Consider the following 144,179-nt stretch of genomic DNA (forward strand, 5'->3'; position numbering starts at 1 on the left):
GGCGCCGTTCAGTAGCTCACTGTGATTCCACTTGACGTGATCTCGTGCTGCGCAACTCTCTGTACCAACGATCTCATTCTCGGTACCGATGAGTGATCTACGCTGCCTGCCTGCATGTTATAGGCTACTCCAGCAGCCTCACATGACGTGATCTCGTGCTGCGCAACTCTTGGTACCAACAATATCATTCTCGGTACCGATGAGTGATCAACGCTGGTACCAGGGTCGGTACCTAGGGTGATTAGTGCTGCGACTGGAGTGTGAGACACTTAGTGCCCACCATCTCTTGCACCTCTGCTGGAACCATATCTGGTACCAGGCAGTAACAGTGCTATCAGGTTCATGCCTAAAGTCAAGGTGTGACTGAAATAATAATGATACTTAATGATGAAGTAATAATAATAACAATAATAATATTTATATATTTTAATATAAGTTTAAAAAAAAAAAAAGAAAAAAAGGATGCCTGGATTCCAGAACTGTTCTAATTGCAACAGTAGAATGCCAGTGAAAGATGGACATACACTGTGTGTGACATGTCTGAGCCCTGATCATGCACTAGCTTAAAGGCAGGGAGAGCGGTCTCCCCTTCTCATCACATACTCTACTGAGTAAGGTGAATAAGGCTACATGAGATAATACACCACAGCCCCATTAGGGCCCGAGCACCAGGCTGCGCCATCAGGCACAGAGTGCCAGGTGGCCCCTTCAGTGCAGCCTGCAAGGGTGTCACCACAGCAGCTGTTAAATGTCTCGATGTGGAGATGCCTGCAATACCTGACGCCCAGCCGTCTCGGTCTAATAGAAGGAGGGAGGCTGCAAACAAGCCAAGCACCCTCCCTGACCTCCCGGACTTTGTCAAGGAAATGACGACTGTGTGGGAGCAACTAGAGGCAGCTACCCCTATGCGACAGTGGGCACAGTTTGCCAACATCCATGGAGCGGATAACGTTGGTTTTTGGCAACTATTTCGCGATGGATGACTCTATTGCTGCTCTCGTCCTCCCTCCTACAGCTCTTGTGGGGTAGGACCCTCCATGCCCGAACAAACAGTGTCGCACCACTGATAAATGGCAGAGAAAGTCATTCTACAATGCGTCCTTTGGGGCACACCTTATGAACACAACATCTTTACTCATGTTGTACCAGATGGAGTTTATTGAAGACCTCTCAGCCGCCCCTGCTCAGGGACTGGTGGAGGAGTTTAAAAAGGTCTTTGAAATCCTTTTGCACCTTGCCAAGGGTGCAGCACACTCTAGTGGGAGATCCATTGCTTCACTGTGGATGGCACAGAGGCACCTGTGGCTGGCTCAGTTGAAGTTGCCCAAGCAGGACAGGAGCAGGCTCATGGAGCTACCTCTTACCCCTGGCGTTGCATTTGGACCCGGAGCAGCTGACATGCTCCACCGGGCCAAAGAGTCTAGGGTGTCAAAGAAGGAGTGGGAGTAACTGTTGCCAAGGCCCCCTCCACCCAAGCAGCATCGGCCTGATAAGGGCTATTCAGGTAACCCCGGTGTGCCCCTCCCAAAGAGCTGCTCCAATATGCAGAGACATGGGCAAAAACAACCGGCGCATGTTTCCCCCTTTGCAAGCCGCCGGCCTGGAAACCCTGCTAGGCCTTATAGGCCTCGGCAGCGTGATGGCCACAGACCAGTTCTGCCGCCCCGCAGCCTTCTTCCACACATTCAAGTGGCCCTGCCGCACATTTTCTCCCACACTCAATTGGAGGTGTGGGAAATGTGTTCTCCCAGTTCTTGGGTTGTTTCAACGGTAAGGTTTGGTTACCGGCTACAGTTCAGGCGCAGCCCACCCATGTTCAAGGGTGTTCTTGTTTCTCATCAGCCAGACCCAGAGCGGCAGCTGGCCTTACAGAGGAGATAAATACTCTGTTAAGGAAAGGAGCAATGAGGGAGTTAAGTCGCAACGAACGGCGGAGTGGCTTTTATTTGAGCTACTTCCTAGTTCCGAAACTAGATGGTGGATTCCGTGCAATAAGTTACTGGACCTAAGGCCACTAAACCAGTATTTACGCCCGTTGCATTTCAAATGCTGTCACTGACCCAAATCTGTCAATCGATTCAGTGCGGGGATTGGTTCACGAGTATAGGCCTCAGAGGTGCCTATTTCCACATTGCAGTCCACCCTGCTCATCGCCAGTTTCTCCGATTGTGTTGGAGGACAGAACTTTCGAGTTCAACGTCCTTCCCTTCGGCCTGTCCCATTCACAAAATACATGGACACAGCCTTGAGCCTGCTGTGTCAGAGGGGCGTCAGAGTCAATTATCTATCTCAATTACGACTGGTAAAATGTTTTTCCCAGTAGAGTCAGCAGGCAGGGCAGGACACAGCAATGGTAATGGAATACTTGCAAATGTTGGGCCTGTCTCTCAATTCAGACAAGAACCAACTGCCTCCCTCACAACAAATCACCTTCCTTGGAGTGAAACTGGACTCTGACGATGGTGGCATGTCTCTCGGATCAGAGGGTTATTGCCCTGAAACAATGCCGGTCACAGTTCATGGGACGGAGGAATGTGCATGCTCACCAGTGTCAGAGGTTGCTGGGCCTCATGGCTGCTGCATCCTAGGTGGTACGCCTTGGCCTTCTAGATATGGGTCCAGTGCAAAGTGGTACCTGCCCAAGTACACCCAGTACTGGACAGGGGAAAACCTGTCCCTCTGCCACCTGTGTGCCTATGAGCCCTCCAATAGTGGGCCATACCCCAGAATTTGTGCAGAGGTGTACGACTAGGCAGAATCTACCAGCGCAAAAGTTCTGACCACAGACGCATCGCTGTCAGGCTGGAGGGCAGTCTTGAATGGTGTAGGAGCCAGAGGAGTGTGGCGCCCACCTTGGAAAACTGCACACATAAATATTCTCGAGTTGAGACCGATATATCTTGCCCTCCGGCACTTTTTGCCAGTACTCCAGAACAAGAGTGTCTTCATTCGAACAGACAACATGTCGGCCATAGCATATGTGACCGCCAGGGAGGCCTGAGGTCCCAGGCGTTACGCAACATGGCCCGGGAACTCCTCCTCTAAGCGGGCACTCGACTCCACTCGATCAGAGCAGTGCACCTGCCGGGCACTCTGAACACAGCAGCATACCTGCTGTCAAGGGGTAAGCCACACCCAAGTGAATGGCGATTGCACCCGGAAACAGTGCATCTGATCTGGGTTCATTTTGGGAAGGCACACAGCGATCTTTTTCGCCTCAAGGGAGTCGGCCCACTGTCCACTCTGGTTTTCCTTAAACCAAGACGACGCACCACCGGGGGTGGACGATCTTCCCCCCTCTCTCCATGATTCCTGGAGAAGACCAGGAAGGAGAACCTGAGAGTTGTCTTAATGGCTCCATTTCGCCCCCAGGTGCCATGGTTTGCAGAGATTCAGACCCTCCTCTTGAGCATCCCATGGCAACTCCCATTGCGCAAGGGGAGAGTTGTGGCACCTGACACCAGCCACCCTAAATCTGTGGGTCTGGCCGTTAGAAGGGACACCCTCCTCGCTCGGAGGTTGTTATTCTCAGTTACAAGAACCTTGCAGTGTGCTAGGGCCCCATCGACAAGAGCCTTGTACTCTTAAAGATGGGCAGCCTTCAAAGCATGGTGCGAACAGTGGCATGAGTGCCCCCGGTCCTGCCCTCTAGCTTCAGTCCTGGAATTCTTGCAAAAGAAACTTGGTGAAGGCAAGTCCCATTCAAAGCTAAAGGTTTTTCTCTCTGCAATATCCGCCTGCCATGAGCGAGTAGATGGCAAAACGCTCGGAGCTAATCCTCTGTCTATCCAATTCATGAGAGGAGCTCAAAGACTGCGCCCAAGGAGGCTTCAATCTGTGCCGCCATGGCAGCTCCACATTGTCCTCAGTGCTCTGGCGAAGCCCCCATTCGAGCCCGTTGGGAGTATCGACCTAAAATGGCTGTCTCAGAAGGCGATTTTTCTTATCGCCATCACCTCAGCGAAGCGTATTGGAGAGCTACATGCGCTGTCCATTCATCCTGACTGCTTCCATGTTTCAGCCAGAAGGCACCGGTGTGGTCCTACGCCCTAATACAGACTTTATGCCGAAGATTCTTTCACAGGATCTCAACCAGGCGATTGTGTTGGACTCCTACCGCCCTCCTAACTCTGAGCCACCTCATGGTCGCTCCTGAAGGGAGTCCTTTTACAAGAAGTTTGCCCGGTGGCCTGCTGGGCTTCACCGTCGATCTTCACAAGGTTCTATAACCTCAACATGTTATCTCCCACATCCTTTGGGAATTCGGTTCTAAGTTTGTGACAGATGGTCACATATTCGGCTGTGTTTAACTTGAGTTCTGTTAACCAGTCACTCTAGCCCTGTTGGCATGTGGACATTCAATAAGGGTTTTGACTCTTGCATTGTCCAGTGTCTTTATTCAGTTGTCGTATGGTTGTCCGCCGCGACGTTTGGGCATACATATTCCAGCCCCTTGGGCTAGCCGTCTGGCAGCCTTTCTTGAGTGAAACAGAACGTTGGGTTACGGATGTAACCTTGGTTCTGTGAAGGAAAGAAAGGCTGCCAGACTTCGTCGTCGCTCTGGACTTCGCGTTCAGGATTTTTATGAGGACGAAGTATGCCGCGCTGGGACTTATATACTGTGTACAGTAGCGCGGCACACTCACGTGATAAAGTTTTGATATATGTACCTCAGAACTCGCGCATGCGCGGATTATATTCCAGCCCCTTGGGCTAGCCGTCTGGCAGCCTTTCTTTCCTTCACAGAACCAAGGTTACATCCGTAACCCAACGTTTTACTTGTCCAAATCCCCTGTCCAATTAGGCCACTTGGACAGGTAAAATCAAGTCTTTTGGCATATGTGGCACTGGGTAATAGCTTCTGAATTCAGGCAGCCCATAACTGGCAGATGGGTACATTTGGACTAGCCTGATTATCATCGACTTTCAAATCTCTTCGAGACTTGGTCTGACCAAGAGCGTAACAATTAACATTTCCAAAAAGGCATTTCCCAAATGACCTCCCTTGGTTTGCTAACGATTGTTTGCTTCACAACAAAGTGGGAGGAGTTCCCGTATTTGCGGGAACTCAGAAACAGAAAGTACTTGCATTGACTCTTGACCACCTGACTGGTAGCAACGCTGAAGCTGTTGCGTCACTAAGAGGGCACCGCTTGGCTACATTGGACCTCTTGACTACTGCAATATTAATACTTTCCTAAAAGCCCCCCGCTCTCCCCCATCTCCTACTTATCATGTTCCTCCACCTTTATAAATCCCATTTTGACAATAAGCATGCTGTTCCAATCAGGAACAGTCCATTCCAGTGACAGATTGCTCAGTTTAGACCACCATCACTGGATGCCCCTCGTTACTACGATCGCAGGGCTGGACTGGCCATCTGGCATAGCGGGCATTTCCCGGTGGGCCCTGAACCCTTGTGGGCCCCTATTTTCAGAAATGTAAAAATATATATATTAATTTTTTTCACATTTCAGAAAATAGGGGCCCACGAGGGTGCGGTGCCCACTGGTGAGTCAGTTCTGCGCTGCTAATTATGAGGGGTCCTTTTCAGCCAAAAGTGCCCGGGGCCCTATTCCTCCCCCATCCCAGGCCTGCACGACCATACAGCTGACAGGAAAATGTTAGACCCACTTTCCCAGCTGCTTTTGAGGGCAGTGGAACAGGATGGCCTTCAAACCTCCCCCCCCCCTTAGCTTAGCATAACCGAAAACACTGGGACACTCAGAAGAGAATAAACAAGGCCACCCACTTATTGCTACGTAATCCGGGATAGCTACACTGTATCATCTTGGGACATTCTTGGAAGAGAACATCTCCAAATTCACTATCAGCTCTCAACAAAATGGGTTACAGGGAGGGACATGATGTTGTATGGATATGCAGTCAGGCAAATGCTGTTATGCAACAGGGCCTGATATTAAACTTTCTCACTCACCGGCCACTGTACAAGCCATTCAGCTTTTCTACTGGCCACAAATTTGAGTTTTTTTCAACCTTTATCTTGATACTGTACTCATCTAACCTCTGAAGATAAAGTTCTAAAGCAAGAAGATGAGTGCATAGTGTTCTACTTGATTGCATTCTCACAGAAAATGCGGGAAGAGCGGGCTTGCCTTTTGGGGCAGAGATGAGCAGTTTAATTTTTGATATCTCTATACCTAAATTAAAAACAAACTACTATTGAGAAAATAAAGCTAAAAGAAATGTTGGAAAAATCCATCCACCCAGCCAGAAGTTATGGGCCAAACAATTCAGCCATCTTGGATTCAGCCATTTTGAAAGTGTTGTAGCTCCGCGTTTTGGGGATATACTAAATGACATACAGTGAGTCCAATATGTATTTGATCCCTTGCTGATTTTGCTGGTTTGCTCACTAATAAAGACATGATCAGTCTATAAATTTATGATAATATGTATTCAAACATGGAGAGACAAAATATCAAAAAGAAATTCCAGAAAATAACTTAAAATAATATATTTTAATTTATTTGTATTTAATCTAGGCAAATAAGTATTTGACCCCTCTAGCTAAAGAAGATAAAGTGCTTTGTGACAAAGCCCTAGTTGTCTAGCACTGAGGTCAGATGCTTCTTTTAGTTGATGACAATGTTTGTGCATGTAGTAGAAAAGATTTTTGCCCATTTTTCTTTGCAGTTGATCTCTAAAACATTAATAGTTTGTGGCTGTAGCTTGGCAAATGGGAGGTTCAGTTCCCTCCATAGAATTACTATAGGGTTAATATTTGGAGACTGTCTATGCCACTTCACGACTTAAATATGCTTCTTATTGAGCCACTCCTTCGTTGCTTTGACTGTATGTTGTGTATTATTGTCATGTTGGGAGATCCAACTACTCTTCAGTGTAGTGGTGGAGGGAAGGACGTTTGCACTCAGGATTGCACATTACATGTCTCCCTCCATCCATTCGTTGACGATGTGAAGTTGTCCTGTGCCTTGGCCAGACAAACAGCCTCAAACCATAATGATACCACTTTCATGCATGATGGTAAGGAGGGTGTTCTTGGGATCATAGACAGCAGTTCTCTTTCTCAAAACACATTGAATTGTGTTAATGCCAAACAGCTTGATTTTGGTTTCATCTGACTACAGCACCTCCTTATCATATCCTAAACCAGTCTGATGTCCGTTGGCCAGAGCCGGCGCGCCCAATACGCTCACTACGCTCTCAGCGTAAGGCCTCGCGCGACCCGTTACGTTACTGACGTTGACAGTTTAAAAAAAAAAAGCTGCGAACTGATTTCATTGTTTATTATTGATTCCGTCACTCAAAACGTGAAACGCCCAACTTGAAACGACATTTTCCCTGCGGAAACGACAAAAAGAAAAAGAAAATTCATGACAATGAGCGACGAGAACAGCAGTCAGGTAGGCAACGTAACTCGGGGTAGGGTAGGGTAGGCAACCATCAATAGCCGGGGAGCCAAACTCTCAAAAGTGCTTTAAAATGGGAGGAACCTGACATGGCTTGCCATACTTTTTATTTGTGATTTTTTTGATAGTTCTATCCCTTAGGACAAATAATTGGAGGGTCTGCTCGGGCGGAAATATCGCGAAAAAAAGTTGTGCCTATTTTAATGTATGTAGCCTTCATTTTTTGAGAGAAATTTCTGAAAAATGAAAAATGACATTAAATCCTTGGTGGCTTGGGTAAGCTATCAATAAAGGCTTTGCAGGTTCATAGGACACACATGCTGACAACATTCAATAGAAAAAATATTCTTAAACCACATTTCAATAGGATTTTGACTCAATTTTATGCCTAAAAATTAGGCGTTTTTTCACTTTTTTTTACTATATTTTCATCTTTACCTCATTGGCAATCAAGTTTTTCTTCATGTTTTGACATCAAACAATATGCCATTCTTTTTATTAAGAAGTATAGTGATACCACAGCAAAAAAAAACTATGAAAATACAACCAACATCAATGGATCTGTGGGGACAAATTTAGTTGGTGATCAACAGGCCCAGAAAGCCAATAGAATTTCAGCCTACAATCAAATGTGACATAGTGAGCTTTTTACACATAAGGGGGCAAAGACAGGCCTACACAGTTACCATTAAACATATAACATACTCTGCAGGTATGGCAAGTCTCTGGAAAGCCTATTTTCAGGAATCACATAACCCATTTCAGTTTGCACACAGGGAAAACTGCTCTACATAGGACACCATTGCCAGCATGCTTCATACACTACTGGAGAACATGGAGCTGAGGAACACGTAAGCACATTCTTGGACCACAGTTCGGCCTTCAGCACCATCCAGCCATAGAGTTTTTGTTCTAAACCCCACTATCTGAGACTGTACAACCACCATGTAATGTGGATTTCCTCTCTAACTGCTCCCTATTGTTATCAACACCAGCACACCACAAGGGTGTGTGCTAAGCCCTCTGCTCTACACCCTGTCCACCCACAACTGCTACTCATACAGTAGGTGGTGGAGAGGGTCAGCAGTTTTAAATCCCTGGAGTATTGACATAGCCTCAGTGGTCAGCAGGGCCCAACAATGTCTCTTCTACCAGAAGAAACTGATGGGCTACCAAATCCTGAAGCCACTGTTGGTCAACGTCCACATCTGTGTCATCAGAGGACAAGCAGGCACTCCAGCATGTGATGACAACAGCTCAGAAAATCCCTGGGATGCCTCTACCAGAGATTACTACTATCAACCACACACACTGTCAGGATGTGGACACCAGAAGCAGAAGAAACGCTGAAATACTGATTTGAGTGCACTGATTGTTCTGTTCTGCTGCTGATGGAGTTCCCAGTAGTTTGGTACAAATTTGTGTATGTGCATGTTAAATGGGCGAACATCCTATCTACACTTTTTAATGTCATCAACGGGGTATGACAACGGGAAATTTTATCTCCAGCCTTATTCAATGCTTATATGGATGACATGTCTAGGTATGACGAACAGGCTGTACAGTTGGTGATAGTTGGTGTTGACTAATCACTTGTTGCAGTCAACCTTACCATTCTATCTCAAAGTAAGAGTTGGTTCCAACAGCTCCTTTATAATGTAGGGAAAGAGAGAATAGATGAGTTGCGTCTGTGGGGTAATAATGTGAAAACCTTCAGGTGCTCATCGGTATCCAACGTTGCAAACGTATAGTAGAGAGAGAGAGAGAGAGAGGATCCAAGGCACTCTGGCGTCTGTATTAAAAGATAGATTGATACAGTAGCTCCTTTAAATGTTCTGATTATGGGTTAGAGTTTGACATTAATAACAATGCTAGGAAGAGTGTGATAATGTGATTAAAGTTCCCTCCTTTCTATCTATCTAAGAGCTGGGAGTAGCAAATGCAGCAAAATATCTGTGGTGCATCCTGACTGATACACTGGAGGCTGATGCCAAAATGAGCAGAGAAGAGTGTGATATGTCCAAGCCATCATGCTGGCTATTCTATCCCTGCACTACAAATTGTTACAGAAGTTAACCTATTTTGACCTGGTTGCGCAATTAGTTGATCCAGGTCATAGCTCTGTTAGGGACATGTCTATGAGCTGGGAACACTGGTATAAGTGCCTTCATTAGCTTCCCTGTTTATATGTAGGCTACTGTATGAAAGTGTGCTGTTGTTAAGTATTGGTGTACTGTGTATTTCATGTATCCCTTTTGGTCCTCAAGCCTGTAATATCATTTAAAACCTGTGCAAAAGACGTAGCTGAGCCACTGCAACACATCTTCAACAAGAGTCTAAACGAGTAAGGCGCCTACAGATAGTGCCTACAGTAGAGGACCTCATCCCTCATACCAGTCCGCAAAAAGCCACACCCCAATGATTACAGACCAGCTGCTCTCACATCTCACATAATGAGGACATTTGAGTGAGTACTGCTGCTCATCACAAAGAAAACCCAGGTTTGCCATGCACTGGATTCCATACAGTTTCTTTACCAGGATAATGTGGGAGTTGTGGACATTATCCTGTAACTGCTACAGAGGGCAAATTCTCACTTGGACAAAGGAGACAGTGCTGTGAGAATAATGTTCTTTGATTTCTCTAGTAGTGTCTCAAACATCCAGGCACTCTTGCTGAGAGACTAACTTCTGCAGATGGTGGATACAGGACTGGTGACCTGGATAAATGACCTCAGTACATCAGACTAAATGACCGTACATCACAAACTGTGGTCAGCAGCACTGGAGTGCCACAAGGAATGGTATTCTCCTTGGTGTTGTTCACCCTATACCACATACTTTTGCTACAGCACTTATATCTACCACATGCAAGTTTCCATAATGGCACTGCAATTGTGAGGTGTATCAAGGGTGGGTAGGATGGGGAGCACAGGCGACAGGTGGATAACTTGGACCAACTAGCTGCAGCGGAATTCCATCAAAACCAAAGAGATGGTGCTTGACTTAAGGAGAACCACCCCTCCACCACCCCTTTCTATCAGAAAGGGTTATACACAGTGTCGGAAAGGTCTCACACACTGTTATGTTGTAGTATGACCGCCCTTTTCTTTAATTATGATACAAATTTGGTGTTGTATTGTCTTAATAAACGTGTACAATGGCTGGACTTACTTTCACCAAGTTTTCACCAATACAAGATCTTATATTGATGATGGTAGAGTCTGGGCACTATGTAACGCCTTCTCCAGCATATCCCAAAGATTCTCAGTGAGGTTGAGGTCTAGACTCTGTGGTGGCCAATCCATGTGTAACAATGATGTCTCATGCTTCCTGAACCATGATTTTAAAATTTTACCCTGATTAATCTTGAACTATGCCTGTATTTTTTTAAAATCCATTGATAGAATTACATACTGATTCAGCTTTCCAAATATTTCAGTGATTGTTGATGATTTAATCCCTCAAACAGACTAGCATATTTTATATGACCTTATGTGGTCTTTTAAAGACGTTTAAGAAGTTAGAAACAAGTTGTTGCACCATACTGGTTCAGGGAATGCAATTGGTACTAGCCTCCACAGAGTTTAGATCTCAATCTCATTCAGATTCTTGAGGTTGGTTGGAGAAGGCTTTACATAGTGTTCAAATTCTACCATCATACAATACCTTGGTAAAAACCTAAAGCAACACTTTATGGAAAAAGTCCAGATATTGCAGATTAAGTGTGACCTTATGATATGCACCATATACATTTTTGCCTGCCTGCCTGAATTTGATACATTTTTATGATTACCCCACCCTCTGGAAGATGAGGTCCCACAATGAATGGGCATTTTATTGCCAGAACCTCATCTTCATGACATACTGCTGTATGTATGTGCTGTGTGTATATGAGTATTACAGTAGAGTATGTGTGTGGTTGTGTGAAATGCCTTATGGCTAAATGTGTGTTATATGTTAAATATGTTGTGCAATAATGTGTATTATGTTTTGCATATCTATTTATGTAGGCTGCTAGAGACCTTAATTTCCTTCAGGATTAATAATTATATACTCTACTCCACAATACACAGTGTATCTTTCAGAATTTTGAGAGTAGTCTGGGCTTTCCTCCGGGTTACTGTGCCTGCAGATGGCAGAAGGTGTTGAATGGTAGTTGTGTAATTCTGTCGTCTCCCCCTTCTATGAAAATAGCTCACTGTCACATCCACAAAGTATGTACAGAATGCACGGGTGATGTACTGTACATAGTACATGTACGTTACGGGGGGTGCAAATCATTGTAGGATCCCCAGATTACTTGTGTGCGTGTGTGAGTGTGCGTGTGTGTGAGAGAGGATGTACAGTATGTCGTTGCGAAGTATACAGTATGCTTTTCAGCATTTTGATTGTAGTCGGAAAATAAGTTTCCGAGCTTATTGATCATCAACTAGAGGTGAAGTCGCACAGATCCATTGATTATCGTTGTATTATTATTATTATTATTTTTGCTGTGGAATCAGTATACTGCTTAATAAAAATAATGCCATATTGTTTGATGTCAAAACATGAAGAAAAAACTTGATTGCCAATGAAGAAAATACGAAAATATAGCAAAAAAAAAGTGAAAAAAGCCAAATTATATGACATAAAATTGAGACAAAATCATGTACAAATGTGGTTTAACAATATTTTCTTTATTGAATATCATCAGTAGATGTGTCCTGTGCACCTGGAAAGCCTTTATTGACAGCTTATCCAAGCCACCAAGGATTTCAGGTCATTTTTCATTTTTCGGAAATTTCTCTCAAAAAATGAAGGGTACATACCCTAAAGTCAACACATATCCATTGATTTTGGTTGTATTTTCATAGTTTTTGCTGTGGTATCACTATACTTCTTAATAAAAAGAATGGCATATTGTTTGATGTCAAAACATGAAGAAAAACTTGATTTCCAATGAGGTAAAGATGAAAATATAGCAAAAAAGTGAAAAACCGCCTAACTTTTAGGCATAAAATTGAGTCAAAATCCTATTGAAATGTGGTTTAAGAATATTTTTTCTATTGAATGTTGTCAGCACGTGTGTCCTGTGCACCTGGAAAGCCTTTATTGACAGCTTACCCAAGCCACCAAGGATTTCAGGTCATTTTTCATTTTTCAGAAATTTCTCTCAAAAAATGAAGACTACACACATTAAAATAGGCACAACTTTTTTTTGCGATATTTCCGCCCGAGCAGACCCTCCAATTATTTGTCCTAAGGGATAGAACTATCAAAAAAATCACAAATAAAAAGTATGGCAAGCCATGTCAGGTCCAACCCAATTTTGGGACTTTGGCTCCCCGACTACAATGTAGGCAACGTAACTCTCTCAGGTAGGCAACGTAACTCCGTATGCTTCCACTCATTGTGATCCTTCTTCTGTGGCTAATTTCGTATGGAGCAGAAGTGTCAATGGGCCTTTGGATTGCACAACAATGCCGTGTTAAAAAGTGCCCAGGTCTTCGATACAGTCACATGTTGTAAAAATGGGGATTCACGTTTTAGTTGTTTTAAAAGGTAGAAGTTGTTAAGAACCACAAGCTGAGTAGCGTTTCGTTTAGCTTTTGCAATTAGTTCAACTGAATCAACACATGTAGCCTAGGCTAGAGAGAATGTGAGAGGAAAGGGTGGTGTTGTCAACGTTTTACTGTTGTTTCGAAAGGTGTACTAGTTGAATCATAATCTGACGAGCCGTTCGTTTAGCCCATGAAACGTCAGTGCAGTCGAAGCAACGGAGGGAGTGTGAGAGAAGCGGTGCCCTTTCTCTGTGTGTGTGGTGTGTGTGTGTGAGTTTGAGCGCGCGCTGTTGTATGCGTGGCTGCCTCTCGATTGTTTAGAAACAAATATCAACATACACAGACATTGATTTTGGTTTTGCGCTTAAGATTTTTGATAAGACGTCCGTGCAGTCTAAGCAATGGAGGAGGAGGGAGTGAGGGAGAGAGAGAAGGAGTGCCGTGCGCGCGCGTGTGTGTGTGTGTGTGTGGGGGGGGGGGGGGGGGGGGGGGGGGGGGGGGGCGCGGCTTGCTTGGATAGACCTTTGGTGAATGACTGAAACTTGTGACGAAGGTGAATCCCAATTAATAGTGAACACAACATTATTCACAATAATGTGTGATAATAACATTCATAATAACTATAGGCCTATAGCTAAATAATTTAGGCTATTTTACATATGAGTTTCTTATCATAGGCCTATTCATTCATTTTTTTTAAAAACGTTTTAGACCAGATTACTAAAGGCAAGCAACTAGGGGGCAGGCTATAAAATATGACCAGCTCAGACTCCAGTCAGTCAGCCAGTGGAGGGCCAGCACAATGTTCAGGTAGTAGGCCTACACAGATAAGCCAGGTACACCTGCAGCTGATGAGGTAGTCGCATGCTCAGTAGGCCTACAGCCACCGTTGTCTTCATGTTCACAATCTGTTATGACATTATTGATGTTTTTGTCCCAAGAGCGCAGAAAGGGAGACTTTTTAATTAAGCTTGATTTGAGTCAAATGTTGTGTCTGTGGTTCGCGTTTTGCGGTGTGGGGGGGGGGCTGTGTGTGGGGGTCGGTGGGGTGGTTGCGCGCTTTATGAGGGCCCCTTGGCATATTTTTGCCTAGGGCCCCATGGAGGTCAGAACCGGCTCAGCCGTTGGCAAACCTCAAGTGGGACTGCACAGGTTCCTTCTGAAGTAGAGGTACCATGTGTGCACTACAGGATTTTAAACCTCTGTGGCATTAAGTGCTACCAGTAGTTTTCGCAGTGATTTTGGTCCCACTAGCTTAGATGTCATTGCCTAGTTCATCCTGTACAGGTCTAGGGTGCTTTCTTTCTGTTCTCATGATAATCAAATCCATACAAAAGGTTAAATCTTGTATAGAACCGCAGACAGGCTGATGGATAGTCATTTTGTATTCCTCACATTTTGGAAGAAATGCATCAACAGTTGGGTCCTTAACACCCAGTCTCTTTCTTGTGGCTTTGCAGCCCATTTAATATTTGTTCAGGTCTAAAATCTTGTCCCTGATATCATTTGACCGCTCTTTGGTCTGTTCCATGCTGGTGAGGCTGGAGTGTGACTGATTCACTCATACTATGGACTGATTCTGCTGATTCAATGTGTCTTTTATGCATGTTAGTATCTACAGGACTGGTGTCTTTAATTCAGATGACAAGTTGATCGGAAGTACCCATCTGGTCTGTGGGCCCGGAACTGTTATCAGTTGGCAGGGGATCAAATACTTATTTTGCTTGATGAAATGGAAATAAATTAATATATATTCTCTTAAGTTAATTTCTGGATTTTCTTTTTGATATTCTGTCTCTCCATATTAGAATGCATTTTATCATAATATTTATTGACTGATCATGTCTTTGTTAGTAGGCAAACCAACAAAATCAGCAAGGGATCAAATACTTCTTGGACTCACTGTACATGCTATTCTAAGTTGGCTTAGGAACACTGCATATGATATAGTTTTGAAAATCAACATGGGTCCGAGTGGGATTCGAACTCACAACCTCCATATCTTTAATCCAGCACCTTTGCCATTGATACTAATGACATACATGCTATTTTAAGTTGGCTAAGGAACACTGCATATGATATAATTTTGAAAATCAACATGGGTGCGAGTGGGATTCAAACTCACAACCTCCATATCACTAATCCAGCACCTTTACCATTGAGCCAACCAGTTGGCTGTCATGTGCAGTCCAGCAAGACAATATCACATTGCATTGAAGAGCTGAACAATAGACTTCTAGAATGGTAGTGCAGCTGCATTGGTAGGTGACGCTGAAATTACTACCAGCCACAGCCAACTTTTTCCAGCATTTAGCAGGTGGACAGGTGCCAATGCCCTGTTATGCAACCATATTTTTTGGAGATAACTGGAAAAATATGGGTGATTTTGTTGCTTTTATGGTGAAATCCAAGCATGGACATACAATTACCAAAATTCCGAAGAGCCACGGTTAATATTGGCATTATTTGGAGTGCTTTTTCAAAGATGACTTGACAAATATTGTCACATCAACGTGTGCTGATAGACTCTTACCCAAGAAAGACTGAGTGCTGTAATAGAAGCCAAAGGTGCCGCAACAAGGTACTCGATTAAGGGGGTGCATATTTATGCAACCATGTTAATTTCATTTTCTATTCCTTCCTTTTAAGCTTTGGGTTTGTTTTTCAATTGCATTATGCAGGATAACAGTTTAGAGATTTTAGTGTGAAAAGTTGTGAAATTATTTGTCTGCCATTTTTTATGTAACAAAAACCTAGAATTTCAACAGGGGTGGGTAGACTTTCAGGAGGCACTGTATTTATCAATACTTTTAGAAGTGATCAAATAAAAAAACATGAACCAGTGCCTATAAAAAGTCTACACGCCCCTGTTGAAATCTAAAAAATAATAGAAATACAAATAATAAGCTGTAACTGGGGCATTAATTAGGGAGGAGGGAATTATGAACATTTCCACAGGGGCCGTGGTAGTGGCACCCAACCTTCGGCCACCTTCAATTGACATTTGAAGAGGGGTGTAACACCCACTGTAAATCTAGTATGCCTATTCCTCAATGTTTACCCTTTGATATGAGCCATAGCTATGTTGCTTACATATTATATACAGAACAGTATACCTTCCATTCAATCCAAAACATTTCCTGGAGTTGAATCCTCAAACCCTGTTAGTTGTCCCTTTGTAGAAATGTCCAAGTCTTAGTCTTACATAACTTGCTGAACATAGTTTCAACTCCTCCTTGCTTGTGTATCGCTTTCTATCTGCATACAGCTACTGAGTGACCACCAAGAGGATTTCTGTGTGTATAAGGTCAGGACACTGTCCTGGACAATGTCAGGACACTGGGCACTAGACACAGGCCACTGTCCTGACACAGGACACAATCCATGAATTACATCCTCTAGAAGAGTTTGGTTTGGGGGTGTGTGGTGATCACCAGCAACTGCACCACCACCCTGATGGCATAAGAAGCACCAAAGAGAACGTAGCTTGGATTTCACAGTAAAAATTTGACAGCAACAGCACTGATAAATACAGGGGCTGTACAAAATATCTGAGACACCTGTCATTTTAGTGTGGGAAGTTTCATGGCTTAAGTCAGGGGTGTCAAACTCAAATTGACCGAGGGCCAAAATCAAAATCTGGAACGAACTTGCGGTCCGAACAACAATTATTTTTTTATGGACTAAAAAAGTGCATGTATGCACTTCATACTCATGTTTAAATTTCACATACACTTTTCCCCATCATATTTGTTAGTTAAAATGTGTCTGCACATCCTGTGTGACAGTAAATTCATGTTCAAGTCGTGTTATGCTATGACAACGGTAATACACATTTGAAATGATCTCGCGGGCCAAATAAAATCGCTCCGCGGGCCAAATTTGGATACATTTTGAATATGTTCTCTCAATCAGGTATTGAAAACACCAGTAAATGTGAACAACAGTAGAACAGATTTGAAAGGACTGTGGTACTCGGCTCCTTCTATACTATGGGTGGAGAACTGTTTTCATTTGACGGCCACTTCAAACTTTATAATGTCCTTCAAGGGCCGTACTAGAAAACAAAAGCCAAGATTTCCCCCTCTCTAGGCCTTTCCAGAAGGTGTCCACCTTTACAACAGACCCCACCCTTCACTAGGTCCCCTTAAAATATAACTTAAATTGTATTGCAAATGTAATTTCTAATACCACCGCTGTGGTAACAAGTCCGACAGGCGGACAACAGATGCGTCCGTCTATGCCCGTTCTGAACCTTTTTTGCCCAAACGCCCCCTTGGCCTCCTCATAACCTGTCAAGGCAATTTATCAATAAGCCTACCATGTACTGTATAAGCCTGGATTTGAAAAAGTACCATAGGATTTCAACAGTGTTGGGCAATTTACTGAAAAACTGTAATGCATTGCTGATTACATGTTACTGTCTTTTCAAAATAATCCCTTACACTACATTTAGCAATGTGGGGACCTAAGGCGAATTTAGCTTAGGGGGGCCATCGGTCCATCCCATATCACATTTTTTTTTAACATAAAATCTCTATTTTTGTTAGGCTATTTTTTTTTTTTTAAATCACTTTTTTTTTTTTTTTTTAATTACAAACATAAAAAACAGGCAAACATTACAACCCTTTCTGGACAGATTTCAATGAATAGGCTATTTGCAATTTTGCATAGGCCTACATTAAATAAACTAAAATGTGAAATTCTCTTTTCACTTTAATATGAGAGCAGTGATGTCCCCCCCTCACTGAAGTGTTATTTCATGTGTGAGCATGATGCTGTCACCTATTTGAAGTGACGTTGATGTTGGATTTCATGGAATACTTTTAAATGCCGCTTTGGGAAGAAAACAGAGTAGGCGACAGGTGAACTGTATTTCTGTCAAAACAGTGGTTTGCAGGCGTTTGCGTTTTCACGTGGATATTGTCTTCGTGGACCGTAACAGACAAACCGTAAGTTCCATAAACTAATCAATGAGACATTGGCTACGTGTACATGATGTTTTTAAGTCCGATTTAATAAATGCGATTTAAATAGATCGGATTAAGAGTTATTTTGCGATGTGTATACATGGCACTTTCACTTAAATGCGATTAAACGTCTGGGGAAAATAAAGCATTGCGATTGGACTGAGGACGCACGTGCTGAGCGAGCCAAATAAGGCACGGGGGCGTGGTTCAATGCCACCGAGATGCAGGTCATCTTCCCCACGAAAATCGTTGCCTCAGGCGGACTGAAATCACAACATTTCCCCCTTTCTCCCTGGATCATTTACAATGCTACATTAGCTACCCTGTTAGCATAGAAAAACGAGTGGTCAAATGGTAATGTGGAGTAACTTTGTTGTGCTTCATTACTTCGTGTGGCACTTTTACATCAATATATGGAAGCCACAACATTTATAGTCGCTTAGGGACTTTAAATTAAGCAAAACTTTCATGTGAAAATCAACAGGAAGTGCCGCCATGTTTTTCTCACTGGCAAAGAGCACGGTTGGTTTGCACCAATGATAGACCTCCTTGGTTTGCACGCATGAGCTCCAGGCCAAAACTGAGCGACTGCCACCTTGTGGACACAAGAGGGAATCACAGGAGGGAATCACAATTCAGAAACGCATCACGGGAGGGAAACACATCACGGGAGGGCGGACGGACGGACGGACGGACGGACGGACGGACGGACGGACACCAAAGCCTCTTATAGAGATGCGTGGGACGCATCTAAAAATGTAAAAGGTTGATGCATGACACACGTTTCCTTCTTATTTTTCAGGTAAACTTTACTCTGGTCCGCACCCTGAAAGACTGCTTGAGGCCTGCTCCAATTTTGGTCACTTTATCTTGGGCTGCCATGTGCCGCTCAGCTAAGGCACATGTGATAAATCACGGGAACACTTTATAATTTAGTGTGTGTGTGTGAATGAGTGAGTGAGCGACCTGCCTTGGGCTGAATGTATGCAAGAGTGAGCTATATATGGTTAATATACGTGTAAGATGTGTGTAATGTCATGTGTAATGTCTTCTGTATTTATCCATGTATGCTACTAGACACCTTATTTCCCCCTGGGATCAATAGACGATACTCTACAATTTTCAATAACTTCAATGCATGTTGACAATCGATCAAAATTTCGACCTAACCTTTAAGGTTATTCCCAACTAGTTAAGGTTCACCCTTGTTAAAGGGACACTGTGCAGGAAATGGTCAAAAAAGATACTGCAACTATGCTGATCATTGAAACTGGGCTGCCTATTGCCAAATTTGATCTTTACATGAAAGTTTACTAAGTACAGGGCTTTTTCTAGGAATTTTTGACATGAGGGAGCATCATGGCAGGTTGCAGCCCCCATGACTGAGAAATTTACTAGGGGCACTCAAAAAAGTAATTTATATATTTAAAAAAAAAAAGTATGAGGGTGCACCCGAGGAGGTATGAGGGTGGAGCGCCCCTTTTTCCCCATTCAGAAAAAACCCTGAAGTAACAAACAAATATTTTCTAGTATGGCCCAAGTAGAGTCATTTTTGCAGCTAAAAATGGCTATTTTTGGAAATTCAAAATGGCGGACCATGGAGAAGATCCCCCTTTTCATGTATTTTTTTCAGTCATAATGAACACTTATATTTTGATGGTGGTGGTAAGTATTCATAAAAAGGGTAACATTAGTGAGCGGACAGCATGAATTCTGGAAATAAAAAAACTAAAAATCACACAGTGTCCCTTTAATGTAGGGGAAAGCTGCTCCAAAGTTCTCTCTTTTTTTTTTTAATTCGCCAGGGCCCATGGCATAATTAACGGTCATGAGTATCGGTGACATTACAGCATTATCATAACTTGTTAATTCTCAGCCTGGGTAGGCAAAAATAAAATGAAATTGCGCCATTAAGATCATGGTTATTGAAGGCTTTAGGTAGTACTGTACAGTCATCCCTTTGAGGTCATAGAGAATTAGACTAGGCATTTGAGTGAATTCACATCAGCTGTGTGTTTATGAAATATTCCCCAAGAAGTCCAGTGACAACACATTCCAGTATATTAAAAAAACATTTTAATTAAAAAACAAAAGCTCCAGGTACAATGTCTGGCAAACCAGACCCTGGGTGCAATGCTTGTAAAATCAACAAAGAGTAAAAATCCAAGGGAAATGCGTACTTACAAACCATAACATACCGGTAGATGTTGCTCTTCAAGGCAAGGAGATGACAGGAAAAAAATAAAATCTGACAACACGATACAACTCGTAAGACAACACTTCTTAGTTCGTAGAATCTATTGTAGCTGGTCATAGCATTATTTTGGGAAGCGTTTCGCCAATTTCCTTTCTACCCAGACCTCGTCTCGGGAAATGGAGAAAAGTAATTTCTAATTCACATGTCAATGTCAGCCTGCTGCAATTGACCCAGACTGACTGCAGCATCTATGCATATTTACCTTTAACAGCGTTCACAATTCTGTTAAAGATTTTGGACCAGTTATCAATATACCAGTAAAAATCTGCTTTGAGTGTTTGACTTATGGGAGGGTTGTACAGCATTTATGCAATGCAAGAAGTCTCATTTCTTGGCAAATGAGATCTTCATCGAGTTGGTCTGTGTGATCTTAAAGCCCTGAAGCGCTTCGCGGGCGGCACCTGCCTGCACGTCATTATCAAACTCCACAAAGGCGATGTCGTGGCGGCCCGGAACAAGACGCACTTCTTTGAAGCCAGGGAACCTAGAGATAAAGTAGGCAAACATTAAGTTAAGTTTTCTCTTTTTTTGGTCTTTTTTTACTTTATGAATGGACAGGACAGTATGAGAGGTGGACAGGAAGCGAATGGGGAGAGAGACGGGGAAGGTTCAGCAAATGACCCGGGCCGGGAATCGAACCCGGTCGGCCACATAGAACAGGGATTCTTACACCAGCGTTTCGCACCATTGGGCCGTGGGACCGCTTATCAAATAACTTAGTACTAGTGTGCGACTTTTCTCTCAAACGCAACTTTGTCATAACGCAACGACCACACCCCGCATTTTTGTTGTTGTTGGGGGGGGGGGGGTTAAAGAATAACTGCCCCATCGTTACGTCACGGCAGGGCCTACAGTGCCTTTCACAGAGACGACAGTCAAAGTGCTATACAATTTTGATTTTGCGTTCAATTTTTTTGGGCTATGAAAGTGTGTGTGTGTGTGTGTGGGGGGGGGCGCAACTTCATTCATCTCACATCTCAGAAAGAAGTCAGGAAGCAGAGAGATACTTACTGGTTGAAGAGCATGGACAACATGAGCTCGTTCGTCTCCTCGGGGAGGTTTGTGAGGAAAAGGATGTGATTTGGGGGGTTCTCTGAAACCTTTTAAAATCAAAGAAAAGGGAGGAGAGCAAAATTAACCAAAAGTTCAAATCTACGTTGACCAAGCCGGTGACACTGCTTGATGTCTTGAGTAAAAGTGTACTTATTCTCAAAAATCAATGCAACAGCCATTAACACAAGATTAAAATTTAGGAGTGACCAGAGCCCAAAAACAAACATTTTACAAATGCGGAATACTTTGATACATCAAAATCAATGCATTTTCCCTAACAATTTTAGCACTACATAATCTTTGGTTAAACTAAAACATACCAATAGACGTTAAGACATCCCCCAACACACCCACACACGCACGTGCACGCACACACACGCACACGCACACGCACGCACACGCACACACACGCACACACACCCACACCCACACACACACACAGCGAAATCAAAGTATCCTTACCGCCTGCGCATGGGGCATTTGGCCTGGCATCATCTGACCGGGTGGCATGGCACCAGGAGGCATCTGGCCGGGAGCCATGCCGGGGGGAGGCATCATACCAGGTGGTGGCATGTACGGGGGCTGACCTGGCATTGGCATCATCCTGGGGGCCTGAGTCATGGGTGGCATACCCTGAAGATACAAAGCAGCAGGGTCATTTCATGTCAATTCAGACGATTCCCTAGAGTTTCCCCAGGTGACTCTCTCCGATTTGCCTGATATCTCACATACAGGTTCCTTTTGATGTCAATTGAAAGAATCAAAAGTATTAGCATCCTAAGTCCAAAGGTTGTGGAGATGAAGCCCTCCAAAGTTTGGGTGCCACACCTACTTTCAAGCCTGTGAATTGCACACAAAAATTATGAGCAGATTTTGACACCTCTAGTTTCAGTTTGAAGGAAGATACAGGCCTAAAAATCACCCTGCCCCTCTGTCACCCTGTCTACCATATGTGATTTGCCATCATATTTGGGAACTGTACAGTGTACTCCAAACGTTTTAAGGCACTCAGACTTTGAATGACAGAAAAGGAGGGACTCATATCAGCCCTCAAATAGCCCTTTTCCAAACACACATGGACACATGAACACAAGGAAGGCAGGAAGGCTTTCAATAGAAAGCATCTGGGAATGTGGGTTGGGAACTGATCTGAACAAGAGTAGAAGACACCGCACACTGTGGTTCCGCTTTGAAAATTCATGCCTGATGAAGACCCTGTTGGATCGAAACGTTGTATGACCGGAATAAATGTTCAAAGCGGAGCCACAGTGTGCGGACTTCTACTCTTTTCCACTATTAGACGCACCTTGTCCTGCACCTGGCCTAAAAGAGGTGGGATGTGCACACTTTTATGAAGATTCTTGGGAATTGACCTTTCATTTAGACACGTACACCCAATCATGCCAAAACTGTCATCACAACATGTTAACTCATTGTCTGCCAGTCATTTTCAAATCATACAGCCCAATAGTACCAGAGCATTTTGGGTGCTTTTCCCAAAGACCCACAGAAAATTGAATCCTATGCCTGCTATGTCAGCACCACAGAATAAAAAAAAACCCTGAATTGACGCGGTTAAATAAGCATCAATGGTACTGAATGCCAGGATCCGAAATGACGTCATTGGCATCAGGTGAGTTAATTGACTGGTGTGGTGAAACAAAAATACAATATTCTAATCCAGGGATGGGCAACTTTCATGAAGAGGAGGGCCTCTGGTTTTCATAGCTACCAGCAGGAGGGCCACATGGCCATGGATTTGACTGCAACTTGAAGAGTTCGAGGGACAGTCAGTTGCTCACTGACTGTTAATATTGTTCGAAAAGGAATTGGAGTATTCTGTATGGGGCTAACAGCATAACTGAGCGATTCCATAGTGGTTTTAAAAAGACTAGTGTTGGCTGTGAGGGCTGCAGATTCAAATCTCACCCTGACCAGCACCTTCATTCATGGCAGAAGTGTGCTTGAGCAAGGCACCTAACCCCACATTGCTCAAGGGCCTGCAACCAATACCCTATTCCTAAATAACTAAGTTGCATTGGATGAAAAAGCGTCAGCTAAGTGTAATGTAAACGTCATGTCATGTCGTTTTGTCAAAGGGCTGCACTGAATGAGAAGGTGGGCCACATGTGAGGAGAGAGAGAGAGAAGCAGGGGAAGAATAGGAGATTAAATGGTGCAGACACACACACAGAGAGAGAGAGAGAGAGAGAGAGAGAGAGAGAGACAGAGAGAGAGAGAGAGAGAGAGAGAGAGAGAGAGAGAGAGAGAGAGAGAGACAGACAGACAGACAGACAGACAGACAGAGAGAGAGAGAGAGAGAGAGAGAGAGAGAGAGAGAGAGAGAGACAGACAGACAGACAGACAGACAGAGAGAGAGAGAGAGAGAGAGAGAGAGAGAGAGAGAAACAAGAAAAAAAAAACAATCCAATGTAGAGTCTGACCGGCATGGCGGCAGGTACTCCCGGGCCCATGGCTGCAGGTGGGGCGCCCGCGGGGACCGGTTTCTTGGCCACAGGGGCCTCCGCTGGCTTGGGCTTCCTCTTCTCCTTCTTGCGGTCCCGTTCCACGTATGTGCCCTTCATCTTGGCGATGATATCTGAGTCCATCTTCGAATACTGGATACGCTATTGGTATATGTTATGAAAAAAAGAGGTTAATGAATGAAGAACATATTCATGGCTACTTGGTTCACAAGGCGTCCTGCAGAGGCCACAAAGAGAGCAAAAAGATTTGATGAAATCCAAATTATATAAAAAATGGTTGATCTTCGACATAGTGTAACATCTAGGGTCAAAAAACATTTAGACATACATTTGATAAAAGCTGCACAAGACATGATCTAAGTTACTTTTGCTTTTCCATAAAATGGCAGGTATTGACAAACTAAACTATAGTGGTGTTTACTTCCTCCCTCAGGGAGCTCCATCTAAAAACTAAACGTAAAGAAAGCAGTTTTAATCACTGGGATAGTGAGACCTTCCTCGTCTAGAATTCCTGAATCATACATACCATGGGTTTGTCATAGAAGGGGAAGCCCTGCATAGACCTGAGGGCGTTGGAGGCACTGTTGATCTCCTTGAAAATAACAAAAGCTTGACCCTTCAACTTTAGGGTGCGGGACACCAAGATGTCAAGAATCTGCCCGAACTGGGAGAAGATGGCATACAAAGACTTCTTCAGCTCTGAGGACAAGGTGGAGAAAACCAGTGAGTCACAACTGAGGCAAATGTACATTTACCATTTGAATGCACCCCCAATTCAGCAATGTTATTTTTGTGAGTGTGTGAGCAACTTACCATCTTTTTTAATCTTCTCGTTCAAATTATTTATGTAAATGGTATGGTTGAGTCTCACATCCTGGGCGGCCATTGTCTGAGAAGAAATGTTGATGTTTAGTTTTAGTTGCCAAAGTTTACCAACAAAGAACAAAACAACGCAATCCACATTGACAAAGTTTATCTAAACTCTGTGCTGGTGGAATAACTATCTACACGGTCAAGTTAACTTGCAAAGCTATCGAGTTTAGCTTGTCCAAGAACACCAACAAGGACAGGTTCTGCTAACCATCAAGCTAACATTCTGGTTAGCTAACTGACGTTGCAAACAACATACAATTAAACCACAGCACCAAATAATTCCAGCGAACCCAGAGAAAATAGAACAGCATTTCATCCAGCTTCTCTATATATATAAATCAAATCAGACCATAGAATAAACCTACGATTTAGCTCCTCCGTTTGAATGGGAAGACCAAACACGCACGGGGAAACCAGGGAGGGCGCTGAAGCACATTCAAATAGGAAATGACGTAGGAGTTGGTGCAATATGGATAATCTTGATTGGACAAAGCTTTCTTTGGGAATCCATTGATTGGTGTATATGCTTATTTCCGGTTGATGTCTGAATTACAGCGCTTTCCATTGGACGGTAAGTGCCCATAACAATGAACGCTATCTTCCACTTGGATTAGATTCTTCTGACTTTGAAACAGTTTTTTGTTGCATTCAGAGACGTACTTTTGTTGTATTCAGAGTAGTTTAAAAACTCATCCTTCTTGTTGATTTTATACTGCCTTTTATCAATTGCATCATGGTATTTGTATGGGCTGCTCGAGTGTATTACCTTATTAGGGAATCGCTGTGACAGGTAGTCTAGTCTTTTCCTTCCAGTCGTGTGCTCTGTCTGCCTGAAGTGACACATTATAACAATTTGATTAGGCCTAGATCTACTGTAAATTGATTGACTTTTACTTTTGGGATTTGCCTGTTTCCTGGCTAAACTTCGTCATCAGTGGTTGCAACTAGTCGACCTGCTTTGCGTTGCTTTTGGACAGTTGGTGGGTGGTGGTACTGTGTCCCCTGGATTACTATTTTGGCACAGTGTGGTAGGCCCTCAGCAACCTCAGCTTGTGCGCCAACTTGTTTTTACAGTATAAAAAAGTATGTCAATGGAGAATCCACCATTGCCACCACCAGTGCTTCCTCCGCCACCCCCTCCACCACCTCCCACAGCTCTAGGCCCCTCAAGCTCAGGAAAGAAGAAGCTCTACCAGGCCATTGCTGAGGGAAAGGCCCCCGTGCAGGGAGACTATGAGGAGGCATTGTGCCTTCTCAGACAGAGGGAAAGTGGGTAAGAGAGCTTCGAGGGCAATTCACATCTGTGGCTTCATATTTTAGAAGTTAACGTGCAAAGGCCTATGCTTTCTAGGGGCCTAGATCTGGAGAGATACAGATGTCTTCATTTATTAAATTGTCAAAGCTATTGATTTGTGCAGGAAATTGCATGCCTTTATCAAGCATGTAGCCAGTGGTCTCCCATTATTTTCTCCAAAGGGCCTAATTATGTATAGCACAAATGAGGCTGAGGGTCAAACAAATCGCCTGACTGTATGGCCAAAGAAAGCACACGTCTTCATTTGTTCCAACTTCATGGCAATGCCCGGGCTGGATCTGGCCCACTGACCGCCATTTGGAGACCACTGATAGCCTCTTCTCTACTGTATCACAGTGACAGTGACTGACTGTTGGGCATCTACTAAAAATGTTTTAAATGCCAGACTTTCATCAGTACACACACACACACACACACACACACACACACACACACACACACACACACACACACACACACACACACACACACACACTTTCTAGATGGCACCTTCAGTACAAATTTTGCACAGGACAATTAATTTCATCGTGTGTTTCATGACCGTGACTTAATGTATGTCCCCAATAAACTCTTGATATTCTTTTATCCTTTCTCCTTCAGGTATAGGAAAGACCTTCAGTGGTTGCTGCTCAACAAATATGTGCCTTCTCTCATTCAGGATGGTCCACAGTGAGTATGTCTCCTTACTCTTCCGACTCTGTCACGAGTCACATCTTATGTAAGTGGCTTCACATATTGTAGCTGTCGGACATTTGTGGCGAATCGATGTTCAAAAGGCCTTGAGACGCTGCATGACGCTGCAGGACATTACTTAATCTTTGATATCGCGAATGTGTTGCAGTGTGTTCTCGGCTGAGTTTATTACATAAGTCTTAAAAAAAGCGATAGCCACATATTACACACTTACACGAGAACAAGACAAAACAAGAACAACTCCTCCTTCACTCTTCATCTCTTTTTTTCAACCTGCCTTTTTAGATGCGTCCGTCTGAAACACATTCTCTAATTGCAATTCCCTCCTGTGTCCACAAGGCGGCAGAGTGCATAGACGGACGCATCTTTGTCCGCCTGTCGGACTTGTTTCTTTACTGCTGAGACTTTTTTCATTTAATCACATTTTGCTTTTTGTGCAAAAAAAAACTTTTCAGGAATTCTTGCATTCACGAGTACATAACAATAAATATTTGGTATCTTGCATACACGTTTAAAAGTCCTGTTAGGCTATGTACTACTTTTCTATTTGAGGTATGGCTTCTGATCTATTGTTTTAATTGGCTTGTAGGGCTGCTCGATTTCAAAAATCAAAATCACAAGAGAAAAATCAAGATCACAATTATTTCAGTCAATATCAGTATCATTTTCTTAGATGATATTTCTTTTAAAGACAAATAAATGTGCTTAACAATTCACAATCTTCCCTCCCTTCAGCAGTTTGAGTGGATGGCCATAGAGAAACACACAGTGATGTTCTGCATAAGTGTTGGGTAGCAAGTCTACTCTGTGTGCGCAATGGCTTAAGTGGAGGGAAGTGTGTTGCGCTTGGCATAACCTACCTTTTGGCAGTATAAACAATATTGTTTGAACTCGATATTATGAAATTTGATATTGTTTGACAGCAATATTGATATCACAATATAAATTTGATGTATTGCACATCTTGCAAGCATCTGTGAGTGGCATATGCCTTCAGAAATTATGATATGACAAATTTACATTATTATGAAATAGGGATGCACGATGTATCGGCCAGATGTATCGGTATCGGCCGATATCGGCCGATATTCAACACATCGGACATCGGTCTGATGGGTAAAACTGGGCCGATGTTAACGCCGATGTTTTTTTTTATATGTTACGGTTCTAAAAGAATGGACTTGACGATGACTTTCACTGTTTGTCTTCTATTTTGTCTCAATTTTTTTATCTAATTATCAGAGGGAGTTAAAAACTGTTTTTGGAAATAAGACGACATTCAAAAATTCTGTTTGTTTGCATCATTGTCATCTCTTTTTTTTTTAAAAGAAAGAAAAACATCGGTATCGGTTAATATCGGTCATCGGCCAAAACCGCAATATCATAATCGGATATCGGTATCGGACGAAATTTTTGACATCGTGCATCCCTATTATGAATGACTTGTGTCTCTTTTCTGCCTAAGGTGTGGTCTAGTGGCCCTGTGGATGGCCTCACAACTGCTGCAGCCACCCAAAGGCATCTCAATGGACACTATAGTACACAAGGCACGAACAAAGGGTTACACTGTACAAGGAGAGATGTTTTCAGGTAAATAGTACACTGATTCTTGAAAGTTTGGCAAAAGCGTGTCCCACTCATAAAAGTACTTGGATACTTAAAAAAAAACAACTCTTCACTAAGGAGTGCTGGTCATTAAGGAGTGCTGCTTCACTTTTTTCTCTTAAGCAGGTGCACTCTGGCTCAAGGAAATAAGTTACTTAAAGGGACACTGTGCAGGAAATGGTCAAAAAAGGTACTGCAACTATGCTGCTCATTGAAACTGGGCTGCCTATAGCCACATTTCATCTCTACATGAAAGCTTACTAAGTAATAAACAATTGAAGAGTTCAGATGCAAAACCCCCTAAGTGCCTTTTCAGAAAATAATCTTAATTCATTTTTATTTACTACAAAATTGCATATTTTTTATTTGATTTATTTTTTTATAACTATTTATATGTATTATCATGTACATGAATGTAAACCAAACAAACAACTGGGTTCTCTAAAAATACAGAAGTGCAGGTCTTCAGAAATGGAGTTAGGGGGTTTTGCATCTGAACTCTTCAAATATTTTCTAGTATGGTCCAAGTACAGTCATTTTTGCAGATAACAATGGCTATTTTTGGAAATTCAAAATGGCTGACTATGGAGAAGATCCCCCTTTTCATGTATGAAAAGTGCAATTTTTCCAGTCATAATGAATACTTAGAATTTGATGCTGGTGGTTAGTATTCATGAAAAAGGTAACATTAGTGAATGGGCAGCATGGATTCCGGAAATAAACAACTAAAAATCTCACACAGTGTCCCTTTAAAATATGGTCAAACTTAATTCCAGTTGTAGCCTTGTTGTTTAAGTCTTGCCAATGATTCCAAAGGCACACAGCTTGATAAAGCTAAAAAGCCTTTAATAAGATGGGCTGACATGTGGAGAAGAGCCTGAAAATGAGGACTCCAGGCTCTTCTATTTGATGATTTGCCTATTAACTTAACCTGGTTTACTCCTGAACCAGCTTTGTAGTATAGGCCCCAGGAGTTTATTCTGATACAGTAAATGTGTTTTTTGTTTGTCTGCCCATCAGCTAGAGACATGGCCTTTCTTGCAGAGGAGGTTTGTGGGTGTAAAGCTGAATACCTGCAAGGAGGAATGAAGGGAACCAATACCGCCTTAATTTTGAAGCATCTCTTGGAGGGACAGCCTGTTCTCGTACCGTATCCTAACAGAATAATACAGTTCACAAAAAGTTATGCTGGATATTTACCTTTCAGGTGAAATGTCATGGTGAACTTATAATATACTATAGCCTCAACCTCAACCTAATTTTCATGTACAGTAGCTGTTTTTTAACACTAATTCATTTCCAACGTATTCACTTTCTCATATGCAGTATTTTACTGAAAGTTAAAAAAAAAACTTTGTGAACTGTGTATATATAGACACAGCACCACACATACCACAGTACCTCAAATAGGACATGCAGTTATGCACAACTGAATTAAAGTGTGTCAGTTAGAGTGAGCCAAAACAGTTTGGAGTGTAGTGTAATTATTTAGAGGGTGGGGTTTGTGAGCTTCACACTTGTCTACTGTGTCTTGCCTTGATTGCTTTCTCTCAGATATGATGAGGACTTCAATCACGAGCCTTGCCAGCGCAGTGGTCACAGGGCACACTGGGCTGTCATCTCAGGTGAGAATACTATACTGGCTACTGAGCACTACACTGGGGGCAGCCGTGACCTAGTGGTTAGAGAGTTGGTCTTTCAATCTAGGGGTTTCCGGTCCTAATCCCCCCTGACCTCTCCCTACATCTCCATCCATGGCTGAAGTGCACTTGAGTAAGGCATCTAACCCCACATTACTCCAGGGACTGTAACCAATACCCTGAAAACGAATAGTTGTAAGTCGCTATGAATAAATGAAAGCGTCAGCTAAGTGTAATGTAATGGCTAAACCAATGATCCATATACTGTAGGTATTCCTTGTAGTGGGGGTGCTGTGGCTCAGGGGGCTAAGGTACTGAGCCTTAAATCTGGGGATCCAGGTTCAATTCCAACCCAAGGTCATTTCCCAATCCTTCCCACAATTCTTACATGCACAGAATGCATGTGACTAAGAAAATGAATGTATGTTCATGTTAAAGCTTGATGGAATTGTTTGACCATAGGAAGAACAGTGCTCCTGTGAAACGGAAGCTGATGTGAGATGTGATCAATAATCAATCAATCCATCAATCAATCAATCAATCAATAAACAATCCATTCCCCAGTCCTCTCTACCACTACTCCCCTGTCACGCAACAAAAAAACCCAAAATATTCATTCCACCTAAAATATCCTTCCCAACACAATTCATCCATGCTGGCGTCCTGTTTTAGTGCTTATGTTGTTTACCTGTCTGATTGTAGGTGTAATGGTGGGTCTGACCATGAGCAGTCTGGACAGCATGCAAGTCAAGCCAGATGACACGCTTCCATGGGTCTTTACGCCCCAGGAAGGGGTTTCTCCTACGTGGTCTATGGACAGCATGCAAGAGGTTTACGTTTTAGCCAAGCAGGGAAAAAGCCTGAAATACCAACTGTGGGACCTTGGGGTAGTGGCTGAAAGCAACATTCAGCTGAGAGAGTTGGACCCAAAGCGGGAGAACGATGGAAGCAGTTATGTGCTGCCCTCTGGTGGCGTGGAAGCGGGACTGGCAGGACAGGCGGTGATGCTCCACACAAAGACATCAGCTTGTTGATGAACTCTTTTCTTTTTTGACGGCTCTTTTCACTTGACGTGAGACACCTTTGAACACGGAACATTTCATTGCCTATCAAAGCAGTCACTGAATCACTGAATATATGAAACTGCACCCCTGCTACAATTTTACAAGAGAGAAACTACACTGGACATTATATTTTGCATATTGCGAGAAAAACTGTAAAAAAAAATCTTCTATCATCATTAAGCAGCTAGTATGTGCTATGGTTCCTCTTGGTCCTGGAATGTTTGAGGATGAATGTTACACTTAAGACCTTGTAAAAGTGAAGATGCTCATGAAGGTAAGCAGTCATTTTGCCAGCTGATAAACTTATACAAAACAGTGCCACATAGGCATACTCCCCACAGAACAACACAGTTTGACGTTTTTTTTTTTGTTTTTTTAAAGGGAACAAATCTGGTCAATCATTCTTAGATTAGAAACCTTTTTTGATGCTCATGAAAGGATATATGTACCGGACACATACAAAATTGTCTTAACTTTCCTTTTTTGGTAAATAATAATAGTTTTGCTACAGTATATACAGTGCCTTTCAAGGAAGGTGTTGACCGTCAGCCTGGCGATTAAATGAACAAAAGGATTTAAGTGTGCAGGCATTTTTTCTTCAGTTGAGAGTTTTCATTCATCTTTGGCAACGTATACATTTTGAGTGCAGTGTAATCTGTTTAAATGCAGATAAAGCGCCTTTCAAAACATCCAAGGTCATTTAACATTGCATCTTTGTAAGTATGTATGTGTGTGTGTGTGTATGCATGTGTATAAATAAAAGCGGGACCTGAACATGCTAAGCTTTCATAACTACATAGCCTTATCTAACGTCATCCTAGTTCATAAGTGTCTGCATGGTAAAGCCCCTCAGTTGCTTTGTGATAACATCCAACCAATACAGGTTGCTGGGAGGTCCACCAGGAACGCTGTAGCGGGCAACTGTAGGGTACCACACCGCGAAACGGTCTTTGGCCAGTCTTCATTCCTGATCAAAAGAACTAATCAATGGAGTAGCTTGCCATCTGATATCAAGGCTATTCATAATCATGAACAGTTTAAAACGCAACTGAAGGAGTTCCTAAAAAGCAACCAGGTATGTAGTCATGTGGGGGGGGGGGTTAATTGGTGTGTGCATGTGTTTGTGAGAGAGAGGGGTGGGGTAGTTGATTTGGTGTGTGTGTGTGGGGGGGGCTGATTTCGTGTGTGTGTGTGTGTGTATATATATTGTGTGTGTGATAATGTGTAAGAATACATAACAGTAAGTACAGGACAGATGTAGGATTGGTAGGAAAAGTGTTGTGTGATGTTTAGTGAATGCATGAGATGGATGGAAGAATTAACACCAATTTTAAATAATAATTTAAATAATAGTTTTCAAAAATGAATGATTTGACTGAATGAGTGTATAGGCTGTTTTTATGATAATATTGTTTTATTGTTATTGCTGCTATTGTATTGTTTTAAAAGCCTTCTAGGTACAGGCATTGGAAATTAGCTTTTGGCTATACATGCTATGATGCTTGCTGTTTGGTTGTTATGCAACCTACATGTTATCTATCTGTCCCTATCAAATAAAATAAACTAAACTAATGTGCATAAGTATGTACAGTGAGTTCAATAAGTATTTGATCCCTTGCTGATTTTGTTGGTTTGCCTACTAACAAAGACATGATCAGTCAATACATGTTATGATGATATGTATTCTAATATGGAGAGACAGAATATCAAAAAGAAAATCCTGAAATTAACTGAAGAGAATATATATTAATTTATTTTTATTTCATCGAGCAAAATAAGTATTTGATTCCCTGCCAACTGATAACAGTTCTGGGTCCACAGACAAGATGGGCACTTCCGATCAACTTGTCATCTGAATTAAAGACACCTGTACATACTAACATGCATAAAATAAACATTGAATCAGCTGAATCAGTCCATATTATGAGTGAATCAGTCACACTCCCACCTTACCAGCATGGGAAAGACCAAAGAGTGGTCAAATGGTATCACGGACAAGATTTTAGACCTGAACAAAGATTAAATGGGCTACAAAGAAGAAAGAGACTGGGTATTAATGACCCCCAACTGTTGATGCATTTCTTCCAAAATGTAAGGAATACAAAATGACTATCCATCAGCCTGCCTGGGGTTCTATATAAGATTTGACCTTTTGTAGGGATTTAATAATCATGAGAACAGAAAGAAAGCACCCTAGACCTGTACGGGATGAACTAGGCAATGATATCAAAGCTACTGGGGCGAAAATCACTGAGAAAACAACTGGTTGCACAGAGGTTTAAAATCCTGTAGTACACACATGGTACCTCTACTTCAGAAGGAACCTGTGCAGTCCCACCTGAGGTTTGCCAACAAACATCAGACTGGTTTAGGATATGACAAGGATGTGCTGTAGTCAGATGAAACCAAAGTCAAGCTGTTTGGCATTAACACAATTCAATGTGTTTTGAGAAAGAGGACTGCTGTATGATCCCAAGAACACCCTCATCACCATCATGCATGAAAGTTGTATCATTATGGTTTGAGGGTGTTTGTCTGGCCAAGGCACAGGACAACTTCACATCGTCAACAAATGGATGGATGGAGACATGCAATGTGCAATCCTGAGTGCAAACGTCCTTCCCTCCACCCCTACACTGAAGGTGGGCCATTTTTGGATCTCCCAACATGACAATAATACACAGCATACAGTCAAAGCAACGAAGGAGTGGCTCAAGAAGAAGCATATTAAAGTTGTAAAGTGGCCTAGACAGTCTCCAAATATTAACCCTATAGTAATTCTATGGAGGGAACTGAACCTCCCATTTGCCAAGCTACAGCCACAAACTATTAATGTTTTAGAGATAATCTGCAAAGAAAAATGGGCAAAAATCTTTTCTACTATATGCTCAAACATTGTCATCAACTAAAAGAAGCATCTGACCTCAGTGCTAGACAACTAGGGCTTTGCCACAACGTACTTTATCTTCTTTAGCTAGAGGGGTCAAATACTTATTTCCTAAATTAAATACAAATCAATTAAAATATATTATTTTAAGTTATTTGCTGGAATTTCTTTTTGATATTCTGTCTCTCCATGTTTGAATACATATTATCATTAAATTTATAGACTGATCATGTCTTTATTAGTGGGCGAACCTGCAAAATCAGCAAGGGATCAAATACATATTGGACTCACTGTATCACGTAGCAAAGAGAGATATGACTCTGAAGAAGACGTGTGAACGTCGAAACGTTAGTCTTGGCGCTTGCCCAATAAAACAAGTTATTTTCCACATCTGAAGATGCTCCGGTGACTCCTTTCTTCCCCTGGACTCACTGTATGTGTGTAAGCATTTATGCAGAAAATATTAAAATAATGCACAATGTGCAATGAGTTTTCTTAAAATAATGTTAAGGTTACACGGTTCCATCTCCGTACAGGAAAAGCAACCCAGTGACAGATTTTACAACCGACACAAAGCTTGTAGTTCCAGTTTTATTGTTGTATTCGCAGTCAGATTGTACAACCAGGCCAGCTCTGACAGTCTTCTGCAAAACAACACTGCAGACAACAACTACCAGATTTGTAGCTCCCATCAGAATCATCAGAGATGTCCCAAAATAAAGTATTGTTCTGGATCATGTTTGATAGAAAAAAATGTACAATTAAGGTATTGCAATTAGGGCTGGGAGGAGATGAATAGAAAACTATAATACTTAATGTGTGTAAACAATACATTAACAGTTCTTCAGGAATGTGCTCGCTCTCTCGTGTGTGAAGAACAGTAGTAGGAAAGCACAGAAACATGAATATGAGATTTCTTTGACTTGGTTTGAGGAATGTTAAAATGGAATATTTTCAAGTACTGGAATGGTAAATGACTGAGCAAATGATGCAGTGTATATTGATGAACTATCTTTCAGACTGAAGGCTGTGGGAGAAGGCCTTAGGTTTTATAAAGTACACCCCAAATATCGTCACAATCAAGAAAATGTAAGAACACTAAGGAGTAACATTTTTGGATTGTTGTTTACCCCAACAGAAGTGACAAATAAGAGATTGAGAATTCTAAGTGAGAGATCCCATACATAGAAGCAGTGCAAATTTGGAAAAATATACTCAACATCATGGTACATACAACAACAACAAAAATACATTCCAGTCTCCAAATGACTGTCGTTGTAGATGACCACAGCTCCCATACAGATATTTCTCTGGCAGCCAACGGTAGTTCATTCCAGCTTAAAGTTAACAGTGCGGCACTTAATTATATGCAGGACGTGCGTAATCCCCATCAAGATTCTCATCATACATGGCAAAACATCCTTATGTGACAATGCATCTCAAAGTTTGCCAAAGTATTATAAATAAATCAATTTGTGACTTTTAGAGGGCTATCATTTCAAGGCAAATATGACACTTGATCAACAGCCCCAGATTTACAGTATATGATTGGTGCTCTCGGTAAGAACCTGAGATGGCAGTTCACCTAACAATGTTTGTCCAAATAGCCTTACCTACTTGGTTACTGGGTTAAGACTTAGTCAAATTGTGTCCGACAAAGGGAAGCTCTTTAGAAACAGTCACCCTTTGGAGTTATCTACATCTCCCGTTAGACCTTGATTGAATTTGTTCCGAGGCTTCTGAAAAGACAGACAATCCCTGGCCGGCCAGAGGGGCCAGGTTTTGTTCTGTCTAGTGACTAGTCTATGTTGCTTAAATGTTAATGTTATAACATTTTACAATTTCTAACCTTGACGCAGTTTTACATGACATTACCTCACACACGCACGCACGCACGCGCGCACGCGCACACACGCGCACGCGCACGCGCACACGCACACGCACACGCACACGCACACGCACACGCACACGCACACGCACACGCACACGCACACGCACACACACACACACACGCACGCGCGCACACACGCACACACGCACACACCTTGGCTGAGTCTTTTGAGATGTCAAACCAGAATCTTAACATACTAGGCTTGCAAACTGAGGTATTTCAGAAGCATAAGGTAGCTGTGTGACACTAGTGGGGACTCTTTCAAACCATTTACACACTGTAAAAAATTGAAGGTTCTTCCAAAGAACCCTGAGCTGATTTGTGGGGCACCCAGAAGGTTCTCTGAAGAACTTTAAGTAATTCTTTCTCCCACAATCGAAGGCTTCATCAAAGAACCATAAGGGGTTTGCCATTGTGGAGGAACCCCTAAAGGTGCTATGAGGAACGCTATAGAAAACCTTGGAGTTCTTCCAAACACCTACAGGGTCCTCAGAGAACCTTTAGTGCACTGGTCTCCAAATGGCGGCCTGTGGGCCAGATCTGGCCCGGGCATGGCAAACATTTGGCCCGCCATGAGGTTGGAATAAACAAAAACATTTATGTGTGCCATCTGTATTTGTTTGGCTCTCAACCTCATTTGCGCCACGATAGATTTGGCCCTTGGGGAAAAATAATTGGGGACCACTGCTTTGCCCCTACAATGGCAACTGGGGGTTCTTTGTGGAAATGTTCCCAATGTAAAAGAGGAAAGAAAATCCGCACACTGTTGCTGTTCACTGATTTTTTTAACACAACGTTTCGACGGCCTTCGTCAGGTGTATAGGTCACCTATACACCTGATGAAGACCGTCTGAGGTCGAAACGCTGTGTTCAAGAAATCGGTGAACAGCAACAGTGTGCGGATTTTCTTTCTTCTTTTACGCACGTTTGTTTGATCCAGCATCTGTTTGACTGGATGTTGTGCACGCATCACCTACACTACTAATGATCCCAATGTACCTCTTTAATCAGGCAAAGTAGCATCTAGCTGTAACTTGCTGGTTACCTCCAGAGATGTACTTGACTGAAGAATGAACGACAGACAAAATAAATCAGGTAGACCATGTCCCACCAGTGACCCTGGAAGACCACATGGGGTGGATTCCAATATGCAGACTCCCGGACTCACTTGTCTCCTTGTGGCCTCATGACAATGTCACACCGACAACAGAATTGTTTTTAAATATCTCCCAAAAGCTTAATTCTAATGTCAATTTTCTCATTTGCAAACGGGATGGTGAATGAAGGATAGCAACCCCCAAAAGTTGTTGTGGAAGTATCGTTTTCTCCACTGAGGGAGGGCATCAGCGAAACGCGAGGCCACAAGCACAGACCAAGGACAGGAGTCTGCATATTGGAATCCACCCATGGTCTTTTATTGGACGGGGTCTACATAAAGCCGTCATGTGACCATCACTACAAGCATGACACGGGCCATGTCTGGGGCATTAATGGCGCATTATTGATGTTTATGGCTATTATCAAAATGAGTTTCAGTACCGCTAAGTTAACATTGAGTGTCATGACATTCTAAAAACCACATTGACACATTATGGTAAAAGTCATAAACATCAATAATTTGTCATTATTAAAAGTTCCTGACATGGCTCATGAGGTCCTTATAATGGTGACATGGCACCACAATGTAGACCCCTTCAAAGACAGTGTTATGAAGATATTTTCCATGTTATCTACCCTGTACATTTTCGCTTGCTTAACTAGCTATACCTCTCAAACTCAGATTCACATTCGCACATAACAGTATTGCCCCTCCATAGTGTAAAAACGGCCAGCCAGTGTCTCCTCATGCAAAATGTCACCTAAAAAAGGGGTATGCAAGGACGTGGAGTAAAATTAAATAAAAAAAGATATATTTACAATTTAAAAAAAGACACCAGAAAAAAATCCAGTGTGCACTAGTGTTGTAGCGTATTTAGCCATTTTTTAAAAGGAAAATTAGCCAAGTCTCTGGTTAACAAAAAAAAAAATCTTTCTTGGTCCATGTTTTCCATAAAGCTGCTCCTACTCCTTCTGGCCCAATGGCAGCCAGAAGCACTTGGCGTTTCCCTTTTCCTCCACCAGAGGGCAGAAATCCAGAAATTGAACAGAGTCGGCCGTGAGAACCAGCCAAACGTGTTTTTTTTTTCCGTGTAAGGCAAAAACATGAGTCGTCAACCCAAATGCCAGAAGTATGTGTCAAACAGCTTGAAGGCAGTACATACGTACGTGTATTTTCACAGGAACAACAAAGTATGCGTCGCATAGGCAGCAAAAGGCACCAGGGCAAGGGGGATTAGCTCTATTGAGCATGTGCCCTTCAAAAGTTTGCTCTTCTTTTCATGATCTCTGCCAGCTGATTCCTTTCATGTTGCTCCTCATACGGTGTCAACAATGTTTTTTCTAGAAGCTAGAGGAAGGCGTTTCTCTAACCGAACCATTCCACCTTATCTTGACGGAAGATTGAGGAGTTGGTGGTGGTAGCAATGTAGGCCAGGAGGAGGTTCTCCTCGGGGTATAGAGTTAGCGCTAGCCACCAGGCAGGATGGCCCTGAAGATATGGATGAGGTTGTCCAGGCCCCACAGGTAGCCGTCCTCGCGGTTGCCTTCCTGCCAGGGCGTGCGGTGGTCCAGGGTGCGCGGGGGTGGAACGGGAACCGTCTTTCCGAAATCGATCATCCACACTCGCGCCTTCCCCGAGCTGTCGTGCACGAACAACAGAGAGCTGCCCACCACCTGCAGAGACAGAATTGAATAGAGAACAGAACAAAATGCCTTTACTGTTATTATACAAGATGTTTACTGTCGAGCATAAGGACATTAATTGTATTGTAATATTATTTTCATCTGTATCATCTGTAGTTAAATGCAACATTCAGTGGCTGAACAGCAGAATGGAAATGCTAGTCTGCTCGGAAAAATCAACTCCACAGTTCTAAACCCAAACTCAAGGGTTCTCTATGGAAATATTTAGGTATACCATATAAGATAATAAGATAACATAGCATATAGATATAAGATATAAGGGGTGGAATTCGAACCTGCAACCCTCTGGTCTAAAGCCTATCTCCTTAACCACTCATTCTTCATTACGTTTCATAACAAGTTCCAACCCAGCAAGACAATTGCACTAATGCACATACAAAAACATAAACAGCAAGGCACACACCAAGTGTACTGTTACACAACAGCTTAACCAAATGGTCTTCCAGAAATGCATGTTAAGCAAGAGGCAGTTTGGTCAAAGCAAGGCTGTCTTTGCATCCTGTTCCGTGGCCACTATTTACGGCCATTTACAGCCAAATGCTGCCATTCAAAGTGCGACCCAAGCACTTTAAGATATGGCTAAACTCAACTTCAGTAGTGACTGTGGTTAAAGTCATGCCAAAGATTCCAAAGGCACACTGCTGGTCAAGTTAAAAAGCCTTTAATGAAACGGGCTGACGCATTGCAACTACTGCGACCCAGCTAATGGGTATGCACTTTAGGAACTAGTCCCTTGATCAAGGAAATTTGAAATGGACAGGAAAACTTGAAAAAGAGACTGTCTGAGTGGTTCAAACTCCTGAGCCATTCCTCTAAATCAGTGTTTCCCAACCAGGGGTACGTGTACCACTAGGGGTACGCGAGCACACTGCAGGGGGTACTTGGAAATGTTTAATTATTATAACAAATGTATGGAGCAGTCACATCAGGACAGAGAAAGCGATATAGAACATGAATTAGGGGGTACTCATGGCACAACGAAGAGGCTTAGGGGGTACGCGAGACAAAAAAGGTTGGGAAACACTGCTCTAAATACAATTACTGCAGAGCACCATCATAAAAGGGCTGTCCTCTTGCGCTCTCTGACACAGACACACACACACGCACACGCACACTAACCTCGTGAGTCCTGAAGAAGTCTGACGTCTCCAGAACAGACCGCATCTCCTCCAGCCTCTGGAGATAGGCTCTCTATGGGGGACAAGAGAGTTAGTGTAGTTTGCACAACAACAACAAATATTACTATTATTGTAATGATTGTTAATAATTCAGAGAACCAAATACATTTGAGGCATAACCGACAGTTTTCGTTTTCGTGTTTCCCTGCTGGAAAATTCTGAAATCTAAGCTCATGAAAATGTCTTTCCTCCACTGATGATTTGAATGTTTTCCATACCAGAGCGGCAGTTCATACAAATGTGAATTGTGTCTACTTTAGTACATAGTCAGATTTTCATCTGTTAATTTTTTTTTTTATTGTGATGCTTGTTCGGGTCCGTCAGGCAGAAGTTACAAGTGGCAATTTCTGAAATTTGTTTAATTTCCCCATCATCTGACTCATGAAAGTAATTAATGAATTGTCTCATGCCCCTTTAAATCAGTTCTATAGTTTGAAATGGTGCAGTTGTGCCCAGAGAGCATTGTCTACTACAAGTTAATGGAACAAAAGTATGCTTGCGATCAATAGATGTGCACTTGCTCATTTAGTTCAATATGACCAAATGACAAAAACAAAACATGACACCAATACTGAAACAGACACCTGTAGGGTAGCCCAACCACACCCCCATTATGATGGGTTTCCTCATACACTCAGAGACTAGACGGAGATCTTGAGATCCATGCTTTTACAACAGGTTGAATGCACAGGCTGAACAGAGGCAGCATAGATTTGAAGTGCACACAGGAAAGAACGGAGTTAATGACTGACAAGGAACTTTTGTTTCACAATTCTTTTACAACACTTGGGCCGTTATCAGTCATAGTGGAATTCCTTCCTCCCCTCATACTCATGATTTTGCAGTACATGACGGGACGTCGTCATCCCTTCCGCAACAGACTTAAACATGCCTTCATACATCAATCTATTCTTTTGCTAAATCAGTCATAAGACTGCGTAGTGTTATCACTCCACGTTGGTAATATCTTCAAGTTACGTGGGTTGTATGTCATGTATGTATGCATGTACAGTATGTCTGTATATAGGCCAGTGTCCTCTGTTTTTGTCAGTTGTGCAATAGTCTTGTGATGTAATGTTATGTGTATGTCCTGTCTTAAACGAGTCTTGCTCAGGGATGCGAAATGAATTTCAGAGTAAACTGACAATAAAGTATAATCGCACCGTATCGTATCGTATTGTATCGTTTCTTGACAAAACGCTTACCAGAATCGGCATATTGCCATCCACAAAGTCGCTCAGAGCCTTCATCACTTGCTCTTGGTCTTTTGTTTTTTTGAAGTTTGTGTTGCAGGTCCCATCCGCTTTCTAGGCACGAGAAAAAAAGACAACATCAGATTATTGTTAACAGACACGATGAGAGCACAAGCAAGGTTTATATGCAAAAAAAACCCCTAAAAGCCTTTACAAAAATCTGCAAAACAGGTGGGGGGCTCTTTCAATCAAAATGGCACGTTTTCATTATCCAGCACAAGAGGTCAAACCTAAAAAAAACAGATGGACTGATTTCTAGTTTTTGAATTCAGATTACTTAAAGGGACACTGTGCAGGAAATGGTCAAAAAAGGTACTGCAACTATGCTGCTCATTGAAACTGTATCGCCTATTGCCAAATTTGACCTTTTCATGATAGTTTACTAAGCAATAAACTAATATTTTCTAGTATGGCCCAAGTACAGTCATTTTTGCAGTTAAAAATGGCTATTTCTGGAAATTTAAAATGGCGGACCATGGAGAATATCCCTCTTTTCATGTATGAAAAGAACAATTTTTCCAGTCATAATGAATACTTAGAATTTCATGGTGGTGATAAATATTAATGAAAAAGGTAACATAAGTGAATGGGTAGCATGAATTCTGGAAATAAACAACTAAAATTCTCACACAGTGTCCCTTTAACGTCTGGAAATACAGCCATTTTTATAACTCATCACAAATGCACTTAAAGGTTTTTTTATGTGAAGGGTTCAGATGCAAAATCCTCTGTCAATAAAAACACATAGCCACCAGGTGACCGATACTGCCCACAGGCACAATACTGACACCAACAATAACAACCTTGTCCGCCCCCTTCAGAAACGCGCTCATTTGCCAGTATAATCTCCCTTTACACTGAACGGTGCGGTGGGAAAATAAACAATGGGGGCTTTAGGTCTTCAGCCTTTTTTTTTTTTTTTTTTGCTGTCAATCACTGTCGGTCATTGCACTCATGGCAAATTGCGTCAATGCAAGCGGGGCTGGGGTGACGATGGGAGGGGGGATATGGCGCAATCTGACGAGCTTCCATTTCATCACAGATTTGACCGAGAGATGCATGTTAGTAAATGACAGATGACGCTAAGCAGACAGCAGTCAGCAGCGGGAACAGAAGGTCAGCCCATGGAGATTTTCAGCATTTCGTTCATCTAAATTTACATGCGTTCATTTACCCCAGATCGGCTCATGCAAAAGGTCAACCATCAGGGCATTTGGTTTAACACAGTGGTTCTCAACCACTTTTGAACAAGCGCCCCCCTTGGCCTCATCACAAGCCTGCCAACACCCATTTGACCTCATCATAAGCCTGATAACGACCCGTTTGTATAAAAAAAATGAAATGGACTAATGCCCCCCAAGGGCAACTACGCACCACCCCCTCTCAGCTGTATCCTTCTCAACGCCCCCTTGAGCTCCCCAATGCCCCCAAGGGGGCTGTACCGCCCCCGTTGAGAAATACTAGTTTAACGGAACTCTACTGTCTTTGTCACATGGACAGAGCAGCTTCTCTGTGGCCTTTTGTGCTGTCATATTTCAGAATGTTGTTGATCTGTGGTTGGATCATTGACGTTTTTAGTAGCAGGCCAATGGCCAGTTTACATCCATTCATTCAAACACAACACTGTGCATTCAAAGGTCAACCACCAGGTTATTGGTTTAACTCCACTGTTTTTGGCCAAGAACAAGACGACTTCTCTGTGGCTTTCCACTTCTCTGTGGCTGATTCACAGACATCAGTGTAAATAAACAATAATAATAACCACAATGTATTGTTCCTATGAATAACTGTTCAACAAAGGGAGTACCTCAAAATGGTCAGCTAAAAATATCAAACTAAAGTACAACTTCTGCTTCGAATGGCCAAGCTTGAGGAGGGGCATGCATGATTCATTCATAAATGTATTTTTGGACACCAACAGCAGGATTCATGTGGACATGACACATGGAAACTTTGCCATTGAAGAAGATTTTCCATAATGCTTTTTAGAGCCAATACAAAAAGAGGGGCCCTTTTAGTCCATTGGAAATTGTTCTGATGAAGTTCTACCGAGATTAAGTTCAGATAAAGTTGTACCGCCAATGAAATGTCAACGCTGTATTTTAAAAGGGGGATACCTCGCTATTAACTGGACCACATATACATGCATCATCCCCACAGGGACCACAGATGTAAACTAGCTTCTAGCCAACTCTGGTACTAGATTCTGTCTTGTACATGGTCCCTGCCAAATAGGCAATAAACTAAACATGCATCAACACGTTTTTAGATGCCCATCACCTTTTCAGAAGCGTGTTCAGTGTATGGCAAAGTCTCCTGTCGATATTGGCTACTCTTTGTGCTGAGCTACTGTACCAAGCCATTGACATAGTTTTAGCCATCCAGTTCAACCAGGTGGGCTGCCTGCTTGAATGATCACCAGGTTGAATAGGACAGGCACTGGATTATAAAACTGAACGACTCTCGGTTGGCTGCAAACCATGGCCGACCGATCGAGTGGAGTGGAGGCTGACCTTGATGCCTTCGATGCGGAATCCGAGGGTGGCGGTGGAGCTGAGGGTCTCCCTCCACTGCATGTAGCGCGGCTTGAGCACGGCCTGCTGCGCGTGCTCCTCAGGGCTGGGCGCCAGCGGATCCACGGCCACCATCTTCTCGTACATGTCCCTCCGCAGCCGTGGGTGCTCACGGGCCTTCGCCAGCTCCTCCTCCAGATACGTCCTGAAGTCGTGGGGGGAGAGATTAGATTAGATTAGATTGCCTTTATTGTCCCCAAGGGGAAATTTGTTTCCACCACCATCAAACAAGTTTACAGCCAACATGAAGACAAAACAAACAAGTTTACAGCCAAAATGAAGACAAAACATACACAACAGAGTACACAAGGACACCATAAGGGCATCAGGTGCAAAATACACTCATACATAAATACAGTCATAAACATACAGGCCTACTCTCCACATGCACACACACATCCACTCATACATGCACACTCCAGTGCAGTAGTGTGCATACATCCAGGTAAAACAAGTGCCGGACTAAGCGTGATCAAATAAAAAAAGAAGGTCCGCACACGGTTGTTGCTCCCAGTTTATGTTTTGACCACATGTGACGAAGACCAGACTGGTCGAAGCATTGTGTATAATAAATTGGGAGTATCAACAGCATGCAGCCAGACCTTCTTTTTTTTCTTTGGAAGAGAAGAGATTCTGCTTAGGGCAGGTTCAAATACCACCCTTATCTATCTACAACATTAATGCTTGAGCTGCCCTAGTCCCAGGCCAGACTCTTTGACATGATGTGTGTGTACTCTACATTACTTTAAAAAAAAACATGAACCCTACTTTGCATCTGCACTTGTTGTTCTGGATATTTTCTGTGTACTTGGTATCTGCTAGTGATGTTGGCTATGATTATGTCTTTGATTACAACTGTGGCAACTAGACAGGCTGAATGGATAGTGAATCAGGAAAACCACAAGCCACAGTGGCCGGTGAGCATGAAAATGAAATGCCAAGTTCTCTCTGTAGGGATGGCAGAAAGGTTTTTGATGTAGGATATTCATTCACTATTTAGTAGGACATGAAATGTGAAAATGTCCTCATCACAACTTCACCATAGAAAACCAGTCCGTGTAGGAATCGTTCAAACTGATTTGGTGTCAGTTTGCCGTGTTTGTAAACACGATGTTGTGAGGAGGGGCAAGACACTGGCAGCCAACCACGTGAGCTATTTTTTTTGACCGACAGCGTTTTCCAACAATCAGAGGTGGAGTTGTGCACAGTTAGTTTCACGCAGTCAGGTTAAAACAAAAATGTAGAACCCATGTATACACTATTCCTTTCACACAATCTAGAACAGCTTGGATTATTTTTCCTTCTACATCTGAATTTCTATGTTGTCTAATTTTATATACAGTATATGTTTGCTCTGAATAGGCCTGACTTTCTGAGCATAGTGGGAGCTCTCAATATTGAAAATCTTCACATCCCCTGATTGTAATCATGATGCCCTACATTAAAGGACCAGTTCAGTCAATTTCAACATGCAGTTGTAATGCTCACACTATCCTGGACTTGCCAGTACCTGAGTTTTTTTTTCTTCTTCATCAGTGACAAGTCAAGGGTAGCGTGAGCAATACAACAGCATATTGAAATTGACTGAACTACCCGAGTTTTTTTTTTCTTCATCAGTGACAAGTCAAAGGTAGCGTGAGCAATACAACAGCATATTGAAATTGACTGAACTGGTCCTTTAAATACAGTAAGTATTTTGTCATACTAAATATAAACAAGCTATACTCATTTTAACATTCTTTTGCAACATGCTGATAAATTATGATTTGAATAAGCAATGGCAATATCTTTCCATATCAACCCATTTTAGCCTAAGCCCTTTTTGGGAAAAGGTGCCCTCTACCTATTACAGTATTTCTCAATTGGTTTTGTACATTTCTCGAATCTCTCTCGCAATTTGCAAAACATAATATTCATTCTCAAAACAGCTTTAACAAATGGCAAAACACGGTGGATAACCTGCAAAACCGAGTCTATTGCTCAAAACCCTTATTTGTCTTTCAAAAACCACGTTTTTATGTCTATGAACGTATCAGCGCCAGCAGAATGTGTCATTGTGTCATAGTGTATGGACAAGCTAGTCAAATCAATTTCTCATGTTGTCAATTGAATAGTACACTTTTGAGGATCTTTTCTGAAGCGAAATGTTGTTTAGATTGGATGGGAAATGTTGTTTCAGTTTTATATTACATTGATCAAATAAGATTGAGATAGTTTCATGCATTCAGTGACAAAGCTTTTTGAGTGATATGACAAAAGCAATTGATAATGTACGAAATCACTGAGAATTGTACACAGCCATGGAATGGTGGACGAGAGCATTTGCTATATGCCGAAAACAATGAGAAACTGATTTGACCATGTGCACAGGTAATACCAGGAAGTCACAATTGAACAAAGACTTTTGAGAATCATTATTCTGTTGTGAGAAATGTACAAAACCAATTGAGAAAAACTGTAAAACCTAAATATCTCATCCTCTGAAGCACATAAAAACATGAAATAAGTAGCATTTAAAAGCTAGAACCTTCATTTTGCACTAGAATGAGTTCATTCAGCTCTAACATGCCTACATAACCGCTAATAAAACAGCTGAAATCTCAAGAACCTTAATGCAGCGTATATGTTGCTGCAGGACACAATGGCACAATGACAGTGCAGCGCAATCACATAGGATTTGCTTTCAATGCTTCAAAGATATTGCTTTAAAGACTTTGCTGGATTTCTTTAAGTCACATCTCTGCGTGTCATGTGCAGGTGGTCCCTGCTGTCCTTTGGATTACAGAGCAAATGGCAGTGTTAATCCATGCTGTTGACTGGATTATGTAAGAAATATCATGGTAATCCATGATGTCTGGTGGACTTTGGTAATCCATCCTGTTCTTTGGATTGGAAGTAAAATGCTGAATCGAATTCACATGCAAAAGCATAATTCAAGACACACGTTTCAAGACAAACGTATAAAAATGCAAACCGTTCCAATGCTCAAACTTTTAAAGGCTCCTTTGCAGTGGTGCCCTACTCAATAACATCCAGCAGCTGTGAAACTTGAGACTATCTGCAGCGGCGCACCAGCAATGACGCCAGCATCTTTGCCAGGGAGACCTCAGGCCATCCCACACTCTGATAATGTCCCCAAAATAAACAACGGTGAATTCAATCAATGGAAATAACCCATATGATCTGAGCTGCATTGGCTAAGTACAACACACCGACGACACCTCATTTGTCTATGTTTGCATTTATGGCCTTGATTAAATGCAGACAAGGATTTTTAGCACAGGCTTTAGCAGCAACGCATCAAGAGCAGGTTATAACCATCAAGTTACTAACAATTAACTTAGCACTTAGAACGTTCTCCATACATGTCCTGCGTTGTTGTTATTGACAAAAAAGTGTGACCTGTGATGCATAAAATGAAGCTAGAAGCACAGAAAATGTCTAATCCGTTCAATGCCATCCCAAATGGGGTACAGGTCTTTTCGTCGAATGGATTCTTGAGAGGGGACCATTCGAACAAAACGTTGGACCATTCGTATAAGGCAGGGGATCTTTCGTCGAGGATGTTCCGTCTACCGCAAAAGCCTACGAAACGTCCTTAAAATTGAACTAAAGATCCTTAGGTTTGAACTAAACGTCCCTTCAGCCTGCCTATATTAGAAATGTAAATCAGCTTTTTTAATGCTCATTTTAACAGGTTTTCTTCAGCCTGCCTATATTAGAAATGTAAATCAGCTTTTTTAATGCTCATTTTAACGGTTTTGTTTATTTAAATATGTAAATCAGCTGTTAAGTTTAGTTTTTCGTTGATTTAAACATGTAAATCTATGAATAAAATGTACTTACTCATTTTAACTGGTAGGCCTATGTTGTTTTTTTTTTTTTACGTTTACGTCGTTACATTTTTTGACAATTTACGTTTAAGCCCTTACATTTTTTGACAAGTATCTAGACAATATTTGAGAAGCTTTTTTTCACTTTTACGCCGTTACTTTACTCCGTTACATGTTTTGACAAATATCTGTAGGCCTATGTTACTTTCTACTCCTTACATTTCTGGAACAGTATTTGAGTAGGCTAGCCCCAGCTGCGGGCAGAGAGGCGGGACCAAGCACAGCCTTGTCGCTTTGAATCAGGGCAGCGTGCGTCTAGAAGTCCTGACCACTGCACATTTGGTTGTCATGCAGCGACTTTCCGGGAACTTTTTAGATGAAAGCTTCTAGCTACCGTCTTCTGGGGGTCTGGAATATACCTACGTGTGGAGAGTAGGCCTATAGCTTCACTATTCAAATTAAATGCAAAGCACCAGCAACAAGAGAAAGCTGTCTGCCGACACTCTTATGTTTCTGATTCTGAATGACAACAAATAGTTCGCGCATGAGCCAGAAAAGATACAACAGTGTCGGAAAACATAGCCTACAGAATGCACCCATGTTAAATCCATGCTACAGTTTAGAGAGAGAGAGAGAGAGAGAGAGAGAGAGAGAGAGAGAGAGAGAGAGAGAGAGAGAGAGAGAGAGAGAGAGAGAGAGAGAGAAAACGTCCCTTCAGGCTGCCTATTTTTTTTGTTGGAAATCCTCCTCCAATCCCTTCAAGCCTTCAGGCTGCTTATTTTGTAAATGTTTAAAAATGTAAATCAGCTGTTTTTAACGCTCATTCTAACGTCTTTTGTTGATTTAAAAATGTAATTCAGCTATTTTTCACGCTCATTTTAACTGTAAAGGCAATAGTTTTGAGCAATTATTTTATTTGTATTAGGCCTCTTTATTAAATAAGCTGGTAGCTACCTATTTTGGCCTCGTTATTAAATAAGCTAACTGCCTATTTTGTTTTAGGTTTCGTTAGAATTCCTCCGTAGTTCTACTTGTCAGACGTAGCCTAGAACTACTTGTAATTTGCACTATTGGTGGAATCGTTTTACGCAAACAAAATAGACACACGAGAAATCCCCAACACATATCCCTAGCACAATATTGCAACACACACTTTGCACAATGATATTGAATGAGTCCAATGTTCTTGCAACACTTTCCCCCTGGCCACATCAACATGAATGGAACATTCTTCCTAGCGTGCGCGCTCTCGCTTGAAGGTGATTGCCATGTGGGTTTGAAAGTCAGTTTTCACTTCGCGACTCTAGAGCAAATCAGCTGGTACTGCGCCGCTTGCTTGCTGGTCAATAAACGTTGAACTGAACCGTTTTGTGTGCGTGTATGCATGCGTATAGCCTACCAACGTCTGCCCATGCCACGCGATGCATAGACAGTTCCAACACCAAATAATAAAGAGTAGGCTACATCAGAGCAGTGAGTCTTTAAATTCAGTGAAACGGTGAGAAGGTTTTTTTTTTTTTGTAAGTGGTTGCAACCATGCATGTTTTCTGTGGAAAACATCAGGTCCTCATGGCGACGCCAGGCTTGCTGAAAATGGTGACAAACACATTCAGAATACACATTTCTTAATGGGAAGTTGTTGAGAACAAAGTGTTCACTAATGAAGTATTGTCATGCAAATGACCTGCCGTGTTCAGTGGAAGTCATTCCCCCTCCCGCATAGACAAGGCAACCCTTTCAACAGGGCCACGCAGAGTGGACAGTGGAATGCTGCTTGAAATAAGTCGATAATGAATAAAATATTATGCGCAACGTCTACAAGAAAAGTAATGGCTATTATTACCGTTGCGCGTAAAGATGAGGAAGGGATGGATAGATGGATGGATGCTATCCTATGGAAGGGGTCGTCAAACAGTCTACATGACATCTTCATTAAAGTCGTTAAATAAGTACTTGTCAACAAAATCATGCCCCCGAAATCCGCCTCCATTAAAGGCAATAACCAACTGTCGGTCTACATATCACTGAAGCATAATCGCACCAAATGACTTCAGGCCGGTGAATGGTGAGCGCGATGCAATTAATTTTTCTGATTTCCATTTTGGTTGAACTATAGCCTACATTAGTGCAGGTGCCTATATATATTTATACCACGGCAGTCTGGAATCTCCCATTGTGACGCGCTAAATTGGGTATTGATTAACTGTCTATATATGCACACCTGAAGTAGTCCCACTATTAGGTCACTTTTCTGACCGCATAACTCCAGTGTATCAAATCTTAGTAGACCTAATCAAATTTGAAACATGTTTATTTCTCCCAACTGACCATCACTCTGTCAACTTTGTGATAGAGAGAGAGAGAGAGAGAGAGAGAGAGAGAGAGAGAGAGAGAGAGAGAGAGAGATATTCCCTGCGCAAAGGGACGCCCGTTTCACATGGGCGTTTCTTCCCCACGAGAGGAGATGTTTCCTGCGGTTGTAGCGTTTATCAGTTGAGAGAGTAGCGTAACTTGTGAAAAGTATGGGATATTTTCGGATCAATAGGCTTAACTATGGGAACGCAGTGGAAAATAAATCAAGGGGAGTTTCCTATGGGAGGAGAGCACATTGACGAGGTGCCTGTTTTGATGAAGTTAATGGCGAGGTGAGGCAGTTAGAATGTCGCCAAGATGCGCGGGGTATTTTTTTTATTCTACTGAGATCTGTACATGTGTAGGAATCATGCCAACTGTAGCATGGTCTAGTGGGCAAGTCAGACGCGCCCATATATCGAATGGGTAGAACATTGAGGCGACCGACTTGACAACCAAATGCGATAGAATTAACGACTGGCTCTTGACTTGACAACCGAATGCGATAGAACTATCAACGGTGTCTTGGCCGTAGCAACCTTCAGTTTAGAATTAGCAACGGCAGTTCGCCAGAAAGTTATGAAAAGAAGCTTCTTGTGGCGGAAGGAATTAGTTCTACAGAAAACCTTTGTTTTAGCCATTATAGCATCGAAATAATGCCTCAAATAAATTTCAGACAGTGTGGCAACCGTGGTATAAGCGGGATAATTGACTTCACGGTGTGCGTATAACAGGAAAAATAATGCACACCGAGGTGTAACGGCCACTCCGCTTCGCGTCGTGGCCGCATCACCACCTAGGTGTGCATTATTTTTCCTGTTATACGCACACCGTGTCGTCAATTATCCCTTACGCGCAACATTGTATCCCGTTAACATCCATAACACCGTCGTCAAAGTCTTAGCAAACACAATCATAAAATATTTCAATATCACAATGGTGCGGCTGATTTAGGACCTCCGGTTCAGCGTTCTGCTCTGTTGTTCTCTCTCTCTCTCTCTCTCTCTCTCTCTCTCTCTCTCTCTCTCTCTCTCTCTCTCTCTCTCTCTCTCTCTCTCTCTCTCTCTCTCTCTCTCTCTCTCTGACACAAGAGGTTTACATTTTCTGGAAATCTTGCCACCATCAAGTGAAAATTATTAGATCGCCATTTTATGCTGCAGTGATATTGACCAAAATTTGGCTATTGCCTTTAATGGAGGTGGATTTTGGGGGCATGATTGTTAGAGTTCTCAACGGGCCTGAAAATGTCAACCCGACCCTACCCGGCCCGTGGCTTTTAAAGCCCGAGCCCGATGTTACCCGACACATCACTAGAATTATCTAACCGAACCCGGCCCGAGGCCCGAAGTCGGGGGTCAAGTTTCCCCACGTTATCCTATGGAGAATGACGGGTTGTGGTGGGTCTTTAAGGGCACTTATGTGCAGTAAATTGCATAACCCACTTAAAAACCTAGTGAAAAGATATTTTCCACAATAGAAACACAATATGAAATGGGGAAACGTTCTTGCTAGGCTATTTAAGCAGAATCATCCACAGCGCGATTTCAATAACCGCCTCTTCACGGCAACAACAATCTATCCACCTTTTGTTTTGACTTCTAAATGTAGGCTTACTACATTTCCACCCCGTGTATCTGATTAAATGTAGGCTACGTGAAGTTGCCCCTCCCTCCTTGTTTGTTCATATGCGTGGATGAGATGGAAAGCCTGGCTGTGCCAAACGTTGTTTAAAAGTTTCATAAAATGTTGGTCGGCACACAAGGTTTTGGACATACTAATTTCTAGTGGCACCTGGGCTACGGTTGGTGCATTGATCAGCCATGTAGCAAAAAAGACAGATAGCCTAGGTGAGAGGATGAGATCTTCCTCGGCTGGCGAGCGCTCCGCATGTGTGTGCGCCCCAAGACCCGACAGTTGCTTAAAAGTCAATTTGAGCACGAAAACAGCAAAGACAAGGTTATATTTCATTCAAACAGGGCCTACACGCTCCAAATAAAACATTTGCTGAGGGGATTTTCAACCAGACCGCAGCGCGAGCAGACAGTCAGTGTGAAAAGCCAAGTCTACCGGCACCTTCGCTGCCGCTCGCTTACCATCGGTGCACGAGCCATTTAAATAGTGAAGTGGCATATCGCAACAGCACATGCGGATTAGCCAAATTATATGCAACAAAGTCGCCAACAAAGCGTGGATTTAACGTTTAATACGCATATGCCAACGTTGTGTGAATACGTGGAAAGGATAACCTAATTGGAAAGCCACTGTCCTTTCTAGTAGGCCTATAGCCTATGTAGAAGACCGCTTCGGTTTCGTTTCACCTCATGGGGAAAACATAATTTCCATGCACTGCATTTGCTGAGACTACTAAGCAATAAAGTTAGCGATCAAACTAAAAATATTGGTTGTTGTCATTACATCATTTAATATGCTAGGCCTACTATGGCTGTTGTTTAAAATAGTCATTGGATTGCCAACCGTACCTTGTATTAAGAAACAAAAGTATGGTTCCATGAGCTGACATGGGACTCAATATCGTTAAAATTGCATCTAAGAACTTTTTTCCCGTTTTTATTAGTTTGCGTAATTGTAGCCAATGTAGTTTTTCTGTGCGTTCCGGGACCTCTTTCCAACTCATCATCGCTGTGATGTGATGTTTGTTTTGCGTTCTGGTACCTTGTGATTTACAAATTAAGCACTGCGCAAGGTTGCATGCAGCAGCCTGCCAGACCTTCGTTACGCAGGCCTACATATATTTAGATAGATTCTATAGATTCTAGCTTTACTGACCCATCAAGGGGAAATTCGCCATGATTCACGGTAAACAGCAGAACTGATTTTTTTTTTCACTGGGCGGAAAAGATTGAGCCCGCGGACCGAACCGACCCGAGCCATATGCTTATATTTTCGACCCGAACCCGGCCCGAACCCAAAGGGCCCGTCGGGTTTTTCGGGCTGACCCGACCCGTTGAGAACTCTAATGATTGTCTTCACAAGTATTTAACGATTTTCATGACAAAGATGTCATGTGTAGCCATAGCCTACTGTGTTTGACGGCCCCATCTTCTTGCACATCTTTACGCGCAACGGTCATAATGGCGTCTCGCACTACACATGCTCGGATGATGCCAGAGGCTAATAGCAAAAAGCCAAATTAAGGCATATTCGACATAGACCACGACAAGTTACCGTTTGGCTCGCAGTTGGATGTTTATTCAGTGGAATTATGTGCGTAATATCAGCTCCATCCATCAAATGCAGCACAGTCCCCGTTACTTTCACGTGAGGTTCAAATGGACATTACTCGACAAAAATGCAATTCTGGGTACCAACAACTGAAGTAGGCTACAACATAGAATATGTACCACATATAGGGGATTACCACCCAGATTTGGTGCAATTTGAGGACAAATTTCAATAGGCCAACTGCGACTTTGAATCACTTATTTCCCGGGATTCCCGGGATTCCCGGGATACGGTTTGTCTTTTCCTGGGATTTGATTAATTTTCATTTTCAGTCCTTTTCTTTATTTACCGTGCGTTATGCCCAGCTTTTATTGAATACAGGGCAGGTTTTGAAGTTCACCAAACGAGCATAAACTTTGTGCAAGTCATTAAAACTCTTTTTTTACCAGCACTGACCTGTACACTGTTTCATGTATTAACTAATTGCACTTTCTGCCTTCTCGTTTCACATGTGATAAATAAAGTGCTTGCATTGACACGCTGTTGTTTTAATTTCGCATTTCTTTCATGTCCACTTAGTATGCTTTATCCAATTAGCCATGGATGCAGGATCATTCACTGGACTGGACACTATTGTAAGAGGTGAAATTTAGACCACGATTCAGGAACGACAGACAACAGGAGTAAAGGTTTATTTTTACAATTTCATAAAATACAATTAGGAGGGAAAACCACCACAATATCCATGCAGCCAGCAGCGTCTGTAAACTGCTATCGTCTTTGAATAAATGAATAAATAATCACAATCTGGAGACACTCGGACGATAGTAGCCTACAAAAGTTAAGTTACACACTCAGCCACTGCTGCCGGACGTTGGCTCGTTATACTTAATTCAACTATAACACGCGCAATAGCCTACCCAAATGCAACTTACCCACAGTTCCCAAAGCGACCGGCTGCACGCAATGGATACCTACAGCGCACGTCCCGGGACGACAGCTTGGAGCAGACAGCTCAGCAGCCCTGCCCCACCCCAGCGTGTAGAGCACAAGTCTACACTATTGTCCGAGTGTTGTTATTTCAAGAAAGCAAACTGTCACTGTCCGCCGGCCGCTGTCGTGACATCTTTTATTAACACTAGTATTTTTTTTAACAAGTGAGGAGTTCGTTGATAGTTTGATAGGTTGATAGAGTGAAGTAGCCTACTCTAGGCTGGCGTTGCCTCCTCCAGCCAACCATCCGGCGCACAGTGTTCAGCCTGTAGCAGGATCGATAAGCTATGATGGTCAGGGCGCACATCAGTGCTGGGGTTGTCTTGCTTTTTACTGGAATACTGTCGCCGATCAGATAGAAATGGTCCTGTTATGAACCAGAGTTTAGTAGATATCGCGTAGTGAACGAGGCAGCCTGCAGTTTGAAGCGCAATGTGGCTGTAACAAGTTAGAAAGTAGCCAAACTCTGTTGCTTGTTAACCTTTTTAAATTATGAGCGTAATGGTGGGGTGGCGTCCGCGCCAATGTCATATCCTGAGCGTATTGCTCGGTGCGTAATTCCAAGAGCAGTATAATGAAAAGGAAGAAAAGGAAGATGATGGGCTAGACCCGAAATGTTTGTCCCCTGTTTGTCGGTTTTATTTACTTTTTTCGGCTTTGTTTAATACAGTTTTTGATTCTGCATTCAGCTCCAGTGTGCGACTCCTTTCTTTCTTTTTATATTATGAGCGTTCCACGAACTATCTTTCTTTGCGCACGCTATAAAATGGCAATAAACCTGTTAATATAAACTACTGGTTAACTATGTATTCTATGCTTTCTAATGTTGATAAAGGCGGGATAAGCGGGATAATGTATTGTCCACACGTGACTACGGAAATATATTTCCTTCGAAGCGGAATAACAGCACTCTGCCTTCGGCATCGGGGGTCTTATTCGCCCCGTAGGGCAATATTTTCTTATAGTCACGTGTGGACAATACATTATCCCTTACCTTTAAATTACTGTTGTAAGCCTACATTTTAAAACATTTCGTCGATATTGCAACCGACTGTTTTAAGTTATGAGATGGGCGCCAGCCAGGCAACAATAAGACTGCCGTTACCTTTCCAAAAATGAATACAAATCAGTGACCAACACATTAGAAATAACTCAGATCAACACAACGAATATCTTTTCTTATTTTTAGTAGTGCACTTTTGCAAAACCCTTGTTTGCAGACTTGTGCGCTTGGTCTCAATTTGGAACAGCTCACATCAATGTCTGGCTTAGCATTCTTGCGAATGCTGATCTTCTCGGCGCACACTTCATGGTTCCCTCTCTCTTGCTCTCTCGGCTTGTTGCTTCCTGACAGTCTCACCCGCCATTTGAAATTAACCCCATTTTATAGTGCACAGGGGGTAACGCTGCTATCTCACTCCGGAGGAGGCAGAGGCAGTCCGTTACGATATAGTATATTTATAAAATAGGCTATAAAATAGGCCTAATGATAAAAAAAGCAGCCTGAACTAAAATGAAAAATTAATTAAAAAAAAATAGAGACGCACGCACGCACTTTCTACATGGTTCGATTTTTGTTTTCATTGCATTGTGGTGGTAGGCACACAAGTTTGATAAAATATAAAAAATAATAGGCTAATAAAATAGGCAGACTAAACTAAACGTCTGCCCAGTTAAACGAAAGGTCTGCATGGGTTGAACGTAACGTCCTTAGGTCTTCTACGAAAAATCCTCAGGTACTGCACGAAACGCCCCATGCCTTCTACGAATGGTCCAACGTTTTGTTCGAATGGTCCCCTCTCAACAATTCATTAGACGAATCGTCTCGAATTCCCTAAATGCCACAAAGGAGTGTAAACAAAACAGGCAGCTTGCTTCTCGATCTGACGGCAGTTGGCCAGCAAATCGCATACGACATGTAAGATGTGAAAACAAGCCAAGCTAGCTGTACATACAGGGGCCAGTATACTTGTTCAGAAGGATCTCTGAGAGTATAATAAAGTCTGATGTGGGCATTGGATGTGTTGGAAGGAAACTCTGGCCAGGGTTCCACTCTGGGAATCAGGATTGACCCCCTCTGGATAACAATCAACACGCCAGACTTGTACGAAATTCCGAATTGAAATTCACAGTAATTCATTGAAATTCACAGTAATGCCATAATATGAACACTAGGTGGTGGTGTTCTATGTACTCTCAATGGGTGGTGTAGATTAAATTCAAAGAAATTCAAGGTAATGACAAAATGGGAACACTAGATGGTGCTGTATATTTATCAGTATGTGTCTATTCCTGGCACCTGTTGGGCTGCTTCCACCACCTAGTGTTCGTATTAAGCCATTACTTTGAATTCAATTCAGAATTTCGTACAAGCCTGCAACACGCCTGGTGAAAAACTGTGCACATCCCCCATCAAGGCACAGGACAAAGATGGACTCCGGTTCTGGGGTGCGTTTCTCAAAACCATAGTTGCTAACTACGTTAGCTACTTTGTTGTTTGCAATACAATTTGCCATTGGCAAGTACCGAAGTTGCTAACTGGCAAACAACTACGCTTTCGAGAAATGCCCCCCAGGATAGGTCAGCATCCTTGAAATCCTTTCTAAACATTTTCCCATGGGAGAAAAGGAAACCCGTCTCAATCTGAATGAATATGTCAGTTTCAGTTTTGTTGACAATAAGTTCAATGATCCGATTTAAAGATTAAAAAAAAGAAAACATCATTGTTGATAATTGCTTATAATCATTTTTGTGTGCCTGTACAACCTAATCTCACAGCATTCCGAGAAATGAACAAGAAATGTTTTTTGAGAAAATATATTAGAAAAATCCAGAGAGAACATAAGTTGGAACGTAAGACTTAGGAAACATATATCCTAGATCTGTGGGAATACACCTGTAGACAAAGCACTTCCATGGGCTCATCACGGAAAGCACTTCTGTGACCCACCGATTTTGGCAAAATCTGTGAAACTGCTAAAGATTTTGTGTCACAATAGTCCACATTCATTTCCCAGATTTCTGTGAGATCATGTTGGCATGTAAGCGTGCCAAGGCCCAGGGCCGCTGACAGCTTTGGCTGGGCCCAGGACAAAGTCTTCTGAAAGGGGGCCCTACCCAGTACATACAATGTAATGGCGACCCTATTCTGGGGCCCCCATCTCCCTGGGCCCGGGACAACATACCCCTTTGTCCCCCCCTTGTCGGTGGGCCTGCCTAGGCCTACTGTATGGCTCACCTAGCCTGATTACCATCGACGTTCAAATCTCTTCGAGACTTGGTCTGACCAAGAGCATAACAATTAACATTTCCCAAACGGCATGGTTGACCCGCCTCCCTTGGTTTGCTCATGGTTGTTTGCTTACCGACAAAGTGGGAGGAGTTCCCGTATTTTCGGGAACTCAGAAAGTACTTGCATTGCTCTTGACCTGACTAGTTGCAACGCTATGTTGCAAGTGTTGTGTCACTAGGAGGGCACGGCCTGGCTATGGCTCACCTGCTGCCCATCTTGCAGTCCATGATGGAGGGCGAGTCGAAGTCGGCCAGCAGGTCCTCCATGAGGTTGTAGTCCTGCTCGTCGCGCTGCACCACCCCGTAGTAGCCCGGCACAAAGGGACGCAGCACGTCCTCCATCAGGGCAGCCAGACTCAGGTGCTCGCACTCGCAGTACCTCTTCAGCAGCCTCCCGTACTCCCCCGCCTGGAAACTACCTGAGAGAGAGAGAGAGAGAGAGAGAGAGAGAGAGAGAGAGAGAGAGAGAGAGAGAGAGAGAGAGAGACCGAGACCGAGACCGAGACCGAGAGAGAGAGAGAGAGAGAGAGAGAGAGACCGAGAGGGAGCGACAGAGACAGAGACAAAGAGACAGAGACAAAGAGAAAGAGGAAAAAGAGAAAGAGAAAGAGATATTATGTTTACTTGTCCTTTAAAAATGTGTTTTTTTGCATATCCCTAAACCACATGAATAAAAACATCTCTACCATGTTCCCTTTTCCCTTACAGTATTAAGATTAAATTGAGCCTCGGGTGGACACTATTCAGGTCTCCATTAGTCTCAAGTTTCTTTATGATGAAAGCCCTGGGCGTCTGTCAGGAAAAATGGATGTAAAGCACTTATTGACATCAAGGAAAGCAACAGAAAACAACTCAAATAGTTTCTAAAAGGTGTAGAAGTGTTCATTGCATTTAGAAATAGAGATAAAGCCAATCAAAACCCCATATTTAAACGCACAATATGTGATAAAATGTTGTTACTGTGCGGCCCTACCATGGCTAATGCTGGGGAACTTGTCTACTACGCGGCCGACACGGGTTCGAGTCCGACTCTTCGATTATTGAATCGTCCTGGCCCGCATTGCCAAATCGATTATTGTTGACACCACTACTTGATGGTATTTTTTTTAAATCCAAACGATAATTATTATGGGCACCATTTTTTAATGCAGTTTAACAGTCTATAGGTTATCGTGACACCCCTACCTTCAACAATTAGTTATATGTAGAAACAATGTAATTCCACACTATACAGACAATGTCAACAGTGGGTTTCGGTTGGTTGCCCCTGCATGCTTGGTAGAAAGAGGGAATGGGAAACTTCATTTAAACCTGAGACACTGGCTGGGCAAGGGCATATTCGACTTGATTTGACAGGAAGTACTGAAGCAAGTCAGGAAGTGAGAACAGGAAGCTTGTCAGTTAAGAAAGAAAGAGGAGGCCGCTATGGAGGTGTGAATATTACAGTCATGGACGGCTGCGTGCCAGTGAGTGTCCAAGAGCTCGGGAGGAAGAAATACAGGGGGGAAAAATGGAAAATGAAAGCCTGGGGGGGGGGCACATTTGGGCTTACACTGCCCACGGGGACCCTGGTTCGAGTCTGGACGGGGTTGGTTGTTTACCGGCCCTGCCCCATCTCTCTCTCTCCCAATCATTTCCTGTCTACTCTCACACTGTCCTGTAATAATAAAGCCCAAAAGGCCCCCAAAAAAACTTTTAAAGAAAGGAAAATGAAAGCCTAGGAGAGACTTACCTGCATGTCCGGCCAACTGCACCCAGCGTTTCTTGAAAGCCACGACTAATGGCGACCAGTGAACCATGGTCTTCAGCTTCTTCCACGACTTGGTCTGCAACACAAAAGCAAAAACATTTCATTACACTTAGCTGACACTTTCATCTTAAGTCACTTACAGTTATCACAGGTTATTGGTTACAGTCCAGGGAGCCATGTGAGGTCAGGTGTCCCTGGATTCCAGGTGGTGAGGGTGGGATTTGAACTTGCAACCCTCCGATTCAAAAGACCAACTCTCTAACCATAAGGGCCCCACTGCAAAAAACGAAACGGATTAAAACGAAAACAAAGCGAAATGCCATCAAGTTCACACCTTTGGACTGAAAATACACACTTCGAACCAAACTGTTACACACAAAGGTCGAGCGGAGTAATAACGGATTAAACATTATCCTGGCCGCCACACCTCACCGTGCCCCCGCAAGATCAACAGAAAGCAGCAGCCCACCTGAAATCACAGCTGGCCCAAAAGCTTGGTTCCCCTCTGCTCTGTTCTGTTCTCCTGTCTGTCTCTGCGTCCCCTTCTCTCTCTCCCTCCCTCCCTCCCCCCCTCTCTCTCTCTTATTGATCATTGCCAGTGGAACTCTGGGATGGATAGGGCAGAGATAAGATAATACGCAATCTCCCAAACAGAAAACAGAAGGCATTTATGTGTACACTGGGCAGTGCATCCACCATGTCATTCTTTGCACAAACCCCAGGGCTGTGTGTGTGTGTGCGTGTGTGTGTGTGTGTGTGTGTGTGCGTGTGTGTGTGTGTGTGTGTGTGTGTGTGTGTGTGTGTGTGTGTGTGTGTGTGTGTGTGTGTGTGTGTGTGTGTGTGTGTGTGTGTGTACGTACAGGTGGGCTGCAATGTTCTTTTCTATCCTGCAAAACAGAGATCACAAAAAGGGTAGCTCTGTTTTACAGTAATACCTCACAGAGTTAATATTGTTATTTATAGAAGCTGGTCTTGATCTGGAGACAGATTTTCATGGGTCTAGCCTAACGTTTGTCTCCTGTCTGTCAGTTTTATTTACTTTTTTCGGCTTTGTTTAATACAGTTTTTGATTCTGCATTCAGCTCCAGTGTGCGCCTCCTTTCTTCCTTTTCATTATACTGCTCTTGGAATTATGCACAGAGCGACACGCTCAGGATAAGACATTGGCGCGGACGCCACCCCACCATTACTACTTTGTTCCGTGAGACCATTGTAAACCATTGATGCACAAGAAGCAAATAACAAAATCATGGGCTATGTGGCATACCCAGGAATAAGCTACCTACTGACAACAGAATTATTACTAGATACAGCAAGTGTTACCAGTGTTCAGCTCTGTACACGATGAGGTGGAACCTAGGGATGTTTATGCTGGCCTTTCCTACAACACATACTTTGTACATAAAAAGTGGGTGGGTAAGCAATTTTTGGCATGTTGTAGTAATTCAGCAATTTTTATGTCAAGTGGTGAAGTTGCTCTGTTAACAAAACAGTGTATACTAAGTGTACTGTACACCAGTTTTGTAGGCCTCTGATTGTTACAATCATGTAGGCTACAGTATGCCAGGAGAATCCTGGTGCTCTAGTATTCTTTTAATTACATGATGGCTTATGTTGTTATCCAATAAAATGAAGAGGGTCAGCATCGCTTCTGGACAGACCACTGTATTCAAGCGCTGGCCGCCCTTCTGATTCACCTCATGTGCTTCACATCAGCTGATTAACTCCCATCACTTCCGATTAGTCACAATCAAATAAAGTGTTTGTTCCACACTCATGCTGCTCTCTTCTTCAAAGCCCATCACCTCCCCACCTCCAGCTTGTCGTGTACAAGGCTTAACATTGGCACCTGCCGACCAGCAAAAAGGCTCGCTAGAAGTAATTTCAGTGCAACTATAGCCACTCTCCCAGTATGTTTTGTTTTTGTTTTTAAATCATCATTCTTGGACACGTCACGTGTTTGTGCCTTGTTGTGCATCAATCATTTGTATCAAGGTCAGGAAAAAGCATGCTTAGTTTGTCTTATTTATGTTCACATAGGAAGCCATATAAATAGGACTTATCTTTCTTTAGCACTTCCTCTTCAGGGGTGTATTTCTCGAAATCAAAGTTGCTTACTACATTAGCTATTGTTGTTTTCAATGCATTTTCCCATTGGCAACTAGCGAAGTTGCTAACAGGCTAACAAGTTCTCTTTTGAGAAATGCACCCCAGAGTTGAAATGGGTCATGGTAAAGAGCAGACAAACAAAACAACAAAACTGTGGCTAGTAGAGAGGCTGAGGGGTTAATGGTGGAAAAACAACAAGCCGCAGTGGCCGGTGAGAGAGAAAAAAAAAAAGTTAATATGAAGTCGTGGTCGCCCAGGGGAATAAGCAGCACAGTCTTTGCCCCATCTACAAATTCAGCACTACATGATTCAGTTCAGGTTTCCCACGTCATGTTATGGGGCCTGTCTGGAACACACAAACATGCACTCGCACAAACACACACATGTGCAGCGTCGCGCGCACACACACAGACATTCCGTGTCTATTCAACTGTCCCATGGCTGTTCAGAGAATGAGAGGAATGCTTGGCTGTCGTCACAGTGACGGCAAGCATACTATTAAAACGGCAGACAACAGTGCTAGCATTTTCAATGCCGTCTATCTGGTTAACCCCTTAACACAGAGCCTACAGTATGTTATAACCTTACTGTCATCAAAATTGTAATGGCTATGTCTTAATATTTTACTTAAGGCTCTCAGTACTGTCATAGGTAGCAATGTTGTTATGATGTAGCTGGGTATATTCAGCAAATAGTGAATAGGCCCGCCGGCGACCCCATCTGTACTAAGAGGCTCTGTATTTTTACACTAGCAATGCTTCTTTAACCCATTTTATCCTGGAGACACATATACGTTGCATTCAGGTTTTTGAGATTTGAGCCGTTTTATTAAAAATGTGGTTATGTCAGAGCTGAATGAACACATTCTAATGCAAAATGAGGGTCCTAGCTTTTAAATGCAACGTTTTTAATGTTTTTATGTGCTTCAGAGGCTGAGATATTTAGGTTTTAATAGGCAGAGGGCACCTTTTCCCAAAAAGGGCTCAGGCTAAAATGGGTTAAACAGTATATTGTGTTCACTTTCACATCTGCACTGTGCAGGTTGTTGGCGATGTGTCCAACTGATGTTTTAGGGATTGTCTTTGCTGTGCTCACAATATTTCTATTATCAACTATTGTTTTTCCTACTGTAGACTGGCGTCAACATCTGTTGTGTAATTTGTAGAGCCAGAAAAGCCCTGTCAAACACCACAGACATATTTTTGTGACTTACACTGACTGATATAATCAAGGCTGAATGTATGGTGTCCTACCCTCTACAGCAGCCATTCCCAAACTTCAGAACACCAAGGCCCACTTTGAAATGTGAAAAAATCTGGGGCCCACCAAACCATATAGTCCAATATAACATAACTTATTGTATTATATTATATTACCGGTACTTATATTATATTATATATTACATTATATTATATTATATTAGCCTTTATTATATTATTATTATATTGTTATGATGAATAATAAGTTAGGGCCTATTTTCAGACAGTTGTGGCCACTAAGGGGCCTCCTAAATACTGAACATGAAATTAGCATGAAACAAGCCAGCATTCACAGCTCAGAGAAATATGCATTAGCTAAATACTAAATGCTCTATTAATAGTTACCGCACGGTCACACCGCCGGCGTTGAACACCTGTGTGAAGTTGGCACCCCATATGTTGAAAATCTGATTTAAAGCATTTTGGTTCGATTGTGCATCGTTTGTGCACGATTGTGCAGGCAAAATGAGCGTTTGTGCACAAACCCTCTTTAAGATATTTACATTTTAAGAGGTTGGTGACCTTAGGTCACTCAGCACCCCATTCACCTCCAAATGACTCAAAAATGGTTGGAATCGTTTGTGCACGTTTGTGCAGGCAAAACTAATGTTTGTGCACAAACCGTTTTTATGTTATTTAACTTTTAATTTTTTGAAAGTAGGTCACTCAGCACCCCATTAACATCCAAATTACTTCAAAATGGTTGGAATCGTTTGGGCAAAATTAACGTTTGTGCACAAATCGTTTTTATGCTATTTAACTTTAATTTTTTCGAAAGTAGGTCACTCAGCACCCCTTCAACCTCCAAACTGATCCTCCATTGAGGCAGTCGGTTCATATGCAAAATAGGGAGGCGGAGCACTCGGAGGGTCACAGGCAGCCTCAAAATGAATGGCAGTGAACGAGTCTGGGGAAACTTCCTTCAAAGTTCACAGCCTACCTCGTGAATTCAGGTGAAATTTGAACGGAATGTTCACATTTTTCTAAACACGAGCTTCGGTTGGTCGAGATTCTTGGTCAAACGCTTCAGGTTGAATATTTTGCCTCGTTCAACGCCCCTGACCAGTGCTTTCCAGGCAGGAGTCAGCAGCGTTGTGACTCTTTCAACGCTGGCGGTGTGATCGCGGCATTAGCTCTTTCAACGCCGGCGGTGTGACCGCAGCATTAGGAGGAAATAGCCAACTGTAGCAAGCCAAAATGGCAAAGTTTCCTCTCACAACCGACTAAAAATGATTACAAATATCCATTTTACACATACATCAACACCATAAGCATGAAAACACACCATATCACAACGGCAGATAGAAAATGTAACACTGTACCTCGCGGGTAACTCGCGCTAATTAATTTGCGGTAGAAAATTACTTCCGCGATTGAAATGACAATGTTTACACATACATCCTCCCTAATAGTACACTTTACCGCATCAAAACACCAAATAAGGACACAAAAGAAAGAAAGAAAGAAAGAAAGACACAAGATAACTAAACATGATGTCAATCTACACACCATGGGCCTCATTTATAAAACTTTGCGGAAGAAAGGCGCCAAAAGATGGCGCACGCACGAAACTCAGGATGTGCGTGCGCAAGAAAATATTCAGATTTATAAAGCATGGCGCACGCACGTTCCACGTCGATTTCCCTTTATAAATCCCAACTGACTCTGAAGTTGCGGCATATGTGCGCACCTGTGGACACACCCATGGGTGATTCTCACGAAACGTGCAACAAAGGTGTTTTGACAACCATTTTTTCAAAATGCTTTTTTGGTTGAATTTCTTTTTGAATCAGTTACATCAAAGTGTACAGTTACTAAGCACAATAATATCAACTTACCTGACAACTTTTTAAAACACATTTTTTAACGTTTTATAGGTCCATGTCTGCTAAAATGCTCATTACCGCAATTTTTTTCTTTCATGAAATGTATTAGGACACTTAATTGTTCTAGCAGTTGTGTTCATTGAATATTGATAGTTGTACTAGGGGCTACATAAAACACTCCAAAAAGTTTTTTTTCTTATTATTTTAGTTTAAGAATTTTACCATTTTACCTCATTACCGCAATAGGATCATTTGTTTTCCTCTTTAATTTTAGAATACATCAGTGAAAACCTACAATTTCAGTTCAAAAATATACTGAAGTGAAAGAAACATGAAAGGTACTGTGTTCATAAAAAATATACATGAATACAGTTTTCCTTTAGTACTTTTTTTTCCAATTAAGTGCTCATTTCGGTAATGAGGGATATGTTTCGGTAATGAGAATGAGTTTTCGGTAATGAGAATAAGGAGAAATAAATTGAACTAAAGCCTAATGATGTGTTATTTGTTATTATTATTAGCACAACGACAGAGCCTCCAGGGCAGAACTAATCAAATGACACCTAATAAGATGATAAATATATTCTATATAAAACCATTCATTAAGCTACTGAAGGATATTGGGATTCAAGACTTAACCCAGCCAAATATGACACATTTTGTAAAGGAATCTTAGAAAATACATTTGCAATACAATTAAGTTATATTCAGGGGAACTAGAGAAGGTGGGGTCTGTTTTAAAGGTGGCTGCCTTCAATATAGGCCTAAAGTGCTGGGGGAAATCCTAGTTTGTTTTATTAGTACGGCTCTCTGAGAACTTTTACGGCCCTCGGATGAATTTGAAGAGGCCCCTCGAATGAAAAAGGCTCCCCACCCCTGCAGTAGGTGAATAGGCGAGGCCCCTCCTGGGCACCAAAGTAACATCATAGTACAAGGGGTGAAGGCCAAGGGGTGCACTCTGAAGTTAAGAAAGCCCATTGGGAAACTCCAACTCCCATTGTCATTGTGACACAGCACTCCACAGCACACAAGTGAACACTGCAGACTGCACACAATGCCCCGTGCAAGGGGGCAGCCCTCAGTGGCGCCCCATGGGGAGCAGTGCGGTGGGATGGTACCATGCGCACGGGTCGGGAGTCGAACCGGCAACTTCTGGGATGCAAGTCTGACGCCCTAACCGCTCACCCATGACTGCCCTTTATAGTTATAGTTATAGTTCGTCCATCATCAAAACACCGGAGGGTAGCCACCTGATGACCCCAATGAAGCGCATACATCCCACTCCTCATCCCCACCCTGAATATGATATCACAACTCACCACTGATCTCTCCAGCCAAAAATCTATAGTGGACCAGAAATCTAAATCTGTTATGAGAAGGGAAATCATGTCGCAGTGCGAGGTCGTGCACTGGACTTTTTTTCTGACTCGGCGCGCACCGGCAACTAGGAAGTAGGAAGTAGAAGGAACAGGAGATGACTAGAGTAGGTTGTATGGTATGCCGGTTCGGTACACCTTGATTTTAGGGTCACAGTTCGGTACATTTTCGGTACAGTATCACCATAATACTGTCCGGACCAAAGCCGGAATTCACTATGAACGTTATGTGTTATGAAATATCACTGAACACCACTAACTGTTTGAGTTGCACATTGCACACTAATGGCAGTCAGGGCATCAGACTCCCGATTCCTGACCCGCCAGTGATCTCCCCCATCCTCCTCCATGACTGAGGTACCCTGAGCATGGTACTGCTCCCGTTCGGGCGCTATTGGGGATGAGGCATAAATGCGGGTGAGGCATAACTACCATTCTGTTGTGTGCAATGTGCAGTGTTCATGTGTGTGCTGTGGAGCGCTGGATCATGACAATGGGAGTTGTAGTTTCCCAAGTGGGCTTTCACTTCACTCTCATTTTTAAAAAAGAAAAAGTGTTGGTTTTCAGGACAATATCAGACATGCCCATAATTAGTATAGGGTGCATGAAAAACAAAATTAAAACGTTGCAAAATCCTGCTCTTCTCTTGCAGTATTGTTCCTTTGAACTACCTTAACTTCCTTTTCATTTTCTAGCCTGTTTGATACTTGTCAAAAGGTGGCACAATAGACTTGGAATTTTGAATTGCTGTTAATGGGCATTTTCAGCTAAATCAGTGCAGTGCATTTTGAGGCTGTTTTGATCCCGTTACCTTTCCACTTACCCAGGACATCAAGAACTCACAGCATGACTAAAAGATGGGTACATGGGTGTTTGAGCATGGCTTAAGGATCAGAGTATGGGGGCTGAAACCTTCCTAAAGGCTGCAAAAACATGCATGAGGAGTTTCTAATTTGGGAAAGGCAACTAGAGCATTCCTCCAAATGATTCTTCTTACTAGTTTTGATTGAAATATTCTAAAAACTACTTCTCGCTGAATTCGCTAAATAGGCCTATTCACTGCTATTTCAAATGCCAAGCCTTTTGTGCCACCCTTTAACAATGATCAAATTGGATCCAAAACTTAGATTTTGGAAGGAAGTCAAGTTAGTAAAAAAGGATACTTAAATACTCAAACCCACTAGGGTATGACAACCAAACACAGGAAGCAAAAAAATCTGTCAATTTCTGGAAAAGCACATGGACTTGAAGTGAGTCGATTTTGTCTCCCAACTTGTTCCATTTTTGCCATCTACGCAATCTGACAACTTCACTGGGAGTGCTGGGTTTGTTGTTTGCCATTGCCTTTGCATTGGGTGACATCACTAGGCAGTTTGATTATTTTGCTTGCATCAAAGGACCACATTTCGAGGGTGGAATATTGATTCATGGATTGGCATATGAGCAAGAATTAAGTTGCTACTTGCTCTCAATGAACTTTCACAACAGGGTTTCTGGCCCATAGTCGATTGTTGTTCTTCCAAGGGTGGGACAAAATATAAATGTCACCACAACATTTGCCAGAAAGGATGAGAACAGAAAAAATGGTCTATGAACAACACCTGTATGACCACTCAATTTAGCTTATGTAATGTATAGGGAGATGATCACTTTTACAGACAAACCCCCATTAGAGCTATTGCATATGTTAGGCATTTACTTTTGCTTTGTTTACTTACAATATTGTATATCGAATATTGATTCAATACAATTGCATATTTTAACCCGAAATGGATGCAATGTCACTTAACACTTTCATCAAGTGCTTTAACTGTAATTAAGTGACATAGTGACAATATTTATACTGCAAAAATATAATTTGTATTTAAGGTTGCAGTTGCATGTTTAATAATGTAAATAAATAAAAAGCGAAATGGATATATGTCATGAAAATATATTCTAAATGTAAATCACCATAGAGTCTCATTACCGACATTGACAATCATCATTACCGAAAGGTACTTAAAACATTGCGGTAATGAGAATGTGTATTGCGGTAATGAGATGGCTCAGCACAATAATGCTAACTGTAACTTGAGTAATTATGACATAGCTAATTCATGACCATTGTTGAATTCTGAAAAGGAATACCCTATTACCAAGCAAGTTTAAAATGAAAAAATCTTTTTCATTTTGAAATATTGACTAATTTCGGTAATGAGAACCACTTTTGTCGTATTTGCATATTTTTGAGACAAATTGTGACATTTTACAGGGACAAACAATAAGGCTGACTAATCATGTAGCCATCTTGAATCTCCTGTTGGTACACATCAATTGTAGGTAGTTTCAGCTCATATTGAAATTCTGATGGCTTTTAATTGTAGCTCTGAAATATATTGCGGTAATGAGAAGAAAAACTTGGGGACACGATCTTTTCTTGAAATATTCATTAGTGTTCATTATTTAATTTGCCAACAAGGAACACTTAATGAAACTTCAGACATAGACCAACGCTCTTGTAGTGTCATTTACGTATTTTTAATTTTTTTATTATGTTTTAACCTAATTCAAAGACCAGAAATTTTGGTCGGGACACATTTCGGTAATGAGAATTTGCCTATAAAATGCATAAAAAGTGGAAAATAAAAATAACATTTTTTTAAATGAACTAGTGTGCCAGAAAGTACACGTCTTGCTCTACAGTAATGTATATTATCAAAAGAATCCCTGTCATATTTAACCATTAAAACCTCATTGCCATTGATTTTTTTAGCTTCGTGAGAATCACCCCTATAATTATCTATGAATATTCAGTGAAACGCCCAAAATGAATATTTATATCTGTGGATGGCGTGTGGAAAGCAGATGAGATAGCCTATTTACCACATGTGGAGCAAACCGTTTTATCAGATAGGCCTAGAGAACGCTGGGCAATGTGGAGCGGTTAAGTTTGGGAAGTGTACAAAAAACGAACTCCCTCGAATTGCAGCATGTGGATGGTTATGTTCGCAAAAGTCACGCTATACCAGAAATAAAAATAAATAAAATAAGGATGGCATCATCGAGTGGACATGAACCTGCCAAGTTATGGACATGCAGTACTAATTGAGTTGTGAACAAGGGGAAAAATAGCTGCGTCAAGGGAACATCTCACATGGCATGTCCCCATGTGAAATTCACTGGTAGAAAATCTTTTCGCCGTCTCATGGGACCTCATATGCACTGGGTTTACTGTTGGTCACTGCGCGCAGCTGTCTGCTTTCAGTTCAAAGCGACGCCCCAACTGTCCATCGACACATCCACAGACAGCATGACATCTATGGGCATTTTCTAGTCTGTATTTATTTAATGTGTGTATTATAAACGTATTATCAGTCTATAAAGCCAGCAGTCTTAGAAATGCACACCTCTGCTCATTTGCTGACGAACCCCATAAAAAAAATGGCATGCAACAACAGAAACGAAGCTTTCCATCAGTATGGCACTGTATGCTTGTCATGCCGAATGGCTGAGAAAATCAACCATTATCTTTCTATTAGTACAGCTGCACGTGGGGCTCGAGCAGATGATTCTGCAACTGGCTTAAATGTTGGCGTAATTCCTTGCAGAGTCGGAACGCACACGCGATTATAGCCTACAGATGGCTATACTGGAAAGGTCCGTGAGTGATTTGAGTGATCCAAATGTTATGTACCCTAAATATAAAATTTGAAGCGTCGGTTACTTCCTTACAAAACATGCATGTGACTATGGATAGGCCAGGTAGGCCTACTAATTATTTTCCACCATTACCAAACAAACAACAATCACGTTTTTCGTTGCGAACTGTATTAACGTTAAAGTGGCTATCGTGACACGTGACCTCAGTTTTTTCCCCTACCAATTTCGGGTCGTTCTTCCAGCTACCTCCCGGGGTCGCGCTTTCCGCGTTTGGTCTTTTGTTTAGGGCGTACGCATGGGTAAAACTTTGCGTGGAGCTGCGTATGTTTACCGCCAAGTTCTTTTTCTATAAATACCAAACCTTGCTGTGAACTTGGCGTGCGCAGTCTTTTGTGCGTACGCACCCGTTATAAATGAGGCCCCATGTGAGTAAATTTGAGGATAATTCCCAGACCTCTCGCGGCCCACCTGCAATGCCGCGGCCCATAGTTTGAGAATCACTGCTCTAGAGGTCTACATATTTTACTAATGACGATGTGTCTGGGAACCCTTCACATTTGGGACCCTGCTTTGTCAGCCCTCTTTATGCACATCAGTGCAACAGGTTTTATTGACGACTATTAGGCACACTCTAACGGATCAGTGCAACAGATTTCATTGACGACTACTGGGCACATTCTAACGGATCAGTGCAACAGAATGTGCCTAATCGTCGTCAAAGAAATCTGGTGCACTGATCCGTTAGAATGTCCCCAATAGTCGTCAATGAAGTCTAACGGATCAGTGCACCAAGTTTCAATGTCGACGATTAGGCACATTCTAACGGATCATGGGAAACATGATGTGCTTCTCAGTCGTAGGCGAGTGTCTAAGTTTTGTCTTTGACATCTCCTGTGAGCCAACATATCAAGTTCAGACCACAGCCCTTCACTCCAGAAATCACTCCAACTACACAGAAATATAATACAAGTGTGATCAGGGCAAAAAGAACCAAACTAGGCTTGTCCACATGTGCCAAAAAGCAGCACACATACTAATGGTGGAATTTGTTGGCTACCAATGACGTGAGTGAGGGGACTGCTGCTCTTGTATAATTACTTTGTTTTGTTGCATCATTATGCAACAGATGCAGTCTTGCAACAATGCATTTCTTTCTTTGCCAATCCAAATCATACTACAAACAAGAGGATACTCATGATATAGATAAACGTACTTTTTTCCAAAGTCAAGTTACAATTTCCCTGCACGCATCTAACTCTTGTATTGACATGGACCTGCTCCTCTTTTCTTTTGCTCGTCTCCTCTTGCCAAATTTGTTCTGTTTCTCCAATCATTTTCCCTAATTCTTTTCACTCTCCAAGTCAGTGGTTCTCAAAATACTTTGGGCCATGGACCTAGCCTGATAAACCAGACTAAATGTGAGATTGGATGTTTTATTTAGTCTGGCCCCGATGAATGATGCATCCAAAGATTGTTGATGAGAACAAATGGTATCTGTGCCTATAGGCCAACGCTCTAACCAATCAGTGCCATCTTTCATGTTGTTGTGCTTTCCCAGCATCACAGGCTTCGTCGCCACTCCCTCAAAACCCCGCCCGCTTTGATTCAAAACAAATCTCGATTGGTTTGCCAGATTCAGGGCAATTTGGCAGTTCACGGCTATGGATCAAGGCCATGGAGGTCTGGTATAAGACCTGGAGACAGTGAACAAGTCCCGTCCCCATTCATTTCAATGGGAAATGCTAGGCTAGTGAATTCAGCCAAAATTGCACGAATTTGTCAGCTTCCAAAATGGAGTTTCATGGAGCTCATTTCCGATACCAGTTTACTCAGCCAATTACGTGCCACGGTACTGACTGAAGTAAGGTTGACCAGAAAGCTATATGGAAGACAGGCATTGGATGCATGGAGGTATTATAAGGTGCCCAACCACAGACCTATATAGGTCTGTGTGCCCAACACTAAACTTGCGCACCCACCAATCATCATGAGCGAAGTGGTATCGGAAATGAGCGAATTTGTGAAAATGGCGACGAGGAAGCGCCTTGCTAATCGGCGAAGCTAACCAGCCAAATCCTGACCCCCTGATCAAGGCGCAGTCTTACCAGTCGCAGGGTAAAAAAAAATTGACCACCAGCGGGTGGCGCTAGTTACTAGGCTACCATTGACCCCAAATTTAGCATAGAATGGAACCAGTGATGCGACAGATTAATAATGTGGGCAAAGAAAATTTGAACTGACCCCCAGGGGTTCCCATACCCCTGGCACATTCAGGCCGATAAAGAACCGTGCTGGTGCCTGTTCCCGCACCTAACCTAAAAAGTAGAATTGGGACTCTACGCGTCATTCCTCAGCTTGCAGGTGCATCACAGTGGGACAGACATCCCTGAAAAGGAGAAGCTGGAGCACAATAAAAACATGTGGCACAGCTGGAAAAAAACAAGGCTGTGCATTTATTTTCATTGTATGTTTAAGTAAAAGCATCGGTATCGGCAAGTACAGGAATGAATACTTGTATTAATTTCAAAAAAGTGGCATCGTGTATCCCTAGTAAAACGCAAAAAAAATGTATCGTGTGAAAAGAGGGAAAACACTCCTCTTCTTCATTTTCATGAAAGGGGCAAAGTCAGACTACAGTATTAACAGAATTTCAAGGTTGTAGGCCTATATTAGGGTTTAAAATGTAAATTATTGACCATGGATAGCAGCATCAAAATTAATTGTATGATTACTGGCAATAGGCCTACTAGAATTTTCTAAAGCACATTTGCCTCAAACACACAAACACCTACATACACCAGACTACTTGACAACACACTGATCACCAGGGTCTCCCTCAGCACTTCATTGCTAAGGCGGCCACCTTGACAAGAAACACCTACCACCTTGACTAGGACCCTTGAAAAGATAAATCATGCATCATATTTCATGTTGTGAATGTAATTTTAAAGTTAATTAGCCAAAAAAGATATACCTTTTACGCCCCACCACCTTGAATAACAAAAATTCTGGGGGAAACACTGTTCCAAAAAATATAGACTGTCATAACAGCAGCTGCAGCCTTGCTAGTCTGTCACTGCCTCTCCTCCCTCCCGCGGCCGCCCCAACACATCTCTCTTAAGTCCCATAATTATGTCCTTCCTCATTCTACTACCCCGTTTCACACGAGTTCCTTGGGGCAAATGCAGGCCCTTCTGCCTCTAGACCGGGGGAGGGTAAACCAGTCCAACCACTACTGTATCTGCTCCTTTCAAAAAAAAGGGGAGGGTAATAAAGAAAAAGACTGTCCTGGGTGTGTTACAATACACTGTGAAAAAAATTACATTTCACCTGCAAGTGCAGTGTTTCCACAGACATTTTGTTAGTCAAGGTGGTGGGTTGTTAGCTGGTGTCAAGAGGCATTTCACTATCATCACTGGAAAAGCTATGCAGTCTCACATGAGATATGATATGAAAACCCCTAAAAGTATACAGTTTTAGAAATGACATCCACAACAAAAAAATCGAATCTTTTCAGGGGACCAAGTCAAGGTGGAAGGTGTTTGTTGTCAAGATGTCTGCCTAGTAAAGTACTGGGGGGGGACACCTTGATATACGATACTTAGGCTTACTGTAAAACAGAAGACTGATGTGAGAGTAGTTGAAAAAGAGGTTAACAGAAAGACTGCCTTATTTAGAGAGACAGAAGTTAAATAGAAAAAAAGAGATTAAAGAAAAAGGTAATGAAAGAAGTTGAAGAGAACATTTCTTTATTTCCACATCACAGCTGTCGAATGCATTTGCTGACAAAATACTTAAACCTGCAGGGGGTTTTCTGCCAAAAGTAGTGCCTGCTCTTTGATTGACACAGGCAGGCATGACATTAACTTCTATGCTCACTGACCACTGCGGCCAGTACATTCATTTGTTACAATCACACGCTTGTATTGCTAAAAGACTACATTTCCTTAAAAACGGCCTAGCCCTTAACCCAACCTCCCCCAAATCTAACCCTGATCTCATAAAGAGGTCAAGAAGTTATGCAGCCACCCAATGGGTGCTAGTGTGAATGTCAATGTTTTATGTTTATGTGCTTGTCTGCTTATGTTGTCTCACTGTGTCTTATGTGCTTATGTCTTGTGCCAGCGAGTGTAATGCAAAAACAATTTCCCCATGGGGACAAATAAAGCTCTAACGAACTAACTAACTAACTAACAGGTAGTAGGGCTGTTCAATAGTATTTCAGCGTGCATGTCTCTCTCTCTCTCACTCCACTTCTTCAGAAAAATCGTAAATCCTCTGTCAACTCTATTATTTGAATATGGAGATTGTTTGACATGAACAAGAAACTCATATCATGTTTAAAATGTTATTACTTGCACAGCCCTCATGACATTTGAGAGTTGGAAGCGTTATATGTGCAATCACCTGCTCAAAGCGCACACGTACTCACTAATACTGTAATGCCTTTATTTCAGCCAGTGTCCTAGTCAGACGAGAGAAACATGCTGTAGTGGATAGACGGACCAAAAGGGATGAACTCTAGTTGGGTTTAAACCTTGAGAGTTGGCGGTCCCTAACACCTACAAATTTGATGTATTATTATTATTATTATTATTATTAGTTCTTTTGCAAATTATATTTACTTCAGAAACAAATACACAATGGGGTGTCCCAATAAACTGTATACACATTACACACGTTAAATCATGAACTTTTCTGGAAATATATGTATTTTTCCAAGCATAATCAAATTTACAGCCATACTTGTCTTTTTTCTGACTTTTTTTGCTGATAATGCAAATCACAAACAACATTCTTGTTTTGTCTGTGTGCACTTTCAGCAGTTGTATTGCAGAGTTTCCCACAGCGCTTTACAGTTAGCCTACTGTAAGGTGGCTACACCTTGACAACAAACACCTACCACCTTGACTTTGATCTCCAGAAAACAAAGATTTGGTATTGTGAATATGGAAATGTTCTTTGCTTCACCAAAAATGTATAAGCCATTATTATTATATCCCCGAAACGCGGAGCGTCGGGGATGTAATGGTTTTGCGTGCGCCGCCGCCGCGTCCGCCGCGTCCGCCGCGTCCGCCGCCGCCGCGTCCGCCGCCGCGTAAGGTCTTTCGTGTTAACGCGATAACTTTTGAACGGATGTTTGGATTTGTCCCAGATTTTTTGGGTGAATGCTCTAGGGCAGGTTCATGAACTGATTCGAGTTTGGAGGTCAACACTTTCAAGATGGCTGAATTCAAGATGGCCGAATTTTTGTTTGGTCCATAACTTCTGACCGGGTGGATGGATTTGTCCCAGATTTGGTGTGTGAATGCTCTAGGGTAGGTTCATGAACTGCTTCGAGATGGGAGGTCAACACTTTCAAGATGGCTGAATTCAAGATGGCCGAATTTTTGTTTGGTCCATAACTTCTGACCGGGTGGATGGATTTGTCCCAGATTTGGTGTGTGAATGCTCTAAGGTAGGTTCATGAACTGATTCGAGTTTGGAGGTCAACACTTTCAAGATGGCTGAATTCAAGATGGCCGAATTATTCTTTGGCCCATAACTACTGACCGGGTGGATGGATTTGTCCCAGATTTTGTGTATGAATGCTCTAGGGTAGGTTCATGAACTGATTCGAGTTTGGAAGACAACACTTTCAAAATGGCGGAATTTTCATTTGACCCATAACTTCTGACTGGGTGGATTGATTTGCCCGGTAACACCTTATTTTAATGGTTCACCATTTCAGTGAATCTACCATATTAGGTACAGTGTAATAACCAATGTAACAATATTTAATACCATGTAATACTAGTGTAATACCAGTGTAACAATATGCAATATCAGGTACAGTGTAATAACGAGTGTAACAGTATGCAATACCATGTAATATAGTGTAATACCAGTGTAACAATATGCAATACCATGTAATACCACTTACGCACAAACACATGATGTAAGTAAAAAAATTACATTGTATTAAATATTGTTACACTGGTTATTACACTGTACCTAATGTGGTATATCCACTGAACCATAAAAACAGTTTTACCATTTGCCCCATTTTTTGCTTCATTTTCACAATAGTCGTTTGGTTTTAAGCCTATGCACGTCATGTCACGTCTGTATGTATCATATACGTTTACGAAATGGTGGACGGGAGTGGTAGGAATGATGGGGGACTGGAAGCGTCGCGTTTCGGGGATATACCTTAAGCAGTCGAAGGCGACTGCACAGGCAGTCTAGTTTTCAATACATTTCGTATCTCAAAAAACATGCACAACATACCCTTTCCCATGAGTCGCTAGTCCATGGCACTGGCTTACCCCCTCACCCGCTTTACTAACAAATATTCTGCGGGAAACACTGATGAATGTTGCAGGTTTCATAGTGAAGACATCAGTTTTAGAACAGGCGGTAATTAATCAGTAAAGTGATGTGTGTACAAACTACATCACACTGAGAATTGCACACATTTTAGTAAATAAATAAAACTTAACAATGATTAAAAGTGTGTTTTTAGACACCCTGTGTACACAATCACCGTCAGAGCATCAATTTATATCAGTCATAACATAAGAAGCTTCAGGTTGATTGTCATTGGCAGTTTGTTTTTGTCTGTGCATGCATGTGAGGTTAGTATGTGTGTGTGTGTGTGTGAGAGAGAGAGCAAAAAAAAGAGAAGCAACTCCATATATGGAAGCGTTGCATAGCAACGGAACCGCCTTCAGCCCAATTTTCCATTACACACAGTCAACCATGACAGAGATGACAGAGATGCCATCAGTATGTGCGTAGGTATTTGTACGAGTTTTTAAGCAAGCCTCTATGTGTGAATTTAAACCACTATATTTATCATAGGAAGCCGGTTCCCACCTTTAAACCCATGCTTGCGTGAGTATCTACTAGACTAATGTTTGAGCTGACCTAGCCCCAGGCCAGACTCTTGACATGATGTGTATGGGTGTGTGGATGTGTGTGTAGTCTTTAAAAAAAACTAACTAACCCTTCTTTGCATCTGCACTTGTTGTTCTGTATATTTCCTGTGCACTTTGTATTTGCTAGTGATGTTGGCTATGATTATGTCCTCTTTTGAAAGTCGTTTTGGTTATAAAGCATAGGGGAGAGAGAGAGAGAGAGAGAGAGAGAGAGAGAGAGAGAGAGAGAGAGAGAGAGAGAGAGAGAGAGAGAGAGAGACGCTTGAAAGTTCTCAAATGTCAAGAGGCCTGTGCAATTAATCAAATTTTAAACATGATGAGTTTCATGTCAAACAATCTCCATATTCAAATAATCGAGTTGACAGAGTATTTACCATTTTTAGAGAGAGAGAGAGAGAGAGAGAGAGAGAGAGAGAGAGAGAGAGAGAGAGAGAGAGAGAGAGAGAGAGATTAAACAAAATCAAGCATTCTTTCCTCAAAGCCCAGACAGAGACGGGTCACACCGAGGCCAAACTTCCTCACACTCATTTTCTCCAGATTGATTCATAGTGACTCAGGCACTCAAGGCAAACACTCGCTCAATTGTGACTACTCTCAGTCACTCAGCTACCCCCCACCCTTCTTCCCTTAAGCCCCCCTTACAGCTACACACCACCCCTGCAAATCTTCCCACTAGGCAGTAAAACAGAAAGACCCACGCCACTTACTGACCATCAGGGCTTGTATAACAGAGGCCAATTAGCAGAGTGTGTAAACGTTAGTAAACCTCTCTCTCTCGAAGCCTCATACAGTATAGGATGCACTGAGCTATCGGACTGGTCCTTTAGCTCAGTGTTTCTCAACAGGGGTGCCGGGGCACCCTGGGGTGCCGCAGGCCTCCCTCAGGGGTGCCGCGGAAACGTGGCTGATGAATAAATTATGCAATATAATACATATTTGTCTAAATTGATAAGTTAAAGTTAGTCAGTGGAATCTTTCATCTGCCATTTACACACAATAAAGTAAATATAGGTCGCCCCAGTCAGCTGCAACTTCGAACGTAGGTCGTGTGACGTCTCCAAATGTGTTACTTTTCTAAGCTTGTGTGGTATCGGATGCGGTGCCATGTTATGGCTTGTTGGTTTGGGATGCCTTGAATTTTTTTATGAATTGAAAGGGTGCCTTGCCTAAAAAAAGGTTGAGAAACACTGCTTTGGCTCAACCGTATTGCGCTGTGCCTCCCATACCTGAACTGTTGCGTTGACCAGGGGGTGGCGAGTTTGAGACCCGAGGGGCATCCTGCGCACTCAGGAACACCTGAGTTACACTTGACATTACCTTTTCACTCCCTGCCACTATGGCTGTGGTTTTCCTGAATCACCAGCCATTCAGGTATTCTACTAGCCACACTTACTACTACTAATCACAATTATTTTTTCACCATCACTAGGGTTGTGGGTGCATGCTGACTGTTATGCCAAGGAGGTTGGATCTTTGGTGAAGCGGTAAGAGTGACCATCATGATGGTTGTGGTGAGGGAAATCTTGACCGTCATGCCAATGAGCCTGGAATATTGGTGACGTGCTAAGAGCTCCTGTATCGAGCCCCACGAGCCCCAAGTTCGAGTCCCACGGTCAGACTCTGTAATGGTGCAGTTTTCTGTGCCGTCATTGTAAAAGTGAAGCGAAAGCCCAAATGTGAAACTCAAACTCCCTTGTCATTGTGACACAGCACTCCACAGCACACGAGTGCACACTGCACACAACGAAATTGGATTTATGCCTAACCCGTCCAAGGGGGCAGCCCCCAATGGCGCCCGAAAGGGAGCAGTGTGGCGGGGACGCACCATGCTCAGGGTACCTCAGTCATGGAGGAGAACGGGGGACAGCACTGGTTAATTACTCCCCCGCCCCCACCAACCTGGCAGGTCGGGAGTCAAACCGGCAAACTTTGGGCTACAAGTCTGACGCCCTAACTGCTTACCCATGGCTGCCCATGGCTGGTGGGTGGTATATCTGTGTGTGACAGTGTGTAAACTGTAAAGCATACAGGTCCACTTCCCGAGTAGAAGGCCATGTAGTGGAGTTCGACTGGCCATCCCTAAGGTTGTGGGTACTTTGGCTCTTTTGACGAAGTGGTCAGAGCCCCAGTCTGGCAGCTCTAACCCCCTTCGATACAGACACAATCATGAAATATCATACCACAATTAACCACCTCTATCACCACATATATAACATCAAGTCTGCATAATTTATCAGCGTGTAATACTCATAATTGGGGTGTTCACCTATTATGTCCCAGGTGAAGGTCCTGGTCTGTGGTTAATCCGAGGGAAAGTAGGCAGTGTGTTTTTTTTACCAGACAGTTCTCCTGATCTCTCTCTTGATACCAAAAAATCATAATTGATGATTTGTCATCTAGCCAAGGAGTGTGAGTTGTTCCTCGTTTGTTCAACAGCAGAAATCCAGGGAGGGTTGGGTGGGAAAGACTATTACCAGCATCCTGTCAACCCTCACACACTCATGACACTGAATGACACATCAGTGCGACTCAGATGTCCTATGGTTACCCTTCCCAGCATGTTACAGTGTCAACTTCAACATTAAGAAAGAGGAAAGTTTTTTTTTACTGTGGTGAAACATCCAGACCATGAACACGAAATTAAATGGTAGTATTATGGGAGGGTCAGCAGCACCAGGCTAGGCCTATGTACCCCCACAACATACTATGTGTTGGAGAGAGGGATGAAGGGGGGTGGGAGTAGAAACAAAAACATAGAGCCACGTCAGGACTGCATGGCTCCGTCCTGACTACCACAGCCATGAAGCATTTTACAGTATTAGTTTTACGCGCACCATTTTATACGTTTTCATGAGTTTATATATTCAAAGATGATAACTGTGGTGCATCAGCAAAGTCCAATCCACAAGACTTAAACGCTGATCAGTTACTCATCTTCCCTGTCCATTAATAGTTCACAGAACAGCTGCAGAATTTGACAACAGAATGTGGCCTATATTAGGCTATTATTGTGTTATTGTCGACTACTCACCCCTGTCACATCGTCTGGTGTTCTGCCCAACATGTTGTATGCACCCGGGGAGAGGCTGTTCGGCTCCAGGTCACTACCAGTCATATCGTCCTCGGATTCCTCGAAGGATGAAGCGGAGGACAGACACGTAGAAGAAGAGCTGGAGAGTTTTCGAAAAGAGATCGACGGCACAGGGGAGCCTCCACATCCACTATCCGAACAGGGCGACTCTTCATCTGCGTGTTGGTCAAGAGACTCTCCCATGTCACGCGACTGTGGTCCAGAACCAGGACTCGGTGTGATGACAAGACGAGGAATGGTGCCCAGGTAGCTGACTGAAGTGCCCCTTTGAACAGAGAAGTCTTTGGTGACTTGATGAAAAGAACATTCCTGGTCTGGGTTCTCGGTAGAACTAGGCCTTGGGAGGTAGGAGCTTCGTTCGTCCAGACCACCTGATTTAGACGCATGGTGCGTTTTGGGTGTTTTTGTCATTTTAACATGAAGGCATGGGAATGTGTTACAATCAGAAAGGGTATCGGGGGGTCCCAAGGATAGAGTCAAATCAGACGAGTGTGGCCTCAAATCTGTAGCTGTAAATGGTATTGATCTGGCGGGTAGTGCGACGTCCGATTGGCTTTTGCTTTCGGCTTTTTCACAGCTCTCTCCAAACTTTTCTTCCATGGTCCTCGGAGAGACATTCCAATCATTGTCCTTTCCCGTTCTGTTTGAACCGACACATTGATAAACTCCAAGGCGAGCGCACGCAAACCCGTAAAAGGGTGAACCGGTGCCAAAGCGCATCGAACTTTGCTTCAGCGTATGAAGCCGCCCGCCTCTCCGACAGTCCAAGTCAGCACATGATTACCGGATAGGCTTCCATCGCCAAAGATGCCCTCACTGTGTTTTCTCCTTTGTACGCCTTGATGAGAAAGTGCTTCCACACACCGTCCGACTAAGCAACCTGTCGTTTGTGTTCTGGTTTTCACCCGTTCGTGTAGGCTACTTTTTCTAACCCCGTCAGTTCACTGCTGTCTCAACGCAACTCCTGGTTTTAATGCGCCCCGACTGGCACTCGATTTGCTCGGCGAACAGTCATAATTCCTTCTATGACTGGACGCTCTCGATGGTGAGGAAAAGGAGGGCGACTGGCCCATTCCGCATGCCGTACTTCTTGGTCCGCGTGGTGTGGGTGGGGAGAAGCATTTTAAACTACGCCCTGTTCATTCCACTGCCACACGACAATGTATCTGCTGTCCTCTAGTGTTACAATGTTCCTCTTACATCCCAAAATACAATGCTGTGTAAAACTATTTCCCCTTTACTGATTGTGTAGGCCTATACCTTTTTTTGCATTGATAATAACTGTATTTGTATAGCACTCATCATATAGCCTATCAATCATACAAGGCATGCAGCTCAGAGTGCTTAACAAATGGGAAAAACATCAATGTTAAAGATGGAGTTAAAAAGAGAAGTAGAAAAGAGAGACAGAAACCAGAAAGAATAGCAAGAAGACAAATGAAGAAGACATAAATAGAGATTGTAGAAGCATAAGGAGGCATAAGGGGCTCAATGAGGTCTGAGAAAACACCAGGGGCGGAGGGGGGGGGGGGGGGTTGGATGGCATAGGGGCCAGGAACCCCCGGCCTCACCACTTGGAGGGGCCCCCTGCCAGTGGCTTTCGATTGCCAAACATCTTGTAGGGTAAGGTAAGATATTTTCGTGAGCCCAACGCCTCTGACACATCTTTATCGGGCAGTCATGGGTGAGCGGTTAGGGCGTCAGACTTGCATCCCAGGGGTTGCCGGTTCGACTCCCGACCCGCCAGGTTGGTGGGGGTAGTAATCAATCAGTGTTCTCCCCCATCCTCCTCCATGACTGAGGTACCCTGAGCATGGTACCGTCCCACCGCACTGCTCCCCATGCGGCGCCACTGAGGGCTGCCCCCTTGCACGGGTGAGGCATAAATGCAATTTCGTTGTGTGCAGTGTTCACTTGTGTGCTGTGGAGTGCTGTGTCACAATGACAATGGGAGTTGGAGTTTCCCAATGGGCTTTCACTTTCACGCTTTCACTTTATCTTTAATATGCATGCTTAGGTCACCTCGGCTTGAGTGAAGCGTACACATTTGTCCTTAGGGCCAATGAGTAGCACTTCAGTTTTTTCCTCATGTAGTTTAAAGAAGTTACTGTTCATCCATTCTGTGATGGCAGACATGCATTTAGTCAAGGCATGAATGGCAGTAGTTTGGCTAGGCTCAACAGAGATGTATAATTGTGTATCATCGGCATAGCTATGAAAATCAACATTGTGCTCTCTGATGATGGAGCCCAGAGGCAACATATAGAGAGAGAAGAGGACAGGGCCCAAGCAACTACCCTGAGCAACTCCAAAAGGCACATCATACTTGTTGGAGACGTGTTCTCCAACGGTGACAAAAAAATTGTCTTCCTATGATGCATGTTTTGAACCAGTCTAAGACATGGCCGAACAGTCCTACCCAAGATTCTAGGCGGTCAATCAGTATGTTATGGTCTATCGTGTCAAAGGCCGCACTAGGGTAGAGGAGGATGAGTGCCGAAACTTAATTTCCCTCGGGATCAATAAATGATACTTTACTCTACTCTACTCTACTCTACTCTATTCTACTCTACTCTACTCTAACCATTCTTTCTATCTTGCATCACTCAGCGTAAAAACAGGCAGTCTAATTCTACTTTGCGCTACATACAGTAAGACGGGATGCCTTAAATCTCACTGTAGCCTACTGTGTTGACCGGTCGGTGACACTTTACTTGACGGTGGCGTCATACGTATGACATAACAATGTCATAACAGTGCCATAATAGTGTCATGAACAAGTCATAAACATAATGCCAATGTCATAAACGTTTTATGACCATGAAAAGTTGACATTGTTTGACCTGTCTTTGTCAAAACCGAATTTCACTTAAAGACAAAGTCATACAATGTTTATGACATTGACATAATGTTTGTGACACATTCATGACTGCATTATGACAACGTTTATGACACGTTATGTCATACGTATGTATGACGCCGGTGTAAAGTAAAGTGTTACCGACCGGTCTTTACTGTATATTCTATTCCTTTCCTTTCATTTCTTCTACTTGACAGTTTGTGTTCACAAAAAACGGCAGCAAGATTTGTTTGACAGGGATGAAATAACCGTTCCTAGTGGATGAATGGACCAATGGCAATGTGTCGTACAGAACAGCTGACTTCAGATACAGGGGAAGACGGTAGCGACGAATCGATGCAGAACTTTGGTCTATGGCTGCAGAACACCTGTTGAAGCTGCAGATGGCAGAAGCGTATTTGTCTAATCTAGGTCATAAATTAAGAGCAGCCAGAGAGGTAAAGTCTCCTGTCCAAGTGTCTCAAACTAAAATATTGAGTTAATGGCATTTGATGTGTCACATGCAGATTCCAGCTGGGTCATTTCATGTGAAATCAAACACTTTGGGACCCGACCAACACAGATTTCAATCATTCTTGCTGTGCCTGTTTAGTTGCAAGGTAGCACCCCAGAACTGCATTTGTGTGAATCTGACACCAATATTAAGGGAGAAATCGTGTATCCCTCCCATGTTTGACTTTAGGCACCATGTATTTTTTCCAAATTCTTCACCTTTAACACCAAAGAAGTCTCTCCCACTGTCCTGTCTCAAAAAAGCCAGCCAAGAGTATGTCAGGCCTAATTCTGACCAAAATGAAGGCTAATGGGACTGATACTCTGAAGTCAAGATCCCAAGATCAACCATTTTAGAACTGATAGCATCAAAACTGTATGGTGTTGGAGATGAAGAATATGAAAAAAAGAGAAATGGTGCCTAAAGTGAAACATGGTACGGCTACAGCTCTTATGAGGAACTGCATGCATGCTGCAGGTGTTTGAGGGCCTTTGTCATTGATTAAATCATGAAGTTAAACATGTATTGCTCTTCGAATAGCGAATATGTCACCATCTCTCATTGGTCTTCATTGTTTTTCATTGTGTTGCTTTCCATTACAATGACCCTAAACATACACCTAAGGCCAAAGTTGATTTTCTGGAGAGGTGAGAGTGATTCAGTGATTAAGTATGACACCCGATCTGCGTATTTGAAGTGTTTTGAAGTGACTTATCTGCTCATTTTCACATTATGTTCGATAGGCGACAAAACTTTTGTCTTGTGAAAATCTGCCCTGTCTGTGTTCAATAAAGGGTCAATCTTTCTTTGTTGCATGAAATTTATTTCTGTACATACATTTTCATTCGGGAGGGTTGTAGCTTTCATATGAGTGACTTCTGAAGCCAAGTGATTAATTGAAAGTCAGGTTAATTTAGCTGTTATTCCAAACAGATGGATAGGCGACAACTCTTTTGGAGACGGGTGTATATGATGGCAACTAGTGGCTAGCATGTGTTGAGGAATGTATGCTGGAGAGGTGAAACTGAACTTCCTGCATCCTCATGGACCATTCATCCCTCACATATTCCGATAGACATGCTGTCATGTGATATTACTATGTTATTACCATATCATTACTAGGTGATTTGTATGATGTCATATGTTTGAGTCCCATTATCTCTGAAATGAATAAAGAACCAACCACCAGCATTTCAGGTGTTGTTCATGACATCGCAGGCTATGTTTAGACAAGTTTTTTTTATATTCAATTTTTAATTTTTCAATTTATGATCATTCATATTCTGAGGGTTGTTGTATTCCATGTTGTGTGTGTAATTTGTAGAGCCAGAAAAGAGCTTTCAAACAACACCTCAGACATCTTTTTGTGACTTACACTGACTGATATAATCAAGGCTGAATGCATAGTGTCCTACCTGTAAACCTTTGCGTGTCTGTTTCTCCCTTAATATTGGTGTCAGATTCATAAAAATGCAGTTCTTCTGGAGTGCCACCTTACTACTAAACAGTCACAGCCAGTATGATTGAAATCTGTGTCGGTCGGGTCCCAAAGTGTCTGATTTTACGTGAAATGAGCCAGCTTCCATTTGCTTTTTTCCCCCTCTTATTTTCTGCCAGCTGTTTATTTTATATTTTTTAAAGTGTGTATAGCAGCCCAGGCATAGTAGCTCAGAAGACTTCATGAAAGTCTAGTGATTTAGTGGTAAAAGTCATTGTTGTTCACTATCATCACAGTACATTCCATTACACAAAAGCCGACACATTTATTCAAAGCAACATACAGATATTACAGGGTATTATTGGGTACAGTCCCTGGAGCAATGTGCGGAAAGGCGCCTTGCTCAAAGGCACTTCAGCCATGGATGGAGGTAGGGATTGATAGTGGTGGGAATTGAACCTGCAACCCTGTGATCTACAAGTATACCCCAACTCCATAACCACATTTAAGTTTCGGTGGTACAGGTTGGCCTTTGGAAGCATCTTGCCATCAAACCTTTGATCGCCAAAAACCTCAAAATAGCCTAAATGATTAACATAGTGGTAAATGTAGTCCAATCAGTCTAATTGGGTGAAGTGGAATATTACATTTATTTCATGTTAAAGTGTTCATTATTGCCTGTGTCAAGGAGGTTAAGTTTTCGGGCGCGTTAGTTTGTCTGATCTGGATCACGAGCCGGATATAGGAATTTTTTATAAGATTCTTCACCATTGCGGGATAGGGTGGATTTTGACATTCCAGTTTCGAACTCCACAAAAACAAGGCAGAAAGACTTGACAAAAAAATAGGGTGTAACACAGTCAAATATTCTATCAAACGGCTTACTTGGCAGAAGTCTGCACTCTCTGAGTGCATTGCTAGCAGGGCTGGACTGGTAATCTGGAATAGATTTTTCTTTTTTTTCAAATTGTTGTTTGTTTCAAATTGACCTGTCAAAGGCATTTGACACTTCGGACCACACAGTTCTCAGGAAAACACTTTCCAGTTTTGGTCTCAATTCACTCAATTTGGTCTTGGTTCATAAATTATTTAAGTGGTAGGACCCAGTGTATTAAACATGATGACTTGTTCTCAGAATTTGTCAGTGTCCACAAGGGGGTGCCACAAGGTTCGGTTTTAGGCCCCCTTTCATTCATTATGTACATAAATGACGTGGGACGAAACGTGCCTGATGCTAATATGCATTTTCATGTCGATGACACAATCATTTACTGCTGTGGGTCATCCCCTGCCACTGCTGTTGATTCACTTCAGCAAATAATTCCAACCTACTGAAGATATTGGTGAAACCACTTCTCTCCCTTGATGCACATCATTGAAAGAATGAAGCTTGCCACCTGTTTGCTCAACACCAAGAGTAAATTCCATTAAAGTCCATGAGCCAGCCAGAGCCCCAAACTTTGACCATCGGTATTATCTGGATATCAATGTTTTTCTGTGTTTTGGGGTGGTGGCGAAATCACTTTATTTTCGGCTCTTCAAGTTACTAACCCTCTATAATAAATTACGTTTTTGAGATTGGATACTATGTCTGGTTTAGGCTCATGGTGGGGGGTAGTGTCAATACTCTACCGTCAGGGCCGGATTACCGCACAGGCTAGATATGTCTGCAGCCCCCACCTGCCAGGGGCCCCCGATTAGCCAAAAGTGACTAAAAGGCAAAATTGTGACAAGATGCAATGCTGAAAAATGAATCTCTCTTGTTGAGTACTGTTGGTAGACATATTATATTCAATTCCCAACTCGTAATTATGACTATGTAAATTAGTTGCGTAATTTGCCTTCCAGGGGATCCCACAGCAACCTGTAGCCTAGGGGCCCCAGGTCACCTTACTCTACCATGCTTGGTATCACTGGAAAGGGGATCTTCCTGGCTTTCATGTAAGCCCCATACTGAATCTGTCTCTGTCTGTCATAGGCCTACCATACAAAGAGGTCACAGCATGTCTGGAAATCAGAACGATGCACATTTTGTCACAAATTTTGTCTAAACTGTATGCATTCTTTTTTTCTTGTAGCAAAATCCAAACCCAGCAATTTTCATACTCAAGGCACCCTGTTGATTCATAAAATGTATTATATACCCATACCAAGCATTTGTGAGAGCCTTAAGGTAGCCTAATTGTAATTATAATAACATAACGTTAATTTGTTCATAATCCCGTCCTCCCTCAAAGGCCCAAGTCCAGATGAAGAAAAACAGCCCCAAAGCATGATGCCGCTAGCCTATACATGGATTTATGTGATATGTGATCTGTGCTAGCCTTGAACAATGTTATTTCAGCTGAATACAGAGGCCTACATAAATTAGTCACTGTAGCACCCAAATACTTAATGTTAAAGTCCATTGGTCCATATGTCTATGCTAAAAAGGCTGGTGTAGACAAAAACAAGGACACTGGCAAACTTGCCTCAGTGCGTAGAAATGAAAACAATCAGAATAGGAAAGGGGTAAGTGCCCCAGGCAACCATCCACAGGCCTACTCTGAAACAACAAACAGGTAGGCCTAGACTACTGCTGAGGTAGTAGCCATAGCTACTTTTTACCACTAGCCTGCTGCGTGCGCGAAGCGCGCATGTAAGCCCTAGGCTGTATAATGACTAAATGTATTCTGTTCTGTTCTGTATATAGTCCTGGACCAGCCCTGTAGACCCGTTCGCAATTTTGAGTTGAGGGCGTTTCTCACTGGATTTGAGTTATTTGGTTCCTAGACATTAAAAATCACGGAGGTGCTTGTCCACCATAGTGCCAGATTTTTCACAATATGGCCGCCAAATATGGCCGCCATCGCCTATGACAAAAACGTGTGTTTTTTACTTTTAAACAGTTTATACACATGCCATACATCAATTCTGACCAATTTTTGAAGAGGAAATCATTTCTGACAATTACATGAGGAGAATGTGTGATTGTGACCTAAAAAGGTCGTTGCCAAGGTCAAATTTGCTATTCTGAAGAATGTCAATAGACTTTCATTGTAAAAATGAGAAACAAATTCTCAATTATGGTATGAGGAGTTATTTGCTGATATCGCTATGATTATTTTGTGTCAGTATAGTGTCAGTGTAGTTCTTAAAAGGTCAAGGTCAATGTCAAGGTCAAGGTCATGTTCCAGGTCTTTTCCCTATTCTGAAGAACTCGGCCATGTGCTTGCCTATTAGGTCATTATTCAGAATAAGGAACAGCCACTATAAATGTAAATCTAACATTTCCACACAGTCAGAGGACAGCACATCACATGCACAGCAACAGTCAACACAGAGAGGAGCCCCCACTAGAAGAGGAGAAGTGTGTCAGAGTATACAACTTCACTGCCTCTTTCAAATGCTTGTGCATAACATTCAAAGCGGAATAAGGCGAACACCATTGCATATGAAAAAAAAAGCCTTCACATCAAGAACCTTCTCGTAACTTTTCACAGGATTGGTTCAAGTTCAAGCTACCAGACAATCAGATCGGACCAGTCTTCTTGCTAGCTATGTTGTGGAATGCTCGAATTATTAGTATTGGCCCTTTCCATTGGATGCGTGTTATTCTCAGATATCAGGGAAAATTGCCTCAAGGTTCTGGCCTGGATGATGCATTGATGCATGTCTCTCCAGTGGGAGGTATTCCGGCCTCACAAGTACAAAGCAGACTATCCAGTGCTTGCACAGGTACAGGCATTGCACACTTCACTGGCTTCAGTTGCCCAGAATTTGAGTTTGAGGCCTTGATTGAGCAAGTGGAGAGCTTGAATCAAGACAAGTCAGAGCTCTGCCAATTCTTTGAAGTTTGGCTGGATTTGGCGGCCATCATTAAAAATGCTGTTGTCTCTGAAAGAGAAGGAAAATAAATCAATATGTTGCTACCATAACGTCCTATGCCAATCTTTGCAGTACGTAACTGCATTACCTATGTTATGGATCATGGTATCTTGAATAAATCAAGGTTCTAGTGTTAACACATTCTGAGCTGTACCGTTGCTTTTCTGTAGGTCAGTGGGTTGTGCAGGATCGCCATGGCTAGTACTGTGCTGTGGGAGGTGACATAAAGGTTGAGCAGCTTTCAGAGAGTATGCAAGGGTCATGGAGGACACTATGTAGTAGGAGCCACACGCAATGTTAATGTTGCAGCAAAGTTTGAGCTCTTTCCATCAGATTAGAATGATCACTGATGTCCTCAACTTTCTCACCAACAACACCACTTTGAAGCAGACAGAATGCCACCTCCAACATGCATTGAGCACCACTCCGTGCCTTACATTCAACTGAAATGTGTGATTGTTGCTAGACTTTGTAGTGGATCCGCAGAATCCATACTCCGTGACCGTTAATGCGCCCGCTCCACTGCACTATCTGCTGAGCAACCAGGTTGTCGCACCTCGCCTGCGCAACCGTCTCCAAAGCTTGCTTGCAAGCTTGTCTTCAGCTTATACAGGCAGGATAGGTTAGTTCTCACGAACATAAGATAAGTGGAACTGTTTAAAAAAGGAATCTTCTGCAGTACAAAGATCAACCATAGAAGACACCAGCAATCATCGTAAAGGAGCAGAAGTTGGTCTCATCTAAAGACATAGCTGAGGCACATAGGAGAATGGACATTGCTGAGGAACGGGGCATGAGTATTCAGCAGATCTCATGATGTCCTTTCAGCATCACCCCTGTTAGATGGTGACCTTCCGTTGGTTGTTAACAAGTCAAAGCTTGTCAGTGAAATTGAGCCTCACCTTAATCTCACCCAATGAAGCTCTGAGTCTACTTATTGCCCTCATGTTCGGGTAGACTTCATGTCAAAGATCAGAATTTAGGCGCTGTCATCAATGCCATCATCAACTCAGCAATAACCCTCTGCTGACATCCAGAGCTCATCCATCTTGTGACTCCTACATTGAGATGTCATTGAAGGAAGGTGAACACATGGGGCGTACCAACTCAACAACAGCCGTTGACATCATTGGCATGAACGGACAAACACCCATTCCTCACCAACTTGATAAGTTCTGGGCCTCTGTGGAGAACAAGTGAAATCTCCAATTGTTAGTTCCAGACATGATTTATTATCAAACCAGAGGCAATACTACTGTCATTGTCAGCCCTGTTGTTGTTGATGATGAGGTGCTACCAGCAAAGTCAGCTGATGGTGAAGAGATTCCAGAGCTCTTGAACTGCGTTGATGAGGCTTAGGCCAGGTTGCTGGTGCATGTTGAGTGTGCTGTTCGTGTGAAGCAGAGCAGAAAAGTTGTTATAGACTCAAATGATACAGACACATTTGCATTGCTTCTTCACTACAGTCCATATTTCCAAGAACTTGGTATGCAGGAGATTTACCAGCAGTATGGCACTGGTTAGATGAGGAGAATGCTTCCCCTCCATTATTAGTCTCTCATCTTGGAGCGTCACTGACTGTGATCAAAGAACATATCCTGTAAGAAGATGATTGCATGAGTAGTAGGGTAGTAGGGTTGCATGAAGTTGGGACTAAACATGCAGCCATGGTTTCTGATCCAGTCCAGTACTTGGCTAACTTTGGAGAGGCCAAAATATTGACCGAGCAAGACCGAGCAAGTGCGTGTCTGGGCTGAGGCCAGATCAACCACAACAGCTGTAATATTTGATGATCACAGAGTAGAAATGTACATCAGTGGTGCTGGAATCAATGATCTTCCTCCCATCAGTAGTGCTATAAGAGGGGACATTCAGAGAGGGGCATTTCTAGTTCATAGACTCTGCAACATACTTACAAGAACCAAGGACCCCAAAATAAGGCATGAGCCTAAGCAACATGGGTGGCAGGAGCACACACGTGGCATACTCCTGCCATTAAAATGCCTGAAACCATTATCACAAGATATGATGATCATAATGATAACATGATTTTTCGAGTTAAAATAACTTAATCACTAGAATGTTACAATGTTCCACCTTAGTAAATGTATTGTGTTTTGGGCTTAATTTAAGCCTAGGTCTTTATCATCACATTTATTCATTAATTGTTTATGCTATGATGGTCCCTAAAGTGTTAAGAAATATTAAATGTTAGAAATGTTAGATTTACATTTATAGTGGCAGTTCCTTATTCTTAATAATGACCTAATGGGCAAGCACATGGCTGAGTTCTTCAGAATAGGAAAAAGACCTTGACCTTGACCTTGACATTGACCTTGACCTTTTAAGGACTATACTGATACAAATAATCATAGTAATATCAGCAAATAACTCCTCATGCCATAATTGATCATTTGTCTTTACAATGGAAGTCTATTAACGTTCTTCAGAATAGCAAATTTGACCTTGGCAATGACCTTTTAAGGTCAAAATCACACATCATCCTCATGTAATTGTCAGGATTGAATTCCTCTCCAAAGATTGGTCAGAATTGATGTATGACATGTGTATAAACAGTTTAAAAGTAAAAAAGACAGATATTTCTCATAGGCAATTGCGGCCATATTTGGCGGCCATATTNTGAAAAATCTGNCACTATGGTGGACGAGCACCTCCTTGATTTTTAATGTCTAGGAACCCACTAACTCAAATCCAGTGAGAAACGCCCTCAACTCAAAATTGCGAACGGGTCTACAGGGCTGGTCCAGGACTAATACTTGCAAGAAATGCCCACATTGTTGTCCACATCCACAAACAGCAGAGCTTTGTTTGACAGGGAGGAAACAACGAACCCCAGTGGATAAATGGAGCAACGCGCTGAGATGTGGCGAGAGGAGGACCGTGAAGCTTTATGATATCAGAATATGCGGAACTCTTCTGGGTAGAGAACTAGCCTTCCACATAACACCTGTGCAAACAGCAGACGACCCAACCCTGTTTCTGTACATTCATATGCTAGGACATAAATTAAGAGCTGTCGGTGAGGCAAAGCCTGATGTCCTCAACTTGTGTTCTGAGAGAATATTTTGATGCGTCACGCGCAGATTCCAAGGAGTGAGTCATTTTGTTTTTGGCGCATCACTTATGTTTTCCAGCAGCGTGTAGGTTCTAGGAGCCAGGCGTAGCAGCTTTGAACACTTCATACGTTTGTATAGTTCACTAAAGTGTATAGAATGGGTGAAATGTCTTGAATTAATAAAGAACACAGTCTGTGTTGTTCACTTACTATCCCTTTCAGTTTCGGTGGTAGGCTACGGGGTTGCCTTCGTGCCTATAGGAAACACCGCCTCCAACTCCAATGACTCACTTTGTTGTTCCGAAGTGCATGTTTTAGCTTTCGAAACAAGTTAAACAGGCGCACCCTTGGATTAGGGAGGTGTATTATTAGGCTCTGACTGGTTTGTTCATTCATTTGTAGGCTAAGTGTTCAACTGTGAATATCTGAAAAGTAGCCTGAAAATGGAGAGATGCTGTGGTCTCGTTACGGATAAGAAAGAAAAAGGTAAGCACTGCGCATCTCTCTTTTTTGAGTCACTCACAGTAGGCCTACAACATCTTGGTAGGCTATGCTTTAGGGTGAACATTGGTAAAGTGGGACGTTTATGCAACACACTTTATAACAACATGTATGTAGGCCTAAACAAACGGTTTTTACATAAATGCACAAATAACAAACTTTAATATCCATGTCAATTGTGGAATACATTAAATTAAATAAAAACAGCAGTCCCGTTGCCAATGGTCCTGAAGTTGATTCTGAACTTGACCAGTTAGGCCTATGTTTAAAGCAAAATAATTTCTTCTGTAATGAAAATATTTCCAAAATTTCTGCTTAATTTGGTAAAAGACATCCTAGATTTTGAAAATAACATACAAGTTTGACATGTCATATAATGTCATTTGCATACAATGGCAGAGATCCTGAAATTTCAAAAATCGTCCCACTTTACCCTAGCCTGGTTCCCACCAGACGATGTATGTGTAGCTTCGGCGCCCCCTGGCAGAGCAGAGCTTCACACACTACCGTCTGGTACACAGCCATAGAGCACGCTCCGTCTCCAACCAGAAAATAGGCAGAGAATTTATTGCTTCTGCACGGCCTCCTCACCAACAAATTCCTTCAAAAACCTTCTTGTTAATCTTTAAAGAGTCAATATAGTCTCTAATCTGTCTTGTGACTCCTCAATGTGAGTTACCGTTTATATTTAAGAAATAAATGCTCCGTCTATTTTCTGGTTGGAGACGGAGCGTGCTCTATGGCTGTGTACCAGACGGTAGTGTGTGTAGCTCTGCTCCGCCAGGGGGCGCCAAAGCTACACACACACCATCTGGTGTCAACCAGGCTAACTTTACCCATGTTCTAGCCTAGAAACACACTCTCTGCTAGAAATCTAGACGCCCCTAGCGACCGCAAAATGAATTTGCTCCCGGGGGGTCTGGCTCGCTAGGCTACCCATGTTCACCTTTTTGGTCGTCTGGGGCCGTTCATTGGTTCTGAACTTGGGGTCCAGCGGGGCTTTTGGTGCTTTATTTGAGACAGGATATTGACAGGAAACGAGTGGGGAGAGAGAGATGGGGAATGACTGGCAAATTACTATTCGGAATCGACCCGCGGGACGCCGGCGTAGTAAACCAGTGCCCTACCGTTAGGTCATGGTAGGGCCATGGAATAATCAACCAGTGCTCTTCCCCATCCTCCTTGACTGACAGCGTTTTCACACCTGATCCCTTTCAGCCACCTAAGCGAACTCAGAGTAGTGACTCCGCATTTTTGCCTCTCCAAGCGTACCCAGACCCCTCGGAAGCGAACCGTAGGGCCTACTGAGACTTTGGTTGACGTGGTCTCAGTTCAGTTTGCTTATGAGTTCTGACTAGATACACTTTTGACTAGCGGTAGCCTAATCACTTAAAGGGACAGTTTGGTCAATTTCAACATGCAGTTGTATTGCTCACGCTACCCTTGACTTGTCAGTACCTGGTGATGCCACATTTTTCGGCTCAGCCCTTTCCGAGATATGAGCAATTCTAATGGGGGCAGCGTTTGTTTACATTTTTAAAAAATGAAACACAGGCCAACTCCAAATATTTTCCCAAAAGGTACTGCTGTTTGCTAGTTGTCTGCTGATGTTTTATAACCTTTTGGATGTTTTTGGGAATAAATAAAAATGTTTTTTTGAAATGTAAACAAAGAGCTGCCCCCATTACAATGACCAGGATCTCGGAAACGGCTGAAGAAGAAGAAAAAAAAATCTCAGGCACTGACAAGTCCAGGGTAGTGTGAGCATTACGACTGCATGTTGAAATTGACCAAACTGTCCCTAGAGGACCGAGAGTGATAAAAAAAGAAGAGTGACACACCATGAAAGCCTAACATGACCAGAAAGATCAGCAAATGCTTTATTTAATACACTCACAATATGAACAAAAACAGAAGAAAAGAGTCCTTTTGTTGTCAGTTCGCTTTTTGGTCCACTTAAAGAGGACTGAGTTTGGTTCAATTAAAGGAGACCAGGTGTGAAATTCCTATTTGGTACCATGGTACTGTCCCGCTGCACTACCCCCTTTCGGGTGACGTTGGGGGCTGCCCCCTTTAACCGGTAAGGCATAAATGCAATTTCGTCATGTGCATTTGTGTGCTGTGTAATAATCAATCAATCAAGCAACCAATAAATCAATCAATAGGCCTACTAATATATATCACATTATCATACATGGATGCCATTCAAAGAAGAATATGTGTAATTAACTATCATCAAAGGCAGACGAGAATAAAGCTGTTATTAATTTTGCTTACTTACAAATCTGCAAAAATCTGAGGGGTGTATTCACTTATGTGACATACTGTAAATGTATTGTACTGTACATATGGTTGATATATATTTATATCAAGCATATTTACAATATATTTAGGGCCTAAGCCATTTAGTGATTTATAAACTATCAGAAGAGTTTTAAACTCAATTCTAAATCTCACTGGAAGCCAGTGCAACGACCTAAATACCGGAGCGAGGTGGTCTCTTTTCTTTGTTTTATGACGGGAGTCGGAATTTCCCAGTTGGGCTTTCACTTTCACTGACGCTTTTATCCAAAGTGACTTTCAGTTATTTTACAGGATATTGTTACAGTCTCTGAGCAATATGGGAATGGGTTTTTTAAAGCCATGGAGTGAGATAGGGAGTGGAAGGTGTGGAATTTGAACAGGCAACCCTCTGATCTAAAGTCCACTTCCTTAACCACTAGGCTACAGCTGCCCTGTTTGAAGTGGACATGGCACCTTGTATATACCAGATGCATTTGTTTGAGTATTTTAGCACAAGTTCTAATTTGCAACACCAGTCCACAGGAGACCCTCAAAAATTACATAAAATCAGAAAGGGAAAGAGAAAAGACAATGAAGGCGCAAATAATCATAAAAATAAAGATGATAAGAATAAAAGAAACATATGCAGTACATATAAAAAGGGAAAACTAAAGCATTATAATGATATATACACTGTAGTATAACACCATTATTCATGTGTGAATACTGAAAAAATATTGATGTTGGTTCCTGGTTTTAGCTCAGTGAGCATGAAGCTCCAGAGCTTGTTCCCATTATCATTGCATCTGTGCTTAAAGTAGGGGAACCCAGTTCCCCTTCCTCATAATTTTCATCATCAGGACTGGACACTGACACTATTCTGTTAAACACAAGACAGGTGTACTCTATGTTATTCAAAATTAATATCCCAGAGTTATTGTGAGAACACATCTGTTCAAACAACGAATACTGTAACACAACAACAGCTGAAAACAGTGGAGAGCATTTCAAAACAAGTTTTTCAAAACACGTGCAGGCAATAGGCCTACAAAAACGACTTGTGCTGATTTGGTACTGATGAGACTGTCAGAAAATCAGGGTTCCTGCACTTCTTTTTGGATGGTATTTCCGGACGGTTAGGGTTCCTGCTTTCCTGGTGAACCAGTAGCCTGTAAGTAACAGGCTACTGGCACACTGCCCTTTCACGCGTCTCCGCAGGCGGGGTTTAGTCAAAAGATGCTTGCACACGGTTGGAGCAAGCCAGCCCCCTGGGCGTCAACACATAGCTTCTGGTTCACCAGGAAAGGTTCCTACACCTCTTTTTTTCCACTTCAAGCACTGCATTGCATAACATCCATTCTTGAGCACACGCCTCTCATACCTCCCATAACTTACCTCCACCTCCGTTAGGTCAAAACAGGACTAGCCTACTGTACTTGAGGAGTTAGGATTGCAAAACCCTAAACCTAAACCCTAAGCATTTGTTATGTTGTGTGAATCCTAGTATTTATCCTAGTATTTATAAGTAAAATATTTTTTAAAAAAAAAAAATACAGGAAAAAACACTCCCTACCCCGTCTAAAATACCTTAGTGATTTGTTATCAAAGCCTCTAAATCCATTTTGCTTTGGCAGCAGAAGCCCCAATATCCAAACAACCAATGTTACTGTGTTCATGTTGAAAGTAGAGATGCACCGGATCCTGATTTGTAGGATCCTGCCGGATACCGGATCCACTGCTTAAGATCCTGCCGGATCCGGAACCGGATCCTACGAAAGGGTTGAAACACATAGCCAACTCTCACACGTGGGCCCTTTTTATTACATTGTCGCAAACTATTTTTAAGACTCATTGGCTTACTGCCACACTGCCTTCAACGGCCGCTTCCAAAGGGCTTTCACTCCATGCAGCGATTGGGGTTGTGAAAGACTGACTGAAAATCCTAGGCTACGTAAAAAGTAGAGATGCCCCAGATCCTGATTTTTAGGTAACTGCCGGATACCGGATCCACTGCTTAAGATCCTGCCGGATCCGGATAGTCTGAAAAACCCTATTATCCTGCCGGATCCTGAACCGGATCTTGGATCCTGTACATCTCTAATTGAAAGTGAAAGTCCCATTGGGAAACTCCAACTCCCATTGTCATTGTGACACAGCACTCTACAGCACACAAGTGAACACTGCACACAACAAAATTGCATTTATGCCTCACCTGTGCAAGGGGGCAGCTCTCAATGGCACCCCAAGAGAGCAGTGCGGTGGGACGGTACCATGCTCAGGGTTCTTCAGTCATGGAGAAGGATGTGGAAGAGCACTGGTTAATTACTCCCCCCACCAACCTGGCGGGTCGGGAGTCGAACCGGCAACCTTTGGGCTACAAGTCTGACGGCCTAACCGCTTACCCATGACTATCTGCCCCATGATGCTGTCTTTAACACTTGCCGTTCTTGACAAAACGGCCGTTTTTTGGCTGTTGTATGTATTTAATGCTTAGATTTTCATGTACTTCAGTATTATTTATTATTTATAGTTTTATTATGCTAATTTATTATGAGTGTATGCTTAGAAAGCATAGTGATGTTTGAGTGATGCCCACTGTTTGATAGAGACAGCCATAAAAGTTTCCTTAAATGGCTCTCAATTTCTGAAAAATTCTGCCTTTTGTCTCAGAAAAAAACCTAAAATTTCTTAAAGTGGCCCTAATATCCTTCTATAACCACCACTCACCCCAGTCAGTGACACAAGGATTATCTATATGAAAAAGATTTGTTTCTTTGGAAGATGTGAATGGCGAACATACCAAATTGTAAAAACTGTAAATTTCTTCAACCTGACCCGCACTGCGTTGGAATGAATGCCAGTCTTTTTCAGATTTCATTACATCAAATTGTATTAGAAGATTTGAATATTATTCCATCCCAAAATGATTGGTCATTCATTCTACTTATTACATGACGTTTTGTAAATAAGTTGGATATGGCACATTTCAATGTGTTGCTGCAGTTCCCCTGAAGAGTGTGGAAGTGGATGTGCAGGTGCAGGGCCATGTGGCCACGGTGTCCTCCACTCTGCTGTATGTGAATGAAGAGGAGCACCCCCTGGAGGCTGTGTTTGTGTTCCCGCTGCCCGCAGAATGTGCCCTCTGCCACTTCAGCGCCAAACTAGGAGACGTGGAGGTGGTGGCAAAGCTGCAGGATAAACAGAAGGTAAGTACTTTGAGTGTTTGTGTTGCTGCTTTATGTTTACACGAATATGTTGAAGGACACAAGCATACTTCATGGCCTACGTTATTTTTGACATAACCATCGATTAAAACGAAAATTGAGAAATCACTTTCCCTCTGAAGTATGTGCAGCTCTGCAGGCACCGTCGCTGATTGAGTTAAGGTGTTGTGCTGTTGCACTAGAGACCCAGGTTCAAATCAGACCCAACGTTGTTTCCTCATCCTTTCCCAACTCTCTCTTCCCACCCCCCGTCTCTCTCTATATATATTTATGTCTAATCAAGGTTTCAATCACTGCTACAATATACTGACTGAGTGCGTCTCCAAATGCAGGCACGCGAGGAGTATGATGATGCACTGAGCTCAGGCAAGCAGGCTTTCCTGCTGCAGGAGAGCGAGCAGAGCCCAGACATCTTCCAGCTGAATGTGGGCAGCCTGCCTCCAGAACAGAGTGCCGCCATCACGCTGGTCTACATCTCCGAGCTGGCCATGCAAGCTGACGATGCCCTGCGCTTCTGTCTGCCTGCTGTGCTCAACCCCCGCTACACGCCACGGGGTGAGAGACGAACTACAAACATTGTCCAGTGGAGTAAGATAAGTCAAACCCAATGCAAAGGAGTGTACTCAAGTTTTGTCTGCTAAGGGGGTGTTGTCCCCGCCTTTGTCTTCTTTTTTTGTAGTGTTTGGTGGCAATAAGATGTGTGCTACCACCATCTACAGCACTAAGGCAACTCCATTTACTCTCAACCTTAAGATCCAAAAGGTTTCCTGGCCTAAGGTGTCTTAAAGGGGCGTTCACCTGTCGTCACATGAGTCCCAGAAAAGTATGGGCTTGATTTATCTTACTCTTCTAAACGATGTTTGCAAACACTACAGAATATTGTTGAGAATCATGCTCCAACATCCATTCCAAAATCCAAAATCCAAAATCCCAAAATCCATATCTATTATGATCTCTTAATAATGCCTTTATGAAATGAGTTTCACACTGTTTTGTGTTGTTGTTTTCAGACGTGGACCAGAGTCAAATGGCCACTATAACATCAGTGCCGGCTGATGCAGTTCCGTACACGTTAGCTGTGAGGGCTCACCTGTCCTCCCCCCAGCCCATCTCTAAAGTGGAGTCCAACTGCTCTCTGGAGCCCCTAGAGTACCTCAACTCAGATAAAACAGGGGCCAAGGTATGGGGTTGTACCAGTGATGGGAAAATTCATTTTCTACAGGAAGTAGTTCAAAGTTCAGTTCCTTCATAGTTCATAAGTTAAAGCGGTATGCCACTATTTTGGTGATTAATACAGTTAAAATCATTTGCCGGGGTTTATAAAGGTGGTTAAGTGTCTTGTTTTTCACGTTAGGTGTCTTGCAAGTTAAAAGAGGGAGTATGTAGCTAAGCTAGTGAAAGTCAATGGATTGTTGTAGTTAGATACTTGCTCCCTCCTTAACACAAGACAACGCCTAACATGAAAAATAAGACACCACCTTAATAAACCCAGGGCAATTTTAACCTTTTCAGCCCCAAAATAGTGGCATACCCCTTTAATAGTTAATAGTTCATAGTTAGTTCAAGAGGCTATTGCAAGCTATATTGTTCAATATCATTGGCAAAGCCTATACAATACCATAGACAGCTTTTTTTAACCAGAACAATGAAAATATTTGTAATTTGGGGCTTTGCAAGCTGGTGTGGTATGTAAGTCTATGTCTGTGTCTTTGGATATGTCCTTTGTCCTTGCATGAGAAAATAAGGAACATAATTTCAGTTCTTTGTATGACCAGTGCTTATAAAGAACAAAGCTGACTTGACTTGACTTTCTGGTCTTCCCGGCGTCCTCTTGCCTTGGTATTGTCACGCCTTCATGGTGAAAACAATAAGCAGTGCAGAGCGACTTTTGGGATGCTTTCATCCATTCAACACCTCGATTGTACACAAAGTGAACAAAAACTGACCATGGATGACATCAAAGTAGGACAGCTCAGACTACTTTCACATTTACCGGTATTTTTTTCTATGATCCGCCAGGTGAGTTTGTCTTCAGGGCACATGTTTGATCGGGACGTGGAGCTGCTCTTCTATTACCAAGACGCTCACAAGCCTACTGCCATCGTGGAGGCTGGACAGGAGAGCACAGAACCAGGTAATGGGGTCTTAACCTGAGTATCAGTTGAATAATTCTCTGGTAGGCATTTGCTTTATCCTAGGCTGTGGGGTGTGAAATGCTGTGACTTTAATGTCCATGTTAAATGCCCTCTTCTCTTTTTTATTTTGACTCTCAGGCTATCTGATGAAGGACCCCATTGTTATGCTCAGCTGCTACCCAGAATTCCCAGCTTCAGTGACGTCCTCACTTGCCTCTTGTGGGGAGTTTATTTTCGTGGTGGACCGCTCTGGCAGTATGGACTGCAAGATGCACTCTGGAAAAGATGCCAAGATGCGCATAGACAGTGCTAAGGTGCCATCATTGTAGATTTACTGTATGAGTCGGCCACTTGTAAGCTCTCGTGCAAATTCACAAAGATTTAGATTTTTTGTGGGTTTTTTCCTATGCTATTACAGTATACTGTATGTTTAATGATCATTCACATGTTTTATGCTAACTGGGTTGCTCAATCCTCTCTGTTTTCCCACCACCAGGACACCCTTCTCTTGCTCCTCAAGAGCCTTCCTATGGGCTGCTACTTCAACATCTATGGCTTTGGCTCCCGTTTCGAACATTTTTTCCCGTTAGTATGCTTATACATTTTAGCCTGTTTATTCATTATTGTTCAAATGCTGCATGTTTGTCCTTATCTACCGTAACTTTCACTTACAGGAAGAGTGTTGAGTACAACCAGAAGACCATGGACGAAGCTCTTGCCAAAGTGAATGGCATGAGGGCAGATATGGGGGGCACTGAGATCCTGCAACCACTGAAGCACATCTACAGCCAGCCATGTGTTCCCAATCACCCCAGACAGGTGAACCATCAGTAGCCGTCTGGTGTGAACCAGGCTAAACCATCAGAGGTGTATGAGGTAGAAGTACTTAAAAGCCAAGCTTAAACTACATGACTATCGGCCCGATTCTTGGTTGAAAACCCCCGTCTGACAATCTGTGGAACATTGCCCATTACATTACAGGAAGAATGGGGATCCAACAAATAAACAAATAAACAAATAAACCCACCATCGCAAGAGATTGTTGGGCAAGATTTCCTTGTCATGTGCGACATTTTAAGATTTTAGAATTTCGAATTTTGCCGGTTCAAAGAGCCGCAGATAGCAAATGTTATATATCAAACACTGTTTGATATTTACGACTCGAAATAGAACCTCGGGCATTGTGTGAATCAGGGGTAAGACTGACAGCAGCTCTTTGTGTGTGTGCTGGTGCAACACGACATCAAAACAGGACACGGTTTTCAAGTGGTGTAGTTTGAGCCTGGCTTACTTTTGCTGATGTAATTACAACACTATGACATGTTGATGACATCAGTTATTTCATGCTACCTAATGGAATAGTATAAGAGTACTTTTACACTGTGTCCCAAAAAAAAATCATGTACCCCAAGTTACAACATTATCATCTGTTTTTCTCCAAAATGTGTTGCACCTGTTCAGAAAGGCGTAGTAATTTTTGGTGTAGTATAATGTATTTGATATTTCTTTTGTTTAATTTGTTTCAAACATGTCACCAAGAAAACCTTTTTGTTAGTGTTGCTACAATGGTCTGGAAATATCTGGAAAAGCTTCACTTTCAGAACCTCAAGTCATTGCTTTGTGGAGGGGAAGGAAAACATGCATGGTGGAAGCTCAGGGCTTAGGACAGAAGCATATGAACAAGTGGTGACAGAGATACCGAGTTGTGACTCTATTGAAGACATTCCCTGTGCCTCTCAGGTTGCCTTTCAGTTCTGATTCTAAAGGCTAAGGATTTAATTCACAAATCCAAGTGAAAGAGAGACCTATCCTCCCTCAAGAATCTTGAAGAAGTAGTCTCTGAGTGAACCATCAATCATTTTCTGACTTAGAAATTGGGTTTGGTGGCCTACCGTGGCGTAAACGGTTGAGCACTCGTCTGCTACGCGGCTGACCCGGGTTCGCTATCGTCCCGGGTCCTTTCCGGCCCCTCCCCGTCTCTCCTCCACTGTCCTATCTCATAAAAACTAATAAAGGCTTGAAAAGCCCCCCCCCCACCACCACCAAAAAAAGAAACTGGGTTTGGGAGAATACGGAAGTCGGCTTATTCCTTGCCTTACCAAGCTACAAAAGTATCCTGAAATGACCACAAGAGACTGGGGACACTGTAATGTAGGAATATTTACCTCCAAGGAGATTATGTTTTCGGTTGAGTTGGTTTGTCTGTCTGTTCGTCTGTTTGTTTGTCCGCAGGATAACTCAAAAATCTATGAACGGATTTGGATGAAACTTGTTGGAGTTGTTGGAAATGACCCAAGGAACAAGTGATGAAATTCTGGTGGAACCGGAACCAGAAAAGATTCTTTGCTTGCCTAGAAATCTAGATGCCCCTAGTGACAGCTAATTGAATGTGACAATTCAGAAAGACTTCAAATAAAAAATACGGTGGTGTAACATAGTCATGTTCTATCCAGCAGCTTCCTTGCTGGAGTTCTGCACTTTCAGAGTGCATCTAGTTTTGTCACGGAAACGTTAAGAGATTTACAGATCTAAGACTGACAAAATCAGTGTACTGGTTATAACATTAGTAGCATAATTAATATTTACATGTACTTTCTCTCTTTCCCAGATCTTCATGTTCACTGATGGAGAGGTGGGAAACACAAAGGCCGTTTTGGACCTGGTAAAACTTAATGTACATTCTCACCGGTAAGTAAAAGATCATTGTATTTGAATGGATTTGGCATACATAATAATATCAGTTTTTGTGTAAGGAGACTTCTAGAAACCATTCAAATACACTATGTACTGTGTATGTGTGTCCAGATGCTTCTCTTTTGGTATTGGTGAGGGTGCCAGCACTGCTTTAATCACTGGCTTGGCCAAGGAGGGTTCTGGGCATGCTCAGTTCATCACAGGAACAGACCGCATGCAACCCAAGGTAGGAGGTGATGGACAATTGGTCGAGTGGAACTGAGATTTAATGAATGAACCAAATCATCTGGTTTTACCTGTCCAATTAGGACAATTTAGACATGCAGAACTAGGTCTTGGAATACTTGGAATCTTGGGATCTTGGAATGTGGCACTGGGTTGTAGCTTCTAAATCCAGGTTGCTCATCACTGCTGGCATGATTCTTGATCACAGATTTGATGGCATACAGAGGCATTTCATTAGGTACCAGAGCCGTATATAGATATCTCTATAAACGGCTTTGTTAGGTACGAGTTAAGTCTGCCCTCTCTGAACTCGACAAATGACTTTCAGATACGTTTGCTACCGTTTGGTAGGCATGCTCGACCACTTATCCAGGAGGTTGCAATGTTTTCTCTGACAGAACAGCACTAAGAATCTGGCTCTCAGCTGGCATTACCTCATGACCTGTGAACCCAATAATATATCCAGCACACCTCATTTCAGTTGAAAAAAAACCAAGTTGCAAACGTTTCATGCATCTTCAACATGGCCCTCATCTCCTCTCAGGTGATGCAGTCTCTCCGCTATGCACTGCAGCCAGCAGTGAAGGACATCTCAGTGGAATGGACCCTTCCAGATGGCGTGTCAGTCACCACTTTGTCTCCTCCACTCAAAGTGCTCTTCCATGGCCAAAGGGCACTTCTGTATGCTCAACTCAAAGGAGAGGTGAGTAAACAAAAACACAATTGAGGTTTAATATCTGGTGTATGCACATCAGGGCGCTGAGCAGCACACATGCGACCCCTGAGATGAAATGTCATATAGACATATTTTCAGACATTGTTTTCAAGTCAAAATACTTTCTGCCATCCTTTCCTGTTCCTCCTGTCATTTTGCCTTGGTGTTGCCCTGCCCCTGTAGAGAGAACAATTAAGTTTCCCTGCTATTAAGCTGCACAGAGAGACTTTTGGGGTGCTTTCCGCTTACACTTATATCAGCTAATGGAGAGTCAACCACTTGTTGAATGCATGGGTGCACTTATTTATTCCTTGCTGCCCTGTGAATGTTTACATCTTATGACCACTAAAAATGTGATAACAATTTTATTTATTTGGGTGGTAGTAGTTAAACCAGACACCATTTATTCCTTCTCGTTTTATATACTTTCTTGAATATTAGACCATATTTTATTACCAATTCATGCTAAAATGTAAGAAATTCCAAAGGGTGTACTTTTCCCTCCCACCGGCTCCCACAGAGCCCTGGAAATCCTGAGGGATCTGTGACGATACAGTACAGCCTGCTGGATCAGACAGTGAAGAACCAACTCAACTTCAGTCTAAAACCTGCAGGTGGCACAGGGTGAGGAGTCCTTCAAGCAGAAAGCAAGCCTCTTGTCTTGAACCAGTTTCATCTGTTAAAAATAGATTTCAAAAAGCAGTTTGATTGCTGTGATAGTTAAACCAGACCATTTTCCTCATGAAATGTGCTTAATTGATGTACTAACGCTACTAATGACCCGGATTTCCTAAAATCCTGCTTCAGGTGGTACAATTATGGCACATGGAATGGCCAGGTAGTGGAGACACATGACCAAAACCATTAAATGGAGTTCATTCCAAATTAAATGTCTCATGTGAACATAAACTTCATTCCACTTTGAAAAAAAACATAATGTAAACACTTGCCGAACCGGAATTAAGTTTATTTGGAATTAAACTTAATTCCGAATAAAGTGGGTGGTTTATTCCTCTTTTAATTCCAAATAAACACGTTTCTCTGTCATGTATTAACAACAATTCCGGTCGTTCCACACATGCTCGTTGGGCACACGAGGACGCAAGTTGCATGCGAGACTCTTCCAGGTAGAAAACATGGCGAACTTGCAGTCGATGTCTTACATGAAAGTTTTTGCTCATTTTAAAGAACCCATGATGTGGCGACCGTATAGTGATGTAAAAATGCACCACGAACTGATGTAGCACAACCAAAGTTACTCCGCATTACCCTCTGACCACTCCTTTTTCTAAGATAACCGGGTAAGCTAATGTTAGCATTTTAAGTGATCCACATCTTAGGGCCATATGCTAAGGTTTGACCCAGGCTGAGGCAATTATTTTGTGGCTGAAGATGACCAGCTCTCCCTTAAAGTGGTGGTTCGCTATTTTAGACATTAAGCCCTGTTTGTGTGACTTCTGGGGTGAAGTAGAGATGTTCTCATCACAATTTTGACATTTGGTGCTGAACGGAGCATTTGGGTATCCAAGACTGCAGCCCCCCACCTTTACTTTGACTCCAATGAAGCGCTCAAGCAATCGATCATAAAATGGCATCAAACTTTCATTTGCAGAGACATGAAACTCACCGAGTGGTCAGAGGTGGGCAGCGATACGTTGGCTCGAAAATCAACTCGAAATACGCTTCCAGAGAAGATATATTATCATTATTGTCCGTCTTCATTGATTGTATTGGTTTGACTAGTATTACCAGAGAGAGTAGAGAGAGAGAGAGAGGATCCATTGGCCCATTGTTTCCGGGTTCTATTATTGCAAGGGGGAGGGGGGGAAATCCCCCTTTAGGCAGACCTAAGGACTGTTCTATTCATTGTAGGAGCATTATGACACGCCCCTTTAGGCAGACCGTAACCTGGTCACGTTAGGTGCCCATAGAGCTTGAAAGTCCCGCCCCTTAGTTCCGCATTTCGCGGGACCTAAGCTGACCATCTAACAACATGGTAGCGAGTAAATATCTTCCGATCTCAGTCATTACATGTGCTGGGCTACAAATACGCTGTTTAAGAGGCTAGATAAAGATTATTCATGCAGAAGTATCAATGTTTTGTTCCGAGGCCGTCTGCATGAAAAATGTGAAGAAACACAGCTTTCTAAAAAGTTTAGGGGTTCGTACGAAAAATTAAACAAAAATATCAGAAACAACATATTTGGAGCTCGTGGCACAACTCGAAAGGGATCGAAATATCATTTTAATACCGCCATTGGATTAAATGCTACGATTTTCAGCTAAAAACGCTGTTGAGGTCCCATGAAATCGGGGGAAGTGACGTCACTTTCAAGCTCTATAGAAACCTATTATGTTGGCATATCTCTATATACTTAAAGAATCTCTGGTATTACTCCGCGCATAGTAATGGGGGTGAACATCTCTACTTCACCCCAGAAGTCACACAAACAGGGCTTAATGTCTAAAATAGCGAACCATCACTTTAAGTTCACGGAGGCACTGGAGGTTGGCAACCACCCCCCCCGCGCCTTATTTGGCTCGCTCAGCACGTGTGTCCTCTAGCCAATCGAAATGCTTTGTTTTCCCTAGACATTAATTCAGAATTAAGTGAAAGTGCCATGTATACACTTCGCAAAATAACTTTAATTACAAACTATTTCATTCCGAATTAATAATTCGGAATTAAATACATCATGTAACCACAGCCACTGTTGAAATTGACTGGGCTTTATAAGGTGGATATTTTCTGAATAGTGTTGGATTAGCACGGTTTTTTTAATGTTTATATACTGACACAGCCCTTATAGAACAGCCTTGCCACTCGCTATTAAGCCCCATTGTGCCAGTTGTTTGTATTAGTTTGTATTAGTTCTATGGTTCGGAGACCAGAATGAATGGAACCCAATGGAGCTAGATGCTAAAAATCTTAATTTTCACCCAGGTCTCATCAACAAAGCTCAGATTTGAATGTCGTTCTGGAGATTTCAATAAGGGTGTCACTCAACAGTATAATAAAAAAGCACATATGTCCGTTTGATTTGTTACAGGAGGCTTTTTTGTTGCTCACTACTCGCTAGCATTTTGCTAAGGATGTGACGTCATAGACACTTAAAAATCACTTTTTAAGCATATGCCTGTGGCTCAAAAGACCTAAAACTCAGCCGTGGGTATTTTCTATATATAGTCTTTCGAAAGCAACATCCGAATTACACGAGAAAAAATCATATACTGAGATAAAGGCACCATGAGGGGTTTTGCTCCATAGGACTCCATTCATTCTGGTCTCCGGGCCACCACGTGGATAAGGGTGGAACTGCCCCTTCAGTTCTAAATCTGCCATAGAACTAATACAAACCTGCCTCGTTTCGGAAACCGGAAATACACCGTGAAATCAACCAGTGGCGTATCTGGTCTCTTACAAAATCTGTGATACTGATAAGAAGTGCTTTACTCTGCTTCTCCCCTCCACACTGCAGAGTGACTGTGCACCGGCTGGCTGCTCGGGCCCTGATGAGGTCCATGGAGATGGAGGAGAGGGCTCGTGGGCCAGAGGCGAAGGCTGTTCGAGAGAAGCTCCTGGAGCTGAGCCTGCAGTCAGGAGTCAGCTGTGCACACACGGCCTTCATCGCCACCCACAAGGCCAGCGGAGAGACAGTGCAGGGGCCTCTGCTCCACAGACCTGTGCCAACACCAGGTTAGAGGAAAGCTGTGGTTCACAAACTGGGGCTCACAAGGGTACTGCAGGGGAGTCGTGGAAAGTAGGAAATGCTTGAATAAAACCCAAATGCATACATGTGTCTTACAACTCCCAAAAAACAATATTGGCTTGTATGGTTATTTGGGTATGGTAATTACAAAAGGGTGTACTTGTAGAAAAGGTTTGGGAGTAAATCTCCAGTCCATTAAAATTTACCGCCACGTTACACTTGAGTCTGGTCTTCTGAGACAAGATTATTCTTGTTTCCAGGCAACCAACCAACCAACCAATCAGTGAGCAGGAGAGGGACGAGGGAGGGGACTGAGCACACTACATACAAGCAGATTGCATGTCATATCCAAACAATCCGTCATGTCGATATGGTTAAATCAGACCCACATTTCAAACTTCCACAGAGATTACCCCTCCCACCAGTAATCATTTCCCAATGTGCCTGTCTACCAAAAAAAAAAAAATCTTTAAAATTACGAGCGTATGGTAAGTCCAGGCAAGGTTAGAGTGGGTCCTCAGTTATGTCTGACTGTGTGTCATCTCATTTCATACCAACTCCTAACTCACCTGTTCAAGGTTCACCTGTTCACTCATTTTGTCTGGTGTTTTCTCTGCAGGAATGTTTTTTGGGGGCATGATGCCCATGGCCATGTGCTGCTCAGCCCCAATGCCTCAGCCAATGCGTCAAATGGCTCGATCTGCACCTCGAAAAATGGTTGCAAATTGTGCAGCTCCAATGGCACGTATGTTTGGTGGTGGTGGTATGGGACGTAAGAACATTCGAAGGGGCGGAATGGGCGGAAAACCATTAGAATCTGCCAGTTGTGTGCCTCCAAAGGCTGAGATGGATGGCTGCATGGAGAAAGAGGCGAGCCTGCCAGATGAGGATTTCGATATGGGTAAGTATTGAGACCCATTAACCATACACTGTGATGACCTATTGACACAGTATTGTAGAACTCCAGTAAAGCATCATTTAATTGTTTCTAAAATGGAAAATAGTAATAATAAAACGTTTTAAAAAGAATCGCAACAACACAACAATAATAATGATGAAATAGATGGAATTCAATGTTGAAGATCAACATTGAAATTCAGCCATCTTGAAAACATTGACTTTCAAAATGTACTGAACAGTTGTGAGGAATAACTCCGCTTTAGTTTGGCTAGTTTGATTATAGGAGGAAAAACTTCAGAGTGAGTTGAGGAAACAAACTCTACATCTATATCTGTCTAGGAAGAAAACTTAAAAGTGAAAAAAAGTGAAAGCCCATTGGGAAACTCCAACTCCCATTGTCATTGTGACACAGCACTCCACAGTACACAAGTGAACACTGCACACTGCACACAACGAAATTGCATTTATGCCTCACCCGTGCAAGGGGGCAGCCCTCAGTGGCGCCCCATGGGGAGCAGTGCGGTGGGACGGTACCATGCTCAGGGTACCTCAGTCATGGAGGAGGATGGGGGAGAGCACTGGTTGATTACTCCCCCCACCAACCTGGCGGGTCGGGAGTCGAACCGGCAACCTCTGGGATGCAAGTCTGACGCCCTAACCGCTCACCCATGACTGCCCATAAGCTGAAAAAACTAAAAGCGAAGCTTGCTCCTAAGGCTGGTAAGGTAACCTGGGAACTCCCATACTGCCTTTAGTATTACACAATCGTTACGATCTAATCTCACTTGTGATTAGGTCTGGTGTTAACCAGGCAACTGGTAAGGAAGTTCGACAGAGAATCATCGGGGAGGTGGGTGTTCCATGGTGCTGTGGGTAGGCCAGGGTGGAGAAGTGGCTTTTCACTTATTGTTTTAAAGGGGCTGATGAATGAGGGCTGACTGGTTTGTTGCGGTTTTGGGGATTCCTTTTGGGTGTAACCCGACTCTTGCCAGCTTGTATGTTTCGCCTACGTCTTCAGGATATCTGGGATTCCCCCACAACCTACACATTTAGTTAGTGTTTGCTAGTTAGTTCATCCAATGGGGAAACGTTTGTCAGCAAGTGAGGTAAACACCAGGTAATTTATATTGCCTATTACATGATAAACAAAGATTTCACACATGACATTACTCATTTACCCAGATATAACTGATGAATGATGCTCCCTATAAAAAATCCTCATCTTTACTGACGTGCCACTTGAGCGACTCACATTGAACTCGACTCGTGACGTGGCTGAGAACGGCAGGTGGAAGAACAGCCATAATGCCGCCCACCTATAGAAAATCCCACCCGCGATCCTGATTGGCTCATTTGTTCAGAAATGATTCAGATGCTTGCGTGAGGATGAGGAAACAACCTTGTGTGTAGTCTGGCGAAACACAGCTAGATGGCGTAAGTCAGTTCTATCTTTGGGGTGTGTAGGGTGGGCTTCTTCCTTCTTGGATGCAGTGTTGCCAGATTGGGCGGTTGCCCGCTCAATTGGGCTACTTGGGATGGCCATCGGGAAAAATTGTCCGTTTGGCGTTTTTTTAAGCAGTTTTGTGCCCATAGAAACCAATGCAATTTGTTGAAATTGGGCAGAATTTAGCAGATTTTGGCGGCTTTTGAGAACCTTTTGGGCGGGTTTTGATCAGACAAATCTGGCAACACTGCTTGGGTGATTCATTTCCAGGGTCTTTCCTCATCAAATTCAACATTGAGGTGAGGACAGACTGTCTGTGAATAGTTCATGGCTGTGTTTATGCAGTCTATCTGTGCAGTGCTAATAGGTGCGATCGAGATGTTGTCAACGCATGCATGCGCATTTAGACAGCAATGCACCCTGGATGAAAATGCTGCATGACGGTTAGATTTCCTGTCATACTTCGAAATTTCGTCGATGTTGCGTTGACGAGGTGACATGTCACATGGTGTCAAATTATCTCTGGATAAATGCGGCTGCAGTCAGATCTTGCAACCTCTGCAGTTGCTTATCCCCTTCAACGCTCGTCTGCGGACTGCCTCCGAGGTCACGCGCCCATGAACTGGTTGGTCAACAACTCACTCACGTGTGTATATGGGTCTTGTCTCACACCTCTACACAAGTTTGCGCTGGTCCCCACTTCAGCTCCTCCTCACTGCCTGTCCCCCCACTCCTCACACGTGGTGTGTTAGTAGAGCAAATCGGTGCTAGCTCATCGTCTCGTTCATATTTGTGGCCGACTGTAAATGCGCTGTATTTAATAACACCCACATCGTGACAACAAGCTCTCGCTCACGTGCTTCGTCAATGTTGGTCGACAGCAACACAAGTCGAATGGGCCTATTATAAGCTTTACACATGTAGCTGTACACGAACACCAGTGACGACTGAAGTGATCGTTGTAGTGGTAGGTGCTTGTTGAAGACTTGCCATGAATTCCCTTTTTTTGCTCTGGACATGGTATTGACATGTTCGATTTAGCTAATCACAAAACTGTTCTGGCTTGTCAATCTGGGACATTTGAAGATATAAAAATTCAATTTAGTGTTCACCGTACCGCGTCATAGCTCGTAACATAACTGACTTAACTGCCGAAATTCACTCTGGTCACCCAGTTTGCTTCTCTAACTAAGTTAGAAACTTACTTGGTTGCAATGTCATTTCCCATTGGAAACCTAATAAGTTCCTAACAAGTTAGCAACGATGGTTTCGAGAAACGGGGTCCAGCATGGCTTAATGCACAAGAACGGGCGTGTCTGACGCAGGTGCAGCAGCCAATAACGACAACAATGGCAAATGATTACAAATCAATCGGTTGCAGTATCCATAGCAACTACTTCACCTGCTGACGAATTCCCTTCATCTGCCAAATGTTTAATGATTGTCAACTCTTAACAAATCCAACGCAACCGAGACCACAGTTCAAGTGATGTAATCCAATGGAATGGAAATGGAAATGCTGCCGGATGTAGCAAGTTGGCAGATGTGTGTGAATGTAGCTAAAGAGATTCATTGTATAATGACCTGCTGCCTCCCTGGGGGAAATTGGCCAGGTATGGGGGGGCACCTAAGTCACGCCCTTCTACCTCCAGACCATGGGGCCTTAACTTCCAAACATTTTGAATGGAAATCACCTGGGTGAGCCAAGCTACTAGGGTCAGGGGACTCTGATTGCTCTTTTTTGTGAGAGATAGTAGTCAGTTTGTCAGTTCAGTCCAATATCCAAGGTGTGACTATATACATGTGTGACTCTGGAAAAATAATTCTTCAAACATTTTTTTCTGACTTTTATTCATGTTTTCTGAAAAGAAAAGAAAAGAAAAGAAAAGAAAAGAAAAGAAAAGAAAAGAAAAGAAAAGAAAAGAAAAGAAAGGTCCGCAACACTGTTAAATGCTCCCAAATATTTAATGGCACAACGTTTCGGACTAACCTTCCTTCATCAAAGTGCAACCACGGTTAGTCCGAAGCGTTGTGCCATTAAATATTTGGGAGCATTTAACAGTGTTGCGGACCTTTATTTTCTTTTCTTTTCTTTTCAGTTATCTTACGTTTGGTCCAGCACCTGTGCCACTGATGTACGTGCATTCTTGTACGTGGATTACTTTTATTCATGTTATGTCATGTCCATCTGTGTTTTTTAACAATATGTCTGTGGTGTCAGAACCAGAGTCACCCCAGATCACAGATCCCCTTCTTCAGCTGATCTCCCTCCAGAAGGCGACTGGCTCGTGGCACATGGACAGCTCATTGGCTAAAGTACTGGGAACGACAGAGGACAAGTTGGCCAAGGGGGAACCGAAAGGGGTAAAACCAATTGTCTTGAATTGATCACGCATTCAAACATAAATGGGCTGTTGACATTGTTTCTGTTATCTTTCTGGATGACAGAAAGACATGTCTTAAATACTGTTTGGATTTGGAAGTGTGTGTGCATTCAAAAACAAGGAAATGCAAAGTGTTTTGATACCAAAAGTAACTTGTGGAGCAACTTTCATGTATTTAATTTTCAGATGATGGCCTTGCTATTGCTTTCATCTTTACAATTGGTGGTACCACATGATATCATGCATCAGACACTGTTGACAGGATTGCCTTATACTTTCTGGATTTGGAAGTTGTGCTACATGGATTATCAACACAGCTAAAGCTGAAACAATTGAACCCGTAGTCGTCGCCAATTGTACACAATTCTGAGTTAATTCCATCCCCTGATCTGCACGACATCCTCAAATACCATTTCCCCTCTCTAGACAGTGTTGTTCAAGAGAGCTCAACCTGTTTTTTCATTGAGAGTATCCGATGTCGATCCGATTTCTGGCACAAGTCAAGACTTATTAAGGATTTCCATGCGTAAAAAACTTACCAGTTTTGCACAATGCCTTTAACATGTGTGTAATCGGGCTTGACAATATTTCAGCAATTCAAATTTCTCAGAACCCAACCTGCACCCTTGGCCTAAGCCATAGTATCTGCAGTTTAACTGGTGCACGTGCTTTGATCTCCAGTTGTAATTGTGACTGGTGTGTATGTGTGCGTTCAGGTGGACAAGGCCGTGTGGGCTACAGTTCTGGCTCTCATATGGCTCCATGGCTTCCAGCTGAAGGCACGTGATGAATGGCAGTTTGTGGCCATGAAAGCAGCATCATGGATTCAAGCCCAGAAAGGTAAGCATAGCATAGCAAACTTCTATTTAGTTATTGTTTCCGTAAACTACTTGGTACGTGTGTCTTTCACCTGCTCATACAGCGTGGATAGAGAACCTATGGACCGGGGCCATTTACGACCCGTGAGTGTGTGCTATCTGGCCCTCGATATAATTGCAATGTCATGCAGTTTCACATTATTATTATCATTATTATTATTATTATTATTATGCAGTTTCACATGAAAGATGACATGGTTTGTAAAGCAATCTTAGAAATTACATTTTGCAATACAATTAAGTTATATTTTCAGGGGACCTAGTTTAGGTCAGGTTAGTGGTAAAGGTAGCCGCCTTCAATATAGGCCTAAAGTGCAGGGGGAAATCCTGGTTTGAGTTTATAGTATGGCCCCTGTAGGACTTTGTAGAAATTTGAAATGGCCCTTCGAATGAAAAAAGTTCCTCTCCCCTGTCGTAGAAGAATCTTACTGTAGAAAAATATCAACCTCTAAATATTGGGAGGCTAAAAATACCTGCTCAATGTACTTGTCTTTGGTCGAATGCATAAGGCTGGTGGTCAGTGGACTTAACAATAGTGGACTAAGTGAAAGAAAGGGTCATACAGCAAGATTAAATACTGCACCATGCAGCATAATGCAGTTAGCTAAATACTGCATATTGTGGCTACCAGATCCAACTATGGTTCAGCACCGCGGTAGGCTAAGCAGGGGGAAATCAACTTCTTTACGTGCATTCAAAGATGTAATGTCCACACACTTAACTCACCATAATCACTCGAGACTCCAATAGTCCTTAGACGCGAATAGTCTTTCCCTAGCAAGGTAGAGAAATCATACAACTTAACAGGGCTTGCAGTTGGGTCCATGCAATGTGCGAAGTGGAGTGCGGTACGGAAAAGGATAACCTTCCCCAAGCTCACCCCACACCAAACTGAACTGGAGCGCAGGTGCCAGGTAGGGACTAATTATGGGACTCCAGTTACTGTATGCATCACACACGCCCAGCGCCACACCCATGTCCACAATAACCAATAAACAAAAAACCCCAATTAAAAGTGAACCAATAACCATAAAGTTGATACCATAATGAAAACAAAAAATATAAAGAAAATAATTATGTTTCCTACACTGCACCCTACGGTACTGCACATGCATCTGCAGTTACATAGGGTGCATTATCATCTGGAAAAAGAAATGTTTCCTGTACTCCTGAGGATGCATCTCTATAGCAGGCTGTTTTTGTTGGTCACAATACTGCTCAGATTATTCCGATTTAGTTCTTAATGATATTAACTTGCAATTAATTACAACAATCAAGTACATAAAGCCCGTGTGTGTGTGTGTGTGTCTGTGTCTGTGTCTGTGTGTGTGTGTGTGTGTGTGTGTGTGTGTGTGTGTGTGTGTGTGTGTGTGTGTGTGTGTGTGTGTGTGTGTGTGTGTGTGTGTGTATGTGTATGTGTGTGTGCGCGCGTGTGTGCATATTTCACAGTAGGCAATATCTCTCAGTGTGTGGAGGCTGGAAATGCTCTGCTGGGATGTACGGTGGATCAGAAGACTCTTGGCCTCTAAGGACCTCCCAGCCTGTCTGCATGTGTCTCCCTGTGTGCTTATTACTGCCATTTTTTTACCTGCTACCTCAAATTGCTACTTTACTGTTTGTTTATAAAGGTCCCTGGGGTGCGTTTCTCGACAATATCATTGCGAACAAACAAAGTTAGCAACTTACTTGGTTGTAATGCAGTTTTTCATAGGAAACCTAGAAAGTTGCTAACTGGTTACTTAGCAACGATTCTCTCAGGAAACGGGCTCCTGGTTAGTAAAAACCCGTTTTTTTGTCATTTTGGAAGTTGACTCCAACTGAAGTTTAGTGTGTAAATTTAATTTGGGAGAAATGGGACTATAAGCATATTTGTGGTCTGTGTGGTGTTATTAATAATATTCAATTTAATTCAATATGTTCATTTGATGTGGACAGAGCAAAATCACATTGGATAAGAGCAATGATACAGTAAGTAAGTAAATCAGTCGCGGTTGCATCAAAACCGTTGAATGGCGTTCTATGAAACCACCCTGTCTCCTTATACTGTAGACGTCCTTGGATAAGCTATGCATTTGTTTGAGTCAGGAGGCTCACCAAATATATATACAAAAACAATACACACATGATAAGAGAAAAAAGACAATAAAAAGTGAAAGACCAATAACAATAAAATGATAATATTATGCTATATCTGTGTTTCTGCCTTATTTTTCTGTCTGTTCTGTTTTTTTAAGCTTTGTACTGTGCTGTTGTGTTTTTTAGTGTGATATCAATCCCCCTGGGTCTGAAATAAAGAATGAATGGAATGGAATTGAATTGAATTGATGATAATAAAAAGGTAGGCCGCCTATACATGTAAGATTTTAGCCATTGTTTGAGTCAATTGAAAATATTCATGCTGGTTTACTTTAGCTCACTTGTCCCCAAGTTATTTTAGCTCGTTTGTCCCCACTATATAATTGCATAACACCCATTCTTGAGCACACGCCTCCCACACACACACCTCTCTTTACACATACCTCTTCTCTATAGGCCAAAACAAGACTAACACTAGCCTACTGTACTTTTTTCTCAGTCTACTTAGCTGAGTGGAACTACTGTCTGATTGTTGTCCTTAGCAACCAAAGACCTTTGGAATGTAGCTTCATCACTGAGGCAAACACAGATCGCAGGTTCAAAGCAGCTGGTGAATAACTTAAACATCTATGTAATTATTCTTATTGACATTGACCAAAATGTAACATATGGATTCGTTGTTTAAGTAAAATATACAGTAATATTATATCATTGTTATAACAACCTAGGGGAATGGATACAGAGAAAGTAGCCAACAGAGAACGTAATCTGCTGACATCAGGTCCCAGGCCGCCGGGTCCCTCTTGGGCGAAGGTCTTCATGACGTCATGTGTTAACATGCTGCTTTCTTTAACCTGTTGATTAGATGAATCCACACAGCCTGCTTCCTCCAGCTTCCTCCATGTGCCCATTCTCTTGAAAAGATTCAATCAAATTGTGTCCGCATCTTCCAGTGTCTGCTTCTCCAGGCAGGCCTCCTAAAAGGATTAGTCACAGAGTTTCACAATCAACACCAAGGGTAAATTAAATTCCATTAATTGAATTCCATGAGCCAGCAGGGGCCCTCAAACTTTGGCCATCGGTATCATCTAGTGCAGTGGTTCTCAACCTTTTTTGAACAAACGCTCCCTTGGCCTCATCACAAGCCTCCCAATGCCCCCTTTGACCTCATCATACACCTGACAATGCCCCCTTAGTATTAATAAAACAAACAGACAGACTATTGGCCCCCAATGGCAACTAAACTCCACCCCTTTCAGCTATATCCTTCTTAACGCCCCCCACTAATCCAGTGTTTCTCAACGTTTTTTCAACAAATGCTGCCTTGGTATCCTTATCAACGCCCCCCTAGAGCTCCCCAACGCCCCCCCCCTGGGGGGCTGTGCCGCCCCTGTTGAGAAACACTAATCTATAGGGGGAGAAAGGCGGGGTGGGTGCGAAATCACTTTTTTCCGCTCTTGACGTTACTAACACCCTATAATAAATTCTGTTTTTGAGATCAGATACTATATCTGTTAAAGGCTCATCGTGTGTGTGTGTGTGTGTGTGTGTGTGTGTGTGTGTGTGTGTGTGTGTGTGTGTGTGTGTGTGTGTGTGTGTGTGTGTGTGTGTGTGTGTGTGTGTGTGTGTGTGTGTGGTTGGGGCGGTAGGCCTGTCAACACTAGCCTGGTTCACACCAGACGTTGTGTGTGTAGCTCTGCTCCGCCAGGGGGCGCCGAAGCTACACATACACCGTCTGGTGTGAACCAGGCTATGTCAACACTGCTTGGCATCACTGAAAACTGCCAGTGAAAACGGTATGCTTTCTTTTGTACCTATATCAAGTCCACCTATTTTAACACTCAAAAGACACCCTGTTGATTCATAAAATGTATAATATATCCATACAATGCTGCAATTCTTTAAGGTAATTGCCATTCTGATAAGATGAAGTTCTTCTTCATCTTTCTGACAGGGAGCCGAAGGTTTTGCACCAACACTGACTGGTATTTGGTGTTTATTTATCATAATAAATAATTCAGATGAAGAAAAACAGCCCCAAAGCATGATGCTACTGTTTGATGTATATGTGATAGCCTACTGTATGTGCTATGAACAATGATATTTCAGCTGAACATCTACACAAATAAGTTACTGTAGCACCCTACTGAATAGCCTACTTAATGTAAAAGTCCATAGGTCCATATAGGCTATATGTCCATACTACAAAGGCTGGTGGAGACAAGAACGAGAAAAGATACAGCATACTTGCCTTAGGGCGTAGAGATGAAAACAATCAGAATAGGAAAGGGGCAATCAACCATACTCTGACACAGTAGCCTTACAGCTAGGCCTACTTTTTACCTGCGCTGTGCGCACGAAGGGCGCATTGTAGGCAGTAGGGCCTATGGCAAAATGTCTTCTGCTCTGTTCTTCTACTCTATTCTAGACTACTTGAAAGTGAAAGCAAGTGTCCACATTGGTGTGGAGTTCACAAACTGCAGCGAGCCACCTTTGTTTGACAGGTAGGAAACAACGAGCCCCAGTGGCTGAGTGGAGCAATGCGCTGAGATGTGGCGAGAGAAGGAACCGCGAAGCTTTATGATATCGGAATATGCGGAACTCTTCTGTGTAGCCTTCCTCAAAACACCCGTTGAAGCAGCAGACGTCCGAAACCTGTTGGTGTAATATATATGCTAGGACATAAATTAAGTGCAGTCATTGAGGCAAAGCCTGCTGTCGAAGTGTCCTAAACTAAAGTTCTGAGATTGGTAGAATTGATAGAATTTGATGCGTCACGCGCAGATTCCAAGGAGTGAGTCATTTATTTGTTTTTGGTGCATCACTTGTGTTTTCAACAGGAGCCAGGCGTAGCAGCTTTGAAAACTTCTCAAGTTTGGATAGCCTATTAAAGTGTAATGAACGGATGAAATCTCTTGAATTATTAATCAAATCTCTGCTGTTCACTTCCCTTTCACTTTCGGTGGTGGGGTGGTCTTCGTGCCCAAGGAAATGTTCCGAAGTGCATGTTTTAGCTTTCAAAATAAAACAGGCGCACCCTCGGATTAGGAAGGTGTATTGGGCTCTGACTGGTTTGTTCATTCGTTTGTAGGATAAGCGTTTAACTGTGAAAACCTGAAGAGCAGCCTGAAAATGGAGAGATGCTGTGGTCTCGTTACGGATAAGAAAGAAAAAGGTACTGTGCATCTCTCTTTTTGTGTAAGCACTGTGCATCTCTCTTTTTGTGTCATCACAGTAGGCCTACAACATCTTGGTAGGCTAGTCGCTATCCTATACCTTTCTGGTCGTTTGGGGACGTTCATTGGTTTAATTTGGGGTCCAGCCTGGCTAGACTCATAGCGTGTTAGGCCTAGGCTACTGACAAATTATCCACAACGAAAGTAGACTGGCTTACGCAATGCCCATATGTGTACGCAGACCTCAACTCACTATCATGGTGTCCAGATTTGCACCATTATTTGCATGGGTATTGGCCGGATATGAGAACATGTGGGCACCCTTTTGGAAAATCATTAAGCTACATCCATTTATATTTTGTTGAGCTTTTGAAATAGCAACTTCATTCCATCATTCCAACTTCATTCCAAACAGCAGAGAAAGAGAAATATTTCAGTTTTAAAAACATTTTAACAGGTGTAACAGACGCTATTATAGGTGTCAGACTTGTGGCCAAAAGGTTGCCGGTTTGGCTCCCTTGACTTCCTACCTGCCAGGTTGGGTGGTGGTGGTGGGGTGGGGAGGGGGTTAGGCATTTGTGCTTAATTTGAGATAGGATAGTGACAGGAAACGAGTGGGGAGAGAGAGATGGGGAAGGACTGGCAAATTACCCAGGCCGGCCCGGAATCCAAACCGGGTCCCCGGTGTAGTAAGCCAGTGCCCTACCGTTAGTTAGGTCATGGTAGGGCCACTGAGTAATCAACCAGTGCTCTTCCCCATCCTCCTCCATGTCTGAGGTACACTGAGCATGGTACCGTTCTGCCGCACTGTTCCCTTTCAGGCAGGCTCCATTGGGGGCTGCCCCCTTGCATGGGTAAGGCATGAATGCAATTTCGTCATGTGCACTTGTGTGCTGTGTAACAATCAATCAATCAACCAGTCAATCAATCAAAATTAATAATATATAGCACATTATCATACATAGATGCCATTCAATGTGCTAAAGAGTGGAGAAAAGAGAAGAATTAGTGTGTAATTAACTATCATAAGGCAGATGAGAATAAAGCTGTTATTAATTTTACTTACTTACAAATCTGCAAAATTGTGAGGGTTGTATTCACTTATGTGACATACTGTAAAAGTATTGTACATATGGTTGATATATTTATATCAAGCATATTTAAGACAAAAGACAGAGGGGTGTCACACCAGTAACTCCAGTCATTGTGGGTGTGTTGGTTCCAAGGCGATAATCCACAGAAGCAAAGAGTGGAACTCCCACACCAGCAGCCGATGCAATAATTATTATAATTGGTTTATTGCTTTACATTATGTACAAGTGATAAAAGTAGGGCTGTCCTAAACGATTATTTTTCTCCCGATTAATCTATCAACTATTTTTTTCGAATAGTCAATTAGTCAAACGATTAATTTTCAAGTACTCTAGCACTTTAATCTTCAAAGAAATTGGGGAAAAAGAAAGAAACCATCAAAATTAGGCCCTGAGCTCACAATGAGCTTTAAATCATGATAGTAGCTTATTTACTCCGAGATACAACGTCCAATTCATATGTGCAGGGCAATTTTAGGTTTCAATAAAGTAATAAAGCATTAGAAAAGTAAGTAAAAAAGCATTGAATTAAATGAAACGATTAGTCGACTATAAAACTTCTTGGCAACTAATTTTTATAGTCGATTAGTCACGATTAGTCGATTAATCGTCCCAGCACTAGATAAAAGTGCTACCCCTCAGTGCAAACAAAATCACAGAGGACTTCCTTATATAGAGTTCACTTAATAGGTGGTAGACATGTCAATCTACAATCGGTTAGGTTGACGTACACTGACAGTGTTGGAGGGTACCAAAAGACATGGGCCCATGTCAAAGGAAAAATAGGGTACAATGCTCAGTCTAAGGAATAGTCCAAAAATGAAAAAAAATAATGTAAAATAATAATAATAAAATAAATAAAAATAAACTTAGAGAATAGGGCTGGGTAAAATAATCGATTCAATCGATAATCGATCGATTTCATTTAAAATTAACAAAATCGATTCACAGGGCACAAAATCGTTTTTTTTTTTTGTTCTTTTTCTTTTTGTTCTTTTTGTTTAATTTAGGTCTATGGAAAATACCCAGTAGGTATTAGTTAATTAGGCCTAGGCCTACTTATTACAAATTAGCAATCTGTTAACACTGTCAAGCCACAGCCCTTTGACATTTTTATATAAAAATAGGCAACAGTATCTTTTGGGGGAAATCCTTGCACCAAGAAGGGAACGGATTGAATTGATTCGGAATGAATCGAATCGAATCAAATTGAATCGTGATTAATCGATTTAAAGCCCTTAGAATCAAAATCGAATCGATACAGGAACATGGCTGAGATACCCAGCCCTATTGGAGAATAAAGTGAAAATTAAGTAAAGACAAATGCAGACATTGTACATTGCACTCGGAAGTGCATATCAAGCATATTTACAATATATTTAGGGCCTAGGCCATTTTTGACTTATAAACTATCAGAAGAGTTTTTAAACTCAATTCTAAATCTCACTGGTAGCCAGTGCAACGACCTAAATACTGGAGCGATGTGGTCTCTTTTCTTTTATGACAACAGGAGTTGGAATTTCCCAGTTGGGCTTTCACTTTCACTGACGCTTTTATCCAGTGACTTACAGTTATTTTACAGGATATTGTTACAGTCTCTGAGCAATATGGGGATGGCTGCCTTTTTAAAGCCATGGAGTGAGATAGGGAGTGGAAGGTGTGGGATTTGAACAGGCAACCCTCTGATCTAAAGCCCATTTCCTTAACAACTAGGCTACAGCTGCCCTATTTGAAGTGGACATGGCACCTTGCATACACCAGATGCATTTGTATTTTAGCACAAGTCCTATATCGCAACACCAGTCCACAGGAGACCCTCAAAAATTACATAAAATCAAAGCACAAAGGAAAAGAGAAAAGACAATGAAGGCGCAAATAATCATAAAAATAATGATAATAAGAATAAAAAAACATATGCAGTACATATAAAAAGGGGAAACTAAAGCATTATAATGATATATACACTGTAGTATAACACCATTATTCATGTGTGAATACTGAAAATTATTGGTGTTGGTTCCTGGTTTTAGCTCAGTTAGCATGGAGCTCCAGAACTTGTTCCCATTATCATTGCATCAGTGCTTGAAGTAGGGGGAACTCAGGGGGACCCAATTCCCCTTCCTCGTAATTTTCATAATCCGGACACTGACACTATTCTGTTAAACACAAGACAGGACTCTATGGTATTCAAAATTAATATCCCAGAGTTATTGTGAGAACACATCTGTTCAGCTGAAAACAGTGGAGAGCATTTCAAAACAAGTTTTTCAAAACGCGGGCAGGCAATAGGCCTACAAAAACGACTTGTGCTGATTTGGTACTGATGAGACTGTCAGAAAATCAGGGTTCCTGCACTTCTTTTTGGATGGTATTTTCGGACGGTTAGGGTTCCTGCACCTCTTTTTTTTCCACTTCAAGCACTGCATTGCATAACATCCATTCTTGAGCACACGCCTCTCATCAGGGCTGTAGTACTCGAGTCCGGACTCGGCCCGAGTCCGGTCTCAAGTCCGTTTTTTTATGGACTTGGACTTGTCTCGGACTCGGTATTGTTTGGACTCGGACTTGTCTTGGACTCGGACAATGGTCTTGCCCAATTAGGCTTTTGGACTCGCCGGATCTGTCATTAAGTTTTGCTTAGAACACTGGCCATCATAGATTGTAAAGTGGAGCTTGAAATCCAATAACAAACAAGTTTGTCTTCACATCCATGCCATATAGGTTATCTTCTAAGGTTCACACTATTGACATTCATCCTTTTCATTGTCAAACACTGACCGACATGTGACTCGGACTTGACTTGGACTCGAATCTTTTTGGACTCGGTCTTGTCTCGGACTCGAACCTCTTTGGACTCGGACTCGTCTCGGACTTGACTAGTACTGGTCTTGGACTTGTCTTGGACTCTACAAAGGTGGACTTGACTACAGCCCTGCCTCTCATACCTCCCATAACTTACCTCCACCTCCGTTAGGTCAAAACAGGACAAGCCTACATTTGAGGAGTTAGGATTGCAATTAGGATTGCGTTGTGTGAATCCTGTCTACATCTAGTTTTTATAAGTAAAATATTTTTGTAAAAAAAAAATTCAGGAAAAAACACTCCCTACCCCGTCTAAAATAACTTAGTGATTTGTTATCAAAGCCTCTAAATCCATTTTGCTTTGGCAGCAGAAGCCCCAATATCCAAACAACCAATGTTACTGTGTTGATGTTGAAAGTGAAAGTCCCATTGGGAAACTCCAACTCCCATTGTCATTGTGACACAGCACTCCACACAACAAAATTTCATTCATGCCTCACCTGTGCAAGGGGGCAGCTCTTAATGGCACCCAAAGAGAGCAGTGCGGTGGGACGGTACCATGCTCAGGGTTCTTCAGTCATGGAGAAGGATGTGGAAGAGCACTGGTTAATTACTCCCCCCACCAACCTGGCGGGTCGGGAGTCGAACCGGCAACCTTTGGGCTACAAGTCTGACGGCCTAACCGCTTACCCATGACTGTCTGCCCCATGATGCTGGCTTTAACACTTGCCGTTCTTGACAAAACGGCCGTTTTTTGGCTGTTGTATTTATTTAATGCTTAGATTTTCATGTACTTCAGTATTATTTTAATGAGTTTTATTATGCTAATTTATTATGAGTGTATGCTTAGAAAGCATAGTGATGTTTGAGTGATGCCCACTGTTTGATAGAGACAGCCATAAAAGTTTCCTTCAATGGCTCTCAATTTCTGAAAAATTCTGCCTTTTGTCTCAGAAAAAAAACAAAAATCTCTTAAAGTGGCCCTAATATCCTTCTATAACCACCACTCACCCCAGTCAGTGACACAAGGATTATCTATATGAAAAAGATTTGTTTCTTTGGAAGATGTGAATGGCGAACATACCAAATTGTAAAAACTGTAAATTTCTTCAACCTGACCTGCACTGCGTTGGAATGAATGCCAGTCTTTTTCAGATGTCATTACATCAAATTATATTTGAAGATTTGAATAATATTCCATCCCAAAATGATTGGTCATTCATTCTACTTATTACATGACATTTTGTAAATAAGTTGGATATGGCCCATTTCAATGTGTTGCTGCAGTTCCCCTGAAGAGTGTGGAAGTGGATGTGCAGGTGCAGGGCCATGTGGCCACGGTGTCCTCCACTCTGCTGTATGTGAATGAAGAGCAGCGCCCCCTGGAGGCTGTGTTTGTGTTCCCGCTGCCCGCAGAATGTGCCCTCTGCCACTTCAGCGCCAAACTAGGAGACGTGGAGGTGGTGGCAAAGCTGCAGGATAAACAGAAGGTAAGTACTTTGAGTGTTTGTGTTCCTGCTTTATGTTTACACAAATATGTTGACGAACATAAGCAGACTTCATGGCCTATGTTATTTTTGACCTAACCATCGATTAAAACGAAAATTGAGAAATCACTTTCCCTCTGAAGTATGTGCAGCTCTGCAGGCACCGTCGCTGATTGAGTTAAGGTGCTGTGCTGTTGCACTAGAGACCCAGGTTCAAATCAGACCCAACGTTGTTTCCTGATCCTTTCCCAACTTTCTCTTCCCACCCCCCGTCTCTCTCTCTCTCTCTATATATATATATCATACCTGCCGACCATTACGCATTTTGTGTAGCAGATACGAATTTTGACATCAAACTACGGCGCTGTCACTTCAAAATACGGGAAAACCCAATAGCAAAGTGTATTCACGGGCCCTTATATTATTTCTCTGTAGACTTGCAATCAGCCAGAGCCGTAGATATGGCTCTGCTTGCAACTCTCGCGCTGGCCTTTCCATTGGCCAGCAACGTGTGGGGGGGAAATATTGACCAATCAGAGCGCTGGTGTAATAGCGAGGGGTCTTCATTTGTTGTCGCTCCGCTCGAGTCGAGGTATCAGCTGCAGATAGAAAGTTTGCTTCGAAGACACACAAGCAGAGAGACTACTCCTATAATCTCTGACACAAGTGTCCTCCTGTCATCATATATTATCCATCTTGGTGCTGTCGCTGTAGTTTTACAAGTGAGCACCGTCAAAATCACCGTTTCAAAGGTAAATGGGCTTTGAGAAAGGTAGCCTCTATGGGAATAGTGAATTGCGTCCAGTTGCTAAATCCGTAAACTTATGAAAATAAATAAAGCTCGAGGTCTGTCGTCCTGAACATAATGGTTCACCCAATGTTTCGCCGTATTTGACGGCAATATGTTGGTACTTTTTTGATATTGGACCGACTTGGTCGACTGCTGACTATTACTGCGCTATAAATTAGCAGATTAGCAGCGAACTAAATTCGGTTTCCCTTTATGTCGGATCATTTTAACTGAGGGAAATAAAGCGATAGTTCTAACGGTTGTGCTCGGAGTACATCCGAAATCTACCATGACACCGTATAAAGAAGACGTTCTCTGACTGGAGCCGTGGCCCATTCTGTGAACAGGTGTAACAGGTCTTGTGCGTCATACCAAAATATGCATGACTCCATGACTAGAACTATCCGTAATCACGTATGGCAATCTATTAATAAAATATATTATCCTGTCATCATGTATGTGCAGAACACTGAACAATAGCCAACTCATGACGGCAAATGAGGGTAGATAGGCCAATATGTAGAGAAGTGAAAAAAGAAGCGTGCATGCATGCACCTCAAAAGTTACTGTGGAAGTTCCAAGCAGTGGCCATTAGCCCTCGTCCATCAGTAGAGCCACATGACGTGTAGGCTACTGAATGGATGCAAGTGTGATTTTGATGTTAGCCCCCAAGGTAATAATATTAACCTGATATTATCCTAGCCTAGATAACACCTGTCTTTATCTTTTTCTCTACAATCTGCTGATACTGCTTCACAGTAGGTGACAACATCACCATTTATTAATATTGGGGGAAATGATGTAAGAATCATTGCAATTCAACTTTTTGTTCATAAAAATCACTGAAATGCCTCTGTATTATATAATCAAATTATACATTTCCCTACATGTACCTTCTACAGCCAAAAAATAATAAGCAAATGCTTCAATTTCATACTCGATTCCAGCTCCTTAACACCCCCCAAGTGACCAAATGCTCTGTTTGGCTGGTACATAGGATAACTTACTAGTCAGACTGGTGGTATGTTTGACTTGTAAGATTAACAGCCATATTGGCTGGTGATCAATAAAGTTGATTTAGAGGCCTGAATTCCAGCACTATATCATAGCATTTTATTGGTGTCATGGTGTGAAACAAAAAAAAACATCTTCCATGAAAGTTTAATAATGTATGGTAGTTCAAAGTACTGTGAAGAGCAAGATAATCTGGTGAAATTGCCAGATACACTGGATGTTAGGCTAAAATGCATTAAAATGCAGGAAATTGCATCTAAGGAAAGCTAGGGGGAGGACCCCTACTCCCCTTGCCTGAATGAAGTGTCCCATATTTTCCCCCTTGACATTTGGCAACCCAAGGTGTGCAAAACAAAGTAGCCTCTCAGATGGGCCCGCCGGCGGCCCATGGTATCGCGCTGCGTTGACCACATTTTCTCACTTGTAGGTATTTGTTGCCCGTGAATTGCCGCACCGCGATAAATTGCTACTCAAAAAAAAAAATCAAGGTTGGCAGGTATGATATATATATATATATGTCTAATCAAGGTTTCAATTCACTGACTGAGTATGTCTCCAAATGCAGGCACGCGAGAAGTATGATGATGCACTGAGCTCAGGCAAGCAGGCTTTCCTGCTGCAGGAGAGCGAGCAGAGCCCAGACATCTTCCAGCTGAATGTGGGCAGCCTGCCTCCAGAACAGAGTGCCGCCATCACGCTGGTCTACATCTCCGAGCTGGCCATGCAAGCTGACGATGCCCTGCGCTTCTGTCTGCCTGCTGTGCTCAACCCCCGCTACACACCACGGGGTGAGAGACGAACTACAAACATTGTCCAGTGGAGTAAGATAAGTCAAACCCAATGCAAAGGAGTGTACTCAAGTTTTGTCTCCTAAGGGGGTGTTGTCCCCGCTTTTGTCTTCTTTTTCTGTGGTGTTTGGTGGCAATAAGATGTGTGCTACCACCATCTACAGCACTAAGGCAACTCCATTTACTCTCAACCTTAAGATCCAAAAGGCTTCTTGGCCTAAGGTGTCTTAAAGGGGCGTTCACCTGTCGTCACATGAGTCCCAGAAAAGTATGGGCTTGATCTATCTTACTCTTCTAAACGATGTTTGCTAACACTACAGAATATTGTTGAGAATCATGCTCCAACATCCTATCCAGCATCCATATCTATTATGTTCTCTTAATAATGCCTTTATGAAATGTGTTTCATACTGTTTTGTGTTGTCGTTTTCAGACGTGGACCAGAGTCAAATGGCCACTATAACATCAGTGCCGGCTGATGCAGTTCCGTACACGTTAGCTGTGAGGGCTCACCTGTCCTCCCCCCAGCCCATCTCTAAAGTGGAGTCCAACTGCTCTCTGGAGCCCCTAGAGTACCTCAACTCAGATAAAACAGGGGCCAAGGTATGGGGTTGTACCAGTGATGGGAAAATTCATTTTCTACAGGAAGTAGTTCAAAGTTCAGTTCACACATTTCAAAATGAACTAGTTCTTTCATAGTTCATAAGTTAAAGCGGTATGCCACTATTTTGGGGCTTAATACAGTTAAAATCATTGGCCGGGGTTTATAAAGGTGGTTAAGTGTCTTATTTTTCACATTAGGTGTCTTGCTTTAAGACAAGTTAAAAGAAGGAGTATGTAGCTAAGCTAGTGAAAGTCAATGGATCGCTGTAGCATGTGTGATCCATTGACTCTCACCAGCTTAGATACTTGCTCCCTCCTTAACACAAGACAACGCCTAACATGAAAAATAAGACACTTTACCACCTTAATAAACCCAGGGCAATTTTAACCTTTTCAGCCCCAAAATAGTGGCATACCCCTTTAATAGTGGTAATAGTTCATAGTTAGTTCAAGAGGCTATTGCAAGCTATATTGTTCAATATCATTGGCAAAGCCTATGCAATACCATAGACAGCATTTTTTTAACCAGAACAGTGAAAATATTTGTCATTTGGGGCTTTGCAAGCTGGTATGGTATGTAAGTCTATGTCTGTGTCTTTGGATATGTCCTTGCATGAGAAAATAAGAAACATAATTTCAGTTCTTTGTATGACCAGTACGCATAAAGAACAAAGCTGACGTGACATGACTTTCTGGTCTTCCCGGCGTCCTCTTGCCTTGGTATTGCCACGCCTCCATGGTGAAAACAATAAGCAGTGCAGAGCGACTTTTGGGATGCTTTCATCCATTCAACATCTCGATTGTACACAAAGTGAACAAAAACTGACCATGGATGACATCAAAGTAGGACAGTTCAGACTACTTTTACATTTACCAGTATTTTTTTTTTCTATGATCCGCCAGGTGAGTTTGTCTTCAGGGCACATGTTTGATCGGGACGTGGAGCTGCTCTTCTATTACCAAGACGCTCACAAGCCTACTGCCATCGTGGAGGCTGGACAGGAGAGCGCAGAAACAGGTAAGGGGGTCTTAACCTGATTATCAGTTGAATAATTCTCTGGTAGGCATTTGCTTTATCCTAGGCTGTGGGGTGTGAAATGCTGTGACTTTAATTTCCAGGTTAAATGCCCTCTTCTCTTTTTTATCTTGACTCTCAGGCTCTCTGATGAAGGACCCCATTGTTATGCTCAGCTGCTACCCAGAATTCCCAGCTTCAGTGACGTCCTCACTTGCTTCTTGTGGGGAGTTTATTTTCGTGGTGGACCGCTCGGGCAGTATGGACTGCAAGATGCACTCTGGAAAAGATGCCAAGATGCGCATAGACAGTGCTAAGGTGCCATCATTGTAGATTTACTGTATGAGTCGGCCACTTGTAAGCTCTCGTGCAAATTCACAAAGATTTAGATTTCTTTTGTGGGTTCTTTCCTATGCTATTACAGTATACTGTATGTTTAATGTTCATTCAGATGTTTTATGCTAACTGGGTTGCTCAATCCTCTCTGTTTTCCCACCACCAGGACACCCTTCTCTTGCTCCTCAAGAGCCTTCCTATGGGCTGCTACTTCAACATCTATGGCTTTGGCTCCCGTTTCGAACATTTTTTCCCGTTAGTATGCTTGTACATTTTAGCCTGTTTATTCATTATTGTTCAAATGCTGCATGTTCTTATCTCCTGTAACTTTCACTTGCAGGAAGAGTGTTGAGTACAACCAGAAGACCATGGACGAAGCTCTTGCCAAAGTGAATGGCATGAGGGCAGATATGGGGGGCACTGAGATCCTGCAACCACTGAAGCACATCTACAGCCAGCCCTGTGTTCCCAATCACCCCAGACAGGTGAACCATCAGAGGTGTATGAGGTAGAAGTACTTAAAAGCCAAGCTTAAACTACATGACTATCGGCCCGATTCTTGGTTGAAAACCCCCTTCTGACAATCGGTGGAACATTACCCACCAGGATCATCGCAAGAGATTGTTGGGCAAGATTTCCTTGTCATGTACGACGTCCTAAGATTTTAGAATTTCGAATTTTGCCGGTTCAAAGAGTCGCCGATCGCAAATGTTTGATATCAAACACTGTTTGATATTTACGACTCGAAATAGAACCTCGGGCATTGTGTCAGTATTTACAATCAGGGGTAAGACTTAAGACTTAAGACGTAAGACTTGCCTAGAAATCTAGATGCCCCTAGTGACCGCAAATTGAATGTGACACTTCAATTGAATGTGAATTTTGACATTCCAGTTTCTAACTCCACAAAAAGAAGGCAGAAAGACTTCAAATAAAAAAATAGGGTGTAACATAGTCAAATTAAGCAATATGACACGAGTGGGAGTGAGGTTGTTCTGGGACACCCTCACGGGTGTGATTCGCCGCAGGCACGAAGCCGCAGGCTGGTAATTACACGTGAGGGTGTCCCAGAACAACCTCACGACCACAAGTGTTATATTGCTTTTATACAATAGTTCCTTTGCTAACACAATTAGTTCATTGAAAGAAATGTTAAATTATTTTAATTACTTTATTTGATTGTTTATTTGCTTGTTCCTCCGCTCCGGAAAAATAGTTCCAGTTATTGTCTTTGGTTGCTGCGCAACGCGCACCACGTTGGTTACGGTTACTTTGTATCGTTGGTCGCGGAGTGATTATTAGATGTGAAGAGTCATTCATAGAGTGTTGGAGGATACCCTCACTCCTAGTGACGTGTAGAACGCCTCTTGTCCAATCACAATTTGTGAAATAATTCGACCGGATCTAACTATTGTATAATGTTCAATCAAACAGCTTCCTTGGCGTAGGTCTGCACTCTCAGAGTGCATCTAGTTTTGTCACGGAAACGTTAAGAGATTTACAGATTTAAGACTGACAAAATCAGTGTACTGGTTATAACATTAGTAGCATAATTAATATTTACATGTACTTTCTCTCTTTCCCAGATCTTCATGTTCACTGACGGAGAGGTGGGAAACACAAAGGCCGTTTTGGACCTGGTAAAACTTAATGTACATTCTCACCGGTAAGTAAAAGATCATTGTATTTGAATGGATTTGGCATACATAATAATATCAGTTTTTGTGTAAGGAGACATTGTAACGCCGCATTATGTAATAACGGTGCAATATGTAATAATGTAATAAATTATTACATAATGCGGTGACAATTGCCGTATTATGTAATAATTTACGCATTTCGTAATAGATTTCTTGAACGCATTTCGTAATAACTTTTTTCTCATCTTGTAATAAATTATTACAAAATGCGAAATTTATTACGGAATGCGGCCGCAACTTTTTTTTTTGATGGAAATGTAATAACATGGTGCATTATGTAATAATCTATATGGATATGTTTTTTCTGCACTTGGATTCAGTAGGCACAGCACACACATAGTCTCAGTGACATGGTAGTCACTGCCCTCTCTCTCTCTCATTCTTCTCAGTTCTCAAACTGCTCGAGAGTCGCGAATGATGCGGTTAAAACCGTTAAGAAATCATTTCACAACTTGTTGCGTGCAACAAGTCCAGCGAATGTCTCGCACTTTCTGCTACATTACACCAATTTACAGCGACATAAAATAGGCCAGGTCTAAACACTTCACGAGGTGGTGAAAACCAGGCCCGGAGTGGGCCCTGTAATCAGGCCGGGATTTTAATTCACATCTAGGCCACTTTGATATGGAAAATCGCTCACAATGCATTTTATTGGACTCATGTTAAAGTAGAGTATGTTGTCAAGTTAACAGAAAACTTTAACTTTACAAGGTCTAGGCTAATTCAAATTGAAACAAATAGGCTATGACAACAAAAAAAGAAAAGCTATATTTGTATTTGAACATGAGTTATTTGACCAATCAAACTGCATTAACCATCACAAAAAGTTCTCAACAACTTGGATATCTGTGGATGTGAGTGTGGTTTACTGTGGAGTCAGGCTCCATTTTCTGTTTGTCTGATGCTCCACATGCATGGTACTAATGTGCAATAGTCCCGTGGTGTTAGGCCCACATGGCTATGTCTTGTCCTTACTTAAACCAGTCTTGTTCAGGGATGCAAAATGAATTTCAGATTCAATAACAATTGATATCCCCAATACATGTTTTTGTCATTTCTTATTAAAAAGTATTTCATTTAAAATAGGCTACCCATAATATGGCCATTTTAATGAATGCTACTTTTACAGTAATATGAACAGGCCTATCCAAATCATTGCTTCGTTGCCAAGAACAGTTGACAAATACTGTTGACTTGGGAAAAAAAACAATGACGACACGCCTTTGATGCGCAAAGCTGTTCGATGTCGGGTTGCCTACAAAAGACCGATAGCAGCAAGAAGTGACCCTGCACTTATAGCCTTGCTTGAGCGTATTCTTGGACGCACACAGAGCCGTGAAGTTAGTAGTAACGCCCGCTGAGATATCATATCAATTTAATCCCCCCTCTCACATTCTCGTTGCAACTGTCACATCACCAAACGTTTTATTCACATTTCATTTGCAAACCTGCATGCCAAGATTGTCGTTGATCCTCATCCTATCACTTGTGTTACTGGACTTCTTATTGAGCCTATTCACCTGCGCGCTGCTGTCATGCTACTAAATGTGGCCATTATTGATTCAAAACTTGTCGCCGCGTCATGCCTCCAAGGTATACGCACATTGGTTTTTAGTTTTGGACCGCTAGAGAGCGTGAAGCTCTTTCTCTGTAAACCCAACATTTACGAGCTGATTGTGAGTTGCGTCAAGTAACATCCTAATTCCCCCCGACGTTTGCAAACTAACTGAAGCTTTCAAAAGGTTCATTACAAACCATTCAGATTGTTTATCGCGAGGCATTCCATGCAAAGCTTGGGAGGGAGTAATGGCATCTTCACCTTTGCTTTCTTTTATCCTACCTGCTTTTTGCTTAATCGTTTCGTCTCTCTCGCTTGCTCTCTTTCCCCTTTTAATGGCTCTTTTGCTGTTCTTCAAGAATACAAATCACGTTAAGCACACGCCACGGCGGTTCTCCGGTGCTCGCACCATGTCTGGGCTCTCGAGTCGCTTCCAAATAACGCCAATTGCCACGAACTTAAAATATTATTTTAAGAAAGTAAAGATGAGTTGAATTATAACCCATACAATGTCCTCCTTCCTATACGTTTCTGACTCCTCATTTTTGCTGACTTCTGTTGTGGTAGAGGTAGTAGAAAGGGATGCATTTAATTTGGCTATTATTAGGCTACACGCAGATTTATAGAAAGTGCACCTTTCTTCGCACATTTCGCTGCGCCTCCCCAGGGACTCTTTGGCGCCTAGATGGCTGCACCTTAATAATCTGCTGTGGTGCTGCCGGTAGCTGCGCTGTCATGGTGAATATTTATGCAGACTACAAGTGATCATTGCATTAAGAATAACCCAAGTGAGAAAAATACTGAATTTAAAAATATTTCCTCATGGTCCAACGGGCCACACCCAAATTTTGGGCCGGGAAATGTCCCGATAGTTATAATGGCCACCCCGGCATTGGTGAAAACTTGTCTTGCACTCGCGTGGGTCTGTGGCGCGGATCTCGAAAGCGCAGGAGAAACCTGTGCAGTGGTCCCCGGTGCGAGTAGGCTATCCTACTACACAGTGACCACATAATGATGAGAGAGAGAGAGAGAGAGAGAGAGAGAGAGAGAGAGAGAGAGAGAGAGAGAGAGAGAGAGAGAGAGACAGTGTGTGTGTGTGTGTGTGTGTGTGTGTGTGTGTGTGTGTGTGTGTGTGTACGCACGGAGACAAACCTGGCCCATATTGATCTTAAGCCCCATCTTGGCTCTTTGGAAATATTCTTACCATTACAAAGGCTATTTTAATATTTTCCCCCAAACGACATGAATCAAATCCCAGGAAAAGACCAACCATTATAAGTGACTCGTGGGGAGCTGTCCATGCTGGTGGTGCTTAATTTTTCCCGATATTTGCCCGTGGAGTAGTGAGTCTTTCATGTCTGCCTATCAGTCAGCCTATCAATCAGTTATTTGCATTGTCCGTAATTATACCAAACAAAAAGGTATCAATAGAAGAAATCAAGTCTTCAGTTTCGATAATCCACGTTACAAATCCTCAACATCAGCAAGCCATTCCTTCTCTGCTATGAGGCAGGCAACGGAACAAGTGCAGACAGTAGGCTATATGACCACGTTGATGCTGCACGGCTTGAAAGGATTCTGTTTAAATTAAATATCTTGGATAGCCTATATAGACCTTGGCCTAACTAGATTTGTTGCAATACAGATTCATTTTATATAGCCAGAATATTTATTTAATAGCCTGAAAATATTAAAATATCCTTTGTAATGGTAGGAATATTTCCAAAGAGCCAAGATGGGGCTTAAGATCAATATGGGCCAGGTTTGTCTCCGTGCGTACACACACACACACACACACACTCTCTCTCTCTCTCTCTCTCTCTCTCTCTCTCTCTCTCTCTCTCTCTCTCTCTCATCATTATGTGGTCACTGTGTAGTAGGATAGCCTACTCGCACCGAGGACCACTGCACAGGTTTTTCCTGCGCTTTCGAGATCCGCGCCACAGACCCACGCAAGTGCAAGACAAGTTTTCACCACCTCGTGAAGTGTTTAGACCTGGCCTATTCAATGTCACTGTAAATTGGTGTAATGTAGCAGAAAGTGCGAGACATTCGCTGGACTTGTTGCACGCAACAAGTTGTGAAATGATTTCTTAACGGTTTTAACCGCATCATTCGCGACTCTCGAGCAGTTTGAGAACTGAGAAGAATGAGAGAGAGAGAGAGGGCAGTGACTACCATGTCACTGAGACTATGTGTGTGCTGTGCCTACTGAATCCAAGTGCAGAAAAAACATATCCATATAGATTATTACATACATTATTACATTTCCATCAAAAAAAAAAGTTGCGGCCGCATTCCATAATAAATTTCGCATTTTGTAATAATTTATTACAAGATGAGAAAAAAGTTATTACGAAATGCGTAAATTATTACACAATGCGGCAATTGTCACCGCATTATGTAATAATCTGTTACATTATTACATATTGCACCGTTATTACATAATGCGGCGTTACAACCATTCAAATACACTATGTACTGTGTATGTGTGTCCAGATGCTTCTCTTTTGGTATCGGTGAGGGTGCCAGCACTGCTTTAATCACTGGCTTGGCCAAGGAGGGTTTTGGGCATGCTCAGTTCATCACAGGAACAGACCGCATGCAACCCAAGGTAGGAGGTGATGGACAATTGGCCGAGTGGAACTGAGATTTAATGAATGAACCAAATCATCTGGTTTTACCTGTCCAATTAGGACAATATAGACATGCAGAACTAGGTCATGGAATACATATACAGTGAGGAGAATAAGTATTTGATCCCTTGCTGATTTTGTTGGTTTGCCCACTAATAAAGACATGATCAGTCTTTAATGTTAATGATAAAATGTATTATAATATGGAGAGACAGAATATCAAAAAGAAAATCCAGAAATTAATTTTAAAGAATATATATTAATTGATTTATATTTAATTGAGGGAAATAAGTATTTGATCCCCTGCCAACCATTAAGAGTTCTGATCCCACAGATCAAATGGCACTTCCAATCAACTTGTTATCTGAATTGAACACACCTGTTAATAGTAACCTGCACAAAAGACACATTGAATATGCAGAATCAGTCCATAGTATCAGTCAATCAATCAAATTAAACTCACCAACATGGGAAAGACCAAAAAGCTGCCAAAGGATGTCAGGGGCAAGATTTTAGAACTCAACAAGGCTGAAATGGGCTCCTGGATATTCAGGAGCAAACTGTTTGTGCATTTCTTCCAAATTTTAGGACATACAAAATCATAATCAATCATCAATCTTAGGCCTGTCTGTGGTTCCATACAAGATTTGACCTTGTGGGGATTCAATAACCAGAAAAAACAGAGATGAAGCACCCTAAAACTGTATGGAAAGAGCTAGGAAATGATCTCAAGGCAGCTGGGACCTCAATCACTAAGAAAACTATTGGAAACACTTAATACCACCGCGGATTAAAATCCTGCAGTGCATGTATGGTACCCCTGCTTCAGAAGGAACCTGTTCAGGCTCACCTGAGGTTTTCCAATGGACATCAAACTGGATTAGGATATGATTGGGAGGTGCTGGAATCAGATGACACCAAATCAAACGGTTTGGCATTAACACAACTCAATGTGTTTTGAGGAAGAGAAATGCTGCCTATGATCCCAAGAACAACACCTTCTCCAACATCATACATGAAAGTGGTAACATTATGTTTTGAGGTTGTTTGTCTGGCCAAGACACAGGACAACCTCACATCGTCAAGAAATGGATGGAGGGACACATGTAAACGTACAATGCTGCATGTCAACCTCTTTCCCACCACCACTAGACTGAAGGTGGGTCATGGATTGGCCTCCTAATATGATAATAATCCATAACATACAACCCAAGCAACGAAGGAGTAGCTCAAGCAGAAGCACATTAAGGTCATGAAGTGGCCTAGACAGTTTCCAAACATTAACCCTATAATAATCCTGTGGAGGGAACAGAAGCTCCCATTTGCCAAGATACAGTCATACAACTTAAATGATTTAGAGATTATCTGCAAAGAAAAGTGGACAAAAATCCCTTCTACTATATCCACAAACATTGTCATTAATTGAAAGAAACATCTGACCTCTGTACAAGAAAGCAAGGGCTTTGCCACCAAGCATTTTGTCTTCTTTGACTAGAGGGGTCAAATACTTATTTTCCTCAATGGAATACAAATCAATTAATATATATTCTTCAAAGTTATTTTCTGGATTTTCTTTTTGATATTCTGTCTCTCCATATTAGAATACATTTCATCATTAATATTATAGACTGATCATGTCTTTATTAGTGGGCAAACCAACAAAATCAGCAAGGGATCAAATACTTATTCTCCTCACTGTATGTGGCACTGGGTTGTAGCTTCTAAATCCAGGTTGCTCATCACTGCTGGCATGATTCTTGATCACAGCTTTGATGGCATACAGAGGTATTTCATTAGGTACCAGAGCCGTATATAGACATCTCTATAAACGGCTCTGTTAGGTACGAGTTAAGTCTGCCCTCTCTGAACTCGACAAATGACTTTCAGATACGTTTGCTACCGTTTGGTAGGCATGCTCGACCACTTATCCAGCAGGTTGCAATGTTTTCTCTGACAGAACGGCACTAAGAATCTGGCTCTCAGCTGGCATTACCTCAAGACTTGTGAACCCAATAATATATCCAGCGCACCTCATTTCAGTTGAAAAAAAAAAACCAAGTTGCAAACGTTTCATGCATCTTCAACATGGCCCTCATCTCCTCTCAGGTGATGCAGTCTCTCCGCTATGCACTGCAGCCAGCAGTGAAGGACATCTCAGTGGAATGGACCCTTCCAGATGCCGTGTCAGTCACCACTTTGTCTCCTCCACTCAAAGTGCTCTTCCATGGTCAAAGGGCACTTCTGTATGCTCAACTCAAAGGAGAGGTGAGTAAACAAAAACACAATTGAGGTTTAATATCTGGTGTATGCACATCAGGGCGCTGAGCAGCACACATGCAACCCCTGAGATGAAATGTCATATAGACATATTTTCAGACATTGTTTTCAAGTCAAAATACTTTCTGCCATCCTTTCCTGTTCTTCCTGTCATTTTGCCTTGGTGTTGCCCTGCCCCTGTGGAGAGAACAATTAAGTTTCCCTGCTATTAAGCTGCACAGAGAGACTTTTGGGGTGCTTTCCGCTTACACTTATATCAGCTAATGGAGAGTCAACCACTTATTGAATGCGAGGGTGCACTTATTTATTCCTTGCTGCCCTGTGAATGTTTACATCTTATGACCACTAAAAATGTGATAACAATTTTATTTATTTGGGTGGTAGTAGTTAAACCAGACACCATTTATTCCTTCTCGTTTTATATACTTTCTTGAATATTAGACCATATTTTATTACCAATTCATGCTAAAATGTAAGAAATTCCAAAGGGTGTACTTTTCCCTCCCACCGGCTCCCACAGAGCCCTGGAAATCCTGAGGGATCTGTGACGATACAGTACAGCCTGCTGGATCAGACAGTGAAGAACCAACTCAACTTCAGTCTAAAACCTGCAGGTGGCACAGGGTGAGGAGTCCTTCCTGCAGAAAGCAAACCACTTGTCTTGAACCAGTTTCATCTGTTAAAAATAGATTTCAAAAAGCAACTACATTGCTGTGATAGTTAAACCAGACCATTTTCCTCATGAAATGTGCTTAATTGATGTACTAACGCTACGTATGACCCGGATTTCCTAAAATCCTGCTTCAGGTGGTACAATTATGGCACATGGAATGGACAGGCAGTGGAGACACATGACCAAAACCATTAAATGGAGTTCATTCCAAATTAAATGTCTCATGTGAACGTAAACTTTATTCCACTTTGAAAAAAAACATAATGTAAACACTTGCCGAACCGGAATTAAGTTTATTTGGAATTAAACTTAATTCCGAATAAAGTGGGTGGTTTATTCCTCTTTTAATTCCAAATAAACACGTTCCTCTGTCATGTAGGCCTATAGAGCTCGTAAGTGCCATAGAGTTCCAGTATCTCTTGTTAGCATTTCAGGACTAACTGGTTCCCTTTCGCAAGAATTAATGGAATGAATGAATGGATGAATGGGGACCTGTCTCAAATAAGGTATGTGTGCAAACACGCTATTGGCGAACCCCTGCAAACTGACAAGGGTATTAAAAATAGGCAGTATTTGACATGATTTTTTGCTCAATTTGCTAATGTTAGCATTTTAAGTGATCCACATCTTAGGGCCATATGCTAAGGTTTGACCCAGGCTGAGGCAATTATTTTGTGGCTGAAGATGACCAGCTCTCCCTTAAAGTGGTGGTTCGCTATTTTAGACATTAAGCCCTGTTTGTGTGACTTCTGGGGTGAAGTAGAGATGTTCTCATCACAATTTTGACATTTGGTGCTGAACGGAGCATTTGGGTATCCAAGACTGCAGCCCCCCCCCACCTTTACTTTGACTCCAATGAAGCACTCAAGCAATCGATCATAAAATGGCATCAAACTTTCGTTTGCCGAGACATGAAACTCACCGAGTGGTCAGAGGTGGGCAGCGATACGTTGGCTCGAAAATCAACTCGAAATACGCTTCCAGAGAAGATATATTATCATTATTGTCCATCTTCATTGATTGTATTGGTTTGACTAGTATTACCAGAGAGAGTAGACAGAGAGAGAGAGGATCCATTGGCCCATTGTTTCCGGGTTCTATTATTGCAAGGGGGAGGGGGGGAAATCCCCCTTTAGGCAGACCTAAGGACTGTTCTATTCATTGTAGGAGCATTATGACACGCCCCTTTAGGCAGACCGTAACCTGGTCACGTTAGGTGCCCATAGAGCTTGAAAGTCCCGCCCCTTAGTTCCGCATTTCGCGGGACCTAAGCTGACCATCTAACAACATGGTAGCGAGTAAATATCTTCCGATCTCAGTCATTACATGTGCTGGGCTACAAATACGCTGTTTAAGAGGCTAGATAAAGATTATTCATGCAGAAGTATCAATGTTTTGTTCCGAGGCCGTCTGCATGAAAAATGTGAAGAAACACAGCTTTCTAAAAAGTTTAGGGGTTCGTACGAAAAATTAAACAAAAATATCAGAAACAACATATGTGGAGCTCGTGGCACAACTCGAAAGGGATCGAAATATCATTTTAATACCGCCATTGGATTAAATGCTACGATTTTCATCTAAAAACGCTGTTGAGGTCCCATGAAATCGGGGGAAGTGACGTCACTTTCAAGCTCTATAGAAACCTATTATGTTGGCATATCTCTATATACTATATACTTCTAAAGAATCTCTAGTATTACTCCGCGCATAGTAATGGGGGTGAACATCTCTACTTCACCCCAGAAGTCACACAAACAGGGCTTAATGTCTAAAATAGCGAACCACCACTTTAAGTTCACGGAGGCACAGGAGGTTGGCAACCACGCCCCCGCGCCTTATTTGGCTCGCTCTGCACGTGTGTCCTCTAGCCAATCGAAATGCTTTGTTTTCCCTAGACATTAATTCAGAATTAAGTGAAAGTGCCATGTATACACTTCGCAAAATAACTTTAATTACAAACTATTTCATTCCGAATTAATAATTCGGAATTAAATACATCATGTAACCATAGCCACTGTTGAAATTGACTGGGCTTTATAAGGTGGATATTTTCTGAATAGTGTTGGATTAGCACGGTTTTTTTAATGTTTATATACTGACACAGCCCTTATAGAACAGCCTTGCCACTCGCTATTAAGCCCCATTGTTCCAGTTGTTTGTATTAGTTTGTTTTAGTTCTATGGTTCGGAGACCAGAATGAATGGAGCCCAAAGGAGCTAGATGCTAAAAATCTTAATTTTCACCCAGGTCTCATCAACAAAGCTCAGATTTGAATGTCGTTCTGGAGATTTCAATAAGGTTGTCACTCAACAGTATAATAAAAAAGCACATATGTCCGTTTGATTTGTTACAGGAGGCTTTTTTGTTGCTCACTACTCGCTAGCATTTTGCTAAGGATGTGACGTCATAGACACTTAAAAATCACTTTTAAAGCATATGCCTGTGGCTCAAAAGATCTAAAACTCAGCCGTGGGTATTTTCTATATATAGTCTTTCGAAAGCAACATCCGAATTACACGAGAAAAAATCATATACTGAGATAAAGGCACCATGAGGGGTTTTGCTCCATAGGACTCCATTCATTCTGGTCTCCGGGCCACCACGTGGATAAGGGTGGAACTGCCCCTTCAGTTCTAAATCTGCCATAGAACTAATACAAACCTGCCTCGTTTCGGAAACCGGAAATACACCGTGAAATCAACCAGTGGCGTATCTGGTCTCTTACAAAATCTGTGATACTGATAAGTGCTTTACTCTGCTTCTCCCCTCCACACTGCAGAGTGACTGTGCACCGGCTGGCTGCTCGGACCCTAATGAGGTCCATGGAGATGGAGGAGAGGGCTCGTGGGCCAGAGGCGAAGGCTGTTCGAGAGAAGCTCCTGGAGCTGAGCCTGCAGTCAGGAGTCAGCTGTGCACACACGGCCTTCATCGCCACCCACAAGGCCAGCGGAGAGACAGTGCAGGGGCCTCTGCTCCACAGACCTGTGCCAACACCAGGTTAGAGGAAAGCTGTGGTTCACAAACTGGGGCTCACAAGGGTACTGCAGGGGAGTCGCGGAGAGTAGGAAATGCTTGAATAAAACCCAAATGCATACAAGTGTCTTACAACTCCCAAAAATCAATATTGGCTTGTATGGTTATTGGGTATGGTAATTACAAAAGGGTGTACTTGTAGAAAAGGTTTGGGAGTAAATCTCCAATTAAAATTTACCGCCACGTTACACTTGAGTCTGGTCTTCTGAGACAAGATTATTCTTGTTTCCAGGCAACCAACCAACCAACCAAGCAGTGAACAGGAGAGGGACGAGGGAGGGGACTGAATGATAGCACACTACATACGAGCAGATTGCATGTCATATCCAAACAATCCGTCATGTCGATATGGTTAAATCAGACCCACATTTCAAACTTCCACAGAGATTACCCCTCCCACCAGTAATCGTTTCTCAATGTGCCTGTTTACCAAAAAAAAAAAAAAATCTGTAAAATTACGAGCGTATGGTAAGTCCAGACAAAGTTAGAGTGGGTCCTCAGTTATGTCTGACTGTGTGTCATCTCATTTCATACCAACTCCGAACTCACCTGTTCGAGGTTCACCTGTTCACTCATTTTGTCTGGTGTTTTCTCTGCAGGAATGTTTTTTAGGGGCAAGAGACCCATGGCCATGTGCCGCTCAGCCCCAATGCGTCGAATGGTTGGAAAAAAATTAAAATCTGCACCTCGAAAAATGGTTGCAAATTGTGCAGCTCCAATGGCACGTATGTTTGGTGGTGGTGGTATGGGACGTAGGGCTAAAGCGGGCGGAAAACCATTCGAATCTGCCAGTTGTGTGCCTCCAATGGCTGAGATGGATGGCTGCATGGAGTTACAGACGAGCCTGCCAGATGAGGATTTCGATATGGGTAAGTATTAAGACCCATTAACCATACACTGTGATGACCTATTGACACAGTATTGTAGAACTCCAGTAAAGCGTCATGTAATTGTTTCTAAAATGGAAAATAGTAATAATAAAACGTTTTAAAAAGAATCGCAACATCAACACAACAATAATAATGATGAAATAGATGGAATTCAATGTTGAAGATCAACATTGAAATTCAGCCATCTTGAAAACATTGACTTTCAAAATGTACTGAACAGTTGTGAGGAATAACTCCGCTTTAGTTTGGCTAGTTTGATTATAGGAGGAAAAACTTCAGAGTGAGTTGAGGAAACAAACTCTACATCTATATCTGTCTAGGAAGAAAACTTATGCTGAAAAAACTAAAAGCGAAGCTTGCTCCTAAGGCTGGTAAGGTAACCTGGGAACTCCCATACTGCCTTTAGTATTACACAATCGTTATGATCTAATCTCACTTGTGATTAGGTTTGGTGTTAACCAGGTAACTGGTAAGGAAGTTCGACAGAGAATCATCGGGGAGGTGGGTGTTCCATGGTGCTGTGGGTAGGCCAGGGTGGAGAAGTGGCTTTTCACTTATTCTTTTAAAGGGGCTGATGAATGAGGGCTGACTGGTTTGTTGCGGTTTTGGGGATTCCTTTTGGGTGTAACCCGACTCTTGCCAGCTTGTATGTTTCGCCTACGTCTTCAGGATATCTGGGATTTCCCCACAACCTACACATTTAGTTAGTGTTTGCTAGTTAGTTCATCCAATGGGGAAATGTTTGTCAGCAAGTGAGGTAAACACCAGGCAATTTATATTACCTATTACATGATAAACAAAGGTTTCACACATGACATTACACATTTACCCAGATATAACTGATGAATGATGCTCCCTATAAAAAATCCTCATCTTTACTGACGTGCCACTTCAGCGACTCACATTGAACTCGACTCGTGACGTGGCTGAGAACGGCAGGTGGAAGAACAGCCATAACGCCGCCCACCTATAGAAAATCCCACCCGTGATCCTGATTGGCTCATTTGTTCAGAAATGATTCAGATGGTTGCGTGAGGAAACAACCTTGTGTGTAGTCTGGCGAAACACAGCTAGATGGCGTAAGTCAATTCTATCTTTGGGGTGCGTAGGGTGGTCTTCTTCCTTCTTGGGTGCAGTGTTGCCAGATTGGGCGGTTGCCCGCTCAATTGGGCTACTTGGGATGGCCATCGGGAAAAATTGTCCGTTTGCCGTTTTTTAAGCAGTTTTGTGCCCATAGAAATCAATGCAATTTGATGAAATTGGGCAGAATTTAGCACATTTTGGCGGTTTTGAGAACCTTTTGGGCGGGTTTTGATCAGACAAATCTGTCAACACTGCTGGGGTGATTCATTTCCAGGGTCTTTCCTCATCAAATTCAACATTGAGGTGAGGACAGACTGTCTGTGAATAGTTCATGGCTGTGTTTATGCAGTCTGTCTGTGCAGTGTGCTAATATAAGCTTTACACATGTAACTGTACAGGAACACCAGTGACGACTGAAGTGATCGTTGTAGTGGTAGGTGCTTGTTGAAGACTTGCCATGAATTCCCTTTTTTTGCTCTGGACATGGTATTGACATGTTCGATTTAGCTAATCACAAAACGGTTCTGCATGTCAATCTTGGACATTTGAAGATATAAAAATTCAATTTAGTGTTCACCGTACCGCGTCATAGCTCGTAACATAGCTGACTTAATACTGCTGAAATTCACTCTGGTCACCCAGTTTGCTTCTCTAACTAAGTTAGAAACTTACTTGGTTGCAATGTCATTTCCCATTGGAAACCTAATAAGTTCCTAACAAGTTAGCAACGATGGTTTCGAGAAACGGGGTCCAGCATGGCTTAATGCACAAGAACGGGCGTGTCTGACGCAGGTGCAGCAGCCAATAACGACAACAATGGCAAATGATTACAAATCAATCGGTTGCAGTATCCATAGCAACTACTTCACTGGCTGACGAATTCCCTTCATCTGCCAAAAGTTTAATAATTGTCAACTCTTAACAAATCCAACGGATCCAATGCAACGAAACCTAGACCACAGTTCAAGTGATGTAATCCAGTGGAATGGAAATGGAAATGCTGCCGGATGTAGCAAGTTGGCAGATGTGTGTGAATGTAGCTAAAGAGATTCATTGTATAATGACCTGCTGCCTCCCTGGGGGAAATTGGCCAGGTATAGGGGGGCACCTAAGTCACGCCCTTCTACCTCCAGACCATGGGGCCTTAACTTCCAAACATTTTGAATGGAAATGACCTGGGTGAGCCAAGCTACTAGGGTCAGGGGACTCTGATTGCTCTTTTTTGTGAGAGATAGTAGTCAGTTTCTCAGTTCAGTCCAATATACAAGGTGTGACTATATACATGTGTGACTCTGGAAAAATAATTCTTCAAACATTTTTTTCTGACTTTTATTCATGTTTTCTGAAAAGAAAAGAAAAGAAAAGAAAAGAAAAGAAAAGAAAAGAAAAGAAAAGAAAGGTCCGCAACACTGTTAGATGCTCCCAAAATGCACAACGTTTCGGACTAACCGTCCTTCATCACAGTGGTTAGTCTGAAGCGTAGTGCCACTAAATCTTTGGGAGCATTTAACAGTGTTAAGGACCTTTATTTTATTTTCAGTTATTTTCTTTTCTTTTCAGTTATCTTACGTTCGGTCCAGCACCTGTGCCACTGATGTGCGCGCATTCTTGTACGTGGATTACTTTTATTCATGTTATGTCATGTCCATCTGTGTTTTTTTTACAATATGTCTGTGGTGTCAGAACTAGGGTCAACCCAGATCACAGATCCCCTTCTTCAGCTGATCTCCCTCCAGAAGGCGATTGGCTCATGGCACATGGACAGCTCATTGGCTAAAGTACTGGGAACGACAGAGGACAAGTTGGCCAAGGGGGAACCGAAAGGGGTAAAACCAGTTGTCTTGAATTGATCATGCATTCAAACATAAATGGGCTGTTGACATTGTTTCTGTTATCTTTCTGGATGACAGAAAGACATGTCTTACAGTGCCATGAGAAAGTTTGGGAACCCTTTTAGAAAATCATTACATCGGTTTATTTCTCTTTGAGCTTTTAAAGTAGCAACTTCCTTTTAACATATGTTAAACTGTAGGGAAAGAGACACATTTCAGCAGTGGAAGAAGTTTGATAGGTGTTATAGAAAGAATTTTATGTGGATTTAAACAAAAATAGGCGTGTGCATAAATATGGGCACCCCAAAGAAGGTATACCATTAATATGAAGTAGAGCTCACCTTTGCTGATCTAATGGCCTGTGGATACTTGCTATACAGGAAGACAAGTTCCAACTGCCTGGTGCTTAGGGCTGGGTATCGTTTTGTTTTTTTCGATACGGTGCCAATTTCGATACTTTGGTTTCGATACCGGTGCTTTTCGATACCGTTTTTCGATACCTGTTGTTTTGAAGTTAATCTCATTATGAAGAACCCATAAGATCATCAAATTCTAAATTTTCACAAGTAGTATTGTGCATACGGTGAGTGCATTTCAGTCATCTTAAAGAATGTTATTACAGATTACTCAATATATATCTCAGTTCAAATGAAATATAGAAGATGATTTCTAAGTAGCCTAGGTGTTGAGTAAGTAGGCAGGAGTACAGTTGGATGACAGTTAGCTCAGCACTACTATGACTACTACTATTGTCATAATCTCTAGGCAAACCTAGGCTAGGGCTATTGTTATTTCACAAATTATTACTAGATAGCCTATTGCAGCAAATATTCACGTTGTTACTAATTTTCCACCAAAACCCAAATCAGCCATGTAAATTATTTAGTAATCTCAACATCATAGAGCAAAAGAGCATTAGACACATACACACTTCCAGGTGCAGGTTGCTCTCTCTCTCTCTCTCTCTCTCTCTCTCTCTCTCTCTCTCTCTCTCTCTCTCTCTCTCTCTCTCTCTCTCTAGAAGCTTCTGCGTATTATTTGCTTTTGAATTCACGTAGCTACACGCTCTCCTTCACCTGACCGCTTGACTCATACATAACCTGCAGATTGGGAAGACCAGACATCCCAATGAAAGTCCAATAAGTCTCCCTGATATTTGATAGTGGCTCTCCGATGCCCGCGAGTCAGATAAAGCATTCCTGATTTTAGACTATGCAAGTTCGCGTTTTTTCAATTGCCAATGCGGGAAAGAGGAATATAATGACTCGTGCGTCATGCGTGGGGTACTTGAAATAGATTACGTGCACTTCGCAGGGCGCCCTGCAAAGTCCTGGGTAAAAAAAAGCAGGCAGTTATATACAGACTGGACGACAGAAAGGGCATTGACAAACA

At 42.4% G+C, this 144,179-nt stretch overlaps 5 protein-coding genes across 10 annotated transcripts in view; 3 read left to right on the plus strand and 2 right to left on the minus strand.

Moving 5' to 3' along the window:
• Positions 1–19,959: 19,959 nt before the first annotated feature.
• Positions 19,960–25,050, minus strand: snrpa (small nuclear ribonucleoprotein polypeptide A). Its single transcript, XM_063205374.1, has 7 exons — positions 24,940–25,050; positions 24,515–24,590; positions 24,228–24,400; positions 23,660–23,842; positions 21,679–21,849; positions 21,175–21,263; positions 19,960–20,647 (listed from the first exon to the last, which is right to left on the minus strand). Exons 2-7 carry the CDS (start codon positions 24,585–24,587, stop codon positions 20,488–20,490), a joined length of 849 nt encoding a protein of 282 aa, XP_063061444.1. The 5' UTR covers positions 24,588–24,590; positions 24,940–25,050; the 3' UTR covers positions 19,960–20,487.
• Positions 25,051–25,123: 73 nt separating this feature from the next.
• On the plus strand, positions 25,124–31,465 carry actmap (actin maturation protease). 3 transcript variants are annotated; one of them, XM_063205372.1, is made up of 7 exons: positions 25,124–25,364; positions 25,649–25,847; positions 26,490–26,558; positions 28,048–28,172; positions 29,208–29,394; positions 29,742–29,812; positions 30,530–31,465. In XM_063205372.1, the coding sequence occupies exons 2-7, from the start codon at positions 25,660–25,662 to the stop codon at positions 30,859–30,861; spliced, it is 972 nt and encodes a 323-aa protein (XP_063061442.1). In that variant the 5' UTR covers positions 25,124–25,364; positions 25,649–25,659; the 3' UTR covers positions 30,862–31,465. The 3 variants fall into 3 exon arrangements, with proteins under 3 accessions (XP_063061442.1, XP_063061441.1, XP_063061443.1); XM_063205371.1 differs by having other exon boundaries at positions 25,124–25,847; XM_063205373.1 differs by having other exon boundaries at positions 25,129–25,847; positions 29,208–29,337.
• A 6,092-nt stretch (positions 31,466–37,557) lies between these two features.
• On the minus strand, positions 37,558–80,349 carry itpkcb (inositol-trisphosphate 3-kinase Cb). The gene is made up of 7 exons (XM_063205375.1): positions 79,041–80,349; positions 58,860–58,953; positions 57,333–57,546; positions 43,416–43,620; positions 40,855–40,956; positions 39,591–39,662; positions 37,558–38,441 (listed from the first exon to the last, which is right to left on the minus strand). The coding sequence occupies exons 1-7, from the start codon at positions 79,818–79,820 to the stop codon at positions 38,235–38,237; spliced, it is 1,674 nt and encodes a 557-aa protein (XP_063061445.1). The 5' UTR covers positions 79,821–80,349; the 3' UTR covers positions 37,558–38,234.
• A 10,284-nt stretch (positions 80,350–90,633) lies between these two features.
• On the plus strand, positions 90,634–114,115 carry LOC134454398 (von Willebrand factor A domain-containing protein 5A-like). Of its 4 annotated transcripts, none has more exons than XM_063205376.1 (18): positions 90,634–90,872; positions 91,237–91,320; positions 96,622–96,824; positions 97,175–97,397; positions 97,853–98,022; positions 98,862–98,976; positions 99,116–99,291; positions 99,474–99,562; positions 99,652–99,796; positions 101,586–101,665; positions 101,783–101,897; positions 102,441–102,599; positions 103,132–103,235; positions 106,091–106,308; positions 106,941–107,222; positions 110,887–111,029; positions 111,766–111,889; positions 113,377–114,115. In XM_063205376.1, exons 2-18 carry the CDS (start codon positions 91,278–91,280, stop codon positions 113,454–113,456), a joined length of 2,469 nt encoding a protein of 822 aa, XP_063061446.1. In that variant the 5' UTR covers positions 90,634–90,872; positions 91,237–91,277; the 3' UTR covers positions 113,457–114,115. The 4 variants fall into 4 exon arrangements, with proteins under 4 accessions (XP_063061446.1, XP_063061450.1, XP_063061448.1 ...); XM_063205380.1 differs by having other exon boundaries at positions 113,380–114,115; XM_063205378.1 differs by having other exon boundaries at positions 90,645–90,699.
• Positions 114,116–116,570: 2,455 nt separating this feature from the next.
• LOC134454401 (von Willebrand factor A domain-containing protein 5A-like) overlaps positions 116,571–144,179 on the plus strand; it is a 32,328-nt gene continuing 4,719 nt past the window's right edge. The window contains exons 1-16 of the mRNA XM_063205381.1: positions 116,571–116,797; positions 117,095–117,178; positions 122,360–122,562; positions 124,929–125,151; positions 125,585–125,754; positions 126,658–126,772; positions 126,912–127,087; positions 127,272–127,360; positions 127,446–127,590; positions 128,692–128,771; positions 132,863–132,977; positions 135,106–135,264; positions 135,797–135,900; positions 138,729–138,946; positions 139,582–139,851; positions 142,639–142,781. Coding sequence (XP_063061451.1) covers positions 117,136–117,178; positions 122,360–122,562; positions 124,929–125,151; positions 125,585–125,754; positions 126,658–126,772; positions 126,912–127,087; positions 127,272–127,360; positions 127,446–127,590; positions 128,692–128,771; positions 132,863–132,977; positions 135,106–135,264; positions 135,797–135,900; positions 138,729–138,946; positions 139,582–139,851; positions 142,639–142,781 — 2,253 coding nt within the window. The 5' untranslated portion in view covers positions 116,571–116,797; positions 117,095–117,135. The remainder of the gene's footprint in view (positions 116,798–117,094; positions 117,179–122,359; positions 122,563–124,928; positions 125,152–125,584; positions 125,755–126,657; positions 126,773–126,911; positions 127,088–127,271; positions 127,361–127,445; positions 127,591–128,691; positions 128,772–132,862; positions 132,978–135,105; positions 135,265–135,796; positions 135,901–138,728; positions 138,947–139,581; positions 139,852–142,638; positions 142,782–144,179) is intronic.

The sequence above is a fragment of the Engraulis encrasicolus genome, chromosome 8, assembly GCF_034702125.1.
Source record: "Engraulis encrasicolus isolate BLACKSEA-1 chromosome 8, IST_EnEncr_1.0, whole genome shotgun sequence".
Classification (NCBI taxonomy): domain Eukaryota; kingdom Metazoa; phylum Chordata; class Actinopteri; order Clupeiformes; family Engraulidae; genus Engraulis; species Engraulis encrasicolus.

What these genes read in the sequence shown, in the direction of transcription:
- snrpa (XM_063205374.1), bottom strand. Translation starts at nt 24,587, where the DNA reads ATGGCCGCCCAGGATGTGAGACTCAACCATACCATTTACATAAATAAT. An exon ending in CCTTCTATGACAAACCCATG is followed by an intron (nt 23,843 to 24,227) that starts GTATGTATGATT and finishes ATATACCAATAG; the next exon opens with CGTATCCAGTATTCGAAGAT. An exon ending in GAGTACCTGCCGCCATGCCG is followed by an intron (nt 21,850 to 23,659) that starts GTCAGACTCTAC and finishes TTGTATCTTCAG; the next exon opens with GGTATGCCACCCATGACTCA.
- actmap (XM_063205371.1), top strand. Translation starts at nt 25,660, where the DNA reads ATGTCAATGGAGAATCCACCATTGCCACCACCAGTGCTTCCTCCGCCA. An exon ending in ACAAGGAGAGATGTTTTCAG is followed by an intron (nt 28,173 to 29,207) that starts GTAAATAGTACA and finishes TCTGCCCATCAG; the next exon opens with CTAGAGACATGGCCTTTCTT. An exon ending in GCTGGATATTTACCTTTCAG is followed by an intron (nt 29,395 to 29,741) that starts GTGAAATGTCAT and finishes GCTTTCTCTCAG; the next exon opens with ATATGATGAGGACTTCAATC.
- itpkcb (XM_063205375.1), bottom strand. Translation starts at nt 79,820, where the DNA reads ATGCGCTTTGGCACCGGTTCACCCTTTTACGGGTTTGCGTGCGCTCGC. An exon ending in CACCAGACGATGTGACAGGG is followed by an intron (nt 58,954 to 79,040) that starts GTGAGTAGTCGA and finishes TTTGTGTTGCAG; the next exon opens with ACCAAGTCGTGGAAGAAGCT. An exon ending in TCCGCATCGAAGGCATCAAG is followed by an intron (nt 40,957 to 43,415) that starts GTCAGCCTCCAC and finishes TCTCGTGCCTAG; the next exon opens with AAAGCGGATGGGACCTGCAA.
- LOC134454398 (XM_063205376.1), top strand. Translation starts at nt 91,278, where the DNA reads ATGGAGAGATGCTGTGGTCTCGTTACGGATAAGAAAGAAAAAG. An exon ending in CTTAATGTACATTCTCACCG is followed by an intron (nt 101,666 to 101,782) that starts GTAAGTAAAAGA and finishes ATGTGTGTCCAG; the next exon opens with ATGCTTCTCTTTTGGTATTG. An exon ending in AGATGAGGATTTCGATATGG is followed by an intron (nt 107,223 to 110,886) that starts GTAAGTATTGAG and finishes CTGTGGTGTCAG; the next exon opens with AACCAGAGTCACCCCAGATC.